This window comes from Planococcus citri, chromosome 5, assembly GCF_950023065.1.
Source record: "Planococcus citri chromosome 5, ihPlaCitr1.1, whole genome shotgun sequence".
Lineage (NCBI taxonomy): Eukaryota > Metazoa > Arthropoda > Insecta > Hemiptera > Pseudococcidae > Planococcus > Planococcus citri.
The window spans coordinates 60,090,689-60,234,867 of NC_088681.1; the positions used below are offsets into that span (position 1 = coordinate 60,090,689).

General features: G+C 35.3%; 9 protein-coding genes across 16 annotated transcripts; all 9 read right to left on the reverse strand.

The window, feature by feature from the left end:
- Positions 1-770: 770 nt before the first annotated feature.
- Positions 771-3,283, reverse strand: LOC135848887 (uncharacterized). The gene is made up of 2 exons (XM_065368967.1): positions 3,133-3,283; positions 771-2,915 (listed from the first exon to the last, which is right to left on the reverse strand). Exon 2 carries the CDS (start codon positions 2,018-2,020, stop codon positions 1,019-1,021), a length of 1,002 nt encoding a protein of 333 aa, XP_065225039.1. The 5' UTR covers positions 2,021-2,915; positions 3,133-3,283; the 3' UTR covers positions 771-1,018.
- A 2,442-nt stretch (positions 3,284-5,725) lies between these two features.
- Positions 5,726-69,506, reverse strand: LOC135846369 (uncharacterized). Of its 3 annotated transcripts, none has more exons than XM_065365424.1 (2): positions 69,063-69,506; positions 5,726-7,833 (listed from the first exon to the last, which is right to left on the reverse strand). In XM_065365424.1, exon 2 carries the CDS (start codon positions 7,794-7,796, stop codon positions 6,249-6,251), a length of 1,548 nt encoding a protein of 515 aa, XP_065221496.1. In that variant the 5' UTR covers positions 7,797-7,833; positions 69,063-69,506; the 3' UTR covers positions 5,726-6,248. The 3 variants fall into 3 exon arrangements, with proteins under 3 accessions (XP_065221496.1, XP_065221497.1, XP_065221495.1); XM_065365425.1 differs by lacking the exon at positions 5,726-7,833 and adding an exon at positions 32,328-34,891; XM_065365423.1 differs by lacking the exon at positions 5,726-7,833 and adding an exon at positions 66,500-68,636 and having other exon boundaries at positions 69,063-69,452.
- LOC135846370 (uncharacterized) lies at positions 38,452-62,028 on the reverse strand. The gene is made up of 2 exons (XM_065365426.1): positions 60,523-62,028; positions 38,452-40,848 (listed from the first exon to the last, which is right to left on the reverse strand). Exon 2 carries the CDS (start codon positions 40,808-40,810, stop codon positions 39,434-39,436), a length of 1,377 nt encoding a protein of 458 aa, XP_065221498.1. The 5' UTR covers positions 40,811-40,848; positions 60,523-62,028; the 3' UTR covers positions 38,452-39,433.
- On the reverse strand, positions 45,238-48,147 carry LOC135848695 (uncharacterized). The gene is made up of 2 exons (XM_065368657.1): positions 48,022-48,147; positions 45,238-47,875 (listed from the first exon to the last, which is right to left on the reverse strand). The coding sequence occupies exon 2, from the start codon at positions 47,833-47,835 to the stop codon at positions 46,363-46,365; it is 1,473 nt and encodes a 490-aa protein (XP_065224729.1). The 5' UTR covers positions 47,836-47,875; positions 48,022-48,147; the 3' UTR covers positions 45,238-46,362.
- LOC135846368 (uncharacterized) lies at positions 54,767-64,220 on the reverse strand. 3 transcript variants are annotated; one of them, XM_065365422.1, is made up of 2 exons: positions 64,145-64,220; positions 54,767-56,919 (listed from the first exon to the last, which is right to left on the reverse strand). In XM_065365422.1, exon 2 carries the CDS (start codon positions 56,880-56,882, stop codon positions 55,026-55,028), a length of 1,857 nt encoding a protein of 618 aa, XP_065221494.1. In that variant the 5' UTR covers positions 56,883-56,919; positions 64,145-64,220; the 3' UTR covers positions 54,767-55,025. The 3 variants fall into 3 exon arrangements, with proteins under 3 accessions (XP_065221494.1, XP_065221492.1, XP_065221493.1); XM_065365420.1 differs by lacking the exon at positions 64,145-64,220 and adding an exon at positions 57,127-57,280; XM_065365421.1 differs by lacking the exon at positions 64,145-64,220 and adding an exon at positions 57,059-57,272.
- Positions 69,507-72,734: 3,228 nt separating the features above from the next.
- LOC135848288 (uncharacterized) lies at positions 72,735-78,047 on the reverse strand. Of its 3 annotated transcripts, none has more exons than XM_065368170.1 (2): positions 77,866-78,047; positions 72,735-75,024 (listed from the first exon to the last, which is right to left on the reverse strand). In XM_065368170.1, the coding sequence occupies exon 2, from the start codon at positions 74,984-74,986 to the stop codon at positions 73,136-73,138; it is 1,851 nt and encodes a 616-aa protein (XP_065224242.1). In that variant the 5' UTR covers positions 74,987-75,024; positions 77,866-78,047; the 3' UTR covers positions 72,735-73,135. The 3 variants fall into 3 exon arrangements, with proteins under 3 accessions (XP_065224242.1, XP_065224241.1, XP_065224243.1); XM_065368169.1 differs by having other exon boundaries at positions 77,821-78,047; XM_065368171.1 differs by having other exon boundaries at positions 75,095-78,047.
- Positions 78,048-80,794: 2,747 nt separating this feature from the next.
- On the reverse strand, positions 80,795-86,249 carry LOC135847622 (uncharacterized). Its single transcript, XM_065367253.1, has 2 exons — positions 85,998-86,249; positions 80,795-82,912 (listed from the first exon to the last, which is right to left on the reverse strand). Exon 2 carries the CDS (start codon positions 82,874-82,876, stop codon positions 81,095-81,097), a length of 1,782 nt encoding a protein of 593 aa, XP_065223325.1. The 5' UTR covers positions 82,877-82,912; positions 85,998-86,249; the 3' UTR covers positions 80,795-81,094.
- Positions 86,250-100,182: 13,933 nt separating this feature from the next.
- On the reverse strand, positions 100,183-105,836 carry LOC135848814 (uncharacterized). Of its 2 annotated transcripts, none has more exons than XM_065368843.1 (2): positions 105,700-105,836; positions 100,183-102,169 (listed from the first exon to the last, which is right to left on the reverse strand). In XM_065368843.1, the coding sequence occupies exon 2, from the start codon at positions 102,128-102,130 to the stop codon at positions 100,316-100,318; it is 1,815 nt and encodes a 604-aa protein (XP_065224915.1). In that variant the 5' UTR covers positions 102,131-102,169; positions 105,700-105,836; the 3' UTR covers positions 100,183-100,315. The 2 variants fall into 2 exon arrangements, with proteins under 2 accessions (XP_065224915.1, XP_065224916.1); XM_065368844.1 differs by lacking the exon at positions 105,700-105,836 and adding an exon at positions 105,405-105,693.
- A 20,629-nt stretch (positions 105,837-126,465) lies between these two features.
- On the reverse strand, positions 126,466-131,991 carry LOC135847504 (uncharacterized). Its single transcript, XM_065367051.1, has 2 exons — positions 131,817-131,991; positions 126,466-128,767 (listed from the first exon to the last, which is right to left on the reverse strand). The coding sequence occupies exon 2, from the start codon at positions 128,728-128,730 to the stop codon at positions 126,883-126,885; it is 1,848 nt and encodes a 615-aa protein (XP_065223123.1). The 5' UTR covers positions 128,731-128,767; positions 131,817-131,991; the 3' UTR covers positions 126,466-126,882.
- Positions 131,992-144,179: the final 12,188 nt, after the last annotated feature.

Consider the following 144,179-nt stretch of genomic DNA (forward strand, 5'->3'; position numbering starts at 1 on the left):
TGAAAAATTCAAAAGCGAAAAAAAAGCAATTGAGCCCCAGCGAAGCAAGGGCAAACGTTCTTGAAAATTGGTATTTTGAGAAGCAAGAAGCATGAAACAATGGAATTTGAATGATGATTTTTTTTTTAATCCAAGAAGGAAAGCAGAAAATCTTTCAAAAATCAGTCCTTATTTCAAGAGGTATGCGATGTTTTTTTTTAGTGTGGTCAAAATTTCATCACTGCTGATGTTTTCCTTGAAAAAGCCATTTTTAGATGTCACTCAAATATTGAACTGATTTGCATTTTCCTAAAAAAAAACAGACTTTTCGAGATTTTCATTTTTTTTTTTCAAGCATGTGATGACGATAGTGTTTTTTAAGTCTGCTTTTTTACACAAATATGGATTCTGCTTGGGGGGGCCAATTCTGAGTTTGGGGGGGCCACGGCCCCCCCCGGCCCCCCTGGTTGCGGCGCCTATGGAGACGATCAGTAAAACAGTTATGTAAAAGGAAAGGACAGGTGAATATTTTCTAAGAATTGGGAGAAAGCAGGGTTGTAAAATGTACATTTAGAGCCGACAACATTTATACAAAGAAGACGAATGCATACAGGGATGACCTCACTCTACTTCGTCGCTACAATATTCGTTTCAGTAACGTTTCAAAAATTATAGCATCAAACCGATTTTGTCGACACAAAAACTCATCTAAGAATATCTCAACCTCATACGGTTCATTAGATTGGGATTCCTCAATAAGAAAAATGATGAAACTATTTCAGATTTCAAAATATTACATATTTAATTGTAATTAATTATCGATTAACGTGATTTAACATACAATAAAATAATATGGATTTTTTACACAACAATAAGTACTAAAATAAAGTTGAGTATGAAATGAAAAATTGAAGAAAAAAAAGAGAGATAATCAGCATGTAAAAATTGGACACGACGAGATCATCCCAGAACACGAATTTCACGAAAAAAAATCGTTCAACTATATTTTATGATTTTTATACGTATTATTCCATCACAGCTAGACCTTACGTACATAGGTCAGTATAAATTCTGGAACTTGCTCCTTATCTTCCAAACACCATGATAAAACAGAGATGAACTGCGATTTCGGTACCCTAGGTTCATGAATAGCTGCATTTTTCTTTAAATAATCAATTACATGTGTTTTCACCTGCAGCAAGATTTCTTCATTCGAAACAAATAAGTCAATGAATTCGAAAAACTGTTCTATAGGAACAAATAAAGCACATTCCGATATTTCGTTTCGGATTGAAGGTGACGACATAAGTTGATTTTTAAAATTCGTGGATAACTCGACATCGCTATAAGCTCCGCTGATAAATTCGTCGAATTCTTCAGGTTTCTGGATGAACTCCTCATTAAAATGCCATCGTCGATCACCGCTATAGGTAGACTCTAGTAACCGCTGTTTGAAATTTCTCGCCGCTTGTATTTCTGGTAATAGAAATCTCACGAATTGATTCAATTCGTCAAAACACGCTCTGATTAGTAACATTCTACAAAAATGAATTGTATATTCGTCATTGGCCATGATGTTTTTCTTAAATTCAGATATCTCATCTTCGTCTCGTAAAGATAGTTTCATTATCGTTTGGAAATCTTCGCTTTCTGTACTTGTACTTCTAATCAATTCTTGATAGAAATTATGCCAGAAAGCGTTCCTCTGCTCATAGGTGGCTTGAGTAAGAACAGCCAATAAGAACTTTAATTCTCTACTCGAGGTTGATGAAAATACGTCACACCTAAGATCTATTATGTCTTCAAATAATTCATTATTCGATGTAATGTCTCTAATAGCCGACCGTTTCAAATTTTCTGCAGCAGTGTTCCATATTTCAAAACATAATTGAAGAAAATTATCAAGATCGCGACCACAACCACCGAAATGTTCGTACACCCAATAACAGCAATCTGGATCCAATCCGGAATCCACATAGCGTCCCTTAACTTCACTTTGCACCACTTTCACGATCAGATTTGCGAAAGCAATCTCGTTCATCGCACTTTTAACATGTGCCCATGTACGACAAACTCTTCGCCATAAATAGAAGTTCTCAACAGAGCATACATCATTTCACAAGCTTTCTCATCAAGAAATTCATCGAGCTGCTGATGGTCCAATTTTGGTAAAATGTACCGAACAAACGATGCTAAATCATAGTTGTAAATATCGATAGCTTTTCGCGAACGAGTATTCGATGGAACACGATCCCAAAAATATTCCAAGGATGGCCAACTGTGAGGCATGAATGTATATAACGCCCACTCTTGAGCCCTTTCGCTTACCGGCGTGGAACTTTGCAGAGAAAGAATCCAATAAGTGAATTGCCGGTTATCATTGAAATAATTATACTCCGCGAGCGACTTATTCGATACAAATGGATAAATTTGTCTAATATCGTCTTCAAAGCAATACGAACAAGCGATTAGAAATTTTTGATCTGGATTAAATCGATCACAATGCATCATACGTTCGGCAGTTCTCGCGTAATGAATACTGCCGTCGTAATCGCACACGAAATCTTCGAAGTATTCCCATACAGAGTTTTGATTGTCGAATTTAAATTGAAATACTAATTCGTAATGTCTCCATAGCCACTTATTCATTGAATGTCCGAATATTTTGACATATTTATCAATGACAGGATAAATTGTAGATGGTAATTCGGGAATGAGTGTAGTTTTCGATGAGATCTGTTTACCAGATGGACGAAACTCTTTCAATGTATTGCTCGAACGGCATTTGATTATTTCGCAGCGCCATATTTCTAGGCTAATGACGATCGCTGATAACTCTCTGAGGGGGACTGGAGTCGGATGAAAAATATCGAACACGTCAGAAGTGACTTCAGCCATTTGAAAATTCTTGATTACGACACAATTTCGATCCAAATCTAGAATCGTAAATAATGATGGAATTAATACTGAGAAATGAGCAGGTAACTTGACTAAAATATGGTCGAATGCTAGGTAATGGACAGATTCATGGTGAATGACATTCACGTATACTCAATTATCATCAGTTATCAAAGTGATAAGAATTTAGCCCACCTATTATGCAAGCAATTATCACAAACAGGTTTTGAGGATTTTCATGAAACTTATACCAACCTCCTGGAGAAATTTTGACCTGCTTTAACGTAGTTCACTCCACAGAAATAGAACTTTCAAAAAGCAACTACTTTATGTAACTAGTATCACCATAAATACGATAATTTGCACATGAAGACCACGAAAATTGAATAACTCAATATGGAACAATGTATGTCAGGTCGTACCCCACCAACAGGTTGCTAGTGGTGCATCCAAATTTCTGTAGGATCGCTCGTATGGTTGACAACATACTCATAAATTTTTTAAAATACAATTTTCAATTGATCAATTATTAATAATTTCACGTAATAATCTCGAAATAATTTTTCATTCGACATATTGATCTTCTTCATAAATTATTTCAAAGTACTTTTCATCTCTCCAAATTCATCATTCATTTTTCAGTTGTGTATTTCAAAGCATTTCACCAGATTTTAATGTAGTTCATACAATACCTATTTTTTTGGGCCCCAAAAATTTCGAAAAATTTACTAAAAAATGATCGAAAGCTGCAATTGCGCGGGTACAGCTTTGGGAATCATCTTTCCCAATCACAAGTAGATAATGTTTAAAGGAGTTTCAGTGCAATTTCAAAGCTCCGCACTTGAAAGGGTAATTTTTGGGCCCAAAATTTTCGAAAAATTTTCTAAAAAATAGTCGAAAATGCGACTAGGTAGCTGCAACATAGAAAATTGTTTTTTCTAATGTTTAGTGGGGGTTTTGGACTAGATTACGAGTCTGAGCACATCTAACAAGGGAACCTCTTGAGGTGTCACACTCCGATTTGAACGGGACCGCGATTTTTGCAAAGAGCATAGTCTAAAACCCCCCAAAACCAAATTTTCAGCTGCCCAAGTTCATTTTTCGATTTTTGATGAACTTTTGAAAATTCAAAATTGACTGTTTTTGGCGATTTACCTATGCCTTTTTTGAAAAGTACGTACTTGATCAGTAAAAATTGTCAAACTAAGGCCCAGAATTAATATTAATTACCCAAATCCAAATTTCTTCATTTCCAGCCATTCTGGAGCCTCCAGCGCGATTTTTCAAGTTCTCCAGAATTTTGAATTTGCTCCAGAAGGCGTGAATATGCAGTTGGGAAGCTAAAAATCGAGTTGTATATTACACTCGACCTGTTTAACGAGCTTATCCACATTTGCGCCGATTTTGAGAGTGACACCTCAAGAGTGGTTTTTTGAGGTGTCACTCTCGCTCCAAAATGGCTGGAAATGGTAGAATTTGCGCTTCGGGGGTTAGTTCTTGAAGAAATACAGCGATTCGCACAAATTTCAAAAATTTCCTCACAAACGGTTATCTTTTGATTTTTTGGATTTTTTAATTTTGAAAAAAGCTGGTCAAAAAACCACTCTTGAGGTGTCACTCCCAAAATCGGCTCTAATGTAGGTAGATAAACTTGTTAAACAGGTCGAATATAATACACAACTCGATTTTTAGCTGCCCAATTGCATATTCACGCCTTCTGAAGCAAATTCAAAATTCTGGAGAAATTGAAAAATCATGCTGGAGGCTCCAGAATGGCTGGAAATTGTGAAATTTTGATTTGAGGCTTAGTTTTGGACAAAATATAGAGATTCGCGTAAATTTCTAAAATTTCCACACAAACGGGAAACATTTGATTTTTTGAATTTTTTAATTTTGAAAAAAGTTTGTCAAAAAGCCACTTTTGAGGTGTCACTCCCAAAATCGACTCAAATGTAGGTAGATAAATTTGTCAAACAGGTCGAATATAATACACAACTTGATTTTTAGTTGCCCAACTGCATATTCACGCCTTCTGGAGCAAATTCAAAATTCTGGAGAAATTGAAAAATCATGCTGGAGGCTCCAGAATGGCTGGAAATTGTGAAATTTGGATTTGGATAATTAATATTAGTTTTAGGACTTATTTTGACCATTTTTATTGATCTAGTACGTACTTTTTAAAAAAAGCATAAATCGCCAAAAACAGCCAATTTTGAATTTTCAAAAATTCGCCAAAAATCTAAAAATGAACTTGGGCAGCTGAAAATTTGGTTTTGGGGGTTTCAGACTATGCTCTTCCCAAAAATCGCGATCCCGTTCAAATCGGAGTGTGACACCTCAATAGGTTCCCTTGTAAAGCTAATTTTTGTACCCAAAATTTTCAAAAAATTTCCCATTTCTGTAGGATTGCTCGCTGGTGTCATCGACTTTGTGAACACAAAAACTCAAAAATCTCATGAAAATAAAACCTCTCAGAATATCTCGACCTCACACGGATCATTCAATTACGATTTTTCGACAAGAAAAATGATAAAACTGCTTCAAATTTTAAAATATCACTACACCATTCAGTATCAATAATTTATGCGATTGATGTTATTCACAAAATTCGCAGTAAAAATTACGAAAATTTTCTGAAGTTCCTTCGGCTTCTCCAGAAGGTAAATATTTTCTCTCCTCCAACCTCCTCTCCCCTCCCCACATTTCCCATAGACCGAAAAACCTGTTTAATATGTATATCGCAAACCGTTTTATTTGAGTTATGAGGCTTCAAAAATCATTCGGAATATTGACTCAACTCAAGATTGATTTAAATAATACTTTTGCATCGTTGATTGTACGTAATTTATTTATCGATTTCAATTATTGAAACATGATATAACTTAATTATGGATTATTTTTACAAAGACTAAAATAAAGTTATCAAATGAAAAAATAAAAAAACAAACAAACAATCGAGAGATAATCAGAATGTAAAAATATGGCTTGACAAGATCATCCCAGACTACGAATTTTACTTAAAAATAGGTCAACTAGAAACTAGATGTGATTTTTAGATAATTCCATAAAAACTATGTAGATCATACTGAAATAGCTCAGCTCAAATTTTGAAACTTCCTTAGTACACAATGACAAGGGGAAGAAGAATTCGTTTGGTTGAAACAAAAGTGTCGATAAATTCAATGAGCTGTGCTATATAGATACAAATAAAACATTGACTGATAAATGTTCTCAGACTTAAGGTGACGACATAGGCCTATAAGCATATTTTTAAAGTTTATAATAATCTAGGTACTGATCGACATTATCATAAGCATCGTTGATAAATTCATTGAATTCTTTTTCTTTCTGACCGATCTCAAATTATAAAATCAATCATTGAGAAAAGCTAGGTAATCGTAGTAGCCTATTATCCGTTTGAAATTTATTGCTGCTTCCTCATCCGGCAATAAAAATCTCACGAAATTATTCAATTTCTCGAGACACGATTTGGTTAGTAATCTACTACAAAAAGAAAGCATATTTAGGTCATTGGCCATGATGTTTTTCTTAAATTGAGTTATCTCATCTTCATCTCGTAAACATAGCCGCATTATTTCATGTAAACCTTCGCCGCATGTATCTTCGGTAATCAAATTTTTCCAGCAATTATGCCAGAAAGCGTTCCTCTGCTCGTAGGTGGCATGAGAAAGAACAGCCGATGAGAAATTCAATTCTCTCAAGGTCGGTGAGGATTCAAAACAGAGAAATTCTTCTCGATTGCGTTCAAATATTTCAATATTCGATACAATGTCTCTAATCACCGAACGTTTCAAATTTTCTGAAGCAGTGTTCCATATTTCAAAACATAATTGAAGAAAATTATCAAGATCTCGATAATCATCGACATAGTACTCGTCCATGTGCCAACAACTGTCACCATGATTCGAAGGATCTGAGGAAAATATCACTGTTGAATGCAATTCGGAATTTGCATACCCTCCCATTACCTCACTTCGCATCATTTTCGCAATCAGATTTGTGAAACCAATCTCGTTCATTAAGTTTTTAATGCAAATCCACGACGATAGAATGGCTTCTTCATCATAACAAGATCTTTTCAACAAAGCGTACAACAAATCACAACCATTTTCATGAAGAAATTCATTGAGCTGTTGATCGTCTACTTTTGGTAAAATGAATCGAACAAACGATGGTAAATCATCGACAGAAAGATCGATAGCTGCATGTAAACGATTCTCCGATGGAACATGATTCCAAAAATATTCCAACGATGACCTACTGTGAGGCATGAAATCACTTATTAACCATCCTTCGGTAAGACGTTCATCTTCGATATGAGGTTCGGGTATCCTGTTATCATTTTCGAGAAAATCAATCCAATACGCGAATTGCGGATTTGCATAGAATCTTTTATACAGCGAGTCTGTTTTTTCCAATCCAAGTGGCCAAATTCGTATGATGTCGTCTTCGAAACAATACGTACAAGCGATTAGAAATTTTTGATCTGGATCGAATTGATCACAATCCATCATACGTTGGGCAGTCCTCTCGTAATGAATGGTCCCGTTGTAATCGCATACAAAATCTTCGAAATATTCCAAAACAGAGTTTTTACTCTCGTAATAGAAATTGAATACTGCTCTATGATGTTTCCATAGCCAGTTATTCATTGAAAATCCAAATCTTTCAACATATGTATCTATTATAGGATAAATTACAGATGGCAAATCGGGAATCATCGCTTTTGATGAGACACTTTGACCAGATGAACGGAAGTCCTTCAACGAACCACTCGAACGGTACTTATTTATTTCGCAGCGCCATATTTCGAGGCTAATGACGATCGCTGGTAACTCCCTGAGGGGGACTGGAGTCGGATGAAAAATATCGAACACGTCAGAAGTGATTTCAGCCATTTGCAAATCTTGATTAAGACACAATTTCGATCCAAACCTAGAATCGAAAATAATGATTGAATTAATGCTGCTGAGAAATGCGCAGGTAACATTGCTAAAATAAGTTCGAATGGGAATAGGCAGATCAATCTTGGATTCAATTATCATCAGTAATCAATGTGATAATAATTAGGTATTGATTAGGTATTTTAAAACAGATTCATTTTACGTAATAATCATGAAATAGTTTTGCATTCGACTTTGATCTTCTTCATAAAATTCATCTCTCAAACTTCACCATTTCCAGTGCGATTCTCAACAATCAACATAAATATTTTTTACTTATGTATTCCATGAATTTTAATCATCTCGAAGTTTTTATTTTATTCAGCTTCGATCTTCTCTATAAAAGATTTCAAATTGCGTTTCATCTCTCAAAAGCATACTTTCATAGTTCATTTCCAGTTACATAATTTCAAAACCTCTAGCGAAGCCTCCATATCAGCTATTTTGTGTCCAATTTAAAAATGAATCCTTACAGCAATTTTTTTCCAGTTGAACATCTCAATAAATTCATATCCGAGAAGACCCACGGGAGCTATATACCTACCTATTCCAACAGATAGAAAAATTTCTGAACTAGATAAAGTTATTTTGAAAAAGAATGCGAGAATGCGTATATCACCAGACAAAACTTCAGGTGCTGAAGCGCTTTTTTCGTTTTTTTATAGAGTTTTTTAAAATTATCAAGGGTCAAAAATGGGGAAGGGGGAATCCAAATCTTACCGAATTAATATTAGAATGCTGAAATTTGGTAGGCATCCAATTTTGGACCCTTTGATCGATTGTAAACGGTTTCGAATAGTTTTGAGTATATCTAAGTAGGTATACGTATATTTCTGAAGCCTCTAGCAGATCTTCGAAGGTGGAAATTTTCACGAAATGTTGCATAATGAAGTCACAAACCTAAAATTCGTATTGCATTCCAATTTTAGTATTTGCTGAGTCGATTCGAGATGACTTTGAGTCACCAGGAAGTTGCTAGAGACTCCAAAACGGCTTGAAACCATCTTCAAGCGACTAGTGGAGTCAAAAAAAGAGGGATCAAACTGAATTTCAGATTTCATTTGTTAAACTGCAATCCTACAAAGAATTTTTTCAAACATTCATAAAAGCTCAACTTAACAAACGTCTAAATTTACTAAAAATTGTTAAAAATCCAAAGTATAACCCATCACGCCAACTATTACTTCACTTGTACAAAGCTCTGATACGTAGTAAAATTGAATATGGAAGTCCATGCTTTACAAACCTGTCAAATAAAACTACTAACATTCTCAAAACTGTTCAAAATTCCTCCTTGCGCATCTGCATAGGTGCTCTCTATTCGTCTCCAATTGATAGTATTTATTGTGAAGCTGCAGAGCTTCCTCCTGATTTTAGGAAAATTCTCATGACAAACAAATTCTTAACAACCATTGCAAATAATCCATCTCACCCTCTTCAAAGGTCACTCAATGTCTACAGCTCTCAGCATTTCCTCCATACTTCAGGTCCAATCCCAGAATTTATCAAAAATATGAACAACCTACAAATTGACCTAGAAAACCTAATACATCCCTTGCAGAAATTCTGTGACAATGACCGACAGTAATTTACAATTTTATAACAGTTACTGTTAAGAACTGTTAGTAATTAACAGTTTTTCATCGATTGCTGACAGTTATACTCACAAGGGAACTACCTGAACCGGCAGAAACGAAAATGAACGAATCAAAGCTAGATCGAAAGGAGACCACCTCAGGACCCCAAATCCAAAATTTCAAGTGCTAAAGTTGATTTCTCGATTTTTGGTGAATTTTTGAAAATTGAAAAATCCGAAAAATTATCATTAATTAATACCAAAAATAGAAAATATTTACAACTATCGAAATGCGTAAAACCTCAATTCCAGTCATTCTGGAGCCTCCAGCAATTTTTTATCATTTCTCCAGAATCTTGAAATTGCTGTGAAACGGCTAAAAATCAACTTTAGCACAAATAACTTTATTTGGGGCTTATGTGGGTTGCCTTTAACCATTTTTTGCGGTTGTCGCGAAAATCGGCGTCTGCCGATTCAGATGTGTATTTTGGCCACTGGAAAAAATGACAAAATTTGAAAATTTTAATGGATGCTCCAGAATGGTCAAAATGGAGGTTTTGCCTATTCGGAGCGTCGAAAATCGGTCAGAGCTCGATTTCGGATAGGTAGCATCGCAAAAGATGGAATATTCAACATTTTCAAATTTTGTCATTTTTTCCAGTGGCCAAAAATACACATCTGAACCGGCAGACGCCGATTTTCGCGACAACCGCAAAAAATGGTTAAAGGCAACCCACATAGGCTCCAAATAAAGTTATTTGTGCTAAAGTTTATTTTTAGCCATTCCACAGCAATTTCAAGTTTCTGGAGAAATGATAAAAAATCGCTGGAGGCTCCAGAATGGTCGAAATGGAGGTTTCACCTATTCGGAACGTCGAAAATAGGTCAGAGCTCGATTTCGGACAGGTAGCATCGCAAAAGATGGAATATTCAACATTTTCAAATTTTGTCATTTTTTCCAGTGGTCAAAAATACACATCCGAACCGGCAGACGCCGATTTTCGCGACAACCGCAAAAAATGGTTAAAGGCAACCCACATAGGCCCCAAATAAAGTTATTTGTGCTAAAGTTGATTTTTAGCCGTTTCACAGCAATTTCAAGATTCTGGAGAAATGATAAAAAATTGCTGGAGGCTCCAGAATGACTGGAATTGAGGTTTTACGCATTTCGATAGTTGTAAATGAGTTAGGGACACCATCTGAGCCACTTCCCGAGAAAATTCCATTTTTCATCAATATTTTCTATTTTTGGTATTAATTAATGATAATTTTTCGGATTTTTCAATTTTCAAAAATTCACCAAAAATCGAGAAATCAACTTTAGCACTTGAAATTTTGGATTTGGGGTCCTGAGGTGGTCTCCTTTCGATCTAGCTTTGATTCGTTCATTTTCGTTTCTGCCGGTTCAGGTAGTTCCCTTGTCAGTAACAGTTAGTTTCTTGATGATTTCCAAATGTTACCAACAGTTATTGCCAGAGACATGGCGGCTATTTGATAGTTACTTACAGTTACCGTTAGTGTCATGACAGTGTCTAAATATTAGCATAAGAAAATTGGCATTGAGTGGGAAACGCTTGCATACAGGCTGAATTTTGGTATACTGGCCTATTTTTACAACCTGAACACGAATCCTTGGTGTCTCTGATGTATGTCCCTAGTTTGCTTTCCCACCAATTGTGGATTTTAGCCCCCCAAATGAGGGTTTTCTCCCGTATCTTCTCAAATTGCGGTCCTAGCTTAAAAATGTGGTCCATAGAAGTTGTTCTACATCAAATTTCTCATCAGATGACCCATGAACCAACTTCGTCCCCCCAGGGGGAGGTGGACCTAGAGTCAATCAGCATCGAATAATAAAACGCTCAAGGGGAAGCTGAATTTTGGTATACTGGTCCATTTTTACACCCTTAAAACACGAATCCTTATTCCTTAGTGTCCCACCGGTTCCTAGTGACCTTTCCCCCATTGTGGATTTTAGCCCCCCCCCCAATGAGTTTTTCCCCTACCCCTTTAAATTGCAGTCCTACCCCAAAAATAGGGTGTATGAAAGTTGTTGTACATCAAATTTCTCATCAGATGATCTACAAAACAACTTCGTCCCCCTGAGGGAGGTGGACCTGATGTCAATCTAATGTAAGGGGTTTTTGAATATGAGTCCATGATAATTGATAGTTATGAAATATGTTTTTTTACAACAATTTTGACCTCACACGAGTGTAGGAAAATGGATTATGATCTCAAATTATTCCTGTGGGGAGTACCTCTTTCCACCCTTCATACATATCATGGCTCATATTCAAAAACCCCCTATATTTAATTGACTGCAGGTCCACCCCCCTCGGGGGGACAATGTTGGTTCATAGGCCATCTGATGAGAAATTTGACGTAGAACAATTTTTATAGACTCCATTTTTGGAATAGGATCGCAATTTGAGGAGATACGGGAGAAAAACCTTATTTCCGGGGGTATAAAATCCACAATGGGGGCAGCAAGCAAGGGATAACTGAGGTACACCAAGGATTCGTGTTCAGGGTACAAAAATAAGCCAGTATACCGAAATTCAGCTTGTGATACGATGTTGGTAAATGAAAAGAAAAAGTTGAAATCATTCATCACTTGAAAATTTTTAAAGTCCAGAGTGTCGAGAGATGCATATAAAAGCATTCAGCACCAGTTCTTTCATCAACTCCAGTAGTCTAGTAGGTAAGTTAGGTGGATAATGCTGTGATGTGCACGAGGTCTCGGGTTCGATCCTTACCCCAGGTGGAAAATTTTTTTAGATTTTTCAAAATTTTTTTGGAAAGAATTCTTCAATTCTAGCACTGTAGCTTACAGGGAAGTACTAAATTCAATCATCAAGCCACATATTTCAATTTTTTACATTTACATTTCACAATGTAAGTAATTTTTAGTCAAATCACCAACAGTTATTGTTAGTGATTTTACTAACAGTTTTTTACATCCTTAGAAGGTGACGAAAAAACTGTTAGTTTTTTTACTAACAATAACTGACACGGAATTTCTGCAAGGGATCAACCAATATCTTATCCCCCTTGGTCTCTCAAACCTATACAGATGGAATTTTACTTGAGAAACTACCCAAAACATGATCACTCCCCATTATCAATCAAGAGTCATTACTTAGAACTGTTATCAAACTATACTGAATATAACTTATGCTTCACAGATGGTTCAAAAATTTCTAATATTCATACTGGTTATGCTTACTCAATTAATGACAAAGTTCTCAGTTTCAAAATTCACAACTGCATGTGCCTCAATTTTTACTGCTGAACTCACTGCCATAAAACATTGCCTAATAGATATAATTTCCATTCAATCAGAAAATAAAAAATTCTTAATCCAAAGCGACTCACTAAGTTCACTGCTATCCATTCGAAACATTTTTTCTGACCATCCCATAGTCCAAGACATACATAAGTCCCTTTTTAACCTCCAATATTATGATTACTCAATTAGCTTCATGTATGTTCCCAGCCACATAGGTATCACTGGAAACGAAACTGTTGATAGACTAGCAAAAACAGCCGCTACCCCCTCCCCTCTTACCACTCTCACTCCTGATGACATTAAATCTCTAATCACTCACAACACATTTACTAACTGGCAGAACTTTTCGTCACAACAAACTTCAAACAAACTCTTCCAACATGAAAAAACCACCCTCCCCTGGAAAAATGTAGGCCACCTGAACAGAAAAGAAGAAATCCTGATTACCAGACTAAGAATAGGCCACACAAAAATTACTCATAACCACTTATACCAAAAAGAACCAAAACCCTCATGCCAATTTTGCAGAAACGAACCCATATCCATCCAACACATACTTTTCAACTGTCCCCAACTAAAACAAAACAGACTTACACTACAGATAAAAGAAAACCCACCTACTATCCCTGACGAACCCTCAGAAATACAAAAATTCATCTCCCTAATAAAAAACATCAACCTCACAAACCAAATCTAACCCCCCCCCCTTACGGGTGTAATAATCTTGTTATTATAAACACCCAAAAAAAAAAAAATTTATACGGTGCTGAATTGGCAGAAATCGATTTTCCAAAAAAAAAGTAGGCAACTTTAGTAATCAAAATAGCTCGAAAATGTAACCAAAAATTGAAAAAATCGCAGGTAAAACATTTCAATGTGGAGAAAAATGACGGAAAACAACACAAAAAAAGTTGGATTTTTGGCAATCAAAGAGAGAATTTCTGCAATTTATACCAAAAACTTCAATTTTTGGAAAAGAACAAAATATTTGAACAATTTTTTTTTAAAAATGAGACTGTTTGGGATTTAAAAAAAAAACAATTTTCAACCGTTATTGATAAAAATTGAAATTTTTTCATAGGTGAGTACCTACCCACTTGAAAAAGCAAGAATTTCAGACAATATTATTGGCAAAAAGCAAGACTTTGATAATTTTAGCAAAAGGAAGGATTTCTTTGGTAATTTTTGGCAAAAAAGCCAAACTTTTGAACCATTATAAAAAATGAAATAAAACTTTGAAATTTTTGAAAATCAATGAAACTGTTTGGAATTTTTGAAAGGAAAAACAACAAAATTTTTAACCAATTTTGAAAAATAGGGGATTTTTTGTCAATAAAAAACGAAAATTCTTGAAAAATCGAGAATTTTTTACTAATTGGTTTTTACTTTTTAGTAAAAAGTACAACTAGTAGAGCTATGCGGGTGTTATTGTCAAAAAATTGCATTTTTTCGCAATTTTTGCGGGAATCGAGATTTTTTGCAACTTTTTGTTTTGGTGAAAAAATACTTTAGAAAAAAAGTAAATATTTTTAACAATTTTGCTGAAATAAGAGTGAGGCTTTTCTTCGAATTTTCAGAAAAATACGAGATTCGTTGGCAATTTTAGCCCAATAAGCGATAATTTTCAGAAAGAAACTCGACTTTTCCGCAATTTCGTTTTGAAATTCGAATTTTATCGCACTAGAAGCTAAATTATATCTAAGTACTTCATTTCAAGAATCTTTTTTACCAAAAATGGAAGTATTTTTGTAAGTATGAGTACCTACATATTTTAATTAATACTTGAGCTATCACGTTTCATACGTTTAGTCGGTTTGATGCCGTAATTTTTCAAAACCTCTTCACATCATTTTGTCTCAAAAATAAAACCTTTTAGAATATCTCCACTTCACATGGTTCATTCAATTGGGATTTTTCAACAAGAAAAATGATAAAACTGCTTCCAATTTCAAAATATTAAAATACCATTGAGAGTGCGAGTATCAATTAGGCATGGAATTGATTTTATTCACAAAATTCACTGATTTTAGGGGTAAAAATGGCAAAACTTTCTGAATTTCCCCCGGTTTTTCCAGAAAGGAAACATTTCCTTTTTTTATCGGGTTCCCATTAAATTAAAACCTGTTTCAAATCTCGTAAACCGATTTACTTGAGGAGCCCTCAAAAATCAAAGTCTTATACTATCGCATCGAAATGGCTCATTCCCCTCACGCCCTCCCACCTTGGAGAGTTGGGATGGAAATTAACAATGGTTAGCAGTGTATCAAAAAAGATAAGCCTACTTGTGAAACACATTAAAAGAATTGTTCATTTTTTGCTCCAGGTATACCAAGTGAGGACTGAGGATTAACCCATCAATATTCTATAACATCGGCACCATTATTCAGAATCTTGACTCAATTCAAGATTGATATCAATAATATTTTTGCATCGTTGATTGTACGTAATTTAATTATCAATTTGCATGATTGAAACATAATATAACATACTTATATGGATTATTTACAAAGACTAAAATAAAGTTATCAAATGAAAAAATAAAAAAACAAACAAACAATCGAGAGATAATCATAATGTAAAAAGCTGACTTGACAAGATCATCACAGACCACGAATTTTTACAAAAAATTCGTTCAACTAGAAACTATAAGATGTGATTTTTAGATTATTCCATAAAAACTAGATCATATTTAAATAGCTCAGCTCAAAATTTGAAACTTCCTTAGTACTTTCTAAACATCATAATAACACAGAGATAAACGAAGATTTCGATACCATAGATTCATACTTGGCTGTTTCTTTCTATAAAAAAAAAATTAATCATACGAAATTTCACCAAAATCAGAAAACTAAAAGGAGGGACTTAGGAAGGACCGTTTGGAAAGACAATTCCAAAATTGAAAATGTACTGATACCCACCCACACCCCCCAATCATTTTTACAAAATTGCCAAAACAAAACTTCAAAAATTTATAATTTTTAGAAGGAACAAAAAATTAATCAAGAAAGTACATCAAGCAACAGAAATAACCAATTGGTTTTCATTAACAAAATATCCAATTTTTCGCTACATATTATTATTTAATTATTTTGACATTTAAAAAAAATGAAGAATTCTGAAAAATCAAGTTTGCATTCTTCGCTAGATTTCGATTAAAAGACAGAATCATTTTAAAATTCGGAAAAAACAAGAACGTTCGGGTAACAAGACAAACTTTTCCTGACTTCCTGGATCGGAAGGACTGTTAGACACAATGCCAAGAAGAATTCGTTTGGTTGAAACAAAAGGGTCAATAAATTCAATGAGCTGTGCTATATAGATACAAATAAAACATTGACTGATAAATGTTCTCAGACTTAAGGTGACGACATAGGTCTATAAGCATATTTTTAAAGTTTCCAATAATCTAGGTAGGTACTGATCGACATTGTCATAAGCATCGTTGATAAATTCATCGAATTCTTTTTCTTTCTGAACGATCTCAAATTATAAAATCAATCATTAAGAAAAGCTAGGTAATCGTAGTAGCCTATTATCCGTTTGAAATTTATTGCATCTTCCTCATCCGGCAATAAAAATCTCACGAAATGATTCAATTTGTCTAAAGACGATTTGGTTAGTAATCTACTACAAAACGAAAGCATATTTACGTCATTGATCATGACGTTTTCCTTAAAATGAGTTATCTCATCTTCGTCTCGTAAACATAGCCGCATTATTTCATGTAAACCTTCGCCACACGTTTCTTCATTAATCAACTCTTTCCAGAAATTATGCCAGAAAGCGTTCCTCTGCTCGTAGGTGGCGTAAGAAAGTACAGCCAATGGGAACTTCAATTCTCTCGGGGCCGGTGAGGTTTCAAAACAGAGAAATTGATTACGATTGTCTTCAAATAATTCATTATTCGATATAATGGCTCTAACCGCCGAACGTTTCAAATTTTCTGAAGCAGTGTTCCATATTTCTGAACATATTTTAAGAAAATTATCAAGATCTCGATAATCTTCAACGTAGTATTCGTCCATGAACCACGAACAGTCAACATGATTGGGAGGATCTGAGGAAACTATCACTCTCAGATAAAATCCGGAATGTCCATAGCCTCCTATAACCTCACTTTGCATCATTTTCACAATCAGATCTGTGAAACAATACTCGTTGATTAAGTTTTTAACGCAAATCCATGTCGATAGAATAGCTTCTTCATCATAACAAGATTTTTTCAACAAAGCGTATAGCAATTCACAACCATTTACGTCAAGAAATTCATTGAGCTGTTGATCGTCCAATTTTGGTAAAATGAATCGAACAAACGATGGTAAATCATCGACAGAAAGATCGATAGCTACCTGCAAACGATTTTCCGATGAAACATGATTCCAAAAATATTCCAACGATGATCTACTGCGAGGCATGAAATCACTTATCCCCCATTCATCGGTAACATGACCGGTCATCTTGATATGATTTTCGAGAAAATCAATCCAATATGCGAATTGCGAATTTCCATAGTATCTTTTATACAACGAGTCCGTTTTATTCAATCCAAGTTCAGGCCAAATTTCTACGATATCGTCTTCGAAACAATACGTGCAAGCGATTAGAAATTTTTCATCTGGATCGAGTTGATCACAATCCATCATACGTTCAGCAGTCCTCTCGTAATGAATGGTTCCGTTGTAATCGCATACAAAGTCTTCAAAGTATTCTAATACACTGGCTTCGTGGTCGTACGCCCAATGAAATTTAAATACTGCTTGATGATGTTTCCGTAGCCAGTTATTCATTGAAAATCCAAATCTTTCAATATATGTATCTATTATGGGATAAATCTGAGATGGCAAATGGGGAATTATGGTTTTCGATGAGACACTTTGACCAGATGGACGGAAGTCCTTCAAGGAACCGCTGGACTGGTATTTCTTTATTTCGCAGCGCCATATTTCGAGGCTAATGACGATCGCTGATAACTCCCTGAGGGGGACTGGAGTCGGATGAAAAATATCGAACACGTCAGAAGTGATTTCAGCCATTTGCAAATCTTGATTAAGACACAATTTCGATTCAAACCTAGAATCGAAAATAATGATGGAATTAATGCTGCTGAGAAATGTGCAGGTAACATTACTAAAATAAGATCGCATTGGAATATAGACAGATCAATCATAGATTCAATTATCATTAGAACAGCCTAACAAGGGAACCTCTTGAGGTGTCACACTCCGATTTGAACGGGACCGCGATTTTTGGAAAGAGCATAGTCTAAAACCCCCAAAACCAAATTTTCAGCTGCCCAAGTTCATTTGTGATCTGTCACGAGAAAACCAGCTTAGTGTCCAAAAAATCGATATCTTTTTTATGGTGGATATTAGTGGTACGTAGGGTGCTGAATCCGACTGGGGGGTTGAAACATTCGCGAACGACTCTCTTGACCCTAAATCTGAGGTCAAAAAAATAAAGCAACTACAGTAAAAATTGAAAATTTTTTTTTTTTAGATTTTCTTGAAAGGTATGTTCTGGAGAGTCGAAATGCAAAGGGGGAGTCCCGATAAGGCCGTTTTTTGGGCCCGGACAGTTATCGACTCAACCACTCTTAAAATGTTGTAATAAATGTCCCAAATACGAATCCGTGGTCAGTTAACCCAAAATGACCACTTTTTCGGCTCCAGGGGTTCCCAAAGTTGTGAATAAGAAAAAAACTTTGGGAACCACTGACAATCAATTTCAAAAACTTTTATAGCGTAAAATATCTTTTTGAACCCTATAAACGTTATGCGAGGTGATTTTTTTATTTTCGACCCTCGGGAGCAGACATTGGGGGGTTTTGATTTTTGGAAAATTTTGGAACCACCATTTTGAACCTACCCCTTTGAACCCCGCTAAAAAGCTTTTTACAGTTTATTAGTATCTGAAAGACCTCCATCCTACCAAATTTTGAGCTCAATAAAATTTTCCGCTGGTACTCAAAAATCCAATTTTCCAATTTTTCGTAATTTCGATACTTTGGGAACCCCTGGAAAGCTAGAAACCGGCGATTTGCGCCAAACGTAACGTTTTGAGGTATACAATCAACTATCTAGATGAAAAACTTTAATTAGGCTCCCTACATATTCGTAATTTTGAACCCTTTTTTTGGAGCCTCCCACTTTAGGCACCCCTAAAAAAGGCGTTTATGCATATTTTTTCAAATAAATTGGAGCATTTGAGTTTAAAACACACTAGGAAGCGGTCGATAATTTTTCATTTGATTTTTCCTGTAACTTTCAAAATTGGGCTATTTGGGGTCAAATTCTGACATTTTTACTTCGTTGAAATCTTGAAAACGTTATTTTCACGTATTTTCGTAGAGTTAAATCTCAGAATATGACCCAAAAAAGCCCAATTTTGAATGTTACAGGAAAAATCAAATGAAAAATTATCGATCGCTTCCTAGTGTGTTTTAAACTCAAATGCTCCAATTTATTTGAAAAAATATGCATAAACGCCTTTTTTAGGGGTGCCTAAAGTGGGAGGCTCCAAAAAAAGGGTTCAAAATTACGAATATGTAGGGAGCCTAATTAAACTTTTTCATCTAGATAGTTGATTGTATACCTCAAAACGTTACGTTTGGCGCAAATCGCCGGTTTCTAGCTTTCCAGGGGTTCCCAAAATATCGAAATTACGAAAAATTGGAAAATTGGATTTTTGAGTACTAGCGGAAAATTTTATTGAGCTCAAAATTTGGTAGGATGGAGGTCTTTCAGATACTAATAAACTGTAAAAAGCTTTTTAGCGGGGTTCAAAGGGGTAGGTTCAAAATGGTGGTTCCAAAATTTTCCAAAAATCAAACCCCCCCCCAATTTCTGCTCCCGAGGGTCGAAAATAAAAAAATCACCTCGCATAACGTTTATAGGGTTCAAAAAGATATTTTACGCTATAAAAGTTTTTGAAATTGATTGTCAGTGGTTCCCAAAGTTCTTTTCTTATTCACAACTTTGGGAACCCCTGGAGCCGAAAAAGTGGTCATTTTGGGTTAACTGACCACGGATTCGTATTTGGGACATTTATTACAACATTTTAAGAGTGGTTGAGTCGATAACTGTCCGGGCCCAAAAAACGGCCTTATCGGGACTCCTCCTTTTTGCAACAATTGGCCCACATTTGGAGGATTTGTGCCATATTTTGAAATTTGAGTAAGGCTTGAGTTGGAAAAATCAACTCTTTTCACCTTGAACAAATTTGTTAAGAAACGTGATAAGTTTAATAATAATAACTTATTCTTCGTTATTAATTCATACTCGGGTAGTTTTTGCAACATTTTTTGGCGAAAAATTAAAAAAAAAATCGAAAAAATTGATTTTGGGAAATTTTGATTATTGGACTTGGCAACCTTGAATGTGATGATTTTGGAAAAAAATATCGGGTTATGTTGGCACTCATGGGAGCCAAACTAGAATGCAGTTTGATATGCATCCAATTTTCGACCCTTTGATTGATTGTAAACGGTTTCGAACCGTTTTGACTATAGTTCTGGAGCCTCCGGTAGATTCTTTGAAAGTGGAACCATCTACAAAATGTTGCATTATGAAGTGTCAAATCTAAAATTTACGTTTCACTTCAATTTTAGCATTCTGGGTCGATTGGGGGTGACATCAAACCAGCAAAATGTTGTTGGAGGCTCCTAAACTGTTTGAAAACATTATTTCAAGCGACTAAACCGAATTTAAGCTTTTTTTTGCTCAGTTGTAAGCCTATACAAATGAGTTTTTCAAACAATCAATTCATGTGCAATGCTTAACAGAAACTGATTTTCCAAAAAATAAAACAAGCAGTCGGCTTTATTAACCAAAATGTAAGCAATAAATTGAGAAATCGTGAGAACCAACATTTCAATGTAGAGAAAAATGACCAAATATCTGGTTTTTAATTTCAAAAGGTTGCACTGTTTTGCAACTTTTTGGTAAAAAAGAGAGTTTTTGGGAATTTGGAAAAATGTGAGGCTTTTTGGAATTTTGTTCTACCTACCAAAAAAAAAACATAATTTTTCGCCACTTCATTACTAAAAATTACAGTTTTGCCATAGATACTTGAAAAACGAGAACTTCTGACAATTTTTGGCAAAACGCAAAAGTTTGACAATTCTGGCAAAAAAGCGAGACTTTTGGACAATTTTTTGAAAAAAATGTAAATTTAAAAATTTTTTGAAAAAAACTTAATTTTTGAGCAATTTTGATAGAGTGAAAATTTTTGTATATTTTCTGCAACAAAAAAAACGACAATCTTCAGTAATTTTTCAAAGAAGCAAGAATTTTTCACTACTTATGTAAATGGGTTTTAGTACCTACATAAAAAGTAAGAATTTGACAAATTTACTTAAGTATCTAAAAGCAGAGTTGTGTGGGAATTTTTATAAAAAAATGTAATTTTTTCAAAATTTTTGTGGAATGGAAAAAAGCGAGATTTATTGCAACTACTTTTTTTGGTGAAAAAAGCATTGAATAGGTATTTGAAAAAAAGTAAACATTTTAAACAATTATTCTTCTAAAATCTGAGCGAGACTTTTTTCCGAATTTTTAGTGAAAAGACGAAACTTTTTGACAATTTCTGGTCTGGCTAATACTTACGTAAGCGACAATTTTCAGCCAGAAACGAGACTTTTCGGTAATTTTGACAATGAGAAAATTTTCCAACACTTTTGGCAAAAAGCGAGACTTTGACAACATCAGCAATGAAAGAATGCTGTGGAAGCTTTCCTTCAGAAAGTTCGTATTTTATCGCAGCAAAAAAAGCTAAATTATACCATACCTACTTCATTTCAAGAATTTTTTTACTGAAAATGGAAGTACTCGTAAATATACTCCAATCACACTTGAGGCCGCACGACCCTGACAATTTTCAAAATGTTCGTTTCAGTAACTTTTGAAAAATTATGGCATCAAACCAACTTTGTGTGCACAAGAACTCAAAAAAACGCATGAAAATAAACCCTCTAAGAATATTTCAACCTCACATGGCTCATTAAATTGGGATTTTTCAACAAGAAAAATGATAAAACTGTTTCAAATTTCACGTAAAATACATATTACAACACCATTCAGTATCAATGACGCGATCGATGTTATTCACAAAATTCGCTGCTTTTCGGAGTAATGAATGCCGAAATGTTCTGAATTTCCTTTGGCTCTTCTAGAAAGGAAAAATTTCCTTTTTTCAGCGGTTTCTCCATAGAACTAAAAACCTGTTTCAAATCTCGCAAAGTCAAACCGATGAGAAGCCTTCAAAAATCAAAGTCAGATACTATTGCATCAAAATGGCTCATTTCCCTTACCCCCTTCCTCCATGGAGAGTTGGGATGGAAATTGAATATGGTTTGTAGTGCATCAAAAAAGATAAGCCTACTTGTGAACCAAATTAAAAGAATTGTTCATTTTTGGCTCGAGGTATACTAACTGAGAACTGAGGATTAACCCATCAGTATTCTGTAACATCTGCATACCATCATTAAGAATAATTGTTTACTCAACTCTAGATTGATTTCAATAATACTGTTGCATCGTTAATTGCAATTTAATTACCGATTTACATGATTGAAACATAATACGTACGAGTGTAACATTTATGGATTTTTTACACAAGACTAAAATAAAGTTATCAAAAGAGAAAATGAAAAAAAAACACAAACGAACGAACGAACGAACAATAAACAGATAATCAGAATGTAAAAAACTGGTTTGACAAGATCATCCTAGCCCACGAATTTTTACAACAAAATCGTTCAACTAGAAACTAGACGTGATTTTTAGATTACTCCATAAAAACTATAGATCATACTTAAATAGCTATCAGCTCAAATTTTGAAACTTCCTCAGTAATTTCCAAACATAATAATAAAACAAAGATTTTGATGCAATAGAATTATTATTGGCTGGTTTCTTCTTTGAAAAATTGATAATAAGAGTTTTTACCTAATGCAGAGTGTCTAACAAAATCTGAAAACTAAAAAGAAGGACATTGGAAAGACCTTTTGGAAAGACAGTTACTGATACCCATCCAACCCCTCCCTCCCATTAATTTTCACAAAAAAATTATGATTCTAAGAAGAAACAAAAAAGTGGTCAAGAAAATACATCAGACAGTGGAAACAAAATATTCAATTTTTTGCTATTATTATTAAATTTTAATTATTTTGACGTTCAAAAAAAAACTAAAAATTCTGAAAAATTGAGTTTACATTTTTCCCTCAATTTTGATTAAATGACAGAATTATTTCAAAATTCGCGGAAAAAAGAAGGACATTTCCCGGACTTTTTTGAAAAGAAACACCCATGGAAAAAAGACAAGATTTTCCCGAACTTCTGCATCGAAAGGAATGTTGAGTTACACACCTTGCCCAGAATTCGTTCAGTCGAAACAAAATCGTCAATAAAAATTCAATAAGCAGTGCTAAGGTATGTACAAATAAAACATTTGACTGATGAATTTTTCTAAATTAAAGGTGACAAGCTTATTTTTAAAGTCTCTATATCTATATCTACCGATTGACATTGTCATAACTGTCATAAGCATCGTTGATAAATTCATTGATTTTTTTTTTCTTTCTGAACGAACTCAAATTATAAAATTAGTCATTGAGAAAATGCTAATCGTGGTATCCTATTTCCCGTTTAAAATTTCTCGCTGATTCCTCTTCCGGCAGTAAAAATCTTACGAAATCATTCAATTCCTCGAAAAACGATTGGTTTAGTAACGTTCCACAAAACCCAAGTACCTTTTCGTCATTGGCCATAATGTTTGTCTTAAATTGAGTTATCTCATTTTCGTTCTGTAAACATATCCGCATTAATCCATGTAAGCCTTCGCCCCATACTTCAGTAATCAAATCTCGCCAGCAATTATGCCACAAAGTGTTCCTCTGCTCGTGGGTGGCATGAGAAAGAACAGCCAATAAGAACTTAAACTCTTTGGGAATCGGTACGGATTCAAACCAGATGAATATGTCTTTAAATAATTGATTATTCGATGTAATGTCTCTAACAGCCGAACGTTTCAAATCTACTGTAGCAGTGTTCCATATTTCAGAACATAATTGAACAAAACTATCAATATCGCGACGATTATCATCATCTTCGTCCTCGTCCAGGAACCAAGTACAGCCACCTTCATGCAATTTGGAAACGTCACAGTATCCCCTAACCTCACTTTGCATAATTTTCACAATCAGATTTGTAAAAGCAATCTCTGTCATCATGTTTTTAACACAAATCCATGACGATAGAACGGCTTCTTCATCATAACAAGATCTTTTCAACAATGCATATAACAATTCACAACCATTTGTATGAAGAAATTCATTGAGCTGTTGATCGTCCAATTTGGGTAAAATGAATCGAACCAACAATGGTAAATCATAACTACAAAGATCGATAGCTATCGACAAACGATTTTCCGATGGAGTAAGATTCCAAAAATATTCCAACGATGATCTACTGTGAGGCATGAAATCATCCAATCCCCATTCTTCCATAGGAGGAGCGGGTATTTTGATATGATTTTCGAGAAAATCAATCCAATTTGCGAAGTGCGGATTATCTTCAAAATATCTTTCACACAGCGAGTCCGTCTTTTTCAATCCAAGCGGCCAAATTCGCATCATATCGTCTTCAAAACAGTACGTACACGCAATTAGAAACTTCGGATGGACATCAAATCGATCACAATGCATCATACGTTCGGCAGTCTTCTCGTAATCAATGGTTCCGTTATAATCGCATACAAAATCCTCGAAGTATTCCAAAACAGAGTATTGATTGTCGTAATGATAACGAAATATTGTTCTATGATGTTTCCATAGCCAGTAATTCATTGAAAAGCCAAATTTTTCAACATAGGTATCTATCATCGGATAAATCGTAGATGGCAAATCGGGAATCATGGATTTCGATGAGATATTGCGATCAGATGGACGAAAGTTTTTAAATGAACCGCTCGAACGGTATTTGATTATTTCGCAGCGCCATATTTCGAGGCTAATGACGATCGCTGATAACTCCCTGAGGGGGACTGGAGTCGGATGAAAAATATCGAACACGTCAGAAGTGATTTCAGCCATTTGCAAATCTTGATAAAGACACAATTTCGATCCAAACCTAGAATCGAAAATAATGATTGAATTAATGCAGCTGAGAAATGAGCAGGTAACATTGCTAAAATAAGATCGAATGGGAATAGGCAGATCAATCATAAATTCAATCATCATCACAAAAAAAAAAAAATAGCCCAACTACCAATTTTATAAGCTGCAGCTTTTACAAACAGATTTTGAGGATTTTCATGAAATATACCAACCTTCTGGAGTTTTCAACAATTTTAACGTATATATTCACATAAATACATAGCTTTACTAATCGAAATGTAAGCAAAAAATTGAAAAATCGTGAGTACCTACCTAAAACATTTCAGTGAGGAGAAAAATTACAAAAAAAAGAAAAAAAAACAGAAAACTTGAAATTAATAATGATCTGATTTTTAATTTCAAAAAGTTGCACTGTTTTGCAACTTTTTGGTAAAAAAGTGAGATTTTTGGCAATTTGGAATAATGTGAGGCTTTTTGGAATGTTGTTTTACCAAAAAAAAAAAACACAATTTTTTGCCATTGTATTACTAAAAATTACAGTTTTTTCATACTTGAAAAATCGAGAAATTCTGACAATTTTTGGCAAAAAACAAAACTTAAGTATTTGACAATTTTAGCAAAGAGATTTTTTTGGCAATTTGTGGCAAAAATGCGAGACATTTGGACAACTTTTTTAAAAAAATAACAATTTAAAAATTAAAAAAAAAAAACCTTTTTGGAATTTAAGCAAAAAAATAATTTTAACCGATTTTGATAGAAAGCGAGAATTTTTGTCTATTTTTAGCAACAAAAAAAAAAAACGAAAATCTTCAGTAATTTTTCAAAAAAGTAAGAATTTTTTAATTAATGAGTTTTAGTACTTACATAAAAGTATGACTTTGACAAATTTACTTCGTAGCTAAAAGCAAAATTGTGTGGGAATCGTTGGAAAAAAATGTAGGTAATTTTTTCCAAATGTTTGTGAAATGGAAAAAAGCGAGATTTTTTGCACTGTAAGTATTTGTTTTGGTGAAAAAAACATCGAATCATTTGAAAAAAAGTAAACATTCAAAAAATTTTTCCTAAAATGTGAGCGAGACCTTTTTCCAAATTTTCATAGAAAAGACGAAACTTTTTCACAACTTCTGGCTAATACCTAAGCAACAATTTTCAGCACGAAACGATACTTTCGTCAATTTTGACAATGGCGAAATTTCCCCATACTTTTGGCAGAATGCGAGACGTTGACAACATTAGCAAAAATGTTCGTTTCAGTAACTTTTGAAAAACTATTACATCAAACTGACTTGGTGGATTGAAAATAAAACCTTTAAGAATATCTCGACCTCACGTGGCTCGTACGATTCGGATTCTTCAACAAGAAAAATGATAAAACTGTTTCAGATTTTAAAATATTACAACACCATTCAGTATTAGCAATTATGAAATTGATTTTATTCGTAAGATTCGGTAATTACTCCCTTCCCCCTAGGAGAGTTGGTATGGAAATTACCTATGGTTTATACCTAGTGTTCAAAACTTGAGAAAAAAATTAGAAGAATTGATTCAGTTTTTGCTCGAGGTAGTGAGGACTGAGGATTAACCCATCAATAAACTGAAACACCTACATACCATATCATTCAGAATCTTCACTCAACTAGAGATTGAATTCAATAATACTTTTGCATTGTTGTTTGTACGTTTTTTAATTATCAATTTGCACGATTGAAACAAATATAATACATATGAGAGGCGTTTCGCGATATGGTTGATTTTATTTGTAAAATTCGGTAATTTTGGAAGTAAAAATGGCAAAATTTTTTGAGTTTCTTTTGAGTTTTCCAGAAAGAAAACATTTCCTCCTTTCCCCCAGGTTCCCATAGAACGAACAGCCTGTTTGAAATCTCGCAAATCAATTTACTTGAGCTACGAGCCTTCAAAAATCAAAATCTAGCTCATATGTACTATCGCATCGAAATAACTTATTACCCTTACCCCCATCCTCCGAGGAGAGTTGGTATGAACATTAACACTATGGTTTATATTGTTCAAAAAGGATAAGCTTACTTTGTGAACAAAATTAGAAGAATTGATTTAGTTTTTGCTCGAGGTAGTGAGGACCGAGGATTACCCCATCAATACCTGTACTAAAACATCTGCATACCATATCATCCAGAATCTTTACTCAACTCGAAATTGAATTCAATAACACTTTTGCATCGTTGTTTGTACGTAATTTAATAATCGATTTGCATGATTGAAACATAGTACAACATATGAATTTTTTACACAAGATTAAAATAACTTATCAAATGAAAAATTGAAAAAACAAACAATCAAGGGATGATCAAAATGTAAAAATCTGGCTTGACAAGATCATCCCAGACTACGAATCGTTAAACTAGAAACTAGATGTATTGTGATTTTTAGATTATTCCATAAAAACTAAAACATACTTAAGTACATAGTTCAGCTCAAATTTTAAAACTTCCCCAGTACTTTCCAAACTCCATAATAAAACTGATATGAACCAAGATTTCGATACCATAGATTTATAATCGGTTGCTGCATTCTTTAAAAAATTAATTACACGAGTTTTTACCTCACACAGGGTGTCTATTAAAATCTGAAAACTAAAAAGGACCTTGGAAGGACCTTTTGGAGAGATATTTTCAAAATTGAAAATGTACTGTTTACCCCCCCCCCCCCCCAATGTTTAAAAGAAACAAAAAAATAATCAAGAAAATACATCAAATAATGGGAACAAAATATTAAATTTTTTGCTATTATATATTGACCTTTAAAAAAACGAATGATTCTGAAAAATTGAGTGTACATTTTTCGTTCAATTTTGATTAAATGACGGAATTATTCAAAAATTCATTGCTGATACACTTTTTAGAGTAAAGCTGACGACATAAGCTTATTTTTAGAGTCTGCAAATCTACTAATCGACATCGTCATAACTGTCATAAGCATCGTCGATAAATTCATAATCGTAGTAGCCTATTCTCTGTTTAAAACTTATCGCTGCTTGCATTTCTGGAAATAAAAATCTCACGAAACTGTTAACTTCGTCGAAACTAGATTCGGCTAGTGAGATTCTACAAGTTGAAAGTACCTTTTCGTCATTGGCCATGATGTTTTCCTTGAATTGAGTAATCTCATCTCCGTTTCGTAAGCATAGCCCCATTATTTCATGTAAATCTTCGCCCCATGCTACAGTGATCAAATCTCGCCAGCAATTATGCCAGAAAGCGTTCCTCTGCTCATAGGTGGCGTGAGAAAGAACAGCCAATGAGAACTTCAATTCACCCGAGGTCGGTGGGGGATCAAGCCAGATAAATATGTCTTTAAATAACATCTCATTCGATGTAATGTCTCTAACAGCCGAACGTTTCAAATTTTCTGCAGCAGTGTTCCATATTTCAATACATAATTGAATAAAATCATCAATATCGCGACGATCATCGTCATCATGTTCGTCTACGAACCAAGTACTGCCATAATGATGCAATTCGGAATCTTCGCAGTATCCCCTAACTTCGCTTTGCATAATTTTCGCAATCAGATTTGTGAAAGCAACCTCGTTCATAATATTTTTAACACAAATCCAAGCCGATAGAACGGCTTCTTCATCATAACAAGATCTTTTCAACAAAGCGTATAACAATTCACAAACATTTGGTTGAAGAAATTCATTAAGCTGTTGATGGTCCAATTTTGGTAAAATGAATCGAACCAACAATGGTAAATCATAAACACAAAGTTCGATAGCTACCCACAAACGACATTCCGATGTAGCGAGATTCCAAAAATATTCCAACGATGATCTACTGTGGGGCATGAAATCATCCAAACAAAATTCTTCGATTGAAGGTTCGGTTATCTTGATATGATTTTCGAGAAAATCAATCCAATTTGCGAAGTGCGAATTATCTTTGAAATATCTTTCACACAGAGAGTCCGTCTTTTTCAATCCCAGTTGCCAAATTCGTATCATATCGTCTTCAAAACAGTACGTACACGCAATTAGAAATTTTTGATGCATATCAAATCGATCACAATGCATCATACGTTTGGCAGTCTTCTCGTAATCAATGGTTCCGTTGTAATCGCATACAAAATCCTCGAAGTATTCCAAAACAGAGTATTGATTGTCGTAACGATAACGAAATATTGTTCTATGATGTTTCCATAGCCAGTTATTCATTGAAAATCCAAATCTTCGAACATAGGTATCTATGTATTATAGGATAAATCTGAGATGGCAAATGGGGAATTATGGTTTTCGATGAGACACTTTGACCAGATGGACGGAAGTTCTTTAACGAACCGCTGGACCGGTATTTATTTATTTCGCAGCGCCATATTTCGAGGCTAATGACGATCGCTGATAACTCCCTGAGGGGGACTGGCGTCGGATGAAAAATATCGAACACGTCAGAAGTGATTTCAGCCATTTGCAATTCTTGATTAAGACACAAGTTCGATCCAAACCTAGAATCGTAAATAATGATTGAATTAATGCTGCTGAGAAATGAGCAGGTAACATTACTAAAATACGATCGAATGCGAATAGAGAGATCAATATCATAGATTCAATTATCATCAGTTATCAAAGTGAAAAGAATTTAGCTTAAGTACCAATTTTATGAGCTGCAGTTTTCACAAACAGGTTTCGAGGATTTTCATGAAATTTACCAACCTTCTGGAGAAATTTTCAACAATTTTAACGTAAGAATTCACATACCTACTAGCTTTGCTTTACTAACCAAAATGTAGGTAAGCAAAAACTTGAAAAATCGTGAGCACCTAAAACATTTTAATGATGGAGAAAAATTACCAAAAAAAAAAAAAAACAGAAAACAGAAAACTTCAAAATTGATATGATTGGTTTCGAATTTCAAAAAGTTGCGGTTTTGCAATTTTTGGTAAGAAAAGTGAGATTTTTGGCAATTTGGAAAAATGTGCGGCTTTTTGGAATTTTGTTTTACAAAAAACAGAAAAAAAAACATAATTTTTTGCCGCTTCGTTATTAAAAAATACAGTCTTTTCATGCCTGAAAAAACGAGAATTTCTGGCAATTTTCGGCAAAAACAAAACTGACAATAGCAAAGAGATTTTTTTGGCAATTTCTGGCAAAGAAGCGAGATTTTTGGACAACTTTTTAAAAAAAAATAACGATTTAAATATTTTTAGAAAATTTTTTTTGGAATTTTTGCCGAAAAAACCAAAGTTTTGAACCAATTTTAATAGAAAGCTAACATCTGCAACAAAAAAAAACTACGATCTACAGTAATTTTTCAAAAATGCGAAAATCTTTGTTCCTAAATTACTGAAAAGCGAGAATTTTTTTACTAAATATGGGTTTTAGTAGGCACATAAAAAGTAAGACTTTGAACAATTTGAGTACTTGGTAGCTAAAAGCAGTTTTGTGTGGGAATTGTTGGGGGAAAAATGCAATTTTATCACAATTTTTGTGGAATGGAAAAAATTGAGATTTTTTGCAACTATTTGTTTTAGTGAAAAAAACATCGAATAATTATTTGACAAAAAGTAAACATTTTAAACACTTTACCTAAATACCTAGTCCAGTCCTTTTTTAGCAAAATTTTTAGTCGAACCTCGGAAAAATTGGGGGAAAGCTGAATTTCACATTATTTGTTCATGTTAGTCTCTAAAACGACCAATCAAAAGTTGCAACCCGTAACTTGACCGCTACCCCCGCAAGAGATCATTAACCTTTGCCGATACAGGGTTTTCGGCTGTATCGCCGAAATGAAGGGTCCGAGAGAAAAAATGTTCAAACAAAAATTGTTCTACGCTAAATTTTCTATAAGTATGACCAGTTAAGTTAGAATATATTTTTCAATTTTTAGTAAGTTTTTGAAAATCTAGGTCAAAAATGAGAAGAAAATCAAAATTGTACCAAATTGAGAGCTATAAAGCTGAAATTTGAGATATACCCTATTTTCAACCAGCCAAATCGATTGGAAACTATTTCAAACCGTTTTGAGCAGTTCTGGAGCCTCCGGAACATTTTTGAAACTTGAAATATCCCACATCAAATGAAGTTGGAAAGAGGATATTTACGCTTCAATCCAACTTAAACACACTATCAAGTCGACTGCTGGTGGGTTTGAGTCATTTTGTGGCCATCAGCAACTTTTTGAAAACTCTTGGAGCCTCCAGTAGATTTTTGAAACTTGAAATCAAATGGAGTTGAAAAGCCGAAATTTATTCTGTAAATTAATTTTAATACACTATACGAAGTCAACTGTAAGTAGATTTCAAGTCGTATTGTAGCCTTCAGCGAGTTTTTGGAAATTACTGGAGCCTCCTTTACATTTTTGAAACTTGCAATTTCTACAAAATTTCATCAAATGGAGTTGAAAAGCCGAAAGTTAATTCGGATAGATTTCGTGGCATTTTCAGAAAAACTGAAGTTTCTAAAAATCTGCTGGTGGCTCCAAAACGGATTGAAACTGCCAGCGATCTACCTCAGAATAGGTAATGTCAAAAATGGGGTGTCTCTGTTTGGTAAAATTTCACGGAAATTTTAAGCATTGAAATATCTGCTGGAGGCTCCAGTAATTTCCAAAAAGTCGCTGGAGCCTCCAGAACGACTTGAAATCCGCTTGCAGTCGACTCCCTAGCGTATTTAATTTAGTTTACAGAATGAATTTTAGCTTTCCAGCTGCATTTGATGAAATTTTGTGGAAATTTCTAGTTTTAAAAATCTGCTGGAGGTTCCAGAATTGCTCAAAATAGTTTGAAATAGTTTCTAATCGATTTGGCAGATCGAAAATAGGATATGATATATCCCAAATTTCATCCTTCTACGTCAATCTGGTGCAATTTTGATCTTTTCTTCATTTTTGGCCAAAATTTGATTTTCAAAAATTCACCAAAAATTGAAAAATATATTTCAACTGAACTGGTCATGCTCATAAAAAAATTTGGCGTAGAATAATTTCAGTTCAATCATTTTCTCCCCTCCTGCCCTTCATTTCGGCGATACAGCCGAAAAACGTAGATTGACAAAGGTTAATGACCTCTTGCGGGGATCGCAGACAAGTTGCAGAGTGCAACTTTGGTAAAACTATTTTTGAGTCTACTGTGAATCGAGTTCACGTTTTACATACATTGTCAACTGGCAACTTTACCCCCTCCTCAATAAGGGTGAAATCGCCATTTTGGGAAAAGCTGAACTGGTCATGCTGATAAGAAGTTTCACTTGAGTTTTCCAGAAAGAACACATTTCCTCCTTTCCCCCAGGTTACCATAGAGAAATAACTCATTACCCTTACCCCCATCCCCCTAGGAGAGTTGGTATGGAAATTACCTATGGTTTATAGTGTTTAAAAAAGATAAACCTACTTGTGAACAAAATTATAAGAATTGATTCAGTTTTTGCTCCAGGTAGTGAGGACCGAAGATTAACCCATCAATATACTGAAATATCTGCATACCATATAATCCAGAATCTTTACTCAACTCGAGATTGAATTCAATAACACTTTTGCATCGTTGTTTGTACGTAATTTAATAATCGATTTGCATGATTGAAACATAATAATTATAACATATGGAATTTTTTTACACAAGATTGAAATAAACTTATCAAATGAAAAAGTAAAAAAACAAACAAACCAACAATCAAGAGATAATCAGAATGTAAAAATCTGGCTTGACAAGATCATCCTAGAATACGAATTTTACGAAAAAAATCGTTCAACTATACAAACTAGATGTGATTTTTAGATTATTCCATAAAAACTAGAACATACTTAAGCATAGCTCAGCTCAAATTTTGAAACTTCCTCAGTACTTTCCAAACACCATAATATTAATAAAATAGCGATGAACGAAGATTTCGATACCTACCATAGATTCATAATCGATTGCTGCATTCTTTAAAAAATTAATTATACGAGTTTTCACCTCACACAGGGTGTCTATTGAAATCTTAAAACTAAAAAGAAGGACCTCGGAAGGACCCAAAATTGAAAATGTACTCAAACCCCTCCCCCCTCCTCATCACCACATTCGTTGTCACAATATTGTCAAAAAAAAAACTTCAAAAATATACAATGTTTAAGAGAAAGAAAAAAATAATCAAGGAAATACATCTAACAATGGGAAAAAAAATATTAAATTTTTTGCCATTATCATTTAATTACCTAAATTGACGTTTAAAAAAATGAAAGATTCTGAAAAATTGAGTGTACATTTTTCGCTCAGTTATGATTAAATGACAGAATTATTTCAAAATTCAGAAAAAATGGGGGCATTCGGGCAAACAGGAAGACTTTTTCCCAACTTTTTTTGAATGGAAACTGCTACAGGCAAAAATACAATTTTTCCTGACCTTCTGGATTTGAATAAGGACTGTTAGACACCTTGCCCCGAATTCGTTCAGTCGAAACAAAAGCGTCAATAAATTCAATACGCTGTGCTAAGGTACAAATAAAACATAGCTGATACACATTTTAGACTAAAGGTGACGACATAAGCTAATTTTTAAAGTCTACAAATCTACTAATCGACATCGTCATAACTGTCATAAGCATCGTCGATGAATGCATAATCGTAATAGCCTATTCTACGTTTAAAATTTATCGCTGCTTGTATATCTGGAAATAAAAATCTCGCCAAACCGTTCACTTCGTAGAAACTAGATTCGGCTAGCGAGAATCTAAGAGTCGAAAGTATATTTTCGTCATTGGCTACGATGTTTTCCTTGAATTGAGTTATCTCATCTTCGTTTGGTAAACATAGCCGCATTATTTCATGTAAATCTTCGCCCCATGCTTCCATTATCAAATCTCGCCAGCAATAATGCCAGAAAGCGTTCCTTTGCTCGTAGGTGGCGTAAGAAAGAACAGCCAATGAGAACTTCAATTCACCCGTGACCAGTGGGGGATCTAGCCAGGTAAATATGTCTTTAAATAAACTATTATTCGATGTAATGTCTCTAACAGCCGAACGTTTCAAATTTTCCGCAGCAGTGTTCCAGATTTCAATACATAATTGAACAACAGCATCAATACCGCGAAAATCATCATCATCATCGTACATACACCAACCACCGTCACCATAATGCAATTCGGATGCTTCATCGCAGTACCCCCTAAACTCGCTTTGCATAATTTTCATAGTCAGATTTGTGAAAGCTACCTCGTTTATCATGTTTTTAACACAAACCCATGATGATAGAACGGCTTCTTCATCATACCATGACCTTTTCAACAAAGCGTATAACAATACACAACCATTTGTACGAAGAAATTCATCAAGCTGTTGAACGTCCAATTTTGGGAAAATGAATCGAACCAACAATGCTAAATCATACCTACAAAGATCGATAGCTATCGACAAACGATTTTCTGATGGAGTAAGATTCCAAAAATATTCCAACGATGATCTACTGTGAGGCATGAAATCATCCAACCCCCATTCTTCCATAGGAGGCTCGGGTATCTTGATATGGTTTTCGAGAAAATCAATCCAATTTGCGAAGTGCGGATTATCTTTAAAATATCTTTCACACAGCGAGTCCGTCTTTTTCAATCCAAGCGGCCAAATTCGTATCATATCGTCTTCAAAACAGTACGTACACGCAATTAGAAACTTTTGATGGACATCAAATCGATCACAATGCATCATGCGTTTGGCAGTCTTCTCGTAATCAATGGTTCCGTTGTATTCGCATACAAAATCCTCGAAGTATTCCAAAACAGAGTATTGATTATCGTAGTGATAACGAAATATTGTTCCATGATGTTTCCATAGCCAGTAATTCATTGAAAGGCCAAATCTTTTAACATAGGTATCTATCATCGGATAAATCGTAGATGGCAAATCGGGAATCATGGTTTTCGATGAGATACTGCGATCAGATGGACGTAAGTCCTTCAACGAACCGCTCGAACGGTATTTAATTATTTCGCAGCGCCATATTTCTAGGCTAATGACGATCGCTGATAACTCTCTGAGGGGGACTGGAGTCGGATGAAAAATATCGAACACGTCAGAATTGATTTCAGCCATTTTCGATTCTTGATTAAGAGACAATTTTCGATCCAAACCTGGAATCGTAAATAATGATGGAATTAATGCTGGGAAATGAGCAGATCACTTGACTAAAATATGGTCGAATGCTAGGTAATGGACAGATGAATCATGGTGAATGGCATTCACTTATACTGAATTAACATCAGTTATCAAAGCGATGAGAATTTAGCCTCCCAATTTTATAAGCAGTTTTCATCAACAGATTTTGAGAATTTTCATGAAACTTATCAATCTTCTGGAGAAATTTTCAACAATTCTAACGTATTCAGTATTCACAGACTATTCATCTTTTAAAACAGATTCATTCTGGAGTATTTCATTATTCAAGTTATATGCAAGCAACAAGAAATTACAAAATAATAGATAATAATTTCCTATTCACCAACTGGTTGCTGGTATAAATAATGCACCCAGATGTCTTTACGATCGCTGGTATTGTTGACAGACAACACAATATTCAATATTCATAAATAATTCTTGAAAATTAGATTTTCAATCAATTCTACAAAATTTTACGTAATATCAAAACAATTTCTAATTCGACTTGGATCATCTTCATAAAAGATTTCAAAGTGTTTTTCGTCTCTCAAACTTCATCATTTCCAGTGCGATTCTCAACAATAAACGACATAATTATTTGTACATTTTATATTTTCATGAATCTTAATTATATCTCGAATCTCTTTTTAATCAGCTTCGATCTTCTTCATAAAATATAACAAATTTAGATACGTTTCACTCTCAAAAGCATACTTTCATAGTTCATCATATTTTTAAGTTTGGTAGGTTTTTCAAAAACTCGCCAAGCGAGTGAAAAATTATAGGTAATTCAATAATTGTTAATCATCACATTCGACGTGTCCAATTAAAAAATTCATCTCAACAGCAAATTCTTTTCAGCTGAACATTTCAACAAACTCATATATTTAAGAAGGCTAGCGGGAGGTACTTCAACAGACAGAAAAATTTCTGAACCAGACAAAGTTCATTTGGAAGGGAATGCGAAAATACACCAACAGCCAAATTTCAGGGACTGAAGCGCATTTTTCAATTTTTTATACCTTGAGTTTTTTTAAAAATTAAAGGCCAAAAATGGTGGAAAATCGAAATTTTACTGAATTAATCTAGAATACTGAAAATTGAAACGCATCCAATTTTCGACCTTTTGATAGTAAAGGGTTTCGAACCGTTTCGAGCAAGTATTGTTCTGAAGCCCTAAGCGGATCTTTGAAAGTGGAAATTTCCACAAAATGTAGCATAATGAAGTTGAAAATCTAAACTTCACGTTTCATTTCAATTTTTGCATGCTGAATCGATTGGAGGTCGCTTCAAACCATCAAAACGTTGTTGGAGGCTCCTAAACTGCTTGAAAACAACTCGGTGAGTCAAAAATAGGGATCAAACCGAATTTAAGATTTTTTTTTGTCATCAATTGCAAGCCTACAAAGAATTTTTTCAAGCAATCAATTCATACAATGCTTAACAGGAAGTGATTTTCCGAAAAATAAAAAATGAAACAAGCAGTCAGCTTTACTAACCAAAATGCAAGCAAAAAATTGAAAAATTGTGCGAACCTAAAACATTTCCACGCGGAGAAAAACGACCCTCCCCCCACAAAAAACAAAAAGAAAAACAGAAAACTTCAAATTAATACCTACGATCTGGTTTTCAATTTCAAAAAGTTGCACTGTTTTATAACTTTTGTGTAAAAAAGTGAGATTTTTGGCAACTTGGAAAAATGCGAGGCTTTTTAAGATCTTGTTTTGCAAAAAAGTAATAATTTCAGTAACTTATGAAAAATTATGGAATCAAATTGACTTTGTGGACACAAAACTAAAAAAACTAGTGAAAATGAAACCTATATGAGGATATCTCAACCCAACATGGCTCATTCAATTGGGATTTATCGACAAGAAAAATTCTGAAAATTGTTTCAAATTTTAAAATATTACAACACCATCAAGGTATAAATAATTGGAAATTGATTTAATTCACAAACTTCGCTGATTTTGGGAGTAAAAATGACGAGTTGATCTTTAGTCACAAGCCTTCAAAAACCAAGGTCTGATGTTTTTGCATCGAAATGTTTAACTCCCCCCCCCCTACTGCCCCTCTCATCGTCGTCGCCACCAAAAGAGTTGTGATAGGATTGATTGTAGTCTATAAAAAAAGAGAAGCATAGGTACTTGTAAACGAAATCAGAAGACTTGACTCATTTTTTGTTCAAAATAGTGAGAACCGACTCAGAGAATAAAACCATCAATTTTATGAAACATCGACGCCATCATTCATAATCTTGACTCAAGATTAAATATAATAATACTTAAGTATGCGTAATTGATTGTAATTGACAATTATTAGCGATTTACACGATTGAATGAAACTGGTTGCTTGTACTGCACCCAAATATTTGTAGGATCGCTTGCATCATTGACGGAATATTCATCATCATAACACACCGCAGCAGTCATTTCTTGGTTCCAGAAAATACTATTTTGAACATATATTCACGAATTCCAATCATCTCGAAACAATTTGTCAATCGACTCATGTGTAGATTGTCTTCGTATAGGAGCTTTCAAAGTGTTTTTAACGTCTTACAAGAATATTTCATCATTTCGAGTCATTTCAAAGTTTCTGGGAAAATGCAAATTTTTGATATTTTCGAACACCTATGACCAAAAATGCAAAAACTTATTCAAGAGACTTTTGGCAATTTTTTTTACAAAAAAAAACAACATAATTTTTAGCGGTTTGGTTACAATTTTTCTTGAAAAAGGCAATATGGCAAAAAATCTATACTTTTGGACAACTTTTGAAAAAAAATAGCCAACAAAGAATTTTTTCAAATATTCAAATTATATGGTGCTGAATTGGCAGTAACCGATTTTCCAAATAAACACCAAAAAAAAACAACTGGGCAACTTAAGCAATTAAAGTAGCTCGAAAAAGTAATCAAAAATTGAACGAAAAATTAATAAATCGCGAATAAAACACTTCATAATGTGGTGAAAAATGACCAAAAAAACTGGTAAAACAATTTCTGCCAAAAAATTAAATTTTTGGTAAAAAGAAAAATATTTAAACAGTTTTTGGAAAGTGTGAGCCTTTTTTGGAACTTTTTTTTTTACAAAATCGAAACGTAGCTTACAATTTTTTTTTCATAAAAAAACGATAATTTCTGGCAATTTCTGACAAAACACAAGGCTTTGAGAATTTGAAAAAAAAAATAAAAATAAAACTGTTGAAAGGTTTTGGGGGAAAAATAAAGACTTTTTGGAATTTTCGCAAAAAAACGAAAGTTTGAAAGTAAGGTACATAAACATATGCACATATTTCTGGTGAAAAACGATATCTGGTACAATCGCATCGAAATAACTCATTATCCTTACCCCCAACCCCCTAGGAGAGTTGGTATGGAAATTACAAACTATGGTTTAGAATTGATTCAGTTTTTTCTCGAGTTAGTGAGGACCGAGGATTAACCCATCAATTCAATATACTGAAACATCTGCATACCATATCATCCATAATCTTTACTCAACTCAAGATTGAATTCAATAACACTTTTGCATCGTTGTTTGCACGTAATTTAATAATCGATCTGCATGATTCAAACATAATATAACATATGGATTTTTTACACAAGATTAAAATAAACTTATCAAATGAAAAAGTAAAAAAGCAAACAAACAATCAAGAGATAATCAAAGTGTAAAAATCTGGCTTGACAAGATCATCCCAGACTACAAATTTCACGAAAAAATCGTTCAACTAGAAACGAAATGTGATTTTTAGATTATTCCATAAAAACTACTTAGAACATACTTAAGTAGCTCAGCTCAAATTTTGAAACTTCCTCAGTACTTTCCAAACACCATAATAAAACAGAGACGAACGAAGATTTCGATACCATAGATTTATAATCGGTTGCTGCATTCTTTAAAAAATTAATTATACGAGTTTTTACCTCACACAGGGTATCTATTAAAATCTGTAAATTAAAAAGAAGGACCTTGGAAGGACCTTCAAGAAAGACAGTTTCAAAATTGAAATGTACTGATACCCATCCCCTCCCATTCATTTTCACTAAATTGCCAAAAAAAAAAAAAACTTCAAAAACTTATAATTTTTAAAAGAAACAAAAAAATAATCCAGAAAATACATCAAATAATGGGGACAAAATACTACGTTTTTTGCTATTATTATTTAATTATATTGACGTTCTGAAAAATTGAGTGTACTTTTTTTGTTCAATTTTGATTAAATGACGGAATTATTTCAAAATTCAGAAAAAATGAGGGCATTCGGGCAAACAGAAAGACTTTTTCCCAACTTTTTTTGAAAGGAAAGACCTATATAGGCAAAAATACAATTTTTCCTGACCTTCTGGATGTGAATAAGGACTGTTAGACACCTTGCCCCGAATACGTTCAGTCCAAACAAAAGCGTCAATCAATTCAATACGCTGTGCTAAGGTACAAATAAAACATTGCTGATATACTTTTTAGACTTAAGGTGACGACATAAGCTTATTTTTAAAGTCTACAAATCTACTAATCGATATCGTCATAATCATCGTCCATAAATTCATAATTGTAGATGTATTTCTTCCATTGAGTTACCTCATCTTCGTTTGGTAAACATAGCCGCATTATTTCAAGTAAATCTTCAAACGATTCATCAGTGAACAAATATCGCCAGCAATTATGCCAGAAAGCGTTCCTCTGCTCGTAGGTGGCGAAAGAAAGAACAGCCAATGAGAACTTCAATTCACCCGTGGTCGGTGGAAGATCATACCCGAGATATACGTCTTCAGATGATAACCTATTATTCGATGTAATGTCTCTAACAGCCGAACGTTTCAAATTTTCCGCAGCAGTGTTCCATATTTCAATACATAATTGAACAACATCAACAATGTCGCGAAAATCATCATCACCTTCGACACCTTCGTGCGTGTACCAAGTACAGCCATCATGATGCAATGCGCATTCTTCATCGCAGAATCCCCTAACCTCGCTTTGCATAATTTTCAAAGTCAGATTTGTGAAAGCAACCTCATTCATCATGTTTTTAATACAAATCCATGTCGATAGAACGACTTCTTCATCATAACATGACATTTTTAACAAACCGTATAACAATACAAAACCATTTGTATGAAGAAATTCATTAAGCTGTTGGTCGTCCAATTTTGGTAAAATGAATCGAACAAGCGATAGTAAATCATACCTACAAAGATCGAGAGCTACCGACAAACGATTTCCTGATGAAGCAAGATTCCAAAAATATTCCAACGATGATCTACTTTGAGGCATGAAATCATCCAACCACCATTCTTCCATAGAAGGTTCTGGTATCTTGATATGATTTACGAGAAAATTAAACCAATACACGAAGTGCGGATTTTCAGAATAGTTTTCATACAGCCAGTCCTTCTTCTTCTTTAGTCCAAGTGCCCAAATTCGTCTGATATCGTCTTCGAAACAATACGTACAAGCAATTAAGAATTTTTTATCGACATCAAATCGATCAGAATACATCATACGTTTGGCAGTCTTCTCATAATCAATGGTTCCGTTGTAATCGCATACAAAATCCTCGAAGTATTTCAAAACAGAGTTTTTATTGTAGTAATGAAAATTAAATATTGTTCTATGATGTTTCCATAGCCAGTATTTCATTGAAAAGCCAAATCTTTCAACATAGATATCTATCATCGGATAAATCGTAGATGGCAAATCGGGAATCATGGTTTTCGATGAGATACTGCGATCATATGGACGGAAGTCCTTCAACGAACCGCTCGAACGACATTTGATTATTTCGCAGCGCCATATTTCTAGACTAATGACGATCGCTGATAACTCTCTGAGGGGAACTGGAGTCGGATGAAAAATATCGAACACGTCAGAATTGATTTCAGCCATTTTCGAGTCTTGATTAAGAGACAATTTTCGATCCAAACCTGGAATCGTGAATAATGATTGAATTAATTTTTTTTTTTTTTGGGTGTTTATAATTACAAGATTATTACACCCGTAAGGGGGGGGGCTAGATTTGGTTTGTGAGGCCGATGTTTTCTACTAGGGAGATGAATTTTTGTATTTCTGAGGGATCGTCAGGGATAGTAGGTAGGTTTTCTTTTATCTGTAGTGTAAGTCTGTTTTGTTTTAGTTGGGGACAGTTGAAAAGTATGTGTTGGATGGATATGGGTTCGTTTCTGCAAAATTGGCATGAGGGTTTTGGTTCTTTTTGGTATAAGTGGTTATGAGTAATTTTTGTGTGGCCTATTCTTAGTCTGGTAATCAGGATTTCTTCTTTTCTGTTCAGGTGGCCTAGATTTTTCCAGGGGAGAGTAGTTTTTTTATGTTGGAAGAGTTTGTTTGAAGTTTGTTGTGACCAAAAGTTCTGCCAGTTAGTAAATGTGTTGTGAGTGATTAAAGATTTAATGTCATCAGGAGTGAGAGTGGTAAGAGGGGAGGGGGTAGCGGCTGTTTTTGCTAATCTATCAACAGTTTCGTTTCCAGTGATACCTATGTGGCTGGGAACATACATGAAGCTAATTGAGTAATCATAATATTGGAGGTTAAAAAGGGACTTATGTATGTCTTGGACTATGGGGTGGTCAGAAAAAATGTTTTGAATGGATAGCAGTGAACTTAGTGAGTCGCTTTGGATTAAGAATTTTTTATTTTCTGATTGAATGGAAATTATATCTATTAAGCAATGTTTTATGGCAGTGAGTTCAGCAGTAAAAATTGAGGCACAGTTGTGAATTTTGAAACTGAGAACTTTGTTATTAATTGAGTAAGCATAACCAGTATGAATATTAGAAATTTTTGAACCATCTGTGAAGCATACGTTATATTCAGTATAGTTTGATAACAGTTCTAAGTAATGACTCTTGATTAATAATGGGGAGTGATCATGTTTCGGGTAGTTTCTTAAGTGAAATTCCATCTGTATAGGTTTGCGAGACCAAGGGGGATAAGATATTGGTAGATGTATTAGGTTTTTTAGGTCAATTTGTAGGTTGTTCATATTTTTGATAAATTCTGGGATTGGACCTGAAGTATGGAGGAAATGCTGAGAGCTGTAGACATTGAGTGACCTTTGAAGAGGGTGAGATGGATTATTTGCAACAGTTGTTAAGAATTTGTTTGTCATGAGAATTTTCCTAAAATCAGGAGGAAGCTCTGCAGCTTCACAATAAATACTATCAATTGGAGACGAATAGAGAGCACCTATGCAGATGCGCAAGGAGGAATTTTGAACAGTTTTGAGAATGTTAATAGTTTTATTTGACAGGTTTGTAAAGCATGGACTTCCATATTCAATTTTACTACGTATCAGAGCTTTGTACAAGTGAAGTAATAGTTGGCGTGATGGGTTATACTTTGGATTTTTAACAATTTTTAGTAAATTTAGACGTTTGTTAAGTTGAGCTTTTATGTTGAGAAAATGAGGCGTCCAAGTAAGTTTTTTATCAAAAGTAAGTCCAAGGAATTTAGTGGTTGGTTTAAAAACTAAAGGATGTCCTTTGAATTCAAGGATATGTTCTGGGTAGGTTTTATTTCTCTTGGTAAAAAGTATACAGTGAGTTTTAGATTCAGAAAATGTTAGTCCATTTGTATCAGCCCATTTTTCAATACAATTTAGAGTTTTTTGGATCATTTCTGAGGCTAGTTTGATGTTATTTGAACGTATTGAAATGTTAATGCTGCTGAGAAATGAGCAGGTAACATTACTAAAATACGGTCGAATGCTAGGCAATAGACAGATGAATCATGGTGAATGGCATTCACTTACTCAATTATGTCTCATCAGTTATCAAAGTGATAAGAATTCAGCCTCCCTATTTTATAAGCAGTTTTCACAAACAGGTTTTGAGATTTTTCATGAAATTTACCAACCTTTTGGATAAATTTTCAACAATTTTAACGTATTCACAGACTATCTATCTTTTAAAACAGATTCATTCTGGGGTATTTCATTATTCAAGTTATATGTATGCAACAAGAAATTACAAAATAATAGATAATAATTTAGGATCGCTGAAATGGTTGACAGACAACACATTCATAAATAATTCTTGAAAATTAGATTTTCAATCAATTCTACAAAATTTTACGTAATATCGAAACAATTTTTCATTCGACTTAGATCATTGTCAAAAAAGATTTCAAAGTTTTTTTCGTCTCTCAAACTTCATAATTTCAAGTGCGATTCTCAACAAACGACATAATTATTTGTACATTGTATATTTTCATGAATTTTAATCATATCTCGAATCTCTTTTTAATCAGCTTCGATCTTCTTCATAAAAGATTTAAAATTAGAAACGTTTCACTTCTCAAAAGCATACTTTCATAGTTCACCATTTTTAGTTTGGTAGGTATTTCAAAACTTGTAGCGAAGCTTCGATATCAGCTATTTTCAAAAACTCGCCAATCGAGTGAAAAATTATAGGTAATAATTCAATAATTGTTATTCACATTCGACGTGTCCAATTAAAAAATTCATCTCAACAGCTACTCTTTTTAGCTGAACATTTCAACAAATTCATATTTCAGAAGGCTATAGCGGGAGGTACTCCAACAGACAGAGAAATTTCTGAACCAGACAAAGTTCATTTGGAAGGAATGCAAAAATACGCCAATAGCCAAAGTTTCAGGGACTGAAGCGCATTTTTCAATTTTTTATACCTTGAGTTTTTTTTTAAATTAAAGGCCAAAAATGGTGGAAAATTGAAATTTTACTGAATTAATCTAGAATGCTGAAAATCGATATGCATACACTTTGGACCCTTTGATTGTAAAGGGTGTCGCACCGTTTTGAGTAAGTATATAGTTCTGAAGCCCCCAGCCGATCTTTGAAAGTGGAAATTTCCACAAAATGTAGCATCATGAAGTTGAAAATCTAAAATTCACGTTTCATTTCAATTTTTACATGCTGAATCGATTGGGAGGTCACTTCAAACCATCAAAATATTGTTGGAGGCTCCTAAACTATTTGAAAACAACTCGACGAGTCAAAAATAGGGATCAAACCGAATTTAATATTTTTTTTTGCTCGATCGTACGAGTAAGCCTAAGTACAAAGAAATTTTTTCAAACAATTAATTCATACAATGCTCAACAGGAACTGATTTTCCGAAAAATAAAAAATAAAACAAGCAGTCAGATTTACTAACCAGAATGTAAGCAAAAAATTGAAAAATTGTGAGAACCTAAAACATTTCCGTGTGGAGAAAAACGACCCCTTCCCCCCCAAAAAAAACAGAAAACTTTAAATTAATATGATCTGGTTTTCAATTTCAAAAAGTTGTACTGTTTTAGGTACAACTTTTTGGTAAAAAAGTGAGATTTTTGGCAACTTGGAAAATATGAGGTTTTTTTAAAATTTTGTTTTACAAAAAAATAATAATGAATTGAAGTTTATTAATTTTACCAATTTTTTTGCCGCTTCATTAATAAAAAATTAGGTACAGTTTTTTCATAGTTGAAAAAACGAGAATTTCTGACAATTTTTGGCAAAAAGCAAAACTTACACAATTTTAGCAAAAAGGTTTTTTTTTGACAATTTCTGGCAAAAAATGACCCTTTTGGACAATTTTTAAAAAAAATAACAATTTAAAAAATTTTAGAAAAAAAAACTTTTTGGAATTTTTGCGAAAAAAAACAAGATAAATTTTATAACCAATTTGATAGTAAGCGAGAATTTTTGCCTATTTTCTGCAACAACAAAAAAAAAAATCTTCGATAATTTTTCAAAAACGCAAGAATTGTTTAATAAATGGGTTTTAGTACAAGATTTTGACAAAAAATTTACTCAGTAACTAGCTAGAGGTTTTCAGTAATGTCAGACTCCAGACGCTCGTGAATAACGAGACCTCGCATGGCTCATTCATTTGGGATTTTTCAACAAGAAAAATGATAAAACTGTTTCAAATTTTACGTAAAATATTATTCACAAATTCGCTGATTTTGGGAGTAAAAATGGCGAAATGTTCTAAATTTATCTTTGGATCTTACAGAAAGGAAACATTTCCTTTTTTCACCGGTTTCCCACTGAACTAAAAAACTGTTTCAATCTCGCAAACCGATTTACTTGAGGAGCTTTCAAAAATCAAAGTCTGATACTATTGCATCAAAATGGCTCCTTCGCCTTACCCTTGCCCCTTTACCCCTTGGAGAGTTGGGATGGAAATTAACCATGGTTTGTAGTGAATCAAAAAAGATAAGCCTACTTGAGAACAAAATCAGAAAAATTGTTCATTTTTTGCTCGAGGTATATAGGTACCAAGTTTCACTCGTCTCAAGATTGATTTCAATAATACTGTTGGATCGTTAATTGCAATTTAATTACGGATTTACATGATTGAAACTTGACATGTATACGAGTACATATAACATTCATGGATTTTTTACACAAGACTAAAATACTTAAAGTTATCAAATGAAAAAATTAAAAAAAAAAAAAACAAACGAACGAACGAACAATAAACAGATAATCAGAATGTGAAAAACTTGCTTGAAAAGATCATCCCAGATGGCGACTTTTACGAAAAATCGTTCAACTAGAGGTGATTTTTAGATTATTAAATTGCTCAGCTCAAATTTTCAAACTTCCTCAGAACTTTCCAAACACCATAATAAAACAGAGATGAACGAAGATTTCGATACTATAGATGTATAGTTCGCTGCTTCTACATATAATTATTTGAAAAATTAATTATACGAGTTTCAACTACACACAGAGTGTCTGAAAAAATCTGAAAACTAAAAATACGGACCTTGGAAGGACTTAGAGAAGCACATTTTCAAAATTGAAAAAGTACTGATATCCCCCCCCCCCCCCATCCATCACCTCATTCGTTTTCACAAGATCGTCAAAAAAAAATTGAAAAATGTACAATTTGTAAAAGAAACAAAAAAAATAATCACGAAAATACATCAAACAATGGAAACAAAATAATCAATTCTTTGCTATTATTATTCAATTATTTTGACGTTCAATAAAAAAATTAAAAATTCTGAAAAATTTAGATTACATTATTCGCTCAATTTGGATCAAATGACGGAATTATTTCAAAATTTGCGGTAAAAAGAAGGACCTTCGGGTAAAAAGAACGACTTTTTCCTGGCTTTTTTGAAAAAAAAAGACCCACAGGTAAAAAGACAAACTTTACCCGACCTTCTGGATCGAAAGGACTTTTAGACACCTTGCCCAGAATTCGTTCAGTCGAAACAAAAGCATCAATAAATTCAATAAGTAAGCTGTGCTAAGGTACAAATAAAACATTGACTGATAAATTTTTTTAGACGAAAGGTGACGACATAAGCACATTTTTAAAGTCCGTATATCTACTGATTGACATTGTCATAAGCATAGTTGATAATTTCATTAAATTCTTTTTCTTTCTGGACGATCTCAAAGCAAAAATCTTGAATATTTGAAAATCGATCATTGAGAAAATCTAATCGTAATAATCGTAATAACCTATTATCCGTTTGAAATTTACCGCTGCTTGCATTTCTGGAAATAAAAATCTCACGAAATCATTCAATTTATCGAAACTCGATGCGTCTAGTAACGTTCCACAAAATCCAAGTACCTTTTCGTCATTGGCCATAACGTTTGTCTTAAATTGAGTTATCTCATCTTCGTCTCGTAAACATAGTCGCATTATTTCATGTAAACCTTCGCCCCATGCTTCAATAATCAAATCATTCCAGCAATTATGCCAGAAAGCGTTCCTCTGCTCGTAGGTGGCGTAAGCAAGAACAGTCAATGATAACTTGAATTCTCCCGAGGTCGGCGGGCGTTCAAGCCAGGTAAATATGTCTTTAAATAATCTAGTATTCGATGTAATGTCTGTAACCGCCGAACTTTTCAAATTTTCCGCAGCCGTGTTCCATATTTCAATACATAATTGAAGAACATCATCAATTTCGCGACGATCGTCTTCATGTTCGTCCACAAACCAAGTACAGCCATCTTGATGCAATTCGGAAACCTCGCAGTATCCTCTAACCTCGCTTTGCATAACTTTCACAATCAGATTTGTAAAATCAATCTCGTTCAACATGTTTTTAACCCAAATCCACGCCGATAGAACGAATTCTCCGTCGTAACAAGATCTTTTCAACAAAGCGTACAACAATTCACAACCATTTGTATGAAGAAATTCATTGAGCTGTTGATCGTCCAATTTTGGTAAAATGAATCGAACCAACAATGGTAAATCATAAACACAAAGTTCGATAGCTGCCCGCAAACAATTTTCCGATGAAGTAAGATTCCAAAAATATTCCAACGATGATCTACTGTGAGGCGTGAAGTCACTTAACACCCATTCTTCGATAGTAGGATCGGTTTTCTTGATATGATTTTCGAGAAAATCAATCCAATACGCGAATTGCTGATTTTCATAATACCTTTTATACAGCAAGTCCGTCTTTTTCAATCCAAGTGCAGGCCAAATTCGTACGATATCGTCTTCTAAGCAATACGTACAAGCAATTAAGAACTTTTGATGTATGTCAAATCGATCACAATGCGTCATACGTTCGGAAGTCCTCTCGTAATCAATGGTACCGTTGTAATCGCATACAAAATCTTCGAAGTAATACAAAATAGAGTTTTTATAGTAGTAATAATGATGAAATACTGTTAGATGATGTCTCCACAGCCAGTCATTCATTGAAAGTGCAAATCTTTCAATATACGTATCTATCATGGGATAAATTACAGATGGCAAATCGGGAATCATGGTTTTCGATGAGATACTTTGACCAGATGGACAAAAGTCCTTCAACAAACCGCTAGAACGGTATTTATTCATTTCGCAGCGCCATATTTCGAGACTAATGACGATTGCTGATAACTCTCTCAGGGGAACTGGAGTCGGATGAAATATGTCGAACACATCAGAAGTGATTTCAGCCATTTTCAATAATTCTCCTTTAAGACAAAATTTCAACCCAAACCTAGAATCGTAAATTATGATTAAAATTGAGCCCATTTTCAACCCAAACACAAAAAAAAAGTTGCCAAGTGTTATCAAAGTGATAAGAATTTAGCTTACAATTTTCACAAACAGGTTTTGAGAATTTTCATCAGACTTTATACTAACCTCCTGGAGAAATTTTCAACTGCTTTCACGTATTCACACCACAGAAACAGAACTTTCAAAAAGCAAAATACTTTATGTAACTAGTACCACCATAAATTAAAATACGATAATTTGCACACGATGAATTGATGACTACAAAAATTGAATACCTCTATATGGAACAATGTAAGCCATAGCCAGGTCGTACCCCACCAACAGGTTGCAGGTGGTGCATCCAGATTCCTGTAGGATCGCTCGTACGGTTGTCAACATACTCATAAATTCTTGAAAATACGATTTTCAAATTTTCAATAAATTTTTATTACTAATTTCACGTAATAATCTCGAGATATCTTTTCATTCGACTTTGATCTTCCTCATTAAAAGATTTCAACGTGTATTCCATCTCTCAAAATTCATAATTTCTATAGTTGGGTATTTCAATGTCTTTCACCAGATTTTAATGTGGTCCATTCGTATTTTTTGGGCCTCAAAAATTTCGAAAAATTTCTTTTAAAATGGTCGAAAACTGGAATTGGGCAGATACAACTTTCAGAATCGTCTTTCTCATTCACATGTAATGTTTAAAGAAAGTTGGTGCAATTTTTTGGGCCAAAAATTTTCAACTTTTTGAACTTGAAAGCCAGATCATATCAATTTCAAGTGTTCTGGTTTTTTTTCGGTAAGTAGGTTTTCTCCACATAATGAAGTGTTTTACTCACGATTCTTCAATTTTTCGTTTACCTTTTGGTTACTTTTTCGAGCTATTTTGGTTACTTAAATTGCCTGGTTGGTTTTTTTTTTTAAATGTTTTTTCCTTGGAAAATCGGTTTCTGCGAATTCGGCACCGTATGAACTGAATTTTTTAAAAAATTCTTCGTATTTGTAGGATGAATTTTTCGAAAATTTTGGGTCTAAAAAATTCCTTTTCGAATGCGCAAATTCAAAATCACGCCCTGACTTCAGGTCTGGTGGCTAGAAAGGACAATTTCTAAATTCATAGCTGTCCAATCGCATTTTTTTTTAGTTACCATTTTTGGTAAAGTTTTAGAACTGTTTTGCAATTTTTTGCTTCAAAAAAGTGAGATTTTCGAAATCTTTTGACAACAATGTGAGAATTTTCAAAATTTCTGTCAAAAAAATTCAATGTTGGGTGAATAGAAAAATATTTGCCCCAATTTTTGTAAAATGTGAGCCTTTTTGGAACCTTTTTTTTTTTACAATATAAAAACGTAATTTCAGCCGTTTCACTAAACATAGAATCTTTTTCATAATTATTGATAAAGCGAGAATTTCTCTAGATTTCTGGCAAAAATCAAGACGTTTGACAATTTAGAAAAAAAAACTTTTTTAAAGTTTTGGAAAAAACGAGACTTTTTGGATTTTTTGCAAAAAAAATCTAAATTAATTTCTGTACAAAACGATAGGTAGTTTTTGTTAATTTTCTGCAAAAAAAGAGACAATCTTCAGCAATTTTTCAAAAAAGCGAGATTTTTTTACAGAGTAAATAAATGATTTAAAAATGACATTTTTTTGGCAATTTTTGTGGAATGGAAAAAAACAAGATTATTTGTAACTTTTCGTTTTGGCGAAAAAAACGTTGAACGATATTAGGAAAAAAGTAAATATTTTCAACAATAGCAAGATTTTCTGATATTTTTGACAGAAAGCGAGACTTGACAACTTCAGCAAAAGACAGGGCTCATTAATCGATTAAAGAGGGGTACAGATGAAGCTTTCGTTTTGAAAGTACACATTTTATCACATCAAAAGCTAGATTATATCTACCTACTTCATTTCAAGAAGTTTTTGAGCAAAAATGGAAGTACTCGGGTCATTCCACATCAATTGGACCAAGAAGTGAAAGTTGGGTTCGGCGATTTTTTTGAAAGTTTTCCTGTGGAAAGACCTTCCGAAGGGATGACCAACGGTGCAAATCGCACCCCTCTAGCCCATTTTTAAAGGCAGCCAGGGGGTGTCAATGTTTTCAGTGAACCTAAAATATCAACCATTCAGCAGTGGATTACTCGATAACCGCGATACCTACCAAAATGGAACTTTTCTCCATAGTTAGGGATTTTGAAAGGCTTTTTGATGATTTAATAAAAATCAGTGTTGCCACTTTTTGTTCGTACAAAAAATTAGCTCAAAAAGTTTCAAAACGTAGTTTTCATATCGTTCCGACTTTTAAAAATTCTGAAAAAAATACATTATGGACAACTGTTCATGCTGTACCACATATTAAAAAATTGGGATGGTAACTTGTCGCAAAGTCGATTTAAAAAAATTTAAAGTTTGCAAAAAAATTCGATTTTTTGATTTAAAACACGAAGCAAAGTTTTGATTGGTAAAGTTGACCCATTTGACCCCTATTTTTACGTATCCGTTGAAAAAGTTGATAAACCCCCTTCACTCGGTGAAATTAACTCATCACAAAAAAATCAGAATTCGAAAAAATTAAAAAAAAGACAAATTTTAATTTTTTTTCTGTGAGTGTGATTCTTAAAATTAAATGTTTGTGAAAAAATGCGATTTTTTTATTTAAAACATGAAAAAAAGTTTTGATTGGTAAAGTTGACCCATCTGGCCCCCATTTTTACGTATCTGTTGAAAAAGTTGAAACCCCCCTTTCACTTGATAAAATGAACTCATCACAAAAAAATCAAAATTCGAAAAAATTCAATTTTCAATTCCAAACATTAAAAAAAGTTTAAATTTAATCAGTTGTCTTATTTTGACCTCTTTCTGACGTATTTCATAAAAAAGTTTATAAGAATCACACTCACAGAAAAAAAATTAAAATTTGTCTTTTTTTTAATTTTTTCGAATTCTGATTTTTTTGTGATGAGTTAATTTCACCGAGTGAAGGGGGTTTATCAACTTTTTCAACGGATACGTAAAAATAGGGGTCAAATGGGTCAACTTTACCAATCAAAACTTTGCTTCGTGTTTTAAATCAAAAAATCGAATTTTTTTGCAAACTTTAAATTTTTTTAAATCGACTTTGCGACAAGTTACCATCCCAATTTTTAGTGTGCGTAGCACACTATTGGTTTCGCTTTGAGAAATTGAAATTTCAATTGCAATGAATGTTCTCTTAAGCTATCCAACCATTTTTTGTACCTATTGGACCGTGAAAAATTTCAGATCGGCACCACCTCCCCTTTTTGGGGAACCCCCCTTTTCTGTAATTTCAATACCAACTTTCTCAGCCCCATTTCAACCAATTTTGAAAATTTTTCAGTATGTTATGTATATTTATAGTAGGTGTCCCCACAAAAATTTTCAACCCCCTCCCCTCATATTTACTCCTCAAAATAGCGTTTTCAACTTATTTCATTATTTTTATTAACAATAGTATAAATTGAGGGGGCTATGTGCTGTGGAGAGGGCTAGATGAGTGTAGCAAAAAATCTGACGTCATATTTGTGCTCAGCGGTATCGAACCATAAGAAAACGACACCCTACTCATTAATACTTAGTTATTTTCCCCAAAATTTCTATTTTACCCCAAACCCTCCCCAAGACACATTTTCACACCATTTTGAGGGGTAAATATGGTGGGAGGGGGTTGAAAATTTTTGTGGGGATACCTACTATGAATATACATAACATACTGAAAAATTTTCAAAATCGGTTGAAATGGGGCTGAGAAAGTTGGTATTGAAATTACAGAAAAGGGGGGTTCCCCAAAAAGGGGAGGTGGTGCCGATCTGAAATTTTTCACGCGGAAGTTTCTCGATGGGACCCACCTTCCATGCTGATATCAACTCGAACGCTTTCGGGGACCATTTCACCCCCCTCAGGCGCCTATATCCTTTATGTATTTTTCAGGAAACTCCCCTTTTTTGAATGGTTGTAGTTCCACCCCCCTTGGGGGGAGAAAGATAGTTGATATATCAATAGATCGGAAATTTGACGTAGAACAACATTCTTCAATCATTTTTGCGCTAGAGTCAATATTTTTCGATACGTTGACCAAAAACCGATTTTGGGGGGCTAAGATCCACAATTTGGGGGAAAGCTCACCCGGCACAGTAGGGGACTCCTCGGATTCGTTTTCAGGACATCAAAATGGACCAGTATACCAAAAATCAGCTTGCCACCTAGAGATTCACTATAGCCCCTATTTTTTTGCTAAAGTTACTGGACTATAAGTATAGTAAGAATTACCTTGACATGAATAATTTTTAACTTTTTACTTGAATCGGTCAGTGCAGAAAGGGCATAAGTCCATTTTTGCGTTTTTCAGGAATAACAAAAAACTGATTCATTCAAAAATCAAAAAATTTCAGTAAACATGCTTAAGGTCATTGAAAGAGGACCCCAAGACACAACTTTTAGCGCAGTTTCCAAAAAAAAATATTCACGTGCGCCAGTGCTGTTGCTGCCTAAACAAATGGGACTTAGACCCTTTCTGCACTGAATTGACAAAATTTCTTTCGAAATTTCTCGGGCACGAATGGGGCTTGATTCTACATCTAAGTACATCATTTAGACTGCTATCCCGTTTAAATTGACCAAAAACCCCTTGAGTTCTAAGACTTTTTGTCGAAGTTGTTAATTTTTTCATCATTTTTCAGTTCAGAGATTAACTTAAATTTCAAAAAATTGTCTTCTCAAAAATGTTAGTTATTTTTCAAGGAATTTAAAAAATTTTACAAAAAAGTCATAAATGCGGATCCGCCCTTTTTCTGCGCCCAAATACCACTTTCCCGGCAGTTTTGCGGAAATCTGACATCACCAGTCGATCCGCCATACTTTGAAACCCCCATTTCCGCAAAAAAATTTTTTTTCAAAAATGTGACTTGTTACCTTTCTGCACTGACCGATTCACTTATAATTTAAAAATTACTTCAAAATGAGTAATTAAACTAATTTTTGTACAATTGAAACATGAAATTTTTATTATCATGATTTAGTAAAAATTATTGAAACAAAATGATTTTTACTATTGGTACCTATAGCAAAATTTATTAAAATGATAATTTTTACTAAATGATTACAGTAAAAATTATTAAATGGGATCTGGTACTTAATTGTGCTAAATACCAGTATTTAGTTAAATTTTTTTGTAAAAATTACCCATATTTTTTTTCGTGTAATTTAGAGGCAATTCAAATTCTTAACATATTTTATAAGATTTAATTCTTAATTTAGAATAAAAAGCAAGTTCTGAAAGTTGGTTTGAAAATTTATAAATTTGAAGACAATGGAAATTCTAAAAAAAATAGTATGAAAATTTGTATTTAGAGACGCTGAGAATTCCAAAAATTGATTAAAAGTTCTGTAAGTTGCAGATAATGTGAACTTGAAAATTATATAAAATAAGTATTGTAATATTTATGAACAAGATGAGAATTCTGAAAAATTGGAGGCAATGTAAATTCCAAAAATTGAGTAAACGTTTTACAATTTGTGAACAATATGAACTTGAAAATTGAATTTGAAATTTTTTAATTTAAAGACAATACGAATTCTGAAAAATTATTCAAAATTTGACTATTTAGAGGCAGTGTGAATTCTAAAAATTGATTGCAAATTTCCTAACTCAGCAGCAATGCAAAATTCTGAAAATTTATTGAAAACTTTATGAAATTGTAGCGATGGGGAATTCGGGAAATTGATTTGAAATTTTGTAAATTTTAAAACAATGCAAACTATGAAAAACAACTAGAAATTTCTTAATTTAGAAGCAATACAAGCTTATAAATTATTCTGAAATACCTATTGTAATTTGGAAAATATGAAAACACCGAAAAACAATTATTATTTTGAAGCAGTGAGAGTTTCAAAAATTCTCATTACTGTGACATGGTTGATTCACTTATGCACTACCTAGATGTAATAACGGTTATAGCTGTAGAAAAGGCAGCTAGCTACGCACACTTTGCAGCTAAGCTTTGCTTAGCTGTCTAGTTTAATATGTGGTACAGCATGAACAGTTGTCCATAATGTATTTTTTTCAGAATTTCTAAGAGTCGGAACGATATGAAAACTACGTTTTGAAACTTTTTGAGCTAATTTTTTGTACGAACAAAAAGTGGCAACACTGATTTTTATTAAATCATCAAAAAGCCTTTCAAAATCCCTAACTATGGGGAAAAGTTTCATTTTGGTGGGTATCGCGGTTATCGAGTAATCCACTGCTGAATGGTTGATATTTTAGGTTCACTGAAAACTTTGACACCCCCTGGCTGCCCTTAAAAATGGGCTAGAGGGGTGCGATTTGCGCCGTTGGTCATCCCTTCGGAAGGTCTTTCCACAGGAAAACTTTCAAAAAAATCGCCGAAACCCAACTACCACTTCTTGGTCCAATTGATGGGTAATGACTCACTTGCAAGCATTCCAATCACACTTTAGGTATCACGATTTAGAGACAAAATGATGAGAAGAGGGGTTTAAAACTTTTGAAAAATTATGACATCAAACCGACTTTGTGGACACATAAACTCAAACAACGCATATGAAAATAGAACCTCCAAGAGTATCTCGACCTCACAGGGTTCGTTCAATTGGGATTTCTCAACCATAAAAATGATAAAACTGTTTCATATTTTGAAACATTCCAACGCCATTCAGTATCAATTAGGCGATTGCTGTTATTCACAAAATTTGCTGATTTTAGGAGTAAAAATGGCGAAATTATCTGAATTTCATTCGGCTTTCTCAGAGAGGAAAAAGTGAGGACTGAAGATTAACCCATCAATAGGTACCTATTCTGACACATCTGCACTATCATTCAAAATCTTTAATTATACTCAACTCAAGATTGACATCAATAATACTTTTGCATAGTTGATTGTAATTGATTACTGATTTACATGATTGAAACATAATAGATATAAAATATGGATTTCTTACACAAAAATTCAATGAAGTTACAAAATTTAAAAAAATATAAAAAATAAAACAATTAAAGAGATAATAAGAATGTAAAACTCTAGATCCCAGAACACGAATATCACAAAAAAAATCATTCGACGAGATGCGATTATTAGATCATTGCATCAAAACCACCTACATCATAAATAGCTCAGCTCAAATTTCGAAACTTCCTCATTACCTTCCAAACACCACGATAAAAGAGAAGTGAACGAAGATTTCGGTACCTCATGTTTAAAATTAGCTGCATCATTCTTTAAAAAATCAATTACACTAGTTTTTACCTCGAGAAGAATTCGCTCAGTCGAGACAAAAGTATCAATAAACTCAACAAGCTGTTCTATAGAAACGAATAAAGCACAGGCTGATAAACGTTTTAGGACTAAAGGTGACGACATAAGGGTATTCTTAAAGTCTGTAGACTGATCGACGTTGTTATAAGCATCGTTGATAAATTCGTCGAGTTTTTTTGGTTTCTGGAGGATCTCTATACAAAAATCACAAAATCGAACATTGAAGAAAGCTAATCGTAATATTCTCTGTTTAAAATTTCTCGCTGCTTGTATTTCCGGTAGTAAAAATTCCACGACTCGATTCAATTCATCGAAATACGTTAAGGTTAATAAAGTACAACAAAAATGAAGTGCATTTTCGTTATCGGTCATGATGTTTTTCTTGAATTCAATAATCTCATCTTCATCTCGTAAACATAGCCGCATTATTTTATCTAAATCTTCGAGCCGTGTTTTATTAATCAAATATTGCCAGCAATTATGCCAGAAAGCGTTCCTCTGCTCATAGGTGGCCTGAGAAAGGATTGCCAATAAGAACTTAACTTCTCTCGAACTGGGTGGAAATACAACATAGAGTAGGAGTTCTATATCATTAAATAATCTGTTATTCGATGTAATGTCTCTAACAACCGAACTTTTCAAATCTTCTGCAGCAGTGTTCCATATTTCAAAACATAATTGAAGAAAATGTTCAAGATCCCGACTATCACGGCTGAATAATTTGCCCAGCGCCAAATTGTAGTCATCTTGCTCGAATCCGGAACTTACATATCCCAATACCTCACTTCGTATCATTTTCACGATCAGATTTGTGAAATTAATCTCGTTCATCGCGTGTTTAACGTAAAACCACGTCGATCGAATGACTTTTTCATTATAACAAGATTGTTTCAACAAAGCGTATAATAATTCACAGCCATTTTCACGAAGAAATTCGATGAGCTGTTGATCGTCCAATTTTGGTAAAATGAATCGAATAAACGAGTGTAAATCAGTGAGAAAAAGATCGATGGCTTTCCTCAGACGATTCTCCGATGGAATGAGATTCCAAAAATATTCCAACGATGGTCTATTGTGAGGCATGAATTTATCAAACATCAGTTCTTCGATAGGAGGTTCGGTTATCTTGATATCATTTTCGAGAAATTTAATCCAATACACGAATTGCGGATTTTCAGAATATTTTTTATACAGCGAGTCTGTCTTTTTCAATTCAAGTGGCCAAATTCGTATGATATCGTCTTTGAAACAATACGTACAAGCGATTAAGAACTTTTGATGCACATCGAATCGATCACACTGCATCATTCGTTTGGCAGTCCTCTCGTAATGAATGGTTCCGTCGTAATCGCATACAAAATCTTCGAAGTGTTCCAAAACAGAATTTTGATGGTCGTTACGAACATGAAATACAGTTATACTATGTCTCATTAGCCAAATATCCATCGACTGCCCGAATATTTTGACATATTTATCGATCATACGATAAATCACAAATGGCAAGTCAGGAATGAGTATCCGTATTACAGTTCTCAATGAGATAAGTTCACCAGATGGACGAAATTCTTTCAATGTATTGCTCGAACGGTATTTATTTATTTCGTAGCGCCATATTTCGAGGCTAATGACGATCGCTGATAAGTCTCTCAGAGGAGCTGGAGTCGGATGAAAAATATCGAACATGTCAGAAGTGATTTCAGCCATTTTCAATTCTCGTTCAAGACACTGTTTCAATCCAAACCTAGAATCGTAAATAGCGATTGAAATCAGTAACATGACTAGAAGAAGGTGGAATGCGAATAACTATAGACAGAAGACGACTATTTGAGTTTCATGAATCATATTGAATGACTTTCATTGTTCAAATTATAATCAGTTACCTAAGTGATAATGTTGTAAGCAGTCATCACAAACATGTATTGAGAATTTTTATGAACCTTATACCAACCTCCTTGAGAAATTTCAAACTGTTTCAACGTATTCACTCCACAGGAACAGAACTTTCAAAAAACCAAATACTTTATGTAACTAGTACCACCATAAATTAAAATACGATAATTCGCACACGATGAATTGATGACTACAAAAATTAAATACCTTAATATGGAACAATGTAAGCCAGGTCGTACCCCACTAACAGGTTGCAGGTGGTGCATCCAGATTCCGGTAGGATCGCTCGTATGGTTCACCACATACTCATAAATTCTTGAAAATACGATTTTCAATAAATTTTTATTACTAATTTCACGTAATAACCTCGAGATATTTTTTCATTCGACTTTGATCTTCCTCATTAAAAGATTTCAACGTGTTTTTCATCTCTCAAACTTCATCATTTCTAGCTGTGTATTTCAATGTCTTTCACCATCACCAGATTTTGTTTTTGTTCGTACGTATTTTTGGGCCTCAAAAATTTCGAAAAATTTCTTTTCAAAAGGTCGAAAACTGGAATAGGGCAGATACAACTTTCAGAATCGTCTTTCTCATTCACAAGTAATGTTTAAAGGAGGTTGATGCAATTTTTTGGGCCAAAAATTTTCAAAAACTTTACCAAAAATGGTAAAAAAAAATGCGATTGGACAGCTATGTCTTTACAAATTGTCCTTTGTCGCCACAAGACGAACTTCCTGAAGTCTGGGCGTGATTTTGAATCTGCGCATTCAAGAGGGTACTTTTTGGCCCCAAAATTTTCGAAAAATTCATCCTACCTACGAAGAATTTTTTTCAATATTCAGTTCTTACGGTGCCAACTTGGCAGACAAGAAACCGATATTCCAAAAAAAAAAAAAAAAAAAAAAACTGAAAAAGTAATCAAAAAGTAAACAAAAAATTGAAGAATCTTGAATAAAGAAACACGTTATAATGTGGACAAAAATGACCGAAAATAAAACCAGAACATTTGAGATTGATAGGTATACTTAATCTGATTCTCATTTTCGAAAAATTGAACTGTTTGGCAATTTTTTAGTAAAAAAAGTGAGATTTCTGAAAACTCTTGGCAACCAAGTTACAATTTTTGTAATCTATGTCGAAAAATTCAATTTTTGGTAAAAAACAAAATATTTGGACAGTTTTAGCCTTTTTGCAACTTTTTTTTTTTACTAAACTATCTAATTTTAGCCGTTTGGCCAAACGATTTTTTTTTCATACCTAATTATGAAAAAACGAGAATTTCTGACAATTTTTGGCAAATGTCAAGACTGACCAAAAAAAAAACTTTTAAAAATTTCAGAAAAAACGTGACTTTTAGGAATTTTTGAAAAAAAAACAAAAGTTTAAATTACAAGAGTAATTTTGGTAAAAATGAGAGTTTTTGTCAATGTTCTGCAAAAAAAAAACAATCTATAGCAATTTTTCAAAGCAGCGAAAATTCCTGTAAATTTTTGAAAAAGCGAGATTTTTTACTAGGTACATATTTAAGAAGGTCAGTGGGAGGTATTCCAACAGAAAAATTTCTAAGCTAGACAAAGTTATTTTGAAAGGGAATGCGAAAATATATCACCAGCCAAGCAGTGCGTTTTTCGAGTTTTTATAGTTTTTTTAAAATAAAGGGCCGAAAATTTGGAAAAACTGAAATTTTACCGAATAGAATGTTTAAATTTGATACGCATCCAATTTTCGACCCTTGGATCGATTGTAAACGTTTTCAAACCGTTTCGAGTATAGTTCTGGAGCCTGTAGCAGATCTTTGAAAACGTAAATTTTCAAGTTGCAAACCTAAAACTCCCATTTCACTCAAATTTCAGTATGGTGAGTCGATATGAGTTGACTTTTAACCACCTAAAAGTTGTTGGAGGCTTCAAAACGGCTTCGAACCATTTTCAAGGGACTCGATGAGTCAAAAATAGGAATCAAATTGAATTTCAAATTTTATATTTTATTAGACTGTAAGCATACAAAAAAATTTCCAAACATTCAATTTATACGGTGCTGAATTGGCAAAACCCTGGTTTCCAAAAAAAATAAATAAATAAAATAGGGAACTTTAGTACCTAACCAAAATAGCTCGAGAAAGTAACCAAAAAAATTAAAAATCGCGAGTCAAACATTTTTATGTAGAGAAAAATGACAGAAAAAACCATATAAATTTATACGAGAATCTGGGTTACAATTTCAATAAATTGACTGTGCAACTTTTTCGGTAAAAAAAATCGATTTTTGGCAACAAAGTAAGAATTTCTGTAATTTCTACCAAAATATTTTTAATTTTTGGACAATATTTGGACAAGTTTTGGAAAAATGAGATTTTTTACCAAAAAAAAACAATAAATTTTATTTTTAACCGTTTTACAAAAAATTGCAATTTTTTCATCTATGTAATACACTTGAAAAAGGAAGAATTTTTGACAATTTAGGCAGATATTAATTTTTAAAAAAATGAAATTTTTTGAAATTTTTGGGAAAAAATGAGACTTTCTGGAATTCTTTCTGAAAAACAAAATTTTTAACCAATTATTAGATATGGTAAAAAGCGAAAGTTTTCGTCGAACAATCTTAAGCAATTTTTCAAAATAGCGAAAACTCTTGTAAATTATTGAAAAGTTGAGAATTTTTTACCAAATAATTTATAGTAAAAAGTAAGACTTTTGGCAAATTTTGGTAAAAGCAGGGCTATGTGGGAATTATTGACCAAAAAATAATATTTTTTCGCAATTTTAGTGGAATGGAAAAAAGCGAGATTCTTTGCAACTTTTTCCTAAAATGTGAGCGGGACTTATTTCCGAAATTTGAGTGAAAAGAAGAGACTTGTTGGCAATTTCTAGCTAATGAGAGATTTTTGGTATTTTTTGGCAGAAAGCGAGACTTTGACAATTTTAGCAAAAGGCAATAAAGGCTTTGTGGTTATCGATGGAAGAGGGCTATTGTACTTCAGCTGGTATCACGATTTTGAAACAAAATCATGTGAGGAGGGGTTTAAATGTCCTGACAATTTTAAAAAATGTTGTGGCATTACCTCAAAATAATAGGTAATGACCAGTACGTGAGACAAAATGTCCAGCAATTGATTTCGGTCTTACCATGGTCAAAGTACGATACATAGGGCAGTCTGATCTATTACCTAAGATTTATTTATCGCAGATAAATTAGACTATACGTAGACGTACGTTGAAAATATTTCAATTTATCGCGTATACGATTCCGAGAAATATTCTCAATATACACCCTCGCACTTCTCCCACGCATGCACCATTTATAATTTGGAATAAAAACTAAAATGAAAAACAGAAAATCGAATCAAAATTTAGTCCGTTTCATTACGTTAGCTATTTTTAGAGTCCCCTCCTAACCCATAATGAAACGCAATTAACAATAAAACATACTTATACTCCATTATAAAACATACCAAATGTCGATCCTTGATAGGTACAATCTTGATAAGAATAAAAAGTGAATCTTGAGGTGGATTCCAAACGATTGATGTCAAAAATACACAGACTGAATTAAATTTACGAAATTTCTTCACTTAACATACTAGATACTTGATTAGCCGAAATTGAAAACCCGAGAACGAGAGAAGTAATGATAATAAATCTAGAATTGCCTAACCTAAAACTCAAAACCACCACTCTTTTCGTAGGCGGGAGAAGATAAAAAAAATCAAGACTTTCGATTGGTCCATTAAGGGATGTATTATGTGTTGCATGTAGCTGTAGCTAGGTTGATTCCACCACGAAACGCCGAAAATGAACTAGCCTTTTTAGGGTCAAGTACACATCACAACAATGAAGTCATCTAAAAAACGCGACCGACAGACCAAACAATAGGGTATGGGTATAATGGGAAGTAATCTTTAAAAAAGCAGCACGAGCACGTACTCGGAGATGATCAGTAAAACAGTTAGGTAAAAGGAAAGGACAGGTGAATATTTCTAAGAATTGGGAGAAAGCAGGGTTGTAAGATGTACATTTAGAGCCGACAACATTTATACAAAGAAGACGAATGCATACAGGGATGACCTCACTCTACTTTGTCGCTACCATACTCATCGTTTCAGTAACGTTTGAAAAATTATAGCATCAAACCGACTTTATCGACACAAAAACTCAAAAAACGTATAAAAATAAACCCTCTAAGAATACCTCAACTTCATATGGTTCATTCAATTGGGATTCCTCAACAAGAAACATAATAAAACGGTTTCAAATTTTGAAATATTAGGTACTACACCATTCAGCATCAATAATTTATGCGATTGATGTTATTCACAAAAGTCGCTGTAAAAATGACAAAATTTTTTTGAACTTCCTTCGGCTTTTCCAGAAAAGGAAACATTTCCTCTCCTCCACCCTCTCCCCAACACGTTTCCCATAGATCGAACAACCTGTTTAATATCTCGCAAATCAATTTACTTGGGCTACGAGCCTTCAAAAATCAAAGTCTGATACTATTGCATCGAAATCATTCATTTCCCTTACCCCCTACCCCCTTGGAGACTTTGGATAGAAAATTGCCTATCGTTTGTAGAGTATCAAAAAAGTTGAACCTACTTGTAAACAAAATTAGAAGAATTGATATCTACACTTTTTGCTTGATGAGGTATGCCTAGTGAGGACGAGGATTAACTCATCAATATTCGGTAACATCGGTAGGTATACCATCATTCAGAATCTTTACTAAACTCAAGATTAATACAGATTTACATGATTGAAACATTACATAAAACATGAATTTTTCATATATCAAGACTAAAATTAAGTTATAAAATGCAAAATTAAAAAAAAAACAAATAATAAAGAGATGATTAGAACATAAAAATCTGGCTCAACAAAATCATCTCAGAACACGAATTTCACGAAAAAAAAAACATTCGACGAGATGCGATTTTTATATTATCCCATCAAAACCAGATCATAAATAGCTCAGCTCAAATTCTGAAACTTCCTCATTACCTTCCAAACACCATGACAAAAGAGAAGTGAACGAAGATTTCGGTAACTCATATTTATAATCAGCTGCTTTTTCCTTTAAAAAATTAATTATACGAGTTTTCACCTCAAGAAGAATTTGTTCACTCGAAACAAAGGTGTCAATAAAATTTATAAGTTGTTCTATAGGTACTAACAAAGCCTTGGCCGATAATTCGTTTAGAATAGAACGTGACGACATAAGACGATTTTTAAAATCTGTAGACAGATCGATATTGTTATAAGCATCGTTGATGAATTCATTAAATTCTACAGATTTCTGGATGATTTCTTCGCTAAGATTAGTAATACGACGTTCATCAATAAAATGTGATAGCAGTTTCTGTTTAAAATTTCTAGCTGCTTCCATTACCGGCAATAAAAATCTCACGAAATCATTCAATTCGTCGAAACGCGTTATGGTTAGGAACATACTACAAAACCGAAGTGTTTTTTCGTCCTTGGCCATGATATTTTCCTTAAATTGAGTTATCTTATCTTCGTCTCGTAAACATAGTTTCACGATATTTTGAAAATTTTCGCGGCATGTTATTTTAATCAAATTAAACCAGCAATTATGCAAGAAAGTGTTCCTCTGCTCATAACTGGCTTGAGAAAGAACAACCGATAAGAACTTCAATTCTCTCGAGGGTGGTAGCAATACAACAACGTATACTCGTGCGTGTTCAAATAATCTATTATTCGATGTAGTAATGTCTCTAACAGCCGAACGTTTGAAATCTTCTGCAGCAGTGTTCCATATTTCAAAACATAATTGAAGAAAATTATCAAGACCGCGATTACGATCGACACAATATTCGTCTGGCCAATCACAATCAAAGTAATCATGATCCAATTCGGAAAACACACAGCCATCACCAACCTCATTTTTCATCATTTTCACGATCAGATTTGTGAAAGTAATCTCGTTCATCGCGTTTTTAACGTAAAACCACGTCGACAGAATGACTTCTTCATCATAACGAGATTTTTTCAACAAAGCGTACAACAATTTACAACCATTCTTATGGAGAACTTCATTGAGCTGTTGATCATTCAATTTTGGTAAAATGAATCGAACAAGCGATGGTAAATCATACCTACACAGATCGATAGCTGTCTGCAAACGATTCTCCGATGAAGCAAGATTCCAAAAATATTCCAACGATGATCTACTGAGAGGCATGAATTCACTTAACACCCATTCCGTGATAGGAGGATCGGTTATCTTGATATGATTTTTGAGAAAATCAATCCAATACGCGAAGTGCGGATTACTTTGGAAATATCTTTTACACAGCGAGTCCGTTTTTTTCAATCCAAGCTGCCAAATTCGTATGATATCGTCTTCGAAACAATACGTACAAGCGATTAGAAACTTCTGATCGATATCAAATCGATCACAATGCATCATACGTTTGGCAGTCTTCTCATAATCAATGGTTCCGTTGTAATCGCATACAAAATCTTCGAAGTATTCCAAAACAGAGTTTCGATTGTCGAAATGAAAACGAAATATTGTTCTATGATGTTTCCATAGCCAGTAATACATTGAAAAGCCAAATTTTTCAACATAGGTATCTATTATAGGATAAATCGCAGATGGCAAATCGGGAATCATGGTTCTCGATGAGATACTTTTACTAGATGGACAGAAGTCATTTAACGAATCGCTCGATCGGTACTTGTTTATTTGGCAGCGCCATATTTCGAGGCTAATCACGATCGCAGATAACTCCCTGAGAGGAACTGGAGTCGGATGAAAAATATCGAACACGTCAGAAGTGATTTCAGCCATTTTCAGTTCACGATTAAGACACAATTTCAATCCAAACCTAGAATCGTAAATAGTGATTGAAATTCATGTTGAGAAATGAGCAGCTATAACATGACTAGAATAAGGTGGAATGCAAATATAGACTGACGACTATTTGAGTTTCATTGATCATAGTGAATGATTTTCATTACTCAATTATCATCAGTTATCAAAGTGATGAGAATTCAGCATTCCAATCTTATAAGCAGACAGGTTTTGAAGATTTTCGTGAAACTTATACTAACCTCCTGGAGAAATTTCCAACCGTTTTAACGCATTCACTCTGCAGGAACAGAACTATCAAAAAGTAAGTACTTTATGTACATAACTAGTAAGTACTACCATAAATACGATAATTTGCCCATGATGACCACAAAAATTAAACACCTCAATATGAAACAATGTAAGCCAGGTCGTACCCCACCAACAGGTTGCAAGTGTTGCACCCACATTTCTGTAGGATCGCTCATATTGTTGACAACATACTCATAATTCTTAAAAATACAATTTTCAATTTTTATTAATAATCTCACGTACTTAATACCGAATCTCGAAATAATTTTTCATCCGACTTTGATCTTCCTCATAAAATATTTCAAAGTGTTTTTCATCTCTCAAACTTCATCATTTCCAGTTGTGTACGTAATTCAAAGCCTTTCACCAGATTTTAATGTGGTCCATACACTTCTTTAGACCTCAAAAATTTAGAAAAATTTCCAAAAAAAAAATGGTCGCAAACTGCAACTGGGCAGATACATACAACTTTGGGCAACGTCGTTACAATAACAAATAATGTTTAGAGGAGTTTGAGTGGAGTTTGTGGGTCTCAAAATTTTCAAAAAACAAGAATGGTTTAAAAAAATACGTTAGGGCAGCTACAACTCTAGACATCGTCTTTTTTAGCCACAAGATGGATTTCCTGAAGTCTGGGCGTGATTTTGAATCTGCGCATTCAAAAGGGTATTTTTTTGGATCAAAATTTTCGAAAAATTCATAGTACAAAGAATTTTTTTCAAGTTCCAAACTGACAAAAACCGATTTTCCAAAAAAAAATAATAATAATAATAATAAAAAAAATACAGAAACAAAAAAAATTAGACACTTTATGTAACCAAAACAGCTCGAAAAAGTTACTAAAGAGTAAACAAAAATTTGAAAAATCTTGAGTAAAAGAATAAAACACTTCATAATGACTGAAAAAAAACAGAAAATTTGAAATTGATATAATGTGGTTTTCATTTTCAAAAAGTTGAACTATTTGTCAACTTTTTGGCAAAAAAGAAGTGAGATTTTTGAAAACTTTTGGCAACTAATGAGAACTCTTGCAATTTTCAGTCAAAAAATTCAATTTTCGTTAAAAAAACAAAATATTTAAGACAATTTGAGCCTTATTTTTGAAACTTTTTTTTACAAAATCAAAACGTAATTTTAGAACTGACAGTTTTCGGCAAAAATCAAGACTTTGACAATTGAAAAAAAAAAAAAATTGAAAGTTTAGTTTTTGTCAATTGTCTGCAAAAAACGAAGAGAATCTTCAAAATTTTTTCAAAAAAGCGAAAATTATTGTAAATTTTTGAAAAAGTGAAATTTTTTATTAGGTAAGAAATAATGGCTTTTAGTAAGAAGTAAAACTTTGACAAATTCGGCAAAAGTCACAGCTGTGTGGAAATTATTGGCAAAAAAATGACTTTTTTTTTGCCAATTTTTTGGAATGGAAAAAAGTTCTGATTATTTGCAACTTTTTGTTTTGATGAAAAAAACTTTGAATGATTATTGAATAAAAAGTAAATATTTATTTTTTGCAATGTTGCTAAAATGTGAGCGGAATTTTTTTCCTGAATTTTCAATGAAAAGACGAGACTTTTTGGCAATTTTTGTCTAATAAGCGACAATGTTCAGCAAGAAACGAGACTTGAGCAATTTCGACAATGCACAAAATTGTTTGATATTTTCGACAGAAAATGAGACTTGATCACTTCAGCAAAGCGAGGGCTCTGTAATCGGCGAAAAAGCGTTACAGAAGTTTTCGTTTTGAAAGTACGAACTTTATCGCATCGGAAGCTTTATTACTGGAGGTATCACGATTTTGAGACAAAATGATATGAAGACGTGGTTTAAATGCCCTCACAATTTTCAAAATGTTCGGTTCAGTAACTTTTGAAAACCTATCAATGACATCAAACCGACTTTATGGACACATCCATTATCAAAATATGCGATTGATTTTATTCACAAAATTCGCTGATTTTGTGAGTAAAAATGGCAAAATTTTCTGAAATCCTTCGGCTTTTCCAGAGAAGAAACATTATCTTTTTCCCCCGTTTTCCCATAGAGCGAACAACCTGTTTAAATTCTCGCATGTCGATTAACTTGGGCTACGAGCTTTCAAAAATCAACGTCTGATAGTTACCATTGCAACGAAATGACTCATTTTCCTCACCATCTTCCCCTTGGAGTTGAGATGGAAATTAACTATGGAAAATTAAAAGAATTTATTCATTTTATGCTCGAGGTAGTGAGTATACTGAGGATAAACCATCAATATTCTGAAACGTCGGCACTATCATTCAGAATCTTGATTCGAGATTAATTTTCAATAATACATTTTGCATAGTTGGTTGTATTGTAATTAATCACCGATTTACATGATTGAAACACAATATAAAATATGGATTTTACACACAAAAGAACTGAAATGAAATTCTAAAATTAAAAATTAAAAAAAAAAAAACCAGTCAGGAGATAATCACAATGTAAAAATCTGTCTCGACAAGATCATCCCAGAACACGAATTTCACAAAAAATCGTTCAACTACATAGATATCATTTTTAGATTATTTCTTCATACGTATTTATCATAAATAGCTCAGCTCAAACTTTGAAAATTCCTCATTACCTTCCAAACACCACGATAAAAGAGAAGTGAACGAAGATTTCGGTAAATCATTTTTAAAATCAGCTGCATCTTTCTTTAAAAAATCAATTACATGAGTTTTTACCTCGAGAAGAATCCGCTCATTCGAGACAAAAGTGTCAATAAACTCAGTAAGATGTTCTATAGGCACAACTACAGCATAGACTGCAAAACACTTTTGGACTAAAGGTGACGACATAAGCGTATTCTTAAAGTCTGCGGACTGATCAACATCGTCATAAGCATCATTGATGAATTCATTGAACTCTTTTGGTTTCTTGACAATCTCTGCGTTAAGATTACAAAATGCATCATTGAGAAAAGTACACCGTAGTAATCTCTGTTTGAAATTTCTCGTTGCTTGCATTTCCGGTAGTAAAAATCTCAAGAATTTATTCAATTCGTCGAAATACGCTGCGGTTAGTAAAGTACTACAAACATCAATTACATTTATGTCATTGGCCATGTTTTTCTTAAATTGAGTTATCTCATCTTCGTCTCGTAAACATAGCCGCATTATTTTATCTAAATCTTCGACCCGTGTTTTATGAATCAGATATCGCCAGCAATTATGCCAGAAAGCGTTCCTCTGCTCGTAGGTGGCGTAAGAAAGAACAGCTAATAAGAACTTGAATTCTCTCGAGGTTGGTAGAGGTACATCAACGTTGAATATGACTTCAAATAATGTATTATTCGATGCAATGTCTGCAACAGCCCAACGTTTCAAATCTTCTGCAGCAGTGTCCCATATTTCAAAACATAATTGAAGAAAATTATCAGGAACGCGATTATCAATGACATATTCCTCCATCATCCAATTATAGTATTCGTCATCCAATTCCGAACTCAGATAGACTCCTGTAACCTCACTTTGAATCATTTTCACGATCAGATTCGTGAAAGCAATCTCGTTCATCGAGTTTTTAACGTAACTCCACGTCGATAGCACGACATCTTCATTAAAACAAGAATTTTTCAACATGGTGTATAAAAAATCACAACCGTTTTCATAAAGGAATTCATTGAGCTGTTGACCGTCCAATTTGGGTAAAATGAATCGAACAAACGATGAGTAATCATCGATATAAAGATCGATAGCTTTCCGCAGACGATTTTCCAATGGAATAAGATTCCAAAAATATTCCAACGATGTTCTATTGCGAGACATGAATTCATCAAACATCAGTTCTTCGATAGGAGGTTCGGTTATCTTGATATAATTTTCGAGAAAATTAATCCAATACGCGAATCGCAGATTTTTAGAATATCTTTCATACAGCGAGTCCGTCTTTTTCAATCCAAGTGCAGGCCAAATTCGCCTGATATCGTCTTCGAAACAATACGTACAAGCGATTAGAAACTTCTGATTGACATTAAATCGATCACAATTCATCGTACGTTGGGCAGTTCTCGCATAATGAATGGTTCCATCGTAATCGCACACGAAATCTTCGAAGTATTCCAATACACGGGTATCACGGTTATAATGATAGCAAAATATTTCATCATGATGACTCTGCAGCCAACGACTCATCGAATGCCCAAGTTTTTTGACGTAGTAATCGATCGTAGAATAAATCGCAGATGGTAAATTGGGTATAATGGTTTTCGATGAGATACTTGCACCAGATGGACAAAACTTCTTCAACGATCTGCTCGAACGATATTTATTTATTTCACGACGCCATACTTCGAGGCTGACGACGATCACTGATAGTTGTTTTAACGATACCGGAGAAGGATTGAAAAGATCATAGACACCAAAAGTGATTTCAGCCATTTGCAGTTCTCGTTTATACACTCAACCCAAACCAAAACCAAACCTAGAATCGAAGTGATTGAATTAATCCTGAGAAATGAGACAAAACCGAATCATCGAATGCAAACGAATACAGGGGATGAGAGCACGAATACTGGAGTCTAATTAACCAAGTTGAATGTTTAGTTCATTACTTACAACCTGTTTCTCAATTCGAGTTATCACTTTTACACAGAAATGCAACGCTTTTCATCGTAGAAATATTCTTCTAACATGAAAAAAAAATCAGTACATTATTTCATCATAGTTTGTTGTTACCCAAGTGATAGAAACACGTAAGCGAAACCAAAGTAGACAAGATGAATGCGAACATCTGCTCAACTGATTTCAGATTCTGATACCTAAGGTATCATTTTATACGTTGTAAACTCTTACACATTTCATAAACAATTCTTAAAAACAGATTTCAACAGATTTTTATGAAACTTACCAACGTTCTGGATAAATTTTCAGCAGGTTGTTCGGACGTCTTCACAGCATCAGCAAACCGTCTAAAGATCTTCGAAACGAATCCACTATTGACTAGCACGACGAATTATACACGAATCGAATAATAAATCATCGCAAGAATCATAAAACGTTCATAAAATAATTAATTCACACGAGAACGGCCATAAATGCGAAAGTAGAAAACACAAACTGATAATTTGCGCAGCTAGAAACCCAAGGATACGAATTACGAAACGTACAAAGCCAGGTTGTGCTTCACCAACTGGTTACTAATAGTTCGGGTAGATTCCGCAGGGATCGCTTGTGTCGCTCGTTGATCATTTCTTTTCTTTCTTTGTTTCTTTATTTTATTTTTTATTTTAAATTTTAATTAATTAAATTATTCTTTATTCTTATTCACTCTTTGTTTCCAGTAAACTTTAACCTAACCGTTCAGCATTAATCTGATAAATCTTAATTTATTTTGATTCAAATTCAAATTTCAAATTTTGAAGCATTTTTTTAATTTTTTCAATTTTCATGAATAAATATTGAAAATTATCAATTTCAATTTCAAATCAAACTAAGAAAAATGAAAAATGTTTGTAACACCTTGAAAATCAACAAAATTTTAGTAGTCTATTGTTTTTTAATTTTTATACACCTAATTCAAAAAGTCGAAAACAAAAAAATAACTGAAGTGAAGTTCAAATTAGACTAAACTAGAGACTAGAGATTAGAGAACAATGCCAATAGCACAAAAATTTAGAAAATGTGTTAAAATTTCATCTTTCATCAAAAAACGTATCCTGGAGTAAAATACGTCTTGATGAGAAAATGAAAATGCAGTGCATAAGTTTGAATTGATTGATATAGATAATTGATATTTAATTGAAAGAAAATTTCAAAATCAAAATACGGGCTTAATAACGAATTATATAAAACCATTTTAAACAACATGTCCAAAAATGGAAAATATTTGAGCATCTGCCTCTTTGTAGTTTCTTCTCTACTAATGTACACGCTTGAAAAATATGATTAAGTAGGTACCTACCTATATAAAAGTAGAACACTTTTTTTGCATTTTGACGAAGAATAGAACATTCCTGCAATATTTCCACTACAAAAACAAGCTTTTGTAATCAACTTTAAAGGAAAAACTGAAAAAACTAGCATAAAACACGATTTTTTACAATTTTGAAAAGTACACAAATTTCTGCATAAAAACTAAAAAGACTTTTTTGAAACAAATTTGACAAAAAATAGAACAAATTTTTGGAATTCAGCAATTTCTACTAAAAAACAAGCTTTTAATCAATTTTGAGGCCAAAAAAGTAAAAACTAGAAAAAAAATCTGAAAAAAGCATGATTTTTCACGATTTTAAAGAACGCAATTTGAGCACAAAAAAGCATTTTTGAAAAAATTTTGACATAACATGGAACACATTTTTGAAATTTTTGCAAAAAAACGGACATTTTTACAATTTTGGAAAAAAAAATTAGACTCCATTTTTGAACTTGAAACGGCTTTTTACGCAGTTTTGGCAAGAAATAAGACATTTTTTGCATCGTTGACAAAAAAATAGCACATTTTTGCAATTTCTACTCTAAAACAAGTTTTTATCATTTTGAAAGGGGAAAAAATGAAATTTTGAAGAAAACAATGCTTTTTTTTCAATTTTGACAGAAGAAAGTCTTGTCATCTTTGAGAAAAAACGTGACTTTTTCGAAAATTCTGGCATAAAACTGAATTTTTTTCACATTTTTGCAAAAAGTAGGTACTTAGGTAGAATTTTATTATAACAACTTACTAATTTGCAAAAATTTTCAAAAAAGTCATGTTATTTGTCAAAATTTTTATTTAAAAAAACTTGATTTTGTGAAAACTGGCAAAGAAGCTTGTCTTGTGTCAAAATTGCAAAAAAGTAAAAAAAATGATGCTCTCTCTTCAGAATTATATTTTTTTTTCAAAATTGAATGAAAACTTTTTTTTAAAAATAGAAATAATTGTAAGCATTTACTTATTTTCAATTTTTTGCCAACATCGCAAAAAATAGGTATTTTTTGCCAAAATTGCAAAAAATAGGTATTTTTTTCAGTTTTGGCAAAACATTAAAATAAAACATTTTTACAATAATTTCTAATCGCATTTAAAAATAGTTTTCATTCAATTTTGAAAGAAAAAAAAATTAAATTCTCAAGAAAGCATCATTTTTTTGTTTTTTGGAATTTTGGCTCATAAGAAAGGCTTCTTTACCAGTTTCGACAAAAAAGGGCTTTTCAATAAAATCCTTGCAAAAAAAGGAACTTTTTTCACATTTTTGCAAAAAGTAGGTAAGTAGGACTTTGACAAAAAATACAATTTTTTTGTAATTTGAAAAAAAAACTTTTTACTGTGCATTAATTTTAGGGGAAAAAATACCTTTTGTGATTTTGAAAAAAATTGATATTTTGGCAATTTTGGCAAAAAATAGAAAAAAGAGCATTTTTCGAATTTCTAGTTTAAAAAGAGTTTTCATTAAATTTTGAAGAAATCATAATTTTTTTGTACCTACTTTTTTGCAATTTTGGCACAATAAAAGCTTCTTTGCCATTTGAGGTTTTTATTTATAAAACTTTTGACAGAAAACATGATTTTTTTGGAAAATTTTCTAAATTATTGAGACTTTTTTATTTGGAGCTAACTTTAACAAAAAATACAACTTTTTTACAATTGAAAAAAAAGTTTTTATACAACAATTTTGAAAGATTCTATTTGATAATTTGAAATAAAAATGAATTAGCATCTTCTTATTTTTGGCAATTTAGATAAAAAATTGTGCGTTTTTGCATTTTTGGCAAAAAGTAGGTCATTTTTGCAATTTTTGGTGGAATTTTAAAATCAAAATGTTCCGTTACAAAATTTTGATGCTGCATAATATGTAAAAATAGTACTTACAAGTTTTCATACTTCAACTCCAAAATTCGAAAAAATCTAAAATAAAACGTTTTCAAAAAGAAGAGTTGGATGCATTATATACCAATCCCTCTATCTGATTTGAAACTCCATTCCAAAACATTGATGCATGAAGTGTTTCAATCTTCATGGTCTCAGGTCCCAAGTTCTAATAAACTCAAAAGCATTAAAAACACCACATCTTTATGGAAAACTTCTGAGCAACTTCAACGTAAATCTGAGGTTCTTCTCACCAGACTCAGGACTGATGGCCACTCCCTTCTCACTCACCAATTCATATTCCTTAAACAGCCTCCGCCATTATGCCCAGAATGCAGCAACATCCCCCTAAACATTGCTCATTTACTAATAGACTGCCCTTCCTACCAGAATGAACGCTCCAGATACCTCAGTTCTAACCAACTCCAGGTCCTCCTTTCTGACAACCCTTCACACGCAGACGAAGTTATTAAATTTCTAATCTCAACAAAATTAGATAGAAAAATTTGAATTTGTATGTACATACTTGACTTTATTTCCTGTATAACCTAATTTTAAGCTTTTCACTCGTAAATACGAGCCTCTAGCCAATAAGTTGCTGTATATGGCTCATTAAATAAATAAATAAAATAAATTTGTCCTTTGGCGGTCCTATGAAAAAAAATCAAGAAGAAAAGAATCGAACATTTTTCAAACAATGAAATTTTATAGTAAATTCTTATCAATCTTTCGTTCACATCTGAATGTACGAGTATGAATTTGGATATGAAAATCCACATTATTATATTTTAGTAGACTATTTTTGAAGAATCGCCTCAATTTTCAGAGTGACTGATGACTCATAATTCGATTGTGCGCGCGTGTTTTTTTTTCCAAGTAGGTACCTGTCACATTCTTACATTAGATAGTACCTAAACCTATATCTGCTTAAGAAATAGAAACAGGAAACAAAAAACGTACAGTAAAATTTGAATAAACTGAGAAAAATGTACTAAAAACAAATCTGGCTACACAAAACAAAAACATTACAATAAAATCCATTCACCTGAAACCATTAAAAGATGGACTATAACTATACTCTCATATGCTAACAGGTCATCTTCATTAAGTAATTCCATCATTCATTATTATTACTGTCATCATTCATAGTTCATTAAATTCATCATAAATTGTGAAGCTTGTTCTTCGTCTTCCAAACACCACGATGCAAGTGAAGAGACAGCAGATAGAAACACAACTCCACAGCCCACCTCATCTCCCAGTTCATTAACAATTCGCTTTTTTATCTGCTGCAGACTTTGTTCATTGGTAACAAATGCATCCATAAATTCTGCAAACTTTTCTATAGGAACGAGTAAAGCCGTCTGGGTTAACATCTTTTGAACCAAACTGGACGATATAAGTTGATTTTTAAACTGCAGCGAGAGATCGGTATCGTTATAAGCCTCGTTGATGAAATCGTTGAATTCTGTCGACCTCGCGATTATCTTTTGACTAAATTCGGGTCGTTGGCCGAAAAAAACAGACTGCAGTAAATTCTGTTTGAAAATTCTCGCCGCTTGTATTTCTGGCCTTGAAAGACTCACAAATTCATTCAATTCGTCGACATGCAATTCTCTTAGGAATGAGTCACAGATCTGAAGGAACTCTTCGCTATTGGCCATGACATTCTCCTTGAATTGGATTATCTCGTCTTCGCTTTCGAAACATAGGTTCATTATTTTTTGGAAATCTCTGCATCGTGTGCCTTTAATTAAATGTTTCCAGCAATCGGACCAAAACGTTCTTCTTTTTTCGTAAGTGGCAGAGGATAGAAAAGTCGAAAGAAATTTGAAATCTTTCGGCTGAGGTGGAGGTTTATAATCAAGATCCCACTCTGGTAAGCTTACAAACAAATTGTTATTAGATGTAATTTCTTCAATTGCTGAACGTTTCAACATTTGTGGAGCACTGTTCCACATTTCACAACATAAATCGAACCAATTCTTGCGAAAACAATCATCTTGATCGTTATAGTTGATGAAGATGTTATTTGATCTAAATAACATTATATCCCTATTCTCAGATTGCAGTACGTTCGTGACTTCATTCGTAAAAGTACTTTCCTTTATTATGTCCCGAATTTGCATCCAAGTTGAAAGAATGAAGTCTTTATCATACCAAGCATTTTGGCACAGAGAACGCATTAAATCAAAACTGCTTTCATTAACGAATTTATCGAGCTGTTGATCGTTCAATTTTGGTAAAATGTACCGAACAAAAGATTGTACGTCAGATTGGAAAATGCTACAGGCCTTTCGTATTCTGCTTTCCGTTGGAATACGATTCCAAAAATACTCCACAGATGGTCTGTTGTGAGTCATGGTTTTAGTCAACATTACTTCATCGACACAGTTGTCCCAGCGTGAGGTTGGTATTTTATCTAATTCATTTTTCAGACAACAAATCCAATAATACAGATGAGGGCTCTTGGAAAAATGAAAAAAACTCAAGTTCATCTCGTTCAATACTAATGGCCAAAGTCGTCTGATATCGTCCTCGAAAAAATACGTACAAGCAATTATGAACTTTCGATGCGCGTCAAATCGATTACAACGCATCATGCGTTCGGCTGTCCTTATATAATGAATAAGTCCACTGCAATCGCAAACGAAAGCTTTGAAGTGTTTCAATACACGGTTATGTTGGCCGTAATGGAAATAAAATACCCTATCGTGATGACTTTGCAGCCAGTAACTCAACGAAAATCCAAATTTCGTCACATATTTATCAATCAAATCGCGTATGGTGGATGGTAAATCAGGCAGCACAGTTTCCAATGAGATATTTTCAACGGCTGGATCAAATTCTTCCAATGTATCGTCACAAGAACAAATTTTTATCACTTGACAGCGCCATATTTCTTGGCTAACGGCGATCGCTGATAGGTCTTTTAGAGATACTGGACTCGGATGGAAAATATCATACACTCCGGAATTGATTTCAGCCATTTGTATAGTTCTGGAATCGACTCTGTTTCAATGCAAACCTAGAATCGTAAGGACTGAATTAATTCTGAGAAACCAACATCAGCAGAGATTTAAATAAAAGGTAGGTACCTAATAATTTTGCGAGTAAAAAAATAAAAGTTCACGTTGACGGTGAAATACTTGTTAGATTTTTATGCATGCCTTGTGCTTGGGTGGATGGTAAAGAAAGAGAAGGGTTTATTTTTTTCTCTCATTTTTTTCTTTCTGTTCTGTTCTTTTTTTTTTTTTTTTGCAGAGAAGGGAGCTTTTCCTCTCCTGTCCAGGGATGGGTTCGGGATCACAGATCAGGTACCTAAGTATCCGAGTTCACTATATGAAGTATCAGGATCGATGGCCAGGGTTCTAGTTCAGGGTTTAAAGGTTAAGGTTCAGGTTCAATTTCAGTTTAGGACCTAACAACAATCGGGATCATTAAGGATCAGATCGGGTTCAGGTTCAGTTTTTTTCTCTGCCTCTTTGTGATGATTTTGGCATAAATTTTGCTGGCTATAAAAATCGAGACACACAGAATAGATACAGAATTATACAGGCAATTATTTTTCATGAAAAGTTTCTTTATTGCCTTTAACCGTCGTGAAATTGTGAACTGATCGGTCTAAAAAATGAATAGCAAATCTTACCTTTAAAGTATGTACTGAAATTTCAATTTGAGCTGTATAAAAAAAAGATCGTACTTACATTTTTTTTTAAATTACAAAAATCCAAGTTTCAATGTGGCCAAATGGGCTCGAATAAAAAAGCCAAAAATTTCAAATTCAAATCTTCAATTTTTATTGATCTGAGATTCACTCTACAGCTCCCGGTACTTTAAATTTTTCAAATCTTATTCAGGATTCATAACTACCTACCCTTCTACCTTCTAGAGTTGAAACAAAATCCGAAAAATTGTATTCAGTGGTTCCAATAATGCCTAGATAATAATGTTTGGGAACACCTCATTTCAAATTATTTTAAAACGCAGTTTTCTTGTTCTTTGTTAAAAAAAAAAAAAAAAACTATTTTGTAAAAAAATGAGCCCCCTCTCGTTTGAAAAAATTCACTGAAAATTTTTCCAATTTGTGTATTTTTATCAATCCAAATTTTATTCCCAGCAGTTCTGACATTGAACCCAAAATATGCCGAATAATGATCGGGATCAAAGTTTCCAGGCTCAGCTTCATGGAATCGGGTTCAGGTTCAGGTTCAGGTTCAGGTTAAGGTTAAGGTTCAGGTTCAGGGTTCAAGGGATCGGGTTCTGTTTCGGGTTACGTTTTCAGGGTCAGAGATCAGGATTGTATTCGGAACACCATCTCTGCTCCTATCTTTTTTAAAAATTTTCTTTACTCTGCGTTCTGCCTTTCACTACTTTTAGAAAAAAACAAGGAAAAGAAACGAAATCTTTCTTTAAAATAAATAAAATCAATTTTTCGATTTTTCTGTCTTTTTCTAGGTAACTATATTGAATTTTTGTTTGAGGCACAGGAAACCCTTCTTTTATTATTCTTTCATTCCAGAAACTCATTCTTTTTTTCAAATTTTTGTTTAGATTTTTTGAAAGAACTTTCTCTTGCAAATCATTTTTTTCGAGTACTTTTTTGGGAAAGAAGAGATGGGTTCTTTTTTTCTTCTAGGTATTTTTTTTTTTTTTTTTGAGAGAGAGAAAAAGGTGAAGAATTGAAAAGTAAAATTTTTTAGGGTGGAGGGGGAGAAAAAGGTTTTCTTTTTTTCGCTCTTCTTTTTTCTCATCCCCTTCTCAAGAAAAAACTTTCTCCGTTTTATTATTATTATTATTTTTTTTTTACTTAAAAAAATAAGGAAAACAATTTATTCTTCCTTGAAAAAAAAGTAAAAAGATTTTACCATTCTTTCTTTCCAAAAAAATACAAAAAAAAAATACAAAAAAGAGCAGAAATTTTGCTTCTCTATAAATGGATTTATAGAGAAGTTTTTTCAGGAACCCCCCCCCCCCAAACAAAGGCTTTTTTCTAATTTTATCAATTTTTTTCATTTTTTTTTGCTCATTACTAGTTTTGAAACGAGTAGGTACATATTTATGCGTATGGTTTTACATTTGGCTAAAATAATCAGTCTTTACGATTGCTCAACATGAAAAATTGGAATTTTGAAATTTTAGTTGTCCGCGTGGAATTTTAACTCAAAACTTTTTGTGCCTAGTTACATAAAAAAGTAAAATCGTTGGCATTTTTGTTTTTCTCGCGAAATTTTTGATACGTAAAATTCTAGGCCTTATTCTTTTGGAGGGCCTCAAAAAATAAAATCACTGACATTTTCGTTTTTATCGCGAAATTTCAGCTCATTTTGATAATTCTCAAGGCAGTTTTAAAAAAATTATTAAACATTTTTCGGCCGTGGTGGCAACATTCAGAGGAGGGGGCAAGAAATAAGGAAAAAAACACCATTTATACGAGTAAATAAGCCTTACCTACATCCTAGCCGGGTGAAACCAAATCAGCACGTAAGCTGAAGTAGGTAGTGGAAAAACACATAAAAATGCAAACCGAAGCAACTCTGTGAGATTTTTATTCACTACTTGTTGTTTCTACTCCCTCTTGTTTTCGGTTTTCATCAAAAAGATACTGGATATTGGAAATTTTCGAAACAATTCTCACCGAATCATCATAATCGTCGACGAAATCTTCGATTTAATTTTTTCAGAGCACAATTATCTAACTATGTATAAAATCAAAATAAATTCTTCGCCACTGAATCGAAAAATGGAGGGAGCTTAGAACAACACTGTCAAAAGTTTCATTTCAGAAACGCACTTATTCAATACTAAATGAAATATCAAATACCTAGCTAAAAGTTCCACATAAAATTTCAGCAATAGGCGAACTCACTTTAGTAATAATTAAACGATACTAAATCACAACATCCACACCAAACTGCAAGGTTCACGAATTGATGGACATAGTTCCACGCACACATACAAAATTCAACTGAAAATCCGACGTGATGAGGTGAATACAAGAATATTATGATAAGATGAAATACACGTGAACTGGTACAAAAACCGGATACGTGTGTCTCATGAGGGAAGAGGAAAATAAGAAGATGAACAGGTTCCGTGTAGACGTAGAACGTAGACTGAAGACAGTAAAAGAGGGTGCATAATGTATTTCCAGGCTATGGTAGCAATAAAAGAAGACGAGCATTCTTTGAAACAATACTCGTAGTTCCAGGAATAGCACACAGGCCCCAAATCGAATGCTATTTGGGTCATTCCATGCCAAATCGGCGGATTTTTGCACGAGGGGTCTTCGATTTTTTTCAAAATCAGATCATTTGTAGAGGTCATCAAACGATGACGAATGACGCAAACCGGACATTTTTTCGATTTTTTTTGACGGAGCTGTGGCGCTTCAAAGTTCTCCAAAATGGCCGGAAATGGAAAATTTCAGTTGTAAATTGCTCCGGTTGTACGTGGTATAGAATTTTGAACTTTTTTTCAAATTGTAGTACTTTGAGAGGGTAATCGACGAGTGATGTCAAAATCAGTGTTGCCACTTTCAAAAACCTAAAAAAATCGATTATAAAACTTATAATTTAAATATAACCACGATCTCGGCGAGTAAAAATTCTGAAAAAATTCTCAGTTTTAGTCCTTTTTATGTAGAATAACATATCAAAAAATTAGACTGGCATCTTTTTTCATTTTCGAGAAAAAAAAATTACAAGTTTTACAATTGCTGCAAAAGTACCATCCGAAACCTAAAAAATGAAAATTTTTGCATTTTTGAAATATTTTACCAATGTGTAGACGATAATGTGAAAAAAATACCCCTCCCCCCAATTTGTCGACAAATTGACGAAAAATGCACATATTTCACTATGAAATAAAAATTTATAGCGCAAAAAATGTCAATTCGTTGACAAATGGGGGGGAGGGGTATTTTTTTCACATTATCGTCTACAAATTGGTAAAATATTTCAAAAATGCAAAAATTTTCGTTTTTTAGGTTTCTGATGGTACTTTAGCAGTGATTGTAAAACTTGTAATTTTTTTTTCTCGAAAATGAAAAAAGATGCCAGTCTAATTTTTTGATATGTTATTCTACATAAAAAGGACTAAAACTGAGAATTTTTTCAGAATTTTTACTCGCCGAGATCGTGGTTATATTTAAATTATAAGTTTTCAAATCGAGTTTTTTAGGTTTTTGAAAGTGGCAACACTGATTTTGACATCACTCGTCGATTACCCTCTCAAAGTACTACAATTTGAAAAAAAGTTCAAAATTCTATACCACGTACAACCGGAGCAATTTACAACTGAAATTTTCCATTTTCGGCCATTTTGGAGAACTTTGAAGCGCCACAGCTCCGTCAAAAAAAATCGAAAAAATGTCCGGTTTGCGTCATTCGTCATCGTTTGATGACCTCTACAAATGATCTGATTTTGAAAAAAATCGAAGACCCCCGTTGCAAAAATCCGCCGATTTGGCATGGAATGAACCATAGGGTCATTCCACGTCAATTGGACCAAGAAGTGGTAATGGAAGTTCGGCGATTATTTTGACATTTTTCTTGTGGAAAGTCCTTCCGAAGGGATGACCAATGGCGCAAATCGCAGCCCTCTGGCTCATTTTTAAAGGCAGCCAGGGGGTGTCAAAGTTTTCAGTGATCCTAAAATATCATCCATTTCAGCAGTGGATTACTCAATAACCGCGATACCTACCAAAATGGGACTTTTTCTTATAGTTAGGGGTTTTGAAAGGCTTCTTGGTGATATCATAAAAATCAGTGTTGCAACTTTTTTTCGTACAAAAAATTTGCTCAAAAAGTTTCAAAACGTATAGTTTTTATATCGTTCCGACTCTCAATAATTCTGAAAAAAATATATTATGCTCAACATTTCATGCTGAACAACGTATTAAAAAATTGGGATGGTAACATGTAAAATTCAAAAAAAAAATCAATTTTCAATTTCAATCATCAAAAAAAGTTTAAATTTATCAAGTTGTCTTATTTTGACCTCTGACGTATTTCATGAAAAAGTTGATAAAAATTAAACTCACAACAAAAAAATAAAAATTTGTTCATTTTTTGAATCTTTTAGAATTTTGATTCTTTTGTGAGGAATTCATTTCATCGAGTGAAAGAGGGTTTTGAACTTTTTCGACAGATACGTTAAAATAGGGGTAAAATGGGTCAACTTCACCTATAGAAACTTTTTTTCATGTTTTAAATCAAAAATTCGCATTTTTTCGCAAACTTTGAATTTTTTTAAATCGACTTTGCAACATGATACCATCCCAATTAAATGTTGAGCGTAATATATTTTTTTCAGAATTTTTGAGAGTCGGAACGATATAAAAACTACGTTTCGAAACTTTTTCAGCTAATTCTTTGTACGAAAAAAAGTGGCAACACTGATTTTTATGATATCACCAAAAATCCTTTCAAACCCCCTAACTATGATAAAAAGTTCCATTTTGGAAGGTATCGCGGATATCGAGTAATCCACTGCTGAAATGGATGATATTTTAGGATCACTGAAAACTTTGACACCCCCTGGCTGCCTTTAAAAATGAGCTAGAGGGCTGCGATTTGCGCCGAACCCCTCCACCACTTCTTGGTCCAATTGACGTGGAATGACCCTATAAGAACTTCATCAGCATTCCCCTTCACCCAGAAGCTTTTCAATTTCATTCTTTCCTTTTTTTTTTCAACCGGCGTTTCATTATCTTCTTAATGACACTCTAAGACATCGCTAGGAAGAATATTTTTACTGCATGAAGGAATTAAAATAGAAAAAAAGTAGGTTATTCCTACAGAAAGATATTCGAGATTTATTTTTCAAGAAACAATAGAAATTATAATACAATAAATTACATATAACTTATTACTGTCTATAACACGAAACATTAAGCATTCTTTACCAGAGAAGAGTAGACAGATTATATAGGTACCTACCTAAGTATGCAATCCTAAACAGATAGATAATCACTGTGAAACGTATACTTATTTATGTAGGTACCTAATTGAGTAAAATAACAAACATTTGATTTCAATTTTATAGAACATCATCTTCATCGCATTTCGGCGGAAACCATACAAAATTGTAAGGAATTATTCCAGTAACAAGTGGTCAGCGGGTCCGCTGATCCAAGATAGTTCTTGCCTTACTGTGTTTTCTCGTTCTCGAGTAAGCCATAAAAGTTGGAAGACTAAAAAATCCAAAAAAGTTAAAACTCGGAAGAAAAAGTGAGAACAATAATATAGTTTTTTCGGTTGCGCAAAATAAACTATAAAAACGTGAACAAAAATCTGAAACAGGAATGACAACATGATTATCATGAAGACGGAGAAACGAGATAGCTCCGGCAATTGCGGCATGATCGTGATCCACATGTTACGAACAAATCGCTTTATTTTACTCAAAACAGGATTTTTTTTCTTCCGAGCAGTCCGAGCACGATAAAAGAAAACAGCTAATGTTTTTTTAAAATTCTCTGGCCATGCGATGCTCAGAAAATCATCCAGCTCGGCAAACTTTTCGTCTTCCATGTGATAGATGCACACTTTCCGAAAATGTTTATTTTTGACCAATACGTTTTTTGCAAATTCAATTATCTCATCTTCGTTTTCAAGACATAGGTTCATTATTTTTCTGAAATCTTTAGCATATGCCTTGTAAATCAAATTACGCCAGTAATCATACCAGAATGTTCTTTTATCCTGAGAAGAGGCGCGGGACAGAACAGTCCTTAAGAATCTGAATTCTTTTCGCTTAAATCGAAGTCGTCTTCTTCCTACAAAAAAGCTAATATTAAACAATGTGTCATTGGATATGATTTCTCTGACTGCTGCCCTTTTAAACTTGTCTGGAGCGTTATTCCACATTTCACAGCCTAAATAGCTCCAGTCCCGAAGACGATCTTCTTCACAAACTATCGGATCAGTCCCTACCTCTGCACGTAATATTTTTCTGACCAGCTTCGTAAAAGCACGTTCGTTCACTGTGTGGCAAATTTGCATCCAAATTTCAAGGATGGATTCTTCATCGCACCAAAGATCTCTGCATAAAGCACGCATCAGATCGTAACTTCTTTCATTGATAAATTCATCGAGCTCTTGTTCGTCCAATTTTGGTAAAATGACCCGAATAAAGGAATGCATATCATCTCCTCGTTCTAAAAGCTTAACGGCATTTCGCTTTCGATTTTCTGATGATATACGATTCCAAAAATACTCTATAGATGGTCTGTTGTGAGCCATGAATTTATTTAACATCACTTCGTCGACAGTATCGTTCATTCTAAAAATTGGTATTTTATCTAATTCATTTCTGAGACAGCAAATCCAATAATACAGTTGCGGGTGTTTAGAAAAACTAATACCATTCAAGTCCATGTCTCCTGATACTAATGGCCAAAGTCGTCTGATATCGTCTTCAAAAAAATACGTACAAGCAATCATGAACTTTTGCTGCACATTAAATTGATCACAATGCATCATACGTTCGGCTGTCCTCGCGTAATGAATACTTCCACGGTAATTGCAAATAAAATCTAGGAAGTGTTTCAAAACGTGGTTCTCATGGTTGTAATGAAAATGAAATACTCTTTCGTGATGACTTTGCAGCCAATGACTCAATGAATAGCCAAATTCTTTGACATATTTACGAATCACATCGTAAATTACGGATCGTAAATCAGGGAGCACGGTTTCTAATGAGATTTCTTTAATACGCTGTCGAATTGGATCCCATTTGTAAAATGGTTCATCACTCGAACGATATTTCATCACTTCACAGCGCCATATTTCCCGGCTGATGACGATTGCCGATAGTTCTTCAAGGGGTACTGGAGTCAAAATATCATACACGTCGGAAGTGATTTTAATAGCCATTCCTTGTTCTCGACACGACTTTATTTCAATCCAATCCTGAAATAGAAATAATCGAATTATTGCTGAGAAGTGAGCAGACGATGCGATGCATGTACAAATACAAATACAATAAAGTGACGATGACATGGCATGCACAAGAACACAAAAAAATGAATATTTTCTGAACCTTCCACCTTCGCTTCGCTCCGACGTTGAAATTGTTTTGTTTTCTCTATGACTTTGATTTTCAAAAGCCAAAGCAGGTAAAAAAAAACACACACACACAAAGAATATTTCGAGTTTGGGGTTTTGGATTTCAGTACTAACCTTGCAAAAGAACAATTCAAATTTTTTGTCAAGATTGTTTTCGAACATTGTTTGAACCACATTTGGTGATCTGGGTAATTACCTATTATGAAACAAACTGTGGGTGGGAGTAGGAATTTTGAGATTTTAGGCCCAAAATTTCATCGAATTTGAAAAAATTTAAAAACCAACATGTGGTCTTATATAAGTTGAAATTTTGCCAGAAAAACGAAAATGCCAGTGATTTTCTTTCTTTCGCCAGTTACAAAAAAAAAGTTTTGGTCCCAAAAATTTACCTATAAATTTTGAAAAAAGAATATTGGTAAATTGACGTGGGACCTATATTAAAATTCCTCTCGGACAACGAAAATTAAAATTCTATGTAATAATTTTTTTGTTGCGCAATCGTAAAGACTGATTACGTAGTTCAGCTCATTATGAATAGTCGGAGAGCCCGCTTAAGGATCTGTTGCACCCCCCTTCGATCCTCCAGGACAACTTTTTTCTTAAAGGGAGAGTCTAAGGAACTTTTCTAGCCTTTGGACTCAAAAAAAAAGTGGCCCTACTTACAAAATGTCGGTTATTTTGATTGGCAGGTCAGCCGAAATCGCAGATTTTGCGTTCCAACATAGGACTTGCACGAAATTTTTCAAACCGTACAAAGGTAGATCGAAAGATCAGGAAAAAATTTATCACCTATCAAAATTTCAAAAGCCAAAGTGCGTTTTTCGATTTTTGGTGAATTTTTAAAAATCAAATTTAGGCCAAAAATGAGGAAAAACATAAAAAAGTTTTACCAAATTGACCAAGAAAGCTGAAATTTGGGATATACCCTATTTTCGACATGCCAAATTGATTGGAAACTGTTTCAAACCGTTTTGAGCAGTTCTGGATCCTCCAGCGGATTTTTGAAACTCGAAATTTCCACAAAATTTCGTCAAAATGGAGTTGGAAAGCTGAAATTTATTCTGCAAACTAATTTCAATGCGCTATGAAGTACTGCAGGTAAATTTCAAGTCGTTTTGGAGCCTCCAGCGATTTTCTGAAAATTCTGGAGCCTCCAGCAGATTTATTAAACTTTAAATTTTTACAAAATTTCATCAAATGGAGATGGAAAGCTGAAATTTACTCTACTTTCCAATTTTAACACCCTCTGAAGACGACTTCAGGTGGGTTCAAGTCATTTTGGAGCCTCCAGTAGATTTTTGAAACTTGAAATTCCCGCAACATTTTACCAAATGGAGTTGGCAAGCTGAAATTTACTTCGCAAACTAAATCCAATGCGATATGAAGTCGACTACATGGTGGTTTCAAATGGTTTTGAAGCTTCCAGCTAAGTACTTTTTGGAAATTTCAATTTTCCAAAAAACGCCATACGACCTTTCAAAAATTCGCTGGAGGCTCCAGAACTGCTCAAAACGGTTTGAAACAGTTTCCAATCGATTTGACATGATGAAAATAGGGCATATCCCAAATTTCAGCTTTCTTGGTCAATTTGGTAAAATTTTGATTTTTTCCCTCATTTTTGGCCTGAATTTGATTTTCAAAAATTCACCAAAAATCGAAAAACACACTTTGGCGCTTGAAATTTTGACAGGTGATAAATTTTTGCCTGTTCTTTCGATCTACCTGTGTACGGTTTGAAAAAGTTTATGCAAGTCATAAATGTTGGAACGCAAAATCTGCGATTTCAGCTGACCTGCCAATCAAAATGGCCACCATGTTGCGTAGGGCCACTTTTTTTGAGTACAAGGGCTAGAAATGTTCCTTAGGACTCTCCCTTTGAGAAAGAAGTTGTCCCGGAGCATCAAGGGGGGAGGGTGCAATAGATCCTTAAGCGGGCTCCCCGACTAGAAAGCTCATGCGTAAATATGCATTTATTTCAAAACTAATAAGCACAACGCATGAATCACAATCTGACAAGCATTTTCGCTGTCAACGCGAAATTTTGACCAAAATTTTTTTTCAAAAAATGTTCAAATCCGAACTTTAATTTTCCTCAATTTTTCGTTTCGGGAGGGGGGGGGTTGCTCTATGTAAGGGAAGCAATATTGCGAGAAGTGAAGTGGGGTTTTCTTCATAAAAAGGAATGTATGTATGTATGTATTTTGAAGGATTTTGATTAGAAATGAAAAATTGTCAAATAATTTTTACGTATCATACCTAAGTAATTAACTTACATTTAAAATCTCATTTGTCTTAATTTTTCGTGGCGGAGGGGGGAGCTCAGTGCTAGGGGAGTAACCGAGTAATATATTGTTCGACGGCTGAAAGATGTATTTTTCTTTCATTCAAGTATTTTACACTCTTAAAAGTGGTCAAGTTTATTCTTGGGTTCCTTACGAATCAACTTTTGCATTTCACGTTTTTTTTCCACACGAAATGAACTACAAGAGCCAGTGTGAATTTATTTCAATTCAACTCAGTGAACTGCACTAGACAAGCAGTTTTAGGTCATTTTATAACCGGAAACGTGATTTTTGAATATGTACCTACACAAAAGGTATTAAAAAGTAAAAACTATTGTTTTCCTATTGAGCGATTATCTTGACACATATCAGACAATATCTCAACAAAAAAATTACTCGTGGTAGCTATATAAGCAGTTTTTAAAAATTTATATTTTTATATTTTTTCTGGTCCAAGGATTTTTAAATCATATAATTTTTTCGAAGAAGGTACCTACAATCCAAATCAAAATAAATTCTTCACAACTGAATCAAAAAATGAAAGTACCTAGCTCAGAACTGCACTGACGAAGTTCTCTTTCAGAAAACTATTCAATAATGAAATTATAAATTAAAAAGTTTCACTTAAAATTTTAGTAATAACTCACTTTAGTAATTTATAATTTTCTCGAAACGATCTCGTTGTAGATCTCATATGGGTGCTAAATCACAAGATCCAGACCAAACTTCAAAATTCACGAATTGATAAACATGATACCACTCACATGTACAAAATTCAACTAAAATTACACATGAAACGAAACTGCTAAAAAACCATCGGCCATGCCTTGACTACGAGATTATGATATGTATCGTATGTACTATGTAAGATGAAATACACGTGAACTGGTACAGAAAGGTATCTTGCCAGCCTGCCAGGGAAAAGGACAATAGAAGATAAACCGGCTCACTGTAGACCAAAGATGATGAAAAGAGGATGCGGGGTGTTGCAGCAGGCTAGTAAATAAATAAAAGGAGACGTGTAAACTGTGAAACAATCTCGCGGTTCCAGGAATAGCACAAAGAAATGGAATGCTGTAGGATGAACTCTCATTCAACATTACTTTGCACCTAGAAAACTTTTCAATTTCTTTTCTTTCATTTTTTTTTCAACGAGTGTTTTATTATCTTCTTAATAACACAACTGCAAAAGATCGCTAGGCTAGGAAGCATTTTTACAACACAATTAAATTACAATACATACAAGAGACATTCAGTCTTGCAGGAGGATATTCAATAATATTTATTTTTCAAGAAACAATACATTAGAAATTATAGCACTATACATTATAACTCATTACAGTCCAACTCGAAGCATTAAACATTCTTTACAATAGAACAGTAGAATAATGTTGTGGAACAATAAATGAAAAAAGAACTATGTCTAAAATCCAAAACATCGATAGATAATCGTTGTGAAATGTACCTATAGGTAATTCAAATAGGTAGGTACGTAATTATAAGTATAATTTTTGAAAAAGTATTCAAATACTTGGTGCTCAAGAAATGAGGCCAGCTACCCTAAAGTGGCCCCTTGGTATTCAACTGAAAAAATTAAAAGCCAAACAGGAATATTTTGTAAATTTGATAATTTTATTATTATGAAAATACGGAATTTATAAAATGTAAATTCAAGCTTTCCAGCTTCATTAGGAAAAAATTTGGAAGAAATTTCAACTTTGAAAAGTCTGTTGGAGGTTCCAGAACGGCTCAAAACCGACCGATTTTAATCCATTTGGCGGGTCAAAAGTAGGGCATATATTACGTCAACTTTCAGCTCTCTCGACTGATTTGGTGAAATTATGTCCTTTATTATTCAAGTGACCACTTTTGAATTTTTGCCACGTAGCGGAGCGGTATTTTTCGATCCACAACATCGCATTTTTCGTTATTTTAAAATAGCCACTTTGAGCAAAAACTTGCAATTTTCAAAAAAAAATTTTCACGCGAATATTAATAGGTAGGTACCTAATTTATTTTTTGAAAATGAGATGTTCAAAAGATTGAAAATTCTCCCCATTTTCAACTAATATAATTTTGAAGCCAGTAGATATAGATATAAGTGTGATATACGGCTTGCAGCTTGCATTTAACCAGAAAAAAAACACCAAGGAGGCCACATTCGGACACTATATAATTATAGTCCGGCATATGACAATAGGAGTAATTGCACCCCCCCCCCCGCCGATCCTCCGGGACAACTTTTTTCTTAAAGGGGACATCCTAAGGAACATTTTTAAGCAAAGTTGCCAAAAAAAAAAAAGTTGGCCTTACTTACAAAATGGTGGCCATTTTGATTGACAGGTCAGCCAAAATCGCAGATTTTGCGTTTTAACATAGGACTTGCACGAACTTTTTCAAATTTTACAAAGGTAGATCGAAAGATCATGCAAAAATTTATCACCTGTCAAAATTTCAAGTGCTAAAGTGGGTTTTTCGATTTTTGGTGAATTTTTGAAAATCGAATTTAGGACAAAAATGAGGGAAAAAATCAAAATTTTACCAAATTGACCAAGAAAGCTGAAATTTGGGATATACCCTATTTTCGACACGCCAAATCGATTGGAAACGGTTTCAACCCGTTTTGAGCAGTTCTGGAGCCTCCAGCAGATTTTTGAATCTCGAAATTACCACAAAATTCCATCAAATTGGAGTTGTAAAGCTAAAATTTATTCTAAAAACTAATTTCAATACACTACGAAGTACTGCAGGTGAATTTCAAGTCGTTTTGGATCCTCCAGCGACTTTCTTAAAATTCCTGAAGCCTCCAGCAGATTTTTGAAACTTTAAATTTTCACAAAATTTCATCAAATGGAGATGGAAATCTGGAATATACTCTACACTACAATTTTAACACCCTCTGAAGACGACTTCAGGTGGGTTCAAGTAATTTTAGGGCCTTCAGTGACTTTCTTTGAAAATTACTGGAGGCTCCAGCAGATTTTTGAATCTTTAAATTTTCACAAAATTTCATCAAATGGAGATGGAAAGCTGAAATTTACTCTACACTCCAATTTTAACACCCTCTGAAGACGACTTTAGGTGGGTTCAAGTCATTTAGGGCCTCCAGAGACTTTTTTGAAAATTACTGGAGCCTCCAGTAGATTTCTGAAACTTGAAATTTTCCCAACATTAATTTATTAAATGGAGTTGGCAAGCTGAAATTTACTTCGCAGACTACATGGTGGTTTCAAAATATGGTTTTGAAGCTTCCGGCTACTTCTATAGGAAATTTTAATTTTCCAAAAAAACGTCATACAACATTTCAAAAAGTTGCTGGAGGCTCCAAAACGACTTGAAATTCACCAGCACTCAACTTCGTAGCGTATTGAAATTAGTTTGCAGAATGAATTTTGACTCTCCATCTTAGTTTGATGAAATTTTGGGGAAATTTCAAGTTTTAAAAATCTACTGGAGGCTCCAGTAATTTTCAAAAAATCATTAGAGGCTCTAAAATGACTTGAAATTTACCAGAAGTCGTTTTCAGAGGGTGTTAAAATTGGAGTGTAGAGTAAATTTCAGCTTTCCATCTCCATTTGATGAAATTTTGTGATAATTTGAAGTTTCAAAAATCTGCTGGAGGCTTCAGGAATTTTAAAAAAGTCGCTGGAGGATCCAAAACGACTTGAAATTCACCTGCAGTACTTCGTAGCGTATTGAAATTGATTTATGGAATAAATTTTAGCTTTAAAACTCCAAAATTTGATGGAATTTTGTGGGAATTTCGAGATTCAAAAATCTGCTGGAGGCTCCAGAACTGCTCAAAAGGGTTGCAACCGTTTCCAATCGATTTGGCATGTCGATAATAGGGTATATCCCAAATTTCAGCTTTTTTGGTCAATTTGGTAAAATTTTGATTTTTTCCCTCATTTTTGTCCTAAATTCGATTTTCAAAAATTCACCAAAAATCGAAATTTTTGCATAATCTTTCGATCTACCTTTGTAAAATTCGTGCAAGTCCTATGTTAAAACGCAAAATCTGCGATTTTGGCTGACCTGTCAATCAAAATGGCCGCCATTTTGTAAGTAAGGCCAACTTTTTTTTTGGCAACTTTGCTTAAAAATGTTCCTTAGAATGTCCCCTTTAAGAAAAAAGTTGTCCCGGAGGATCGGCAGGGGGGGGCAATTACTCCTATTGTCATATGCCGGACTAATACCCTTGCAGAAATTCCTTGTCAGTTATTGTTAGTAAAAAAACTGACAGTTTTTTCGTCACCATCTAAGGATGTAAGTAACTGTTAGTCAAATCACTAACAATAATTGTTAGTGATTTGACTGAAAATTACTCATATTTACATTGTGAATGTAAAAAAATGGAAATATGTGAATTAAGTGCTTCCCTGTAAGCTGCAGTGCTAGAATTGAAGAATTCTTTCCAAAAAAATTTTAAAAAACCTAAAAAAATTTCCCTCCTGGGGTGGGGTTCGAACCCGTGACCTTCTGAACACTGACGCCGCTGGATTATCTACCTGACTTACCTACTAGACCACTGGAGCTGATGGAAGGATTGGTGTTGAATGCTTTTATATGCACCTCTCAACACTCTGGACTTTGTAAATTTTCAAGTGAATGATTTTAACTTTTTTTTTTTTTATGTACGAACATTGTACCACAAGCTGAATTTTGATATACTGGCTTATTTTTATACCTTGAACACGAATCCTTGGTTACCCCACTTGTCCCTAGCTTGCTGCCCCCATTGTGGATTTTAACCCCCGAATGAGGTTTTTCTCTCATATCTCCTCAAATTGCGGTGCTATCCCAAAAATGGAGTGTATAAAAATTGTTCAACGTCAAATTTCCCATCGGATGACCTATGAACCAACTTCGTCCCCCTGAGGGGGCTAGACCTGCAGTCAATTGAATAGGTTTATGTGGTTTTTGAATATGAGCCACAATAGGTATGAAGGGAGGAAAGAGGTACTCCCCACTGGAATAATTTGAGGTCATAATCCATTTTCCTAAAATTGTGTCAGGTCAAAATTGTTGTAAAAAACATATTTCATACATATCAATTTATCATGGACTTGTATTCAAAAACCCCTTATATTAGATTGACTGCAGGTTCACCTCCCTCAGGGGGACGAAGTTGTGTTATAGATCATCTGATAGGAAATTTGATGTACAACAACTTTCATAGACCCCATTTTTGGGGTAGGACTGCAATTTGAGGGGGTAAGGGGAAAACCTCATGGGGGGCTAAAATCCACAATTGAGGGAAAGGTCACTAGGAACAGGTGAGACACTAAGGAATAAGGATTCGTCTTCAGGAGGTGAAAATGAACCAGTATACCAAAATATCTAGAGTCAATCAGCATCGAATAATAAAACGCTCAGGGGGAAGCTGAATTTTGGTATACTGGTCCATTTTTACACCCTTAAAACACGAATCCTTATTCCTTAGTGTCCAACCAGTTCCTAGTGACCTTTCCCCCAATAGTGGATTTCAGCCCCCCAATGAGGTTTTCCCCCTATCCCCTCAAATTGCAGTCCTACCCCAAAAATGGGGTCTAAGAAAGTTGCTGTGCATCAAATTTCCTATCGATGATCTATAAAACAACTTCGTCCCCCTGGGGGAGGAGGACCTGCAGTCAATTTAATATAAGGGGTTTTTGAATATGAGTCCATGATAATTGATAGGTATGAAATATGTTTTTTTACAACAATTTTGACCTCAAATGGATTATGACCTCAAATTATTCCAGTAGGGAGAACCTCTTTCAACCCTTCATACCTATCGTGGCTCATCTTCAGAAAAACCCCTATATTCATTTGACTGCAGGCCCACCCCCCTCGGGGGGACGAAGTTGGTTCATAGGCCATCTTATGGGAAATTTGACGTAGAACAATTTTTATGGACTCCATTTTTGGGCTCGGACCGCAATTTGAGGAGATACGGGAGAAAAACCTCAATTGGGGGTTAAAATCCACAATGGAGGCAGAAAGCTAGGGGCAGGTGGGGTAGACCAAGGATTCGTGTTCAGGGTATAAAAATAAGTCAGTATACCAAAATTCAGCTTGTGGTACAATGTTGGTAAATGAAAAAAAAAGTTAAAAATCATTATCACTTGAAAATTTTTAAAGTCCAGAGTGTTGAGAGGTGCATATAGAAGCATTCAACACCAGTCCTTCCATCAGCTCCAGTGGTCTAGTAGGTAAGTCAGGTGAATAATGCAGTGGTGTGCAGGAGGTCACGGGTTCGATCCCAACCCCAGGTGGAAAATTTTTTTAGGGTTTTCAAAATTTTTTTGGAAAGAATTCTTCAATTTTAGCACTGCAGCTTACAGGGAGGCACTAAATTCAATAATCAAGCCACATATTTCCATTTTCTCCATTCACAATTTAAGTACGCGTAATTTTTAGTCAAATCACTAACAATTATTGTTAGTGATTTCACTAACAGTTACTTACATCCTTAGAAGGTGACGAAAAAACTATCAGTTTTTTTTACTAACAATAACTGACAAGGAATTTCTGCAAGGGTTCAGCTTCCTCCTGAGCGTTTTATTATTCCATGCTGATTGACTGTAGGTCCACCTCCCCTTGGGGGGACGAAGTTGGTTCATAGGTCATCTGACGGGAAATTCGACGTAGAACAACTTCTATAGACCTCATTTTTGGGCTAGGACCGTAATTTGAGAAGATACGGGAAAAAACCTCATGGGGGGGGGGCAAAATCCACAATGTGGGAAAGCAAACTAGGGACAGACATGATGAGGGACATCAAGGATTCGTGTTCAGGGTATAGAAATAGGCCAGAGTATACCAAAATTCAGCCTGTATGCGGGCGTTTTCCCTAATCAATGCTAATTTTCTTAGGCTAATGAAAAAATAAATATCTAAAAATATAAAAAAATTGTCGCGAAAAGCAATAAATAAAAATTTTTGAGTCGTTGTTACTTTGCATTGTGAGTGAGAGTGAGTAATTGTTCGTAATTGTCATCACACTAGAAGTGACTATTAGTAACATTTGGACACTGTCATGACACTAACGGTAACTGTAAGTAACTATCAAGTAGCCGCCATGTCTCTGACAATAACTGTTGGTAACATTTGGAAATCATCAAGAAACTAACTGTTACTGAGTGTAACTGTCAGCAATCGATGAAAAACTGTTAATTACTAACAGTTCTTAACAGTAACTGTTATAAAATTGTAAATTACTGTCAGTCATTGTCACAGAATTTCTGCAAGGGTAGGTACCTTAACAAGTGCTGAAAAAAATCTAGCAAGACAAAAACAAACTATGCATCACATCCTAAGTAATTCCTCTTGAATTCTGTAACTTCCTCGTCGTTTTCCAAACACCACGAAAGAAGTGCGGTGAAAGAAGGTTTGGATACCCAAGATTTATGGCTAGGATTTTGTTTTAAATAATCAATTATACTCGTTTTTATCTGCAGCGCAGTTTCTTCGTTCGAAACAAACGCATCGATGAATTCTTTAAACTTTTTTATATGAGCCATCAAAGCATAGCGGGGTAAATTCTCTACTACAACAGGCGAAGATATAAGTTGATTTTTAAATTCCCAAGACAGATCGGTATCGTTATAGACATCATTAATGAATTCACTCAATTGTCTTGGATTCCAGATCAACACTTGATAAAAGTTACGTCGTTCGCCGAGAAAAATTGACTGCAGGAATTGTTGTTTGAAATTTCTAGCTGCTTGAGCATCGGGCCTCACAAGACTCACAAACTCATTCAGTTCATCGAAACATACTGTTGTGAGAAATGTTTCACAAACACCAAGGAAATCACGACAATTGGACATGATGTTTTCCTTGAATTGGGTAATCTCATCTTCGTTTTCAAAACACCAGTTTATTATTTTTTTGAAATCTTGGCATCTTGTGCCTTGAATCAAATGTCTCCAACTATTAGCACAAAACGTTCTTCGTTCATCGAAAGTGGCATATGAAAGAAAAGTCGGCAAGAAAATGTATTCTTTAGGATCTGGTGGAATCGAATAACGTTGACCCCATAAGTCTTGAAACCATCTGTCATCAGATGTGATTTCTTTAACTGCCGAACGTTTCAACCTTTCGGGAGCATTGTTCCATATTTCGCAACACAAATTTAACCAATTCCTGCGCATACAGCCATCTTCGTCATCACAGTAGCTTCGGCCAAAACTTGTTATGCTATCTCCATTCTCAAATAACAGTATAATTATGATTTCGTTTGTAAAAACGCTTTCGTCCATTATGTTTCGAATTTGCATCCAAATTGAAAGAATGAATTCCCTATTGTACCCAGCGATTCTATGCAGATTATGCATCATTTTAAAACCATCTTCATCAACATTAACAAATTCATCGAGCTGTTGATCGTCCAACTTTGGTAAAATATACCGAGCGAAAGACTGTACGTCACTGCGGTGAAGGATATAAGCCTTTCGTTTCCGTTTTTCTGTCGGTATACGGTTCCAGAAATACTCCACAGATGGTCTATTGTGAGCCATTGTATTCTCCAACATTACTCCATCGACATCGGAACGGTTGTCCCAGTGTGAGTCTGGCATTTTATCCAATTCATTTTTCAGACAACAAATCCAATAATACAATTGTGGGCTATTGTGAAAATGAATACCCTTCAAGTCAATATTACTCGATACTAATGGCCAAAGTCGTCTGATATCGTCCTCGAAAAAATACGTACAAGCAATTATGAACTTTTGCTGTACATCAAATTGATCACAATGCATCATACGCTCGGCTGTCCTCACATAATGAATAGTTCCGTCGTAATCGCACACGAAATCTTCGAAGCATTTCAAAACACGGTTCCGATGGCCGTAATGGAAATGAAATACTCTGTTCTGATGACTACGTAGCCAGTGACCCAATGAAAATCCCAATTTTGTGACATATTTATCGATCATAGCATGAATCACAGATGGTAAACCAGGCAACACAGTTTCCAATGAGATATTTTGGCTCGTTGGATCAAATTTTTCCAACATATCATCACTCGAACGATATTTCATCACTTCACTGCGCCATATTCCCAGACTAACGGCGATTGTTGATAGGTCTTTTAGAGATACTGGAGTCGGATGGAAAATATCATACACTTCGGAATTGATTCCATCCATTTGTAGGTCTCCACTGGACTCCATTTCAATCTGAACCTGCAGGAATCGTAATAATCGAATTAATGCTGAGAAATAAATTAGATGATGTGTCTAGAATAAGATGGCATGCACATAGTCCGGCATATGACAATAGGAGTAATTGCACCCCCCCCACCGCTGATCCTCCGGGACAACTTTTTTCTTAAAGGGGACATCCTAAGGAACATTTTAAAGCAAACTTGCCAAAGAAAAAAGTTGGCCTTACTTACAAAATGGCGGCCATTTTGATTGACAGGTCGGCCGAAATTGCAGATTTTGCGTTTTAACATAGGACTTGCACGAACTTTTTCAAACTTTACAAAGGTAGATCGAAAGATCATGCAAAAATTTATCACCTGTCAAAATTTCAAGTGCTAAAGTGCGTTATTCGATTTTTGGTGAATTTTTGAAAATCGAATTCAGGCCAAAAATGAGGGAAAAAAATCAAAATTTTACCAAATTGACCAAGAAAGCTGAAATTTGGGATACACCCTATTTTCGACATGCCAAATCGATTAGAAACGGTTTCAACCCGTTTTGAGCGGTTCTGGAGCCTCCAGCAGATTTTTGAAACTCGAAATTCCCACAAAATTCCATCAAATTAGAGTTGTAAAGCTAAAATTTATTCTAAAAAGTAATTTCAATACGCTACGAAGTACTACAGGCGCATTTCAAGCTGTTTTGGAACCTCCAGCGACTTTTTGAAAATTCCTGAAGCCTCCAGCAGATTTTTGAAACTTTAAATTTTCACAAAATTTCATCAAATAGAGATGGAAAGCTGAAATTTACTCTACACTCCAATTTTAACACCCTCTGAAGACGATTTCTGGTGGATTTCAAGTCATTTTAGAGCATCCAACAACTTTTTTGAAAAATTACTGAAGCCTCCAGTAAATTTTTGAAACTTGAAATTTCCCCAAAATATCATCAAACTAAGATGGAGAATCGAAATTCATTCTGCAAACTAATTTCAATACGCTACGAAGTCGACTGCGGGTGGATTTCAAGTCGTTTTGGAGCCTCTTGCAACTTTTTGAAAGGTTGTATGACGTTTTTTTTGGAAAATTGAAATTTCCTAAAAGTATGTAGCTGGAAGCTTCAAAACCATTTGAAACCACCATGTAGTCTGCGAAGTAAATTTCAGCTTGCCAACTCCATTTGATAAATTAATGTTGTGAAAATTTAAAGTTTCAAAAATCTGCTGGAGGCTCCAGTAATTTTCAAAAAAGTCGCTGGAGGCCCTAAAATGACTTGAGCCCACCTGAAGTCGTCTTCAGAGGATGTTAAAATTGGAGTGTAGAATAAATTTCAGATTTCCATCTCCATTTTGATGAAATTTTGTGAAAATTTAAAGTTTCAAAAATTTGCTGGAGGCTTCAGGAATTTTCAAAAAGTCGCTAGAGGATCCAAAACGACTTGAAATTCGCCTGCAGTACTTCGTAGCGTATTGAAATTACTTTTTAGAATAAATTTTAGCTTTACAACTCCAATTTGATGGAATTTTGTGGGAATTTCGAGTTTCAAAAATCTGCTGGAGGCTCCAGAACAGCTCAAAACGAGTTGAAACCGTTTCTAATCGATTTGGCATGTCAAAAATAGAGTATATCCTAAATTTCAGCTTTCTTGGTCAATTTGGTAAAATTTTGATTTTTCCCATCATTTTTGGCCTGAATTCGTTTTTCAAAAATTCACCAAAAATCGAAAAACGCACTTTATCACTTGAAATTTTGACAGGTGATAAATTTTTGCATGATCTTTCGATCTACCTTTGTAAAGTTTGAAAATGTTCGTGCAAGTCCTATGTTAAAACGCAAAATTTGCAATTTCGGCCGACCTTTCAATCAAAATGGCCACCATTTTGTAAGTAAGGTTAACTTTTTTTTGGCAATTTTGCTTTAAAATGATCCTTAGGATGTCCCCTTTAAGAAAAAAGTTGTCCCGGAGGATCGGCGGGGGGGGGGGGTGCAATTACTCCCATTGTCATATGCCGGACTAACATGAACAGACAAGATGAGTATGGGCTCAAAGTACATACATCATTCCATTTTTCGATTTTTGGTGATAAGGTCGCATGCACAAATGACGAATAAATTATTCTTTTGAAGGTCATTGTAGGTATAAACAATGTTGAATATCGAGTTCATCTGAATTATTTGTCACCCCCCCCCCCCCTCAAAGGCTTAGGTGAATCATGAAATGCAATGTTGAAATGCTTTCGATTTCTTGGATTAGCTCAACACAAGTTTTACTTTGACTCACAGTTCGATTCGCCACTCAGCTCCATAAAACCATTTCGAAAATGATGGGCTCATTTTATTTGATTAAGTATCCTCCAAATCCGAAAAAGCAAAAAAATCCTACTACCTAGGTCAATTTTGAAACTGTGATAAGTATGGTTTCATTCGACTTAAGTGCATGAGTGAAAGCATAAATTGGATAAACAGCTCATCCCTTATTTTTGGGGAACAAACTTTGACAAAAGTTGCAATAAAATACGTAGACCAATGCTCCACGTTTGGATGAACATCATTAGTTGTTGAGCTTTCATAAAAATAAATCAGGAATGGAGTGAGCAGGATGCGCCAGGGCGGTTTTTTTTACAAAATTGATAAGCTCGTTTCGGGAAAATGCCGAAAAAGCCCAACATAAATATGTGGAGTAAGTAAATGTAGGAATATTTCCAAGCTGACCTCAAAAATGACAGAAAAAAACATTGAAAAACGCATAAAAATGCTCTAAAATATTGAATTGCTTTGAACAGTGTTATAGGTCGCCTCGCCAAATTGGCAGAATTACAAAAAATTTGAGCGTTTGAAAAAAAATCTTGTTCGAAAATAATTAAAGTTTCAAAAGAGCTCAAATCCACCGAGGGGGTGCAAATGAAAAATGATTGCAATTTTCGAGTCGATGGGCCATGTCTAAGTTTTAAAATCTATGTTCTGGCATAGTCTTGAAACGGGAGGGGAGGGGGTGCAGATTGAATGAAAAATTTTGAAGCAAAAATATTCCCAAATAACGAATATGAGATTCATTTTGATTGCGTACACATAAATCTTCACCATCAACGCGAAATGTGCAAAATGTGTTCAATATCATAGTATGGATTCAGTTTGGGGGACAAAACGCCACCATGGGGGGGGGGGTGGAAATGAAAAATGTCTGCGATTTTCGAGTTCAGCGCGAAATTTTATACAATTTTGATAGGTCGCATCGATATTATCGGATAGATAATGCATTGTTGAATTCCAGTGGTGGGGGGTAGCTGACAAACCTATCAGTGCATATAAAATCGCGTTGTGCAAGTATTTTTTCACCGTTTTTGCGTAGTTGGGCTTCAAATATCCCCGTTTAACACACGTCCAAGAATCCGTTGGTTCCAGGCCATACTCATGGTCAATAGAGCCGTTTTATCATCGAAATTGGCCAAAAATGCATAAAAAACGCATTCAAAGTGCCATAATATGCAGTTGTGCACGGTGTCACGGAAAATAATCACACATTTGGCATCGGGAGAAGTCCCCCAACACAACCCCGTCGAGTTTTTGTGGTTCCGACCATGTTCCCTAAAATCACCTTTTTGAGGGTCCACCCCCCCCCATTTGTGCTAGAGAAAAATTTCAAAATTGCACTTTTCTAAATTGGGCACATAGTACCTTCATTTTGGCAGCGCGTTTTTTTGGTTCCCGAAAAAAAAATACAAAATCAACTTCTAGAGCACTTTTTCGTGCATGGATTGTGGTCTAAAAAAACTCAAATTATAATATGGAACTTTTTTTAAAAAATGGATCAAAAGCATAGGTCAAAAACATAGGTCAAAAGCAGTACCTTTTTCAAACAAAAAAAAAATGAATTTGAAAAAAAAAATTGAAAAACAAAATTGAAAAAAGGTCATCCAAAATAATAATGTTTCATGCAGAAGAATTCTGCAGGGACACAGAATTTGAAACTGAAAAAAAAACTGCCAATTTAAATTTTATCCCATTTTTTTTCAACTTTTGAGGGGCATTATATGTACCTAAGGGAAACAAATATTGCAAGGGAGACCAAAGGAGGTTCTTACTTGGCAGGCAGGTTATTTAAAATGATTCTGGAAAGAAGAGGCGAAATAAGCTTTTTCTTGTAAAAGGAAGTGATCAAGTATCTATTTTAAAAAATTCTGTCCATAAATGAAAAATTTTCAAAAACTTTTCCAAAACAGACTTCAATTTTTTTGTTTGAATGAATGGGGTTTCATACAAGGAGAGCGATAAGTTTAGAGACCGAACGAGATTTTTTTATAAAAATCTTGAAAATGGAAAAAAATATTTTGGAATTCAGTGGTACCAATTTTTTGGTCTGCACTTCTGCCAACTTCAAAAAGTCGAAAAAACTTTCACGATTTTCTGACTTGATTTTTTGAAGTTCGCAGATCGCAGTAGGGACCAGAGATGAAAATTTTTCAAAAAATGTTTGAGTTTTTCAATTTTTAATAAGGGAGTATGAGGTTTTTACGCAGGGAACACTATGGTTTGGGAGACGACAGATTTTTTAGTAAAAAAAAAAAAATGTCCGAAAGATTTTGACCAACAACGAAAAGTTTTCAAAAAAATGTTAAAAAGTGAAATTTTTAATTGATAATATTTTCCATTTTTTGTAGGGGAAAAGGCACCAATGAAGAGACCAATACGTACTGTTTGGAAACCGAGAAAAATTTTTTCATAAAAAGGGTGGTAATGTAAAGTATTTTTTAAAATTCTAATCAGAGAAGAAAAATTTTCAGAAAAAAAAAGTTTTCTTTTTTTTTCTTTTCATGAAAATACTTACCTAGTAGCATTTTGAAGGATTCTTACCATGAACAAAAAATTATCTGGCACGTTTTAAATACTTGGGCAACTAAAAATCGAGTACTGACTTACTATCCCCGACTTGCTCACTGAAGGATTTATCCGACCACATTTGAGCCGAATTCCAGGTGGACATGCGAAGGGTGTTTTTTTGACCAGAAAATTGATGAGCAAAAAATTCAAAAAAATCAAAATTTTTCTATTTGTGTGCAAATTTTTGAAATGAAACCAACTCACCCAAACCTGAATTTCACAATTTCTAGCAATTTTAAAACCTCTAGTACGATTTTTAGAGTTCTCCAAAATTTTGAAAATTTTCTCGAAGTAGTGAAAATTAATTTGGCCGGCTAAAAATCAAGTTGTAGCTTATCGTCGACCTGTTTAATGAAATTCTATTTCATCCAAATTTGAGCCGAATTCCAGACAGATGCCTTTTTAGACCTGAAAATTTATAAGGAAAAAATTTAAAACATCAAAAGTTCATAACTTTTCTTTTTGTGGGAGAATTTTAACAATCAGATACAATATTTCAACGCCGCTAAATAATTTGCAATCAAAATTCTAAAGTGTTGAGATCACAGTTTGAAAATTAGTTTGCAACAAACACGACGAAAAAAATCGTACCTAGTAATTATTTTTCATTCATATTATAAAAATACATACGAACGTTTACCTAGAAAGTTCAAACAGAAACTTTTCTAAACTTCTGGTCAACTCTTCACGAGACTTTACGAAGTAAGTTTCTCAAAATTTTCAAGATACGAGGATTCGAAAAGTTGTCAGTTAAATAAAACAAGCGAAGATCTTCTCTCACCTCCCATCCATACCAACATTGATTAAAAAAAACGACTACCATAAGTGTGAAAGTTTAATTATTCATTAAATACTCGTATTATACTTATGAACAAACATTAAGTAAAGTATGGGTAAGCTGTGAAAACAGAAAACCAAAAAAATACTATACCTACAGTAATAATATGAATAAACTTAATCAAGTTCATACAAGTATGGATCAAAGCCTAAGGACTTCATCTTGAACTCGACAACTTTCTCGGGGTTTTTTAATAAATCAATCATACTCGTTTTTATCTGCAGCACAGTATCTTTATTCGAAACAAACAAGTCGATAAATTCATCAAACAGTTCTGTAGGAATCCCCAAAGCATGGTAGGGTAAATACTGTAGTACAACAGGTGAAGACACAAGTCGATTTTTAAAATCCCAAGACATATCGGTATCATTATAGGCATCATTGATGAATTCATTCAATTCTCTCGGCCTACGGATCATCACTTCACGAAAGCAACGTTGTTCGTCGAAAAAAACTGCCTGCAGAATTTGTTGTTTGAAATCTCTAGCTGCTTGTGCATCGGGCTTTGAAAGACTTACCAGTTCATTCAATTCATCGAAACAGAATGCTTTCAGATATGATTCACAAAGAAAAAGGATAATTCTGCTATTTGCGATGACGTTTTCCTTGAATTGGTTAATCTCATCTTCGTTTTCAAAACACAAGTTCATTATTTTTTTGAAATCTTGGCATCGTGTGCCTTGAATCAAATGTAACCAGCAATCAGACCAAAACGTTTTCCTTTCTTCGTAAGTGGCATACGAAAGAAAAGTCGAGAAGAACTCGTATTCTTTCGGCTCTGGTGGAATTAAAATAGCTAAAATCACCGAGTCCCGAAACAATCTGTTATTAGATGTAATTTCTCTAACTGCCGAACGTTTCAACCTTTCCGGGGCACTATTCCATATTTCACAACACAAATTTAACCAATTCCTACGAATACAGCCATCTTCGTCATCGTCAAATTCCCCTAGGTAGTTTGGGCCAAATATTGTCATGGATTCCCTATTCTCTAATTGCAACATAATTATGATTTCACTTGTAAAAGCCCTTTGGCTTATTAAATTTTGAATTCGCATCCAAATTGAAAGAATGAATTCCTTATCGTACCAAGCCTTTAGACACAGAGCACGCATAATTTCAAAACCATATTCATCAATATTAACAAATTCATCGAGCTGTTGATCGTCCAATTTTGGCAAAATGTATCGAGCGAAAGACTGCACGTCGCTTTGGAAAAGATCATGAACCTTCCGCATTCTACTTTCTGTTGGTATACGGTTCCAGAAATACTCCACCGATGGTCTATTGTGAGTCATGCAGTTACTTAACATAACTCCTTCGATAAGATTATCCAAATGTGTGGTTGGTATTTTAGACAATTCATTTTTCAGACAGCAGATCCAATAATACAATTGTGGGCTTACTGAGAAATTGATACTGTTCAAATCCATATTACTCGATACTAATGGCCAAAGTCGTCTGATATCGTCCTCGAAAAAATACGTACAAGCAATTATGAACTTTTGCTGCGCATCAAATTGATCACAATGCATCATACGTTTGGCAGTCCTCTCGTAATGAATGGTTCCGTTATAATCACACACGAAATCTTCGAAGTATCCCAAAACATGGTTCTGATGGTCATAATGGAGATAAAATACTCTTTCGTGATGACTACGCAGCCAGTGACCCAATGAAAATCTAAGTTTCGTCACATATCTATCGATCGTCGCATGAAGCACAGATGGTACACATGAATCAGGGAGCACAGTTTTTGATGAAATATTTTGACCCTCTGGATTAAATTTTGTCAATGCATCGTCGCTCGTGCGATATTTCATCACTTGGCAGCGCCATATTCCCAGGCTGACGGCGATCGCTGATAGGTCTTTTAGAGATAGTAGAGTGGAATGGAAAATATCGTACACTTCAGAATTGAGTCCCGCCATTTATACTTAGTTCTTGACTAGAATCTATTTCAATCCAACCTGGAATCGTAATCATCGAATTAATGCTGAGAAACTGACAGATGGCATAGGTACGCTCGTAGAATAAGGTCGCATGCAGATGTACCTTTTGATGCTTTTTCGAAATATTTAATTTTCGAGATGGGACCTTTTCATGGAGGGGGAGCACCACCACCACCAAATTTAGTCAAAGCTTTCAAAACAAAATCTGGAACATGTGATATATCCAATTGTATGTTTTTGGTGACGCTGAACACGAATATGACTTTTTATTGGACCCCATCCACGGCCCCCAGCACTTCCACAAAGGAGGTTAAAGACAAAAAAATTGTTTCATTTAAATACATCCATGGAAATTTTTTCAGAATTTTAAACGGTAGCTCCTACTTACAACGTCATTTTGAAAGTTCAACTTTCAATTTTTGAAAATTTCCAAATACTTTAAAAGTTCAAAATGCAATGCCTTTTCGAACTGTGAAATCAGTTTTTATCAAAGAACCGTAGCTTTGGAGTTTGGAGTAATGGACTGCTGAAGTTGAGTACCTCGAGACAATGTGAAAATAAAATAAGTGAAGCGTCCCCCCATCCACCACTGATGAGGCTGGAACCAAACTGATTGCGGGTTTTTTACTTATTGGGTGGGTAAGACAATTGGACATCGTAAAAAAAATATGAGCGAAGTCGAAGGACATGACTCAAAAACGTTGGTCGAATTGAGGTGGAATGACACTCTTATTTATGCTTCTAAAAAAATTCGTCATTTTTTTTCAATCCAGAAGTCTCAAACTTTTATTTCCACACAAGTTTACCTTCTCTCCCCATATTTTTCGAGCTTTCCGTAAAAGGGGATCAGTATCACATGGAAATTGAGAGGGAGGGTTTTTCTGACATAGGTATTGGTAGAACTTGCGTAATAAAAAGAATTCTGACCAGAAATGAAAAATTAAACAAAAATGTTGAAGTATACGGACTTTCAATTTTCCTCCATTTTTAGTTGCTGGAGAGGGTACTCTATACCAGGAAAGCAGTATAGCGGAGAGGGAAGGGATATTTTTCCACATAAAGAAATGTAGGCATTTCCAATAATTTTGACCAGAAATGAAGTTTTTTCAAACAACTTTTACGTATACCTTCCCTACCTAACAAGGGAACCTCTTGAGGTGTCCGCCTCCGATTTGAACGGAATCGCGATTTTTGGAAAGAGCATGTTCTAAAACCAACAAATCCAAATTTTCAGCTGCCCAAGTTCATTTTTCGATCTTTGGCGAATTTTTGAAAATCCAAAATTGACTATTTTGGTGATTTATGCTTTTTTTAAAAAAAAAAGTACGTATTTTATCAGTAAAAATGTTCCAGATGAGTCCTAAAACTGATATTAACCCCCCCCCCCTAAATCCAAATGTCGCCATTTCCAGCCTTTCTAAAGCCTCCAGTGCTATTTTTCAATTTCTCCAGAATTTTGAATTTGCACCAGAAGGCGTGAATATGAAGTTGGACAGCTAAAAATCGAGTTGTGTGTTATACTCGATCTGTTTAACAAGTTTATCAACATTTCAGTCAGTTTTAGGAGGGACACCTCAAGAGTGCTTTTTTGACCAGTCTTGAAAATAGATGGTCAAAAAACTACTCTTGAAGTGTCCCTCCCAAAATCGGGTCAAATGTGGATAAACTTGTTGAAAAGATCGTGTATAACACACAACTTAGCTGCCCAACTTCATATTCACGCCTTCTGGAGCAAATTAATAATTCTGGAGAAATTTAAAAATCGCGCTGGAGGCTCCAGAATGGCTGGAAATGGTGAAATTTGGATTTGGGTGATTAATATTAGTTTTGGGACTTATACGCGACCTGTTCAACGAGTTTATGGAGCAAATTCAAAATTTTGGAGAAATTGAAAAATCGCGCTGGAGGCTCCAGAATGGCTGGAATTTGTGAAATTTTGATTTGGGGGGTTAGTTTTGGACAAAATACAGCGATTCGCGCAAATTTCAAAAATTTCCTCGCAAACGGGAAACTTTTGATTTTTTTGGATTTTTTATTTGAAAAAAACTGGTCAAAAACCACTCTTGAGGTGTCCCTCCCAGAACCGACTCAAACGTGAATAAACTTGTTAAATAGATGGAGTATAACACACAAATCGATTTTTAGCTGCCCAACTTCGTATTCACGCCTTCTAGAGCAAATTCAAAATTCTGGAGAAATTGAAAAGTAGCGCTGGAAGCTCCAGAATGGCTGGAAATGGCGGAATTCGGCCTCGGGCGGTTTGTTGTGGACGAAATACAGCGATTCGCGCAAATTTCAAAAATTTCCTCGCAAACGGAAAACTTTTGATTTTTTTGGATTGTTTATTTGAAAAAAACTGGCCAGAAAAACACTCCTGAGGTGTCCCTCCCAAAACCGACTCAAATGTGGATAAACTTGTTAAACAGATCGAGTATAACACACAACTCGATTTTTAGCTGCCCAACAGCATATTCACGCCTTCTGAAGCAAATTCAAAATTCTGGAGAAATTGAAAAATAGCGCTGGAGGCTCCAGAATGGCTGGAAATGGCGAAATTTGGATTTGGGGGGGTTAATATCACTTTTAGGACTTATTTTGAACATTTTTACTGATCAAGTACGTACTTTTTAAAAAAAAGCATAAATCACCAAAATAGTCAATTTTGGATTTTCAAAAATTCGCCAAAAATCGAAAAATGAACTTGGGCAGCTGAAAATTTGGATTTGGGAGTTTTAGAACATGCTCTTTCCAAAAATCGCGATTCCGTTCAAATCGGAGGCGGACACCTCAAGAGGTAAGAGGTTCCCTTGTAAGTAATTACATAATAGGAAGTTTTTCATTTTACTCGAGCACCTATTTTAAAGTGGTACAGTTTATTTTTGGATTTCTTACGAATTTTTGACAATTTAAAAATGAATGGCAATTTTTCAAACTTCTGCATTTTACATTATTTTCCGCACGAAATTAAACCACAAGAACCAAAGTAAGTTTACTAGTTTTAGGGCAGCGTATTGAATTTTTCAATTTCTTAAAAATCCAAAAATATCAACTTCAGCGCGTAAAATTTCGATCACGAGTGTTTCAAGACAATATGCTCTTTCCGTCCAGCAATGATAAGGTTTCTTTTAAAATCAAAGGGTGCCAGTTTAAACTTTAAAAAGTTCCTTCGCTCGTCCGTTTGTTTCGTTTCAAGTTTCAAACTTCAATTCCAGTTTAATTTTTCAATTATAATTCTCAATAAAATTATACTTACGTTCATCGTCTTTCGAAGCTATTTTCATATCATTTGAAGAACCAACATGACAATTTTCAATCACTTTCATAAGATTGTAGAAAAAATTTTGGAAATTTTCGAAAGAATTTTCACCATATCATCATGATTGACGATGAAACTTTCAATTCAATGTTTTCAAAGGACAATCCGAATCAGAATAAATTCTTTGCAACTGAATCGAATAATGAAGGTAGCTCAGAACAACACTGACAAAAGTTATCCTTTCAGAAAACTATTCAATAATGAAATCATAAGTAAAGGTTTAATAACTCACTTTAGTAATTGCACGAACTGATAAACATGGTACCACGCACACATACAAAATTTAACTAAAATACAACTACGCACGAAACTACTAAAAAAAAAACCATCAACGATGCGTTGAATACAAGAATACCTAGGTAGGTATAATAAGATGAAATACACATGAATTGGTATGTGTCTCGCCAGGGAAAAGGACAATAGAAGATTAAACCAGTAGAAGCTTAAGATGAAGAAAGAGGATGCACTGATGCGTGAGTGTTTCCAGGCTAGTTGGTAAATAAAAGGAGATGTGTACGCTTTGAAATATACTTGCAGTTCCAGAAATAGCACACAGAAATCAAATGCTGTTACCCTTATAATGAACTCTCTCTCTCTCAACATTTCTTTTCACCCAAAAAACATTGGGTGTGATTTAATACCACGACAAAAACGGGCGTCAGCACGACAAGCATAGGCACTTTCACGCCAGAAAAATCACTATCATGACTAAATATGAAATTCCCGGCAATAAAGAGCTTACCCCGACATGAAAGGTACTCCAACGACAAAATAATGTATCAAACGACGAATTAAAAAATTCACGACATTTTATTACTTTCAACTGCTATATAAGGCAATTCACGACAAAATTTTTCTATCGAAAACAGGCATTTCACCGACAGAAATAGACGTTTAAAAAATATTAAATGATACCAAAAAAACGAAGTAGGTATGTAAAAAATTGCTGTTTATAGAAGTAATGTTTTGTGGACTTTTACGGGCGACCCCTCTTCCTCTTTTGACTTCAGGGACCAAGCGAAAGGGGGCTAAAGGGTGACAGTTTGCCCCCCTTCGGTTCCGCGAAAGTAGGAAAAACTTGGGAAATTGTGAGAAATTCAAGAAAGTTGAGAAAATACAAAAATTCCAACAATATTTTAGTTTCAGTTTACAAAAATTCAAATTTTTTACAATCATGTATTTAATTATCGTTCATTTGCCGACAAAATCGCCGATCTATCCTCAAAATTCTCATTTTTTTTCCTAAGGTTTTGCCCTTGCTTCGCTTAGACCAATTTGGTTCTCTTCTACCGAGTCACAATTTCACTCAAATTTTTTTGAAAGAAACCCTCAGTTGATTATTTATCAAAAATTGTACAAAATATAATTGTATTTGAACTGATAATGTTCTGTCGTGCATGAAATTATTTTGTCGTGAATACTGCTTATCTCGTTATTAAATTGTAGTCGTTCATAAATACTTTATTGTCGGACGTCATCTGGCGTGGAACTTCATCATTTTTCGTCGTTCATTCATCTTTTATGAACGAAAAAATGCTTGATGACGCCCTTTTTCGTCGTGCAAAAAATATTTCCCCAAAAACATTTAAATTTATTTCTTAGATGAGTGTTTCATCAGCTTTTTAATGACAACTACATATAAGTATAAGAAGATCGATAGGAAGAATTTTTACAGCACGACGAAATTAAAATAGAAAAAAAGTAGCTCAGATCCTGCGGGAGAACACTCAAGATGTATTTTTCAAGAAACATTAAAAACTGTAGCACAATGCCCATAAAAAAAAGGGTACCCCCCGATAAGATAGGCAAAATGCCCTTAACCTCAGATTTCGATGAAACTCACAGGGTATGTTTAGTACCCCCAAAAATTAATTTGGGGCCCATAGCCCGCTCCCCACCCCACCCACCTCAGCCAGGGGGGCCAAAAAACGCGTTTTTCAGGGGAAAAATTCTGTATCAGCGCGTAATTAAGATAAATTGATTCTGTAAACGAATATAGTTAGAAGATACATGTGCGTACCTCCCTGAATTTTTTCAGAATTTTTCATCACACGGGGAGAGAAGGGGGGACAAAAGAAAACTTTAAATCGACATTACTCCGGAACGAAAAAACATACCAAAACGATTTTTTCGTCAAATATGTATCTTTAGGTCTGCTTTCTATAGAAGTCATCACCCGGCCATTTGGAGTGGTGGGTCAAGCTCAAAAGCTCAAAAAACTCTCAAAAAACCACGTTTTTTGCGTTTTTCTCCAAAAATATGGACAAATGGCGGAAATCTAAGAGAATCAAGTTGTTCAGCGTGTTTGAGTGTTTTTTGAGTTTTTGAAGATGGCCTACCTGGAGGGAAAATTTGAAAAAAAAATACCAATTATAGTGCTCATGCAGATACATTTTTGAAAAAAAAATTTCATGTACTTAAATTAGGTTCGGAGATACGGCGGTTTCAAATTTTCTTTTGTCAATATATCTCCCCTGGGGGGCCCACAATTTTTGAAGAAAATTCAAGTTGCTAGAATCATATCTCCTTCAAGTATTTTGAGTGAATACAGATTTTCTTGTCAAAACTCGTTGAAGCATGGATTTTTTCTCCCCGAAAAAGGCCCTTTTTTCGCTATTATGAGCAAGGGGAGGTTGGGGGGGGGGATTTTTTGCCTCCGACATTTTTTTTAATGGTACCCAACTATGTTTCATCAAAATTTCAGAAATCCGAGGACAGGGACATTTCACCTATTTTACCCAGGAATACCCTTTCAGCTATCTTGATGTAAGCACAAATACTTCTGCGCATGTAGTTTTACGATCATGCTGTGTAAATGAATTTTCAATTACACAATTCTGAGGTAAAATTTCACGCTGAACAACTTGATTCTCTTAGATTTCCGCCATTTGTCCATATTTTTGGAGAAAAACGCAAAAAACGTGGTTTTTTGAGAGTTTTTTGAGCTTTTGAGCTTGACCCACCACTCCAAATGGCCGGGTGATGACTTCTATAGAAAGCAGACCTAAAGATACATATTTGACGAAAAAATCGTTTTGGTATGTTTTTTCGTTCCGGAGTAATGTCGATTTAAAGTTTTCTTTTGTCCCCCCTTCTCTCCCCGTGTGATGAAAAATTCTGAAAAAATTCAGGGAGGTACGCACATGTATCTTCTAACTATATTCGTTTACAGAATCAATTTATCTTAATTACGCGCTGATACAGAATTTTTCCCCTGAAAAACGCGTTTTTTGGCCCCCCTGGCTGAGGTGGGTGGGGTGGGGAGCGGGCTATGGGCCCCAAATTAATTTTTGGGGGTACTAAACATACCCTGTGAGTTTCATCGAAATCTGAGGTTAAGGGCATTTTGCCTATCTTATCGGGGGGTACCCTTTGCCATTTTTTTCAATCCAGAAATCTCAAAATTTTCCAAAAAAAAATTAAAACCTGAAAAATTTTCATTTGTTCAAAGTATTTTACATCTGCATTAAAATCCTCCAAAATAATATCATACCTAATGTTTCATGAAAAAGAAATTCTGACACAGAATTTGAATCTGAAAAAAACTGTCAATTTTAATTTTATAGCTTCTTTTTCAATTCCAAAGCAATCGCGAACACCGATCGGAGCGATGGTCAAAACGCTCCAAAATTTACACAAATTCAAAAAATAAATAACACCACAATATTATTTTTGACATTATATGTAGTTGATTTTGTTGCGGCCTTTTGGCATGTTAAAAATATTCTAACAGTAGATAATGTTTGTAAATTTCACGAGAAAAGAAAATTGGGCATAAAGCGAAGCGAAGAAGACAGTTTTAAAAAATTCACTGATCGAAATCTTAAATGGAATTTTTTCAATACGAGAAATCGATTTTGCTAGTTTTTGGCATTTTCCAAATTGAAGACGTCATAGCAAAAAGGACATATGTGTGAAAGTTGTATTTTGAGAAAAAACTGTTTGAAAGTTTGAGTGCTTGTCAAGTTCAGAAATGTGCATATTTGAACATGATGACGATTTTATCTTATTTTCTCACTATCTAACAATATGAAATGCTATGCACCATCAGTCTGGAGGAAACTGTGTGTTAGCGGTAAGCGCTCAAACATTTCGAATTATATGTCCTTTTTAAAGCGAAAAATTGGCCAATTTTTTTTTTTGATTTAAAAATGTTTTTGAGCAAATTTTTGGATTCAAACGAGGTAAATAATGGTTGATAACACAAAATCGACCATGAGTAAGACATTATCTCTGAAAAAAGATCGCTATGTTGAGTAAAAAAAAAACAAGTTTTTTTGGCCAATTTTTAAAAAAATTTTTTTTATTGATTTAAAAAAATGTTTTTGATCAAATTTTTGGATTCAAACGAGGTAAATAATGGTTGATAACACAAAATCGACCATGAGTAACACATTATCTCTGAAAAAAGATCGCTATGTTGAGTAAAAAAAAACAAGTTTTTTTGGCCAATTTTTAAAAAAATTTTTTTTATTGATTTAAAAAAATGTTTTTGATCAAATTTTTGGATTTAAACCAGGTAAATAATGGTTGACAACACAAAATCAACCATGAGTAACCCATTATCTCTGAAAAAGTAAATTTTTAATCGACTTCGCAGTTTTAAAATAGTGATATCTCACTGGTTTTTTGACTTTGTGAAGTGGGGATGGTCTCATATGATAGAGGAACATCTGAAGAATAACAATATGGATTCGTCTCAAAAAGGACATATGTGTCATATATAACCCTTTTTGTTATGACGTCTTCAATTTAAAAAAAGCAAATTTTTAAAAATAATTTTAGTAAAGAAAACTATTGTCCCGATCGAAGTAAGAGCAAAAACTCTCGAATACTTATTTATAATTCAAAGAACTGACTATAAGTTCATTTTTCTCAGCTCTGACATTTTTTCAAATTGAAACAACGATTTTTTTAGAAATTTGAATTCTGGAATAAAAAGGAAAATTCATCGGAACAAAGCGAAACAGATTTGATTGTCCAAAATTTAATAACTCTAGATTATTACATAAAATTTCTCGTAATCAAAATCCTTTTTTAGAAAACAATTATTGTGATCTACTTAAATTTATTCGAGATATTAAGTACAATGATTTAATTTAAGATGTATATTTACTGATATCAAGTCACTTATGTATCTAATACCTTGTGACTGTTTAAACGATATAATTAAAAAAAAAAAAAGCTTTAAAAAATCTGAGACCGAGAAATTTTTTTTCATAAAAAGGGTGGTAGGTAGGTATTTGAAAGAATTCTGATCAGAGAAGAAACATTTTCAAAACAAAAATTATATCTTCTTTTCTGTCTTTTTTATAAATATAAAATTATTTCGCACGTTTTATATACCTATTTGGACAGCTAAAAATCGAGTCGTGGCATTCAGCCACATTTGAGCTGAATTCCAGGCGAACATCTAAAAGAGTGTTTTTTTTATCAGAAATTTTTAGAGCGAAAATTCAAAAAATCATAACTTTTCTGTTTGTGGGTAAATTTTTGAAATAAAACAACCTCCCTCAAACCTGAATTTCGCAATTTCGAACAATTCTAAAGCCTCCAGTAGGTACGATTTTTGATTTCACCAAAATTTTTAAATTTGTTCACTGTTGAGAAAGCGTGAAAATTATGTTGGCTGGCTAAAAATCTCGACCTGTTTAAAGAATTTATCGAAATTTGAGCCGAATCCCAGACGGACACCCTTTTGGACTTGATTTATGAGGAAAAAATTTAAAAAATCAATACTTTTCTGTTTTTGTGGGAAAATTTTTGAAATTAGCACAAATGACTGTATGTATATCATGTCTTAAACCATTCCCCTGAATCTGAATTTCGCAATTTTGAGCCATTCTGGAGCCTCCAGCGCAATTTTTAATTCCCCCAGAAAAATTTTTCCGGAACACGCTGAAAAATCAATTTGTGCAGCTAAAAGTTTGTCAATTTTGAAATTAACAGCAAATGGATGAGCCCCCTTCCTCTCTCCTACCGGTTGACACATGAAATGAAGGTAGGTCCCTACATTTTATTTTATGCAACCGTCCATGAGAACTCCTACAAAAAAAAAACAAAGATCTCCTCTCCCCTCCCTTCCACACCGACAATCAGAAAAAAACAACAGATTTCCACAAGTGTGTGAGAGTATAATTATCCATTAAAAAATATTATAATTATGAACAAACAATAGATAGGCTATATTACGAAAACAGAAAACAAAAACAAAATATTGTAAAATTCGAATAAACTGAAAAAAATTTCAATGTTTGATTTGAGAAAGTGAAACTGTGAAAATTTCCAATCTAGTATCTAAAAAGTGCAAAGAAAATCTGACTCGACAAACACATGACAATCAAATCTCTCAAGCAGATGTGATTTTCAAGTTAGTCCAACTACCTATATGGATCAATCATCAAAGCTTAGTAATTCATCTTGAGCTCGATAATTTCCTCGTCGCGTTTTCTAAACACCATGATAGAAATGAGGTGACAGAAGATTCGGATGCTTTAGGTTTAAAGTTGGCTGTTTTTTTGAATAAATCAATTATATCCGCTTTTATCTGCGGCGCAGTTTCTTTATAGGCATCATTGATGAATTCATTCAATTCCCTCGGCCAACAGGTCATCACTTCACGAAAGACACTGTTTTCGCCGAGAAAAACTGTCTGTAGAATTTGTTGTTTGAAATCTCTAGCTGTCTGTGTGTCGGGCCTCGAAAGACTCACAAGCTCATTCAATTCATCGAAACAGAACAATACCAGATATACTTTGCAAATATAAAGGATAATACCATGGTCGTTATTGGCCATGACGTTTTCCTTGAATTGGGTTATCTCATCTTCGTTTTCGAAACACAAGTTCAATATTTTTTTGAAATCTTTGCATTGTGTGCCTTGAATCAAACGTATCCAGCAATCAGACCAAAACGTTTTCCTTTCCTCGTAAGTGGCGTACGAAAGAACAGTAGAGAAGAACTCGTATTCTTTCGGCTCTGGTGGAATTGAATACCCTAAAACCAAGTCCCCAGAAAACAATCTGTTTATACCATTAGATGTGATTTCTCTAACTGCCGAACGTTTCAACATTTCCGGGGCACTATTCCATATTTCACAACACAAATTTAACCAATTCCTACGAATACAGCCATCTTTGTCATTGTCATATTCCCCCTGGTAGTTTAGGCCAAATATCGTCATGGATTCCCTATTCTCAAATTGCAACATAATTATGATTCCACTTGTAAAAGCCCTTCGGTTTATTACGTTTCGAATTCGCATCCAAATTGAAAGAATGAATTCCTTATCGTACCAAGCCTTTAGACACAGAGCACGCATAATCTCAAAACCATATTCATTAACATTAACAAATTCATCGAGCTGTTGATCGTCCAATTTTGGCAAAATGTACCGAGCGAAAGACTGCACGTCGCTTCGGAAAAGGTCATAAACCTTTCGCGTTCTACTTTCTGTCGGTATACGGTTCCAGAAATACTCCACCGATGGTCTATTGTGAGTCATGCAGTTACTTAACATAACTCCTTCGATAAGATTATCCAAATTTGTGGTTGGTATTTTAGACAAATCATTTTTCAGACAGCAGATCCAATAATACAATTGTGGGCTTACTGAGAAATTGATACTATTTAAATTCATATTACTCGATACTAATGACCAAAGTCGCCTGATATCGTCCTCGAAACAATACGTGCAAGCAATTATGAACTTTAGCTGCGCATCAAATTGATCACAATGCATCATACGTTCGGCAGTCCTCTCGTGATGAATGGTTCCGTTATAATCACACACGAAATCTTCGAAGTATCGCAGAACATGGTTCTGATGGTCGTAATGGAAATAAAATACTCTTTCGTGATGACTACGTAGCCATGTGACTCAGTGAAAATCCCAATTTCGTGACAGATTTATCGATCGCAGCACGAATCACAGATGGTAAATCCGGGAGCAAGGTTTTTGATGAAACATTTTGGCCCTCCGGATTAAATCTTGTCAATGCATCGTCGCTCATGCGAGATTTCATCACTTCACAGCGCCATATTCCCAGGCTGACGGCGATTGCCGATAGGTCTTTTAGAGATAGTGCAGTGGAATGGAAAATATCGTACACTTCAGAATTGATTCCAGCCATTTGCAGTCCTCGACTCGAATCTATTTTAATCCAACCTGGAATCGTAATCACCGAATTAATGTTAAGAAACTGGCAGATGACATGCGTATCAGAATAAGGTCGCATGCATATTTTCTGGATGTACTCAACTTCAGCAGTTCATTACTCCAAAGCTACGATACTTTTGATCAGAACTGATTTCACAGTTCAAAAGGGCATTGCATTTCGAACTTTTCAAGTACCTATTTTGAAAATTTCAAAATGGCGCTGTAAGTTGGAGCTACCATTTAAAAATTCTGAAAAAATTCCATAGATGTATGTACTTCTTGATACTTCTTTGAAATAATATTCAGCAAAGGCTATAGGTAGATAAGTAGGACGAATTTGCCCCCGAGAGCTTCCGGGTTGGGTACCCTGGAGCACCTTCCGTCAGGAAAGTTTCAGGGGCGCAGACCCCCCTCTCGTTTTTGAGGAACCTCCCCTTTTCCAAAATTACAATAAGGCTTTTGACGTATTGCGGTTGCATATCGGTTTGCCTGAACTTTATCGGTTTGGTGGGCATTCTTATCAGTGAGTATCAAAATTTCATATTTTGAGCAATTTTCACAAGGTGTTTTTGAAATGTATAGCTTTTATTTAGTTTTTCCTTCAATTTTAAACACTGTTAAATCCAGTGATGGAAAAAGATCCGCTCTTTGTCGAGGTTCAAAGACATTTTATCAACTTCTTTAAAACTAGACGAAGAGGAGGATCTTTTTCCATTACAGGGTTTAACAGTGTTTAAAATTGAAGGAAAAACTAAATAAAAGCTATAAATTTCAAAAACACCTTGTGAAAATTGCTCAAAATATGAAATTTTGATACTCACTGATAAGAATGCCCACCAAACTGATAAAGTTCAGGCAAACCGATATGCAACCTGCAATACGTCAAAAGCCTTATAAAAAAATTTTCTCAGCCCCATGTGAACCGATTTTTTCAATTTTTTAGTATATTGTAAACATCTATAAGAGATATCTCCACAAAAAATTTCATCCCCCTCCCCCCCATATTTTCGCCTCAAAATGGAGTTTTTTAGCTTTGTTTGCCGGTTTTAGCGATGGCCATGATTCGGCACAAAAATTGGAATAGCATTTTCAAGTGTTTTTTTACCCCTAAAAAACATATATTTTTTTCAAAAAAAATTTGAGGTGGGCCGTGGTCAAAAATTGAAAAAACTTACACAGGGGGTAAAAATGGATTCTGGTTTTTGGTAAACGAAGTGTCGTTTCCATATGAATCGAACCCCCTGAACATGAATATGACGTCCAATTTGATATTACCCTCATCCACGCCTCTCCAGTGCCCTCTGCCCCCACCTCAATTTTTACTATATTAAAAGTTGAGCTATTTTCATAATGTTCAATTCAATTCAATTCAATTCAAGTTTATTCATGCAATGGGCAGCTGAGCTGCATTTACAAAAGTCAACTTAAATGTTAAGTGATGTAGATACAGTACTTCCAATAGATATGTTTATGTGTAAATCTAGGTAAATATTACAAATGATACTATCACTAAAATTTAAATGAAGTAAAAGTATAGAAACAATACATTACAGACTAAACAAAATTTACCATAGTTTTACTCCAACTGCATCAACTCATCAATGCTGTAGAACGCATATCCCTGTAACCATTTTTTGAGTTTATTTTTGAACAGTTTACCAGATGTCAGAGATTTTAATTCCAGAGGGATTTTATTGTATATCTTGGAAGCCATAAAGTCAACATTATTCTGCATATTTTTTGTCCTTAGATTTTCACTTATTGCCAAATTTCGATGTCTTGTATCATAGGTATGAGAAGGTGTCTTGAGTTTTATTGTTCTATTTTTTACCATAATACTAATTTGTAATATGTACTCACATGGGACTGTCAGTATATTACTTTCAATGAAGATTGGTTTGCAGGATTCTCTCGGATTTTTTCGAAACATTATTCTAATAAGTCTTTTCTGTGCTAACAATACCCGTTGAAGTAGGTTGTGGTTACCACCCCAGAGAGATATTCCATAGCTCATGTTGGAGTGAAAGAGGCCGTAGTATGCAATTTTTAGAGTATTTAAATTTGTGATATCACGTAATTGCCGAATTAAGTAAGTATAGGTAGAGAGTTTTTTGATTAAATGGTCCACTTGGTTATTCCATTTCAGGTCTGAGTCTATTATAATTCCCAAAAATTTTGTTGAGTCAGCTATCCTGTAGTTTTCACTAATAGAATGAGGTATTCTCCCAAATGATAAAAAATTTGTTTTACTTAAATTCAGTATCATGTTATTTGCTGAAAACCATGATATTAAATTTTCTAATATAATTTTAATGTGATCGCTATCCATGGTTTCATTAAGTTCAATGAGAGCAGTAGTATCATCAGCAAATTCGGTTAGACTATGTTCAAAGTAGTGTGCTAAATCATTTATATAAATTATAAAAAATAGTGGACCTAAGACTGATCCCTGCAGAACCCCCTGTTTAATGTGTTCTGTCCCAGAAAATGTATTACTATTAATTTTCACAATTTGGGTTCTATCAGACAAGTAGCTTTTCACCCAATCTAATAGCTTTCCTCTTATACCATATTTTTCCAGTTTTCTTAAGAGGATTTTGTGATCAACTCGATCAAAAGCCTTGGACAAATCACAAAGAACTGCCAATAGGCTTTTCTTTAGTTGAAGACCATTTAATATTTCATGTACAAATTTGTATATTGCAGAAGTGGTGTTCATATTTTTCCGAAAGCCAAATTGGGATGGGTGAAGTAAGTTATGTTTCTCAAAGAAGGCTACTAATCGTTTATGGAATAGTTTTTCAAATACTTTGGAAAAAATTGGGGTAATGGATATTGGTCTATAATTATTTAGTTCATCTCTATCTCCCTTCTTAAATACAGGTGTTACTACACTAGTCTTCATTTCATGTGGATAGACTCCCTTTTCAATGGACTCATTGAATAGTGTTGCAAGAGGGTGAGCTACAAATGGTGCAGAGAGTTTTAGTGAACACCCCGAACACGAATATGAAGTCCAATTTTATGCCAACCTTAACGACATACAAAAACTGCTAAAAATGAGTTTAAAAAATGACCATCGCAAAGTTCAAACTTTAACATTCAAGTTTCGAGATTTCCATTCGTGCCAAAAACAACACCAACATTATGAAAATAGGTTTACGCATTTTAAATAATAAAAATTGACGAGCTGGCTGTACCCTGGAAGGAGATGGATCAAAATAGAGCTAAATTGGACTTCATATTCGTGTTCGGGGTGTTCAATTCATATGGAAACGACACCAACATTACGAAAATATCTCAAATTTCAAAATAGTGAAAATTGAGTTGGTGCAGAGGCACTGGGTGGGGTGTGTGGATGAGGATAGCATAAAATTGGACTTCATATTCGAGTTTGGGGTGTTTGAGTCATCTGAAAATGACACCAACATTATGAAAATAGCTCAACTTTTAATATGTAAAAATTGAGGTGGGGGCAGAGGCTCCGGAGGGGCGTGGATTGGGGTAATATCAAATTGGACGTCATATTCGTGTTCGGGGGATTCGATTCATATGGAAATGACATCTCGTTTACCAAAAACAATAATTTACACCAGAATCCATTTTTACCCCCTGTGTAAGTTTTTTCAATTTTTGAACACGGCCCACCTCGAATTTTTTTTGAAAAAAATATATGATTTTTAGGGGTCAAAAACACACTTGAAAATGCTATTCCAATTTTTGTGCCGAATCATGGTCATCGCTGAACGGGTAAACAGAGCTAAAAAACTCCATTTTGAGGAGAAAATGTGGGGGAGGGGGGTGAACATTTTTGTGGAGATACCTCTTATAGATGTTCACATATATCAAATTGAATGTTTTTATTGACGCTGAATACGAATATGAAGTCAGATTTTTGATTGGACCCCATCCACGCACCCCAGCACCTCCCCAAAGGAGACGTTAATGTCAAAAAAATATGTTTTCGATATCGCTGAACACGAATATAGCCGTAGTTTTTCAAATTTACTTCACCCATGGCCTCCAGAACCTACCCATATAGGTAAAAGTCCAACTGAGGGCCGTGGATGGGAACCAATAAAAAATCTGACGTCATATTTGCGTTCAGCGTCATCAAAAACATACTACCTCATGTGTCGCGCACGAACAAATTATACTTTTTTGAAGTTTTACTCCATTTACAGAGGTGCTAGAGCCGTGTATGGGGTCCAATCAAAAATCTGACTTCATATTCGTATTCAGCGTTAACAAAAATATACAATTCGATATATGTATCACATGCCCCAGATTTCTATTTGAAAGTTTGGCACAAATTTGGAGGAGAAGGTGCAGCTCCCCCACCATTAGAAATCTCATCTCGAAAATTGAATATTTCGAAAAAGCATCAAAAGATACATCCATGGAATTTTTTTAGAATTTTAAACGGTAGCTCCCACTTACAGCGTTATTTTGAAATTTGAATTTTCAATTTTTGAAAATTTCAAAATACTTGAAAAGTTTAAAATGCAATGCCTTCTCGAACTGTGAAACCAGTTTTGATCAAAGTACCGTAGCTTTGGAGTAATGGAGTGCTGAAGTTGAGTACCTCGAGACAATGTGAAAATAAGTGAAGTCTCCTCCCCACCCACCACTGATGAGGCTGGAACCAAACTGATTACGGGTTTCATTACTTTTTGGATTTTACATTATTTCCTGCACGTAAAATTTCGATCACGAGTGTTTCAAGACAATGTGCTCCTTCCATCAAGCAACGATAAGGTTTCTTTTAAAATCAAACAGCGTCAGTTTGAACTTTAAAAAGTTCCTTTGCTACTCTGTTTGTTTCGTTTCAAGTTTCAAACTTCAATTCCAGTTTACTTTTTCAATTATATTTTCAATAAAATTATACGTTTATCGACTTTTGAAGCTATGTATTTCCATAATCATTTGAAGAATTTATATAGGTAATATGCTTTTCAACAATTTTGAAACAGTTGAGAGACTAAGTACCACTACCAATACCAAATAATCATTATGATTGTCGATGAAATCTTCGATTTAATTCTTTCAAAAGCACAATCTGAATCAAAATAAATTCTTTGCAATTGAATCGAATAATGGAGCTAGCTCAGAACAACACTGACAAAAGATCCCTTTTAGAAAACTATTCATGTAGGTATTCAATAATGAAATTAAGGACCTATAAGTACATACATAAAAGTTTGTACATAAAATTTCAGTAATAACTCACTTTAGTAATCGCACGATCTGATGGACAATGTATGTACCACGCACACATACAAAATTTAACTAATGTAAAATCACGCACGAAACTACTAAAAAACCATCAATGATGCGTTGAATACAAGAGTAGGTATGTACGATATAATAAGATGAATAACACATGTACTGGTATATGTGTCTCATCCAGGGAAAAGGACAATAGAAGATTGAACCAGTTCAAAGTAGACTGAAGACGAAGAAAGAGGATGTGCTGATGCGTGACTGTTTCCAGGTTAGTAGGAATAAAAAGAGACGTGCACACTTTGAAACAATACTCGCAGTTCCAGGAGCACACAGAAATCAAATGTTGTAACCCTTAAATGATGAACTCTGCCTCTCTCAACATTCCTTAACAAGTATAAAAAAGATCGATATAAAGGATTTTTACAGCAAGACGAAATTAAAATAGAAAAAAAGTAGGTCAAATCCTGCGGGAGGACATTTAAATTGTATTTTTCAAGAAACAATAAAAACTATAGCACAATGCCTGTAAAAAAAAATTGTCATTTTTTCAATCCAGAAATCTCAAAATTTTCCAAAAAAAATTAATAAAAAAAAATTTTGATTTATTTAAAGTATTTTACATCTGCATTGAAATCCTCCAAAATAATCCTTACCTAATGGAGGTAGAGAAGGGGAGAGGGTATATTTCCATACGAGGGGAGCAATATTAAATGGAGGCCGAGGGAGGTTTTTTCTTGAAAATTGTTTTACAAGCATTAATTTATTCCATTTTTCATGACTTTTCCAACAAGGAGGCCTTTATGGCAGGAGACCAAATAAGCTGGGGGAACCGATGGAAGGATTTTCTTGAAAATTATGACAGAGAAATAAATTTTTTCATATTTTTTTCGATTTGGAGAGTGGAATGCTCGAAAACCTTTTTTTAGACGCATTCTGCACGTAGAAATAGGTACCTGAAGGAACTTGAAAAAAATTAAACTAAACGTGTGATTTGAGAAAATGAAAATTTCCAATCTAGAATATAAAACGTGCAAAAAAAATCTGACTTGACAAAAACACGGCAATCAAATCTCTCAAGCAGATGCGATTTTCAAACGTATTTGAAAAAATTTTGATCAGAGAAGAAAAATTGTCAAAAAAAAGTTGTGGCTTATGCTCGACCTGTTTGAAAAATTTATCCAAATTTGAGCCAAAATCCAGACGGACACCCTTTTGGACCTCAAAATTTAAGAGGTGGAAATTCAAAAATTCGAGCCTCCTGTGTAATTTTTGATTTCTCCAGAAATTTCAAAACTTTTCCAGAACACGCTGAAAAATCAATTTGAGCAGCTGAAATTCCGGTTACGAGGGTTTCAGACCACGTTGTTTCCAAAAATCGTGATCACGTTCTGGAGGCAAGCGCCTGACACTTCGACAGGTTCTCCTCGTCAAATTATTAATTTTTTCATGTCATCGTGTCTCCTTTTTTGTTGAAGTAATAGGATTTTTTTCCATATTTTTTTTGAGGGAAGGGTTTCATTCAAGAACAGCAACATTGTTTGGGGGCCGAGGGAGGTTTTTGGTTAGCGAAGGGTGTTTTTTTTTTGAAACGGTGGGGACGGTTATGTACAAAGATTTTCACAAAAAGTGAAAAATGTTCAAATTTTTTTTTTCAAATTCAAGTTTTGAATTTCCCATTTTTTAAAAAATTTTTGAAGGGAGGGAAGGGGTAGGATTGTGCATCATATAAGGGAACCAAAATTGTTCAGATGCCTAGGAAGACTTTTCCATGAAAATACATATGTAGGTACCTACTTACCTACATAATTATTTAGACTTGCAGTAAAAATGAAGACTTTTTTGCAAAAAAAAATCACAGACATTGATCTATTCATTTTTTCTTGATTTTTCCTAATAAAATGCGTCATGCAAAAGAACCAAAGTAACGTGGAAAGGGAGAGGGATTTGCGGGATTATTCGTGTCCGCAGTCGTAGATAGGCCCGAACGTAGGTTGGGCATTCGTAAACGTCGTCGCGAGCGCGAGAAAGAAAAAGGCCGAGGCTAAAAGCTACGAGCGTTTATTCGTATAAGTGTACACGTAGACGAAAATATAACAACTAACTACCACGTATCTTACACATAAGGACCAGGAGATCGAGAAAAGGAGCGTGATGATGGCAACGGAAGGTAGGGGGGCGAGGCGCGAGTGTTTAAAGGCAGGATACAGACGATGACGAGAACTGGTTCGAGGGGAGGAGAGAAAGGGCGATAGCAACGATGCAAATACGCGGAGATCGCTACGATCACCGCAGGGCCCCCCCTTTAGAAAAGGCATTAAGGAAAAAGACAAGAGACTAATGCTAACAATAGGTATTAATACATTTGACAAAATAAAAATACAAAAGGATACAAAAATGCAAAATAGCTCAAGTACACAGGTGCTATACTACACATGGCAACAGTGCAAATACCTTAAACATGGAGACAACTTAATTGTAGTCGCTAAAAATAGAACGAGGTATTTCTTAAAAATATACCAGCTATACAAATTACAAAAGTACCTGGGCTAATGCATAGAGAGATGTTAACATATGCGTATTGTCTCTCTATACGTTTTGTTATCGTCTTTGCAAGATGATGAAATAACGTTTAGGGCGACGATGAGAAATTAAACCTGACTGTTGGTTTACTCTGTCTACCTGAACGTGTGTAGATTGGGGTAGGAACGACAGTAGGTTGTAAAGCAGCGGGTGGCGGCGAGTTAAGTGAGATGTTTGGCTTCAGCCTGTCAACGGAGATGTTGACACGCTTGCCATTTCGATCTATTGTAAAATATTTATCTGTTTTTTGCAATACTTTAAAAGGACCAGTGTAAGGTGGTGTAAACGATGGCCTTACACGATCATCTCGAACGAATACATGTGAACAAGAATGTAGATTCGTTGGAATGTACGTTTTTTTAGCTGTATCGTGGTGACGAATTTCTTTGAAGCATTTTACTGCTTCAGAGATGCGTTCGAGAAATTCGTGTCGATGAGATGATTGTGTGTTTAGGAAAAAGTCGCCAGGAAGACGGAGTTGCTGTCCATACAATGCGTCGGCCGGACAATAGTCCGAGTCTGCATTGACACATGAACGTAGCGCCAACAAAATTAAAGGAAGATGATCTGACCAATGTACTGAGTCGCCAGAAGCCGTTATCGCCGTTTTCAACGTACGATGAAAATTCTCAATCAAGCCATTTGCTTGAGGATGGTATGCAGTGGTACGAATTCGGTTGATTCCAAAATATTTAGTAACATTTTGGAGCAGTTCGGATTCGAATTGCGTACCTTGGTCGGTAGTAATAGTGACAGGCGCACCGTAACGTGAAATCCATGTCTCTACCATGGCTTTGGCAACTGTGTCGGCTCGCTGGTCTGGGATAGGTACCACTTCGGGCCAGCGAGTCGCGCGATCGATCATTGTAAGGCAATAATGGTAACCGTTTGAGACTGGTAGTTTACCAATTAAATCAACGTGAACGTGTTCCAAACGACCGACTGTTTGGGAGATAGGCGTCAGAGGCGCGACAGTGTGTCGAGTTACCTTGCACCTCTGACAAGTTGTACAGGCACGAGTGAAATTACCGATGTCTCTCTGCAGATTTGGCCAAACGTAACGATTCGAAATTAAGTGTCTGGTTCGTTTGATACCGGGATGAGCCAGATTGTGATATTGGTCGAAAATTTTCTGTCGTAGGCACGAGGGTACATACGGACGCTGGTACCCTTGTTTGGACACGTCACAGTAAATGTCATGTCCATTTGAGTTGATTTTTACAAGTTCGAGAGATGAAGGTTTCGAAATCAATTTTCGAAGTTCAGGGTCGCTTTGCTGGGCTTTCGCAAGTTCGGCAGGTGAGATGCAGTGAATACTCGAGATAGCTTCGATTCTCGAGAAACAATCAGCTACCTCGTTCTCACTGCCTTTTATGTAACGTATGTCAGTAGTAAACTGGCCGATAAAGTCTAAATGACGAAATTGTCGAGGTGACGCTTTTTCTGGGTTCTGATTAAAGGCGTGAATCAGGGGCTGGTGGTCGGTGAGCACCGTAAATTGGCGACCTTCCACCATGTGCCTGAAGAATTTCACGGATGAGTAGATCGCTAGAAGTTCGCGATCGTACGTCGAGTACTTTTTCTGAGCAGGGGTCAGTTTTGAGGAAAAGAATCCCAGTGGCTCTTTCAAGCCATCTGAGCGAATTTGATGTAAGGTGGCTCCAATTGCAACTGAGGAGGCGTCAGTCATCAGTTCGAGGTCGCAATTGGAGTCTGGGTAGGCAAGATAAGTAGCGTTTGCAAGTGCGTCCTTGCAAGCTTGAAACGACTGACGGAGGTCGTCAGTCCAGATAACGGGAGTTTTGTCACGCTTTTTCGAGTTATGAAAAAGGTTCGTGAGAGGTGCTTGAAGAGTAGCAGCGTTTGGTATGAAACGATGATAAAAATTTAAGACGCCAATGAAACTCCTCAAGCCACAAATGTCTTGAGGAAGAGGGAATGAAGTGAGGGCTTCAATTTTGGCTTTCGTCGGACGGATGCCCTCAGCCGAGATTTCGTGTCCTAAGAACGTGAGAGTCGATTGGCCAAAAACGGATTTCGAAGCATTTATCGTAATCCCGAATTTTTGCAATCGCTCCAGGACAATGCGGAGGTGTTGCATATGTTCCTCCTCGGATGTGCTAGCGATTAGCACATCGTCAAGGTATGCATAGACGAATGGCAGGCCCCTGAGGACCTCGTCAATGAAACGTTGAAAAGTCTGTGGTGCGTTTCGTAAGCCAAATGGCATACGCAGAAATTCGAAAAGGCCGAAGGGGGTACTGATTGCCGTTTTTTCAATGTCCTCTTCGGCTACCAATATTTGGTAGAATGCTCGAATGAGGTCAAGTCGAGTGAAGATTTTTGCATTCGCCAGGGAGGATGCAAAATCGTGAATATGTGGAATCGGGTATGAGTCTGGTTTAGTTTTCGAATTCAATTTACGATAATCGCCGGTCATGCGATGCGTATGATCGGACTTCTTGACCGGGTGAAGGGGGCTAGCCCAGGGGCTGGAAGATGGGCAACAGATGCCAAGTTGCATCAGTAGCTCGAACTCCTTTTTAGCCTGGGCTAATAGATGAGGTGCCAATCTGCGAGGACGACACGAGACAGGTGGACCAGTAGTTTCGATATGATGCTTCGTGCTATGATTTACTGCAGGAAGCGTGATTAATTCAGCCGGATTGGTCAGTGACGAGAATTCGCGCAGTAAATCAGTATATTTATCGGAGATAGGGGGAATCGAAGATATACCGTAAGTAGGTATATTTTCAGAACGACAACGGATTTTGATACCAGTTACGCCATCGATAAGTTGATGTTGCGCTGGATCAATTAACAGGTTGTAATGTTTGAGTAGATCGATGCCTATAATAGGACGGTCTACGTCAGCTAGAATGAAATTCCAGATCAGTGGCCTACGTAACCCTACGTTTAAGGTAATGGTACGTTGACCGTAAGTGCGGATAACCGAATCGTTCGCTGCATAGAGTAACGTATCTGACTGTGGCAAGTTTTTCGGCGCTGGAAAAACTGAAATAATTGCGCCAGAGTCGATCAGAAAGGAATTTCGGGAGTTTCTGTCAAAAACGAGTAGGCGGCCTAGATTGGGCTCTTCAGGTGCCGCCGCAACTGAAGAAACGCCTAGTTTTTTGCTGCTTTAGAGCATGGCGTTCCGTCGTCGAGTGCTTTGCACTTGTGGGCGTTTGTGCCATATTTGTAATGATAGTAACACAAGGCGATGCCTGGTGGTACTCTTGTGGCTGAGTAAGAACGATTGCTAGGTCTAGGGGACGAAGAATCACGATAACGTTGAGCATTTGATTGATTCGGACTACGGGATCTACGATAATTATTGCTAACAGTATTATCTAATTTTATCGATAAATCACTTACAAGAGCCGTTAACTTGGTTACTTGTTCGGTTAACAAATTTAGATGTACTTGCATTGTCGATGTATCAGGTGAAGAGGCTGGTTTCGGAGTCTTCACGGCGTTGATCGATAAGGCGTTCGGTTTATTCACAGTATACACGACCATTTTGTCTGCCATCTCAGCTAATTTATCGACACGTTCTTCGGAGCTGGCAAGGACGAATTGGACTTCCTGAGGGAGTTGTTCAACGAAAAGCGGGCGGAGGATTTCATCTTGGATTTTACCATCTGCCAAGCTTTTCATTTCTTTTAAAAGCTGGCTCGGACGTTTATCGCCTAGCGATAAACATCTCAGTAATTTATGGATATTCTTCTCCGTTGAGTCAGAATATTCGGCGATAACACGATCTTTCAAAGCTTTGTACTTATCCGTTTCGGGAGGTGTTTTAAAAAAATCTTTTACCTCACCTAGGACCGTTGGGTCGATATGTGCCTGGACATACGCGTATCTGAGGTCGTCTGCTTCGATTTCGTTGATCAGGAAAATTGCTTCCAGCTGCCGGAACCAACTGCTAGGATCTTTGCGCGAAAACGGCGAAGATGCGATCGAAACGACAGGTTTTGGCGGTGCCATCGTAATTTTTTCGGATTTTTCGAGCGGTTTTTTCAGTTTTTCGTCGCACACGGAATTGTCGATATTTTCGGCCGAATTTTCGTTCACCGTTTTCGAATTTACGTCGAAGATTTGCACAGTTAATTCGGTCACAAGTTCGTTCGATTTTTCTGCTACGTTTTGCGCGATTAATTTATCGGGGTCACCAGTTGCGGGATTATTCGTGTCCGCAGTCGTAGATAGGCCCGAACGTAGGTTGGGCATTCGTAAACGTCGTCGCGAGCGCGAGAAAGAAAAAGGCCGAGGCTAAAAGCTACGAGCGTTTATTCGTATAAGTGTACACGTAGACGAAAATATAACAACTAACTACCACGTATCTTACACATAAGGACCAGGAGATCGAGAAAAGGAGCGTGATGATGGCAACGGAAGGTAGGGGGGCGAGGCGCGAGTGTTTAAAGGCAGGATACAGACGATGACGAGAACTGGTTCGAGGGGAGGAGAGAAAGGGCGATAGCAACGATGCAAATACGCGGAGATCGCTACGATCACCGCAGATTTTTTCCAAAAAAGGGGATCATTCAGAAGAATTTTGACGAAAAAAACAAAATTTTTTGAAGGAATTAATTTTCTATTTTTTATAAATTTAGTTTTAGACCTAGAGGAAAAACAAAATTTAGAGAATTATACCTCTGCTTCGATGCCAAGCTAACACATCTTGAAAGAAACTAACACTAGAAATGGGTAATAACTCATTGACTTTTTCCAAACGTTAAGTCGATTTCGTATCTATACCGGAGAAAGTCTACAGTCCTGGAGTCGAGAACAATTTCAGCTACAATTTCAACACCGCCAAATCATTTTTATTTTTCATTCATATCATAAAAATACATAGGTACGAAACGTTTACCAAGAAAGTTTAAACAGAAACTTTTCTAAATTTCTGGTTAACTCTTTAGGAGTCCTTGCGAACAGAGTTTCTCAAAGTTTTCAAGATACGAGCATTCGAAAAGTTGTCAGTAAGTATTGAAATTAACAAAAAATGGACGAGCCTCTCCCCTCTCTACGAACGGTTGACACCGAAATGAAGATATGTAGATACCTACCTACATTTTCTTTCTGCAACCATGTGAGAGAACTCCAACACAAAACAGCGAAGATCTCCTCTCCCCTCCATTCCCTGCCGACATTGAGAAAAAAACGTAAGAGTTTACCATAAATTTGAAAGTTTAATTATTCATCAAATACGAGTATTAAACTTATGAACAAACAGTAGTAGGTAAAGCTATGATAACAGAAAACAAAACAAAAAATATTATAAAATATGAATTAACTTTAAAAAATTCAAACGTTTGATTTGAGAAAGTGAAAATTTCCAATCTGGTTTCAAAAAAGTGCAAAGAAAATTTGACTCGACAAACAGGTACATAACAATCAAAATCTCTTTAAAGTAGGTCCATTACGGATTGAAGCCTAAGAAATTCATTTGAATTCCATAAATTCCTCATCGTTTTCTAAACACCATGATAGAAGTGAAGTTAAAGAAGACTCGGATACAGTAGTTTTAAGGTCAGCTACTTTTTTTACAAAATCAATTATACCTGTTTTTATCTGCAACACGATATCTTTGCTCGAAACAAACAAATCGATAAATTCCTTAAACAGTTCTATAGGAACAGAAAAAGCAGAGCAGGGTAAAATCTGGAGTAAAACAGGTGAACATACAAGTTGATTTTTAAAATTCCAAGACATATCGGTATCGTTGTAGGCATCGTTGATGAATTCATTCAATTCTCTTGGCCTACGGATCATAACTTCAATTTCACGAAAGTATCGAAGTTCGCCGAAAAAAACTGACTGCAGTATTTGTTGTTTGAAATTTCTAGCTGCTTGTGTATCCGGCCTTGAAAGACTCACAAACTCATTCACTTCATCGAAACAGAATTCTAGCAGATATGATTCGCAAATATAAAAGATAATACCATTGTCGTTATTGGCCATGACGTTTTCCCTGAATTGGGTAATCTCATCTTCGTTTTCAAAACACAAGTTCATCAATTTTTTGAAATCTTGGCATCGTGTGCCTTGAATCAAACGTCTCCAGCAATCAGACCAAAACGTTTTCCTCTCCTCGTAAGTGGCATACGAAAGAAAAGTTGAGAAGAATACGTATTCTTTCGGCTCTGGTGGAATTGAACTACTTAAAGTCTGTAAGCCTTCAAACAGTCTATAATTAGATGTAATTTCTTCAACTGCCGAACGTTTCAACCTTTCCGGAGCACTGTTCCATATTTCGCAACACATATTAAACCAATTCCTGCGAATACAGCCATCTTTGTCATCTTTATAGTCCTCATAGTAGCTTATACCTAACATTGAAATATATTCTCCATTCTCAAATTGCAATGCAATTATGATTCCATTTGTAAAAGCCGTTTGGTTTATTACGTTTCGAATTCGCATCCAAATCGAATGAATGAATTCCTTATCGTACCAAGAGTTTAGACACAGAGCACGCATCAATTCGAAACCATATTCGCCAACATTAACAAAATTATCGAGCTGTTGATCGTCCAACTTTGGAAAAATATACCGAGCGAAAGATTGCACGTCACTGTGGAAAAGGTCATAACCCTTTTGCACTCTACTTTCTGTCGGTATACGGTTCCAGAAATATTCCACAGATGGTCTGTTGTGAGTCATGGTTCTGGTTAACATTACATTCTCGACACAATTGTCCCAGCGTGAGATTGGTATTTTATCTAATCTTTTTTTCAGGTAACAAATCCAATAATACAATTGTGGGCTTACTGAGAAATTGATACTATTCAAATCCATATTGCTCGATACTAATGGCCAAAGTCGTCTGATATCGTCCTCGAAGAAATACGTACAAGCAATTATGAACTTTTGCTGCACGTCAAATTGATCACAATGCATCATACGCTCGGCTGTCTTCACATAATGAATAGTTCCGTTATAATCACACACGAAATCGTCGAAGTATCGCAAAACATGGTTCTGATGGTTGTAATGAAAATGAAATACTCGTTCGTGATGACTATGCAGCCATTGGCCCAATGAGAATCTAAAATTCGTCAAATATCTATCGATCGTAGCACGAATCACAGATGGTAAATGAGGCAGCACAGTATTTGATGAAATATTTTGGACCTCTGGATTAAATCTTGTCAATGTATCATCGCTAGAACGATATTTCATCACTTCACAGCGCCATATTCCCAGGCTAACGGCCATCGCTGGTAGGTCTTTCAGAGATACTGGATTCGGATGAAAAACATCGTACACTTCAGAATTGATTCCAGCCATTTTGTTGGTCTTCACTCGACTCTATTTCGATCCGAACCTGAAATTGTAATGACCGAATTAGTCTTAAGAAACTGACTGATGATAGGCTTAGAATAAGGTCGCATATGCACATTATGTAAATGGAGAATAAATGAATATTTTTAGTTTCATGCATGCACTTAATACTATGTCGAATGGAAAGCTCATCGTTTTCATAATTGAGCTTTTTTGGGTCAAATTCTGAATAATATAAAATTTTTTAATCACAAAATATTCAAATTCTAAAATTATGGAGTCAAAAATATAGGTAGGCTCATCATAAAAAAAAACATCATTTTTCATCTCTCAAAATACGAATTTTAGTAAGCTTTTTGCCTTTTGTATTGTTTTTCAACTGACTGAAATGCAAAATAGTCAAAGTCTACCTTCAGCAGAAAATATGTAGCTAGAATGTCACTTTTTGTCAAAATTTTTAAATACTTACAAGGGAACCTCTTGAAGTGTCACACTCCGATTTGAACGGGACCCCGATTTTTGGAAATAGCATAGTCTAAAACCACCGAAACCAAATTTTCAGCTGCCCAAGTTCATTTTTCGATTTTTGGCGAATTTTTGAAAATTCAAAATTGACTGTTTTTGGCGATTTATGCTTTTTTTTCGATGTACGTACTTGATCAATAAAAATGGTCAAAATAAGTCCCAAAACTAATATTAATTACCCAAATCCAAATTTCACCATTTCCAGCCATTCTGGAGCCTCCAGCGCGATTTTTCAATTTCTCCAGAATTTTGAATTTGCTCCAGAAGGCGTGAATATGAAGTTGGGCAGCTAAAAATCGAGTTGTATATTACACTCGACCTGTCTAACGAGTTTATCCACATTTGAACCGATTTTGAGAATGACACAGCTTTTTTCAAAATTAAAAAAACCAAAAAATCACAAGTTTCCCGTTTGTGTGGAAATTTTCGAAATTGACGCGAATCGCTGTATTTTGTCCAAAACTAACCCCCCAAATCAAAATTTTACAAATTCCAGCCATTCTGGAGCCTCCAGCGCGATTTTTCAATTTCTGCTGAATTTTGAATTTGCTTCAGAAGGCGTGAATATGAAGTTGGACAGCTAAAAATCGAGTTGTATATTACACTCGACCTGTCTAACGAGTTTATCCACATTTGAACCGATTTTGAGAATGACACCTCAAAAAGGACTTTTTGACCAGCCTTTTTCAAAATTAAAAAAACCAAAAAATCAAAAGTTTCCCGTTTGTGTGGAAATTTTCGAAATTCACGCGAATCGCTGTAATTTGTCCAAAACTAACCCCCCAAATCAAAATTTTATAAATTCCAGTCATTCTGGAGCCTCCAGCGCAATTTTTCAATTTCTCCAAAATTTTGAATTTGCTCCAGAAAGCTTGAATATGCAGTTGGACAGCTAAAAATCGAGTTGTATATTACACTCGACCTGTCTAACGAGTTTATCCACATTTGAACCGATTTGAGAGTGACACCTCAAGAGTGGTTTTTTGAGGTGCCACTTTCGCTCCAAAACGGCTGGAAATGGTAGAATTTGCGCTCCGGGGGTTAGTTCTTGAAGAAATACAGCGATTCGCGCTAATTTCAAAAATTTCCTCACAAACGGGTATCTTTTGATTTTTTTGATTTTTTTAATTTTGAAAAAAGCTGGTCAAAAAAACCACTCTTGAGGTGTCACTCCCAAAATCGGCTCAAATGTAGATAGACTCGTTGAACAGGTCGAGTATATAATACACAACTCGATTTTTAGCTGCCCAACTGCATATTCATGCATTCTGAAGCAAATTCAAAATTCTGGAGAAATTGAAAAATCGCGCTGGAGGCTCCAGAATGGCTGGAAATTGTGAAACTTTGATTTGGGGGGTTAGTTTTGGACAAAATACAACGATTCGCGTGAATTTCGAAAATGTCCACACAAACGGTAAACTTTTGATTTTTTGGTTTTTTTAATTTTGAAAAAAGCTGGTCAAAAAGCCACTTTTGAGGTGTCATTCTCAAAATCGGTTCAAATGTGGATAAACTCGTTAAACAGGTCGAGTGTAATATACAACTCGATTTTTAGCTGCCCAACTTCACATTCACGCCTTCTGGAGCAAATTCAAAATTCTGGAGAAATTAAAAAATCGCGCTGGAGGCTCCAGAATAGCTGGAAATGGTGAAATTTGGATTTGGATAATTAATATCAGTTTTGGGACTTATTTTGACCATTTTTATTGATCAAGTACGTACTTTTTTAAAAAAAAGCAGAAATCGCCAAAAACAGTCAATTTTGAATTTTCAAAAATTCGCCAAAAATCGAAAAATGAACTTGGGCAGCTGAAAATTTGGTTTTGGGGGTTTTAGACTATGCTATTTCCAAAAATCGTGATCCCGTTCAATTCGGAGTGTGACACCTCAAGAGGTTCCCTTCTTAGTCTAATTTCTTGCCAAAAAATTGTCACCTCTTTCGTAAAAAAAATCAAAAAGTGTCCATTCTCCTTTCTAAAAATTTCGCTTTTTTGTTTTTTTTTTGTAAAACTTCTAAAAACTTTATTGTTTTCCAAAAATTGTCCAAAAGTCTTCCCTATTGCAAAATTCTAGCTTTTTCGCAATGTCTGTTTACTTGTCATTTTCAAAATTGAAATTTTTAAAAACTCATCATTAAATTCTAAAATTTCGGATCGAATGAAATTAACAAATTTTTTTAAACATTGCTTGTACCTCTGGAAACTTGAATTTTTGAAAGATTTTGCCCTTTCTTCGGGCCAATTCGTATCTCTAAAACGAAAAAAAAAAAACCGGTTTGAAGCTTCCATAAATTTAAAAATGAAAATAACAATTTTTTAATGGACCTATCGGTAAAAACTTGTAATTTTATTTTGCAAATTCTTTTTCCTCATACCTGTCGGCAAATTTTCAGTCAACACCCCTCCCACTCCTTCCCTCCAAAAACTCTCAAGTTTTTTTTTGTCAGCGCAGGGATGCTCAGAACAACACTGACAAAAGTTCCCTTTCAGAAAACGATTCAATACGATGAAATTATAAGTACATACTCGTAGGTAAAGGTTTTACACAAAATATCAGCAATAACTTACTTATTAATCGAAATTTTTCTCCAAACGGTCACGTATGCAAAATTGAAAGATCTGAATCGAGCTCCCAGGCTACCGAATTGAACATAGTACAACACAGACACACACAGTACGAAGTGCTACTAAAACTTATGCAGGAAACTAAGTAGCAAAATTCCATTAGCAATGCGGTTGAATAAAAGAATATGATAAGAAAAATACTCGTGTATTGGTACAGGAACACGACGTAGGTATCACAAAAGAAAAGGACAATAGAAGATAAACCGGTTTAGTGTAGACTGAAGGTAATGAAAGAAGAAGCGGGTGTGTTTCCGGGACTTATACAAACTCGTTACAAGATTACCTTCCCCACCCCCTATTTCTCCTAACTTTTTTGTGTCATTCAGAGACCATCGCCTTTGAGCAACGACAGTGTAACATTTTTCAATTCCAAAGAAATCGCGATCGCCGAACATTTCCTGACAGTCCACGAATTTGGGAATAAGAGAAGATAAGATGGGTTAAAAATATTTTACAGACTCATTTTTCATTTTTTCACCATAATTTTTTTGCAACAAGACTTCATAAGGTGAGATGATTATTGTTTGGGCGTCGAGATAAGCTTTGTCTTAAAAAGGGAAGCACCTGTTTAAGACGATTCTGTCCAGAAATGAAAATTTTTTCAAAAAAGTTCCAAAACCGAAGAAAATTTTTCAGTTTTTTTGTTTGAGTGAAAGGGGGATGGTTTCACACCAGGAAAGTAAGTAACAAGTTTAGAGACTGAGCGAGGTTTTTTCTTATAAAGGGCGGTAGAGTAGACCTGGTCAAGAAGATCCTGCCCAGAAATGAAAAATTTTCAAAAAATGTTTGAATTTTTGCAGAATTTTTTAAATTTTGAAAGAGGGGACGAGAGGGAGCTCCTTACACAGAGAATACTATGATTTGGAAGAAGACTGGGTTCTCAGCAAATAATTGTGAGAAAGATGTTCCCCAACAGCACGTATAAAATTATTTTTAATTTTTGGTCAGGGAAGAAGCACCAATCAGGAGACCAATGTCTACTGTTTGGAAACCGAGAACATTTTTTTTCAGAAGAGGGGTGGTGTATTACAAAAAATTCTGATCAAAAAAGAAAAATTTTCAAAAGAATATAAGTAGCACACTTTACATATTTAACTTTTATTATTTTTTCTTTTCGGTATTTTTTTGAAAATGGTAGCATTTTGAAGGATTTTGACCATAAACGAAACATTTTCGAAAAAATTATCAAGCACGTTTCGAATTTTTTGAAAGTCATTCGTCTTTTTTGGGGAGGGGGGAGGGGACTTTCTCAAACCAAAAGAACCAATATTGCTTGTGGGCTGAAAAAAGTTTTTGAAATGAAATCTGAAAGTTTCAATAAATTTTTACAATCTCTCATTGTTTAAATTCTTGTGTTTAGGTGGAGGGAGGGGGAAACTTTATACAAAAGGAGCGAAATTGATTGAGGAACGAAAAGACGTTGTTTTATGAAGAATGTGGCTCTTGAAAGTTGGAAAAATTTTGACTGTGGAATGGAACACATTCAAAAAATTTTTACCGACTTCAAATTTTTATTTTTCCCCAAATTTTTTAGAAGGAAAGGAAGAGAGGGAAGTGGGGAGGGAATATTTCCATACAAGGAGAGCAATATTAAATGGGGGCTCGAAGAAGGTTGAAAATATTTTACAGACATTGATTTATCCCATTTTTCTTGAATTTTCCAACAAGGAGGCCTTCACGAGAGCGAACCAAATCAGCTGGGAGAACCGATAGAGAGATTTCCTTGAAAATTCTGACTGAGAAATAATTTTTTTCACATTTTTTTCAATTTATAGAAGGGATCCTCGCATACTTTTTTAGACGCATTTTTCACACACAAAGAGTAGGTACTATTGATTTTACGAAAAAATGAACTAAAAAAATACACAGATTCAGATAGCAACTCGACTATAAAATGTAATTAGAAATTTGAAAAAAAAAAAACATTACAATTTACAATGAGTGAGAGTTTAAATTATCTGCTAGACATATTATTTATGAATACATTGCTTGTATGAAAAATGGAAAACAAAATAATAGGTACATAGGTAGGTATCCTAAAACTTGAATGAACTGATGAAAATTACAAATGGCGACATTTGAAAACACATTTTTAATTCATGACTCGATAATAAAGAAAAACTTTAACACAAATAATAAATCCCCTCAGCAGATGTGATTTTTGGGTTGAATGGATCATAATTCATAAGTAATCTGTCTTAAATTTTTCAACTTCCTCGTCACTTCCCAAACACCACGATAAAACTGAGGTGAATGAAGATTCGGATACCACAAATTTATCAGCAGATGCTCTTACTTTCAATGCATTAATTATACGCGCTTTTATCTGCTGTAGAGTATCTTCTGCGGAAACAAATGCGTCAATAGACTTCAACTCGATTAGCTCTTCTAAAGGAACCTCTAAAGCATATCGCGACAAACCTTGTTGTGTAGAAGGTAACGACATCAGTTGATTTTTAAAGTTTCCAGATAAATCGGCATTGGCATAAGCATCATCGATGAATTGATTAAATTTTTCCCCATGATTTCTGATCAAATAAAAAAAATTCCTTTCAAATCTATCGATAAAATTTTCCTGTAGTAATTGTTGTTTAAAATTTCTAGCTGCTTGGTCTTTGGAAAATAAGAAACTCGCCCAATCATTCAATTCGTCAAAACACGATGCAATCAGTAAATCCCTAGAAAAGAAACGGACATGGCAGTTATTGGCCATAACGTTTTCTTTGAATTGGGTAGCCTCATCGTCATCTTCGTTTTCAAATAACAAGTTCATTATTTTTTTGGAATCTTCACATCGTGTGTCTAGAATCAAACGTATCCAATAATCAGACTCAGACCAAAATGTTTTCCTTTCCTCGTAAGTGGCACATGAAAAAAAAGTCGAAAAGAATTCGTATTCTTTCGGCTTTGGTGGACATGAATAACCATAACCCCTCAAGTCATCATTCAATCTGTTATTAGATATGATTTCTCTAACAGCCGAACGTTTCAACCTTTTCGGAGCACTGTTCCATATTTCGCAACCCATATTTAACCAACCTCTGCGAATACAGCCACCTTTGTCATCTTCGAAGCAGTCGTAGTAGCTGGGGTGGTCGTCACTCATTATCATATCATCCCAATTCTCAAGATGTAACATAGCGATGATTTCATTTGTGAAAACAGTTTCGCGTATTACATTCTGAATTCGCATCCAAACTGAAATAACGAACTCCTTGTCGCACCAATCTTGTCTACACAGAGCAAACATCATTTCAAAACCACCTTTATAAGCATTAACTATTTGATCGAGAGTTTGATCGTCCAATTTTGATAAAATGTACCGAGCAAAGCACTCTACATCCCGTAGGGAAAGTTCATAAGCTTTTAGTCCTCGATTTTCTGTTGTCAAACGATCCCAAAAATATTGCACAGATGGCCTATTGTGAGTCATGGATAAATTGAACATTACTCGTTCGGCACCATTGCCCCACCAGCCTGTGGTTGGTATTTTATCCAATTCGGTTTTCATACGACAAATCCAATAATACAATTGTTGATTATCTGAGCATTCGGTACTCTTCAAGTCGAGTTTACTCGATACAAATGGCCAAAGTCGTCTGATATCGTCCTCAAGAAAATACGTACAAGCGATTATGAACTTTTGATACTCATCAAATTGATCACAATGCATCATACGCTCGGCTGTCCTCACATAATGAATAGTTCCGTTAAAATCGCACACGAAGTTTTCGAAGCATCTCAAAATATGGTTTTGATGGTTGTACATGCGATTAAATACTCTTTTGTGATGAACACGTAGCCAGGGACCCATCGAAAGCCCAAATTTTGGGATATATTTATCGATCATAGCATAAATCACAGAAGGTAAATCGGGTAGCACGGATTTTGATGAAATATTTTTGCTGGCTGGGTCAAATTTTTCCAATGCATCGTCGCTCGTACGATACTTCATCACTTCACAACGCCATATTTCCAAGCTAACGGCGATCGCTGATAAGTTTTTTAGAGATACTGGAGTCGGTTGGAAAATATCATCCACTTCAGAATTGATTTCAGCCATTTGTAGTTCTCGACTCGACTCTATTTTGATCCAACCTAGAATCGTAAGGACCGAATTAATGCTGAGAAACTAATAGGTAAGTAGATGAAATGTGTAGAGTGTAAGGTCGCATGCACATGAACAGAGACAGAGAGACACTGATTAAGTTATTTTGAGTTTCATCCATGAAGAATGTTGAACGTATAGTGCTTCAGAAATTGTTTTTCAATCCATAAGTTGTTATTGTCTATTTTCGCAATCATATAGATAGGATGTCTCATGACAACAGTGGATGATTTGCATATCTATATGAATGAAAATTGAGTAGACGAACAAAACACTCGTGATAGGTCCCCTTTTTTGGAGCTAAGAGGGACATTGTGAGCTGGGACCCAAAACATAAGTTCATATTCGTACTCAGCGACCTCGAAAATATACCATTCGATATGTCACTCGACTTTCCACGATTTTTCAAAATTTGGCCCCTTTTTTGGGGCACAGAGGGACATTGTGGGGTGGGACCCAAAAAATAAGTTTATATTTGTGCTTGGTGACCTCAAAAACATTCCATTTGATATATCACTCGACTTTTGATGATTTATTGAAATTTTGGCCCCCTTGTTGGGGCACAGAGAGACATTGGGGGATGGGACACAAAACATAAGTTGATAGTCGTACTCAGCGACCTTGAAAACATACTATTCGATATATCACTCGACTTTTCACAATTTTTCAAAATTTTAACCCCCTTTTTGGGGCACAGAGGGGGTTTGAGGAGTTGGGCCCAGAAAATATGTTGGTATTCGTATTTAGCGACCTCGAAAACATACTATTCGATATATCGCATGTCCAGATTCGTTTTTCAAATTGAAAAACCAAGCATCCCCCACCAACCCCTTGGGAAGGTTGAAGACCAATCAATACTCTTTCCAAACCTTTTTTTAGGCACCTCTCTTGAGGGATGGGTATCGAGCGTAGTATCAAATTGTCGAGAATTTGAAGGGGAACATTTTTAGTCGTGGTAGTTTTTCTCATAAACCTAATATTTTCGGAGTAAATCGCAAAAAACGTGAATCGGAACCGGTTTTAAAACCCCTAAAAAAATTAGATCCAGGGTTTGGAGGTTCGGTTTTTTTTTTGTAGTTCAGGGGGTTCATCTAAACATATTCCCAAAGAAAAAATTTGTGTCAATTTTTTCCTTTTTAAAACCGCTATTTGCCTGCTCTATCATAGCAAAAAAATAAAATTTGTTTATTTTTTGAATTCTGATTTTTTTGTGATGAGTTCACTTCATCGAGTGAAGGGGTTTTCCAACATTTTCAACGAACAGGCAAAAATAGGGATCAAATGGGTCAAATTCACTAGTCAAAACTTTTTTTCATGTTTTAAATGAAAAAATCGCTTTTTTGCAAACTTTCAATATGTAAAGAGGCTCAATTACTCAAGCAAATAAGCAATTGCTATTCTAGCACATAGGTAAAGCAATAATTGAAGTCAATAAGTACAGGGAAATTTATTTTAATTCTGCACGTTTGCACAACTGCACGTTTGCAAGACTGCACGACTGCATGACTGCACGACCGCACCTTCGCACGACTGCACATTCGCACGACTGCACATTCGCACCACTGCACATTCGCACAACTGCACATTTGCACGACTGCACGTTCGCACAACTGCACGTTCGCACAACTGCACATTCGCACAACTGCACATCTGCAGGTCTGCATGTCTGCACAACTTCACGTCTGCCCAACTGCACGTTCGCATGACCGCACGTTCGCACGACCGCACGTTCGCACGACCGAACGTCTGCGCATTCACACAACTGCACGACTGCACAATTGCATGTCTGCACGACTACACATCTGCATGACTGCACGTTTGCATGAATGCACATTTGCACGAATGCACATTTGCACGACTGCACGTTCCCACGACTGCACGTTTGCACGACTGCACGTTTGCACGACTGCACGTTTGCACGACTGCACGTTTGCACGACTGCACGTTTGCACGACTGCACGTTCGCACGACTGCACGTTCGCACGACTGCACGTTCGCACGACTGCACGTTCGCACGACTGCAAGTTCGCACGACTGCACGTTTGCACGACTGCACGACTGCACGTTTGCATGAATGCATGATTGCATGACTGCACATTTGCACGTCTGCACGACTGCACGTCTGCACGTCTGCATGACTGCACGTTTGCACCTCCGCATGTTCGCACGTTCGCACCCCCGCACGTTCGCACGACCGCACGTTCGCACGACCGCACGTTTGCACGACCGCAGGTTGGCACGACCGCACATTTGCACGACTGCACATTTGCACGACTGCACATTTGCACGACTGCATGTCTGCACGACTACACGTCTGCACGACTGCACGTTTGCACGAATGCACGTTTGCACGACTGCACGTTTGCATGACTGCACGTTTGCACGATTGCGCGTTCGCACAATTGCACGTTTGCATGATTGCATGTTTGCACGACTGCACGTTCGCATGACTGCACATTCGCACGACTGCAAGTTTGCACGACGGCACGTTTGCACGTATGCACGACTGCACGACTGCACGTTTGCATGAATGCATGATTGCATGACTGCACATTTGCACGTTTGCACGTCTGCACGTTTGCACGACTGCACGTTTGCACGACTGCACGACTGCACGACTGCACGTCTGCACGTCTGCACGTCTGCACGTCCGCACGTTTGCACGACTGCACGACTGCACGTTTGCATGAATGCATGATTGCATGACTGCACATTTGCACGTCTGCACGTCTGCACGTCCGCACGTTTGCACGAATGCATGTTTGCAAGACTGCACGTTTGCACGACTGCACGTTTGCACGACCGCACGTTTGCACGACCGCACGTTCGCACCTCCGCACGTTCGCACGTTCGCACCCCCGCACGTTCGCACGACCGCACGTTTGCACAACCGCAGGTTGGCACGTTCTCACGACTGCACATCTGCACGACTGCACGTTTGCACAACCGCACGAACGCACGACTGCACGTCTGCACGTCTGCACAACTGCACATTCACACAACTGCACATATGCATGTCTGCACATCTGCACAACTGCACATCTGCATGTCTGCACATCTGCACACCTGCACTTTCACATGACTGCACATTTGCACGACTGCACGACCTCCCATTCACATGACTGCACTTTTGCACAACTGCACATCTGCACGTCTGCACAACTGCACATTCACACGACTGCACGTTCGCACAACTGCACATTCGCACAACTGCACATCTGCACGTCTGCATGTCTGCACAACTGCATGTCTGCACAACTGCACGTCTGCACAACTGCACATTCGCATGACCTCACGTTCGCACGACCGCACGACTGCACGACCGCACGACTGCATGTCTGCGCATTCACACAACTGCACAACTGCACGTCTGCACGACTGCATGTCTGCACGACTACACGTCTGCACGTCTGCACGTTTGCACGAATCCACATTTACAAATGCACGTTTGCAAGACTGTACGTTTGCACGACTGTACGTTTGCACGACTGCACGTTTGCACGACTGCACGTTTGCACGATTGCACGATTGCACGTTTGCACGACTGCACGTTCCCACGACTGCACATTCGCACGACTGCACATTCGAACGACTGCAAGTTCGCACGACTGCACGTTTCCACGACTGCATGACTGCATGTTTGCATGAATGCATGATTGCATGACTGCACATTTGCACGTCTGCATGACTGCACGTCTGCACGTCTGCATGACTGCACGTCTGCACATCTGCATGACTGCACGTCTGCACGTCTGCATGACTGCACGTCTGCACGACTGCACGTTTGCACGAATGCATGGTTGCAAGACTGCACATCTGCACGACTGCACTACTGCACGACCGCACATCTGCACGACTGCACGTCTGCACGTCTGCACAACTGCACATTCACAAAACTGCACATCTGCATGTCTGCACATCTGCACAACTGCACATTCACAGACTGCACGTTCGCACAACTGCACGTTCGCACAACTGCACATTCGCACAACTGCACATCTGCAGGTCTGCATGTCTGCACAACTTCACGTCTGCCCAACTGCACGTTCGCATGACCGCACGTTCGCACGACCGCACGTCTGCGCATTCACACAACTGCACGACTGCACAGTTGCACGACTACACGTCTGCATGACTGCACGTTTGCATGAATGCACATTTGCACGAATGCACATTTGCACGACTGCACGTTCCCACGACTGCACGTTTGCACAACTGCACATTCACACAACTGCACATATGCATGTCTGCACATCTGCACAACTGCACATCTGCATGTCTGCTCATCTGCACCACTGCACTTTCACATGACTGCACATTTGCACAACTGCACGTCCTCCCATTCACATGACTGCACTTTTGCACAACTGCACATCTGCACATCTGCACAACTGCACATTCACACGACTGCACGTTCGCACAACTGCACATTCGCACAACTGCACATCTGCACGTCTGCATGTCTGCACAACTGCATGTCTGCACAACTGCACGTCTGCACAACTGCACATTCGCATGACCTCACGTTCGCACGACCGCACGACTGCACGACCGCACGACTGCATGTCTGCGCATTCACACAACTGCACAACTGCAAGTCTGCACGACTGCATGTCTGCACGACTACACGTCTGCACGACTGCACGTTTGCACGAATGCACATTTACAAATCCACGTTTGCACGACTGTACGTTTGCACGACTGCACGTTTGCACGACTGCACGTTTGCACGACTGCACGTTTGCACGATTGCACGTTTGCACGATTGCACGTTTGCACGACTGCACGTTCGCACGACTGCACATTCGCACGACTGCAAGTTCGCACAACTGCACGTTTCCACGACTGCATGACTGCATGTTTGCATGAATGCATGATTGCATGACTGCACATTTGCACGTCTGCATGACTGCACGTCTGCACGTCTGCATGACTGCACGTCTGCACGTCTGCATGACTGCACATCTGCACGTCTGCATGACTGCACGTCTGCACGTCTGCATGACTGCACGTCTGCACGTCTGCATGACTGCACGTCTGCACGTCTGCATGACTGCACGTCTGCATGACTGCACGTCTGCACGACTGCACGTTTGCACGAATGCATGGTTGCAAGACTGCACATCTGCATGACTGCACTACTGCACGACCGCACATCTGCACGACTGCACGTCTGCACGTCTGCACAACTGCACATTCACAAAACTGCACATATGCATGTCTGCACATCTGCACAACTGCACATCTGCATGTCTGCACATCTGCACAACTGCACATTCACAGACTGCACGTTCGCACAACTGCACGTTCGCACAACTGCACATTCGCACAACTGCACATCTGCAGGTCTGCATGTCTGCACAACTTCACGTCTGCCCAACTGCACGTTCGCATGACCGCACGTTCGCACGACCGCACGTCTGCGCATTCACACAACTGCACGACTGCACAGTTGCACGACTACACGTCTGCATGACTGCACGTTTGCATGAATGCACATTTGCACGAATGCACATTTGCACGACTGCACGTTCCCATGACTGCACGTTTGCACGACTGCACGTTTGCACGACTGCACGTTTGCACGACTGCACGTTTGCACGACTGCACATTCGCACGACTGCACGTTCGCACGACTGCACATTCGCACGACTGCACGTTCGCACGACTGCACGTTCGCACGACTGCACATTCGCACGACTGCAAGTTCGCACGACTGCACGTTTGCACGACTGCACGACTGCACGTTTGCATGAATGCATGATTGCATGACTGCACATTTGCATGTCTGCACGACTGCACGTCTGCACGTCTGCATGACTGCACGTTTGCACCTCCGCACATTCGCACGTTCGCACGTTCGCACCCCCGCACGTTCGCACGACCGCACGTTCGCACGACCGCACGTTCGCACGACCGCACGTTTGCACGACCGCAGGTTGGCACGTTCGCACGACTGCACATCTGCACGACTGCACATCTGCACGTCTGCATGACTGCAGGTCTGCACGACCGCACGTTCCTTTAAAAGTGCTAGAGGGCTGCGATTGGCCCCATCGGTCATCCCCTCAAAAGGTCTTTCCACAAGAAAAATTTCAAGAAAATCACTTCCCCCCTTACCACTTCTTGGTCCAATTGACGTGGAATGACCCTAAGGGACAATTTAAAAATATAGGTATTCAACATATAAGAAGAGCAAACATTTCCTGGAGGATTAACACAGTTGTTTTTTCTCTTATAACTTAGGATATTTCCAATTTAAAAAGGACCGCGATTCTCAGAAAGTGCTTCGCCCAAAACCCCCAATAACTTGAAATTCAGCTACTCAAATTGATTTTTTTTAGAAGAATTTTTCACATCTTAACATCGACGATTTTCTTCAATTTCTGCTTCTTGAAAAAATATGGTTTTAAAATTACTCCAGACGGTTTCAAATGAGTTTTTTTGCTTTTTATTTTTGAACAGGATGGAAATAGCTTTAAAAATTAAGAATTTTCTGTCAAGGCAAAGCATGATAAGAATTTATTGAGCCCCTTAAAGCCAAATTTCACAATTACATGCCATTCTGTAATCTCTATCGCGATTTTTGATTCCTGTAGAATTTTAAAAGTTCGTCAAAAATCGTGGAAATAGATTTGGGCAGCTAAAAATCGAATTGAAGCTTAACCTCGACCTGTTTGAAGGATTTATCCACATTGAGCCGAATTCCAGGCGGACACTTCAAGAATATTTCTTTCACCAAAAGATTCATAAAATCAAAATTTTTCTGTTCGTGGGTAGATTTTTGAAAACCACCCCCGAACCTGAATTTCGCAATTTCGAGCAATTCTGGAGCCTCCGGTGCGATTTTTGATTTCTCTAAAATTTAAAAATTTTCCAGAATGGGTGAAAATTAATTTGGCCAGCTGAAAATCGAGTTCAGGCCATACTGATGTTGCTATAAAACTCTTGAAGTAGGACAAAAACGGCCATTTTCGAAACTTTGTGCAACTTTGATCATCTCTCCGGACCACAAAAACAACTCAAATTGAAAACCCCCACTCTGTTTTCTGTTTTAGGGTCTAAACTATCGATTAAGCCCATTTTCGACCCAAACATTAATTTGCAGTTGCCTAGTGTTGTATTTTCGATAAAATTATACGTTCATCGTCTTTTGAAGCTATTTTTATATCATTTGAAGAATTTATATAATATGCACTGATCAAATTTTTCAACAATTTTTGAAACAGTTGAGAGACTACCAAACCAATACCAAATAATCATTATGATTGTTGATGAAACCTTTCGAGCGAAATGAAACCAACTCCCCCAAACCTGAATTTTGCAATTTCCAGCAATTCTGTAGCCTCCAGTAAAGATTTGGATTTCTCCAAAATTCTAAAAGTTTTCTAGAAAGCGCGAAAATTAATTTGGCCTGCTAAAAATCGAGCTGTGGCTTATCCTCGACCTGTTTAGTATTTAATTTTATCTAAATTTAAGCCGAATTACTGACAGACACTCTTTTAGACCTGAAAATTTATGAAGAAAGAATTATCCAAAAAAATCAGATACAATTTCAACGCTGCTAAATCATTTGCAATCAAAATTCTGGAGTGCTGAGATCACAGTTTGAAAATCAGTTTGCAACAAACATGACGAAAAAAATCGTACCAAGCAATTATTTTTCATTCATATCATAAAAATACACACCAACGTTTACATAGAAAGTTCAAACAGAAACTTTTACAAACTTCTGGTCAACTCTTCACGAGAGACTTTACAAACAAAGTTTCTAAACAGTTTTAAGATACGAACAAACGAACATTCGAAAAGTTATCAGTTCCGAGAGAACTCCTCCATACAACAAGCGAAGATCTCCTCTCTCCTCCCACTCATACCGACATTGATAAAAAAAACAAAACCGATTAGGTACCATAAGTGTGAAAGTTTAATTATTCATTGAATATTATACTTATGAACAAACAGTAAGTAAAGTATGGGTAAGCTATGAAAACAGAAAACCAAAAAAAATATTATAAAATATGAATAGGTAAGTAGGTAAACTTGATAAAATTCAAAAGTTTGATTCGAGAAAGTAAAAATTTCCAATCTAGTATCTAAAAAGTGCACAAAAAATTTGACTCGACAAAAACATTACCTATACAATCAAATCTCTCAAGCAGATACGATTTTCAAGTTGGTACAACTATGGATCAAAG

Excerpts from the sequence above, each read along its gene's own strand:
- LOC135848887 (XM_065368967.1), bottom strand. The coding sequence starts at position 2,020 with ATGAACGAGATTGCTTTCGCAAATCTGATCGTGAAAGTGGTGCAAAGT.
- LOC135846370 (XM_065365426.1), bottom strand. The coding sequence starts at position 40,810 with ATGGCTGAAATCAATTCTGACGTGTTCGATATTTTTCATCCGACTCCA.
- LOC135848695 (XM_065368657.1), bottom strand. The coding sequence starts at position 47,835 with ATGGCTGAAATCACTTCTGATGTGTTCGACATATTTCATCCGACTCCA.
- LOC135846368 (XM_065365422.1), bottom strand. The coding sequence starts at position 56,882 with ATGGCTGAAATCACTTCTGACATGTTCGATATTTTTCATCCGACTCCA.
- LOC135846369 (XM_065365423.1), bottom strand. The coding sequence starts at position 68,593 with ATGGCTGAAATCACTTTTGGTGTCTATGATCTTTTCAATCCTTCTCCG.
- LOC135848288 (XM_065368170.1), bottom strand. The coding sequence starts at position 74,986 with ATGGCTGAAATCAATTCCGGAGTGTATGATATTTTCCATCCGAGTCCA.
- LOC135847622 (XM_065367253.1), bottom strand. The coding sequence starts at position 82,876 with ATGGCTATTAAAATCACTTCCGACGTGTATGATATTTTGACTCCAGTA.
- LOC135848814 (XM_065368843.1), bottom strand. The coding sequence starts at position 102,130 with ATGGCGGGACTCAATTCTGAAGTGTACGATATTTTCCATTCCACTCTA.
- LOC135847504 (XM_065367051.1), bottom strand. The coding sequence starts at position 128,730 with ATGGCTGGAATCAATTCTGAAGTGTACGATGTTTTTCATCCGAATCCA.